Below are 137,061 nucleotides of genomic sequence, written 5' to 3' on the forward strand. Positions count from 1 at the left end.
CACAGGGGAGTAGGGGGTGGGTCACACACATGGTCCAAATGCCCACAGAAGCCCCACTCCCAGGTGCTCCCTCGCTCACCACTGCTTTAAAAAGCAAAAGCAAAACAGATTGGGAGCACAGGCCCACATCTGTAATCCCAGATACCTGGGAGGCAGTGATGGGAGAATTACGGTTCAAGGCCAGCCAGGAAAAGTTACCCAGCCCCTAGGTGAAAGAACATGAAAGGTGAGGCAGTACCCACTTGTGATCCCAGCTACACAGAAAGTACAGGCAGGAGGATCGCAGACTGAGGCTGGCCAGAACCCAAAGTGCAAACCATACCTGAAAAATAGTTCAAGCAAAAACAGCTAGAGATAGGGCTCCAGTGTAAACAGCTTTCCTGGCCAGCCCAAGACTCTGTGTTCAAAGTTCAGTATCACCAAAAACAAAAACAAAAAGAAGACCTCACTAGTAAGTTCAAGCCCAGCAAAATGATCATTTTAAGAACACCTGCAGTCTACAGACCAAAAATGACCCTAGCCAGGGCCTTTGTGTTCCCAAGTCAGCTCCAGGGCTCCTTAACAGAGAAACCCTGTGTCCCTGTGCTTGTGTGCTAGGATGGCCAGCTAGGATGGCTGGGTGTGGGAAGAGAAGGGGATGGCTGCCAGGCGTGGGCAGCTCTCACGGGTAATCCTACTCAAGCAGCTGAGAGCTGAGGATCAAGGTTCAAACTTAGCCTGGGCAAACAAATCTAAGAGACTCTTACTCCAATTACCCAAAAAACATGAAGCAGAGGTGAGGCTCAAGTGGTAGTAGGTCAGCCTTGAGTAAAAAAGCTAACCAAGAGTTTGAGGCCCTGAGTTCAAGTCCCAGTGTGTGTGTGCGTGTGTGCGCACATATACACACATACACACAGAGGACTGTTACTGCTACTTTACACATTTCTGAATTTATATACATATGTGTATATATTACTCATAGTTTTTTTTTTTAGTCAGTGGTGGGGCTGGGTGTTCCCTGAGCTCTTAGGCTCAAGGCAAGCGCTCTATGACTTGAGCCACAGCACTACTTCTGGTTTTCTGGTGGTTAATTAGAGATAAGAATCTCACAGACTTTCCTGCCTGGGCTGGCTTCAAACCATGATCCTCAGACCTCAGCCTCCTGAGTAGTAGGATGACAGGTATGAGCCACCGGCACCCGGCTTATAATTTTTTTTTTTTTAATGATAATCAGTAGAGACAAGGCTGGCTCAGGAGCAGTGCTGTCCATCCATACAAGTAAGTTCGATTAATCGGCAGAGAAAATTTGAGTAGAACTCTGTGGGAACTTAAGACAGGGAAGCACTTCGTGGCTTCCCAGCCCATGGTAAGAGACCAACACAGGTCTTCCTTTGGCTAGAACCAAAAGGAAAGTTCCAGCCTATGCTCATGAATGTAGACATAAAAGTCCCCAACAAGGGGCTGGGAAGGTGCTCAGTGGTAGAGTGCTTGCCTTGCATACCTGAGGCCCTGGGTTCTATTCCTCAGCACCACATAAGCAAAAAGAAAAAAAGCCGGAAGTGGCGCTGTGGCTCAAGTGGTAGAGTGCTAGCCTTGGGCTGAAGAGCTGAGGGACAGCGCCCAGGCCCAGAGTTCAGGCCCCACGACTAATGAAAAAGGAAAGAAAAGAAAGATTGGGGGCTATGGTGGGGGGAAAGCCCACCTGTAATCCTAACTATTTGGGAGGCAGTGGTAGCAAGATAGCAACCTAAGACTGGCCCAAGCCAAAGTATGAGACCCTATCTGAAGAGCAAAGTAAGAAAAAACAATGAACAAGGCAGAGCTCAAGTGGCCCTGAGCTCAAGCCAAAAAGAAAAAAGCCCGAAAGAAATTTTGATCACTAAGAAAACAAAACAAGGCTAGTCAATGGCTCAAACCTGTCATGATGTCTAATTTGAAGACAAAGACAAAGAGTATTGGAATTCAAAGCCAGCCTAGCCAAAAGGTTAACAAGATTCCATCTCAACAAACAAGGTAGGTGTAGTGAATTATGCCTGCAATGTCAGCTATGCAGGAAGTGTGGGTAAGAGGCCTGTAGTCCAAAGCCAATTCAGGAAAAAGAGGGCAAAAAGCAAGATACTATATGAAAAATAACAACCTAAAGCAAAAAAGGCTGAAGGGTTAGCTTTTGAGCACTTGCTAGTAAATGTAAGACTCTGAGTTCCAACCCCAGAATAATTAAAAAAAAAAAAAAGAGACAGATGATAGACAGACTGACAGATGATAGATAGATAGATAGATAGATTGATTGATTGACAGATGATAGAAACATACATACATTCTGTGGGTATACTCAATATACACACACCTGGAGAGGACTTGTACTGCGAGTACAAGTGGGAAGCAGTCCAGCCCTGACAAACAGTTGAGCAGCATCTACAAGAGCAGACTCTGAAAGTGCACCCAAGCATGTATGTGCGGAGGACTATGATCCATCGGCATGGTCCTTCCCCATGAAAATGCCCACCCCCAGGACACAGTGGTGGGCCCGAGAGTATACTATATGGTTCCACTAATCTCAGGTCCAAAACTGAAGAGAGCTGGGTCTCCGCAGTCAGGTGGGCAGGCCGGCGGAGCCCTGGAGCCCTCGGCACACAGATGGGGAAGGCAAGCATTATCAACTCTAGCGATCTCCTCTGCAGCCAGGCTTGGCTGCCCTCCCCGCGTCCCAGGCTCCCAAAGCACTTCCGCCTTCCTCTCCGGCACGGCACTGGCACATTGTGTTTTACCGCCCACCTCCCACAACCTGCTGCCGAGAGCTATGCCCACTTAAGTCTCTGTGACCCCCACCCCCCAGGCCCAGCACAAAACCTACTGGCAGCACTGCAACCACAGGTCATTCATTAACTAACCCTGAATCAACTCCTCTACCAGTCTTTCACCCGTCCTTATCAAGGCCCCCTGTTCTTTCTCCCTCCCCCACCTCCTAGCGTCTCCCCAAACACTCCTCTCATGTAAACACAGGCAGGAGACGTGTGGGGCTTGGGACCTACCATCTGCTGGGTGTTCTACAAGAAGAGAGAAAAGGTAGACCAAAAATATCTAGGTAACTTAATATGAAACATTACTGAGGCAAAATACGAAAATATTCTTAATTTCCAAATAAATACTGAAAAAAAAAAAAGAGGAGAAGGAGACAGAGCCATTAAGAGGCTGGAGGCCCATAGGACAGCGAACACCTTCCAGGGAAGGAACATACTGTGTCCCTTCATCCCAGAAACCCTGAGGAGTAAAGATCCGGACCCCAGCGTTGAGAGCACAACTAGAATCCAGGCGCTGTGGTTCACACATGTAATCCTAGCTACTCAGGAGGCTGAGATCTGAGGATTATGGTCCAAAACCAGCCAGGCCAGGAAAGTCTGTGAGACTCTTATTTCCACTGAACTACAAAAAGCCAGAAGTGGAGCTCAAATGGTAGAGCACTAGCCTTAAGCACAGAAGTTCAGGAACAGGGTGCTGGGAAGGTGGCTCAGTGGTAGAGCGCTTGCCTTGCATGCATAAGGCCCTGGGTTTGATTCCTTAGCACCACATAAGCAAAAAAAAAAAGAAGTTCAGGAACGGTGCCCAGGCCCAGAGTTCAAGCCCCAGGACAAGGAAAAAAAAAAAAAAGTGTACCTGGAATGTGGACTCCAGCAGAGCACGGCTCAGGTGCCAGCTCTACCTCCCACTGCCAGGGCTTGGGTCCGCCAGGGTTCCGTATTAATAAGTAACACGAAGGAAGGGCAATTTATTAACCTCAAAACACCAAGGGTCTCATCTCAATGTTATCCACATTCAGATATGCTGTTTACTCAGTAAATACTCCCTGAGAATCAACTGCACCCTGGGCACTGCCACACCTCGGGAGCACCACCATTGAAAGGTAGGGCCCCTTCTTAAGTAACGTAGGTAAGCCTCCATCCTTCATGATGTTCTCAAAGATGGGGAAATTCCAAGATTTGACCTTGTCTGACATCATGCCACAAAGAGAAAGCTGGAGCTGGACTTTACTCCGAAAGAGAAGCTGGAGCAAGTGGGTCTGCTCTCAGGAGCGTTGGAAATCCTGAGCCCACGTCTCAGCCCAAACCAATTACCATCAACTTCTGAGGGCAGCACTTATCAACAGGTGGTTGATAAGTAACTTTATTTGTGTTTTTTTTTCTTTTTGGTGATACAAGAGTACAAACTCAGGGCTTGCTAGACAGGTGCGCTACCACTTAAGTCATGCCCCCAGCCCTTTAGGCTCTGGTTATTTATGAGATAGGGTCTCACTTTTTGCCGAGGCCAGCCTGGACCACATTCATCCTAATTATATTTCCTATGTACCTAGGATAGCCAACACAGCACCACGCCCCTCTTTTACTACAGAGATGGAGGTCGTGAGAACTTTTTGCCCAAGCTGGTCACAGTCCCCCCAATCTCAGACTCACAGCGCCTCAGATTACAGGCATGAGCCACCATGCCCAGCTTGTTGCATTTTTTTCAATGCTGAGGACTGAGCCAGGCCTCACACATGCTGGGCAAGAGTCCTATCACTGAGCTTCTCCCCTAACATGAACTGCTTAAAGCACCCCAGAAACTCTACTGTGCAGATCTTTGCTCCTTAACCAACAGATGGATTCCTTCTTAAACACCTCATTTCTTTTTTTTTTTGTTTGGGTCCGGTCATGGGGTCTGAACTCTGGGCCTGGGCGCTGTCCCTCAGCTCTTCAGCTCAAGGCTAGCACTCTACCACTTGAGCCACAGCGCCACTTCCGGCTTTTATTTTCTCTGCTTATGTGGTGCTGAGGTCGAACCCAGGGCCTCATGCATGCAAGGCAAGCGCTCTACCACTGAGCCACCTTCCCAGCCCCAACACCTCATTTCTTTAACTGATGCTTTAATCTGTATGAATTTAGGATAACTCCTTTCCGGCAGTTTCCATGAGCAGCAAGCTATCTTTTAGATTTGTTTTAAGCTACGCCAACACTGCTACCCACTAAGGTGAGGCTAACCTGCAACTCCCACCTGAGCACACAAACTTGTCAAGTATCTCCTCAAATCGCCTCTGTCTTCCCTGCCCCCAGGCTTTGTTCATGTAACCCAAGTGGCTTCCAAAGGCAACACACAAGTGTGCCAATCCCTTCTACCCCGGCAATCTGGGCCACTTCCTCCAAAACTAGCGTATCTCTCAGCTTCTCTCATATGGCAAATGTCCAGCCACAAAGTGGCTTAAGGAAATCACTTACATCAGCTCCGGAAACATGAGTCCCAAATGCCCCAACAGACAGAACCAAGCCACTAACATCTGCAGATGTTCCAGAACCAATCAGAGCATCAGCCAGGGGTCCAGGATGACTATGCCCCAGGCCTGGGTCATCATGGAGGAGCTCACAGAGGAGCAAGACCCATGTAATGCTTCTAGACTACAGCCAGCTGACAGAAGACAGAACACAGAGCACAGTGGCCTGGTAGGGGCCACCTCTGCCTTGGGAAGGGGTCAGAAAAGGGTGTCAAGCTGTCCTGGTCCTTAAGATCACTGTAAGTGGCAAGGAGACAGGGCAGAGGAATGAGTGAACCACAGGCAGAGGCCAGTCAGGGCACTGGGTCCAGCAGGTGCCGAGCAGCCAGAGCCAGACTAGAAAGGAGCAAAGACGGCCAGATGTAGAGCACAGAGAGGAGGAGTCCTCTCCATACCCAATTCATATAAACAAGGCCAGAGCCGCGGGGTGAACCCATCAGCCCACTGGCCACTTCTGAGCTAGGAATCATCCTCATTCAAAGAACAGGCTGGAGCTCACAGCAGGGAGGGGATGGGGCTTGTGGCAGAGCACTACTGTGGCCTCCGGAGAGGAGCAGTCTGAGCTGGCCAGCAGTCAGGAACAGTGGCCATGACACAGGAAGCATTCAGTGGGACTCTGTCGCAAAGACCACAAGGCCATTATCAGAAATGCAGGTAAAGCCGGCCGAAGTGCACCTAGGCAATCAAGGCAGAAACCAAAGTCATTTCCTTATGATTTGGCCAGTAAATGATTCACAGACAAATATCAAAAGACATTAATACATGTGCAACCAATTTTTAATTGTGTGGAGTACTGCTTTTCTCTAAGTAAAAAAGCAGGACACCAAATCACTGAAGCAGGCTGTGTTGGCTTATCTTGTTTCTACAGCTCTGGGGGTGGCACTCAGGGCCTCGTGCGCAGAGCACGGGTCCCAGCCACAAGCTATATTTTCATATGTTTGGAATTCATGGAAAGTTTGGAAATAAAGAAAAATTACAGTAGAAATAAAACTGGGAAAAAAAAGAATTATATCCAAACTGCTTTATCTTTAAAGCAAAGAGAAACTTTAAGAAAGTTTATATACAGGGGCTGGGAAGGTGGCTCAGTGGTAGAGCGCTTGCCTTGCATGCATGAGGCCCTGGGTTCGATTCCTCAGCACCACATAAACAAAAAGAAAAAAGCCGGAAGTGGTGCTGTGGCTCAAGTGGTAGAGCACTAGCCTTGAGCTGAAGAGCTGAGGGACAGTGCCCAGGCCCAGAGTTCAAGACCCACAACCGGACCCCAAAAAAAAAAATAATAATTAAATAAATAATTAAATAAATAAATAAGGCAAATATTCAAGTCAAAAAGCCTATCATCAAAACCAAAAGCCCCACAGCAGAACAGGGCAACTTTCCAGGCTCAGCATGGTATACAGTGGGAAACCATGAAGGGTGGGGGTGGGGGGAGGAGAGGAGTTGGGGAGCAGCTCGCACTGCTGGGTCTAAAGCTCTCAAGATCCACACAACAATGGACTTCAAAGGAAAATGTTCAGCTTGTGAAAACAGAGTCACTGTTTTCATACTCATCATTCAAGATCATTTACTGACGCCTGCCCTGGTCCAGAGGCTCGGGTCCTAGAAGAGCGTGAGTACCCGCAGGAGGGCTCAGGGAGGGGCTAGGCATCCGGGGTGTTCAGAGAAGGCTTCACTTCATAAAGGACAAACAGGAATTTGCCCAGAGGCAAGAGACTGGGCAAAAGTGCCGAAACCAGGCGGAGGCCAGAGATAAGGGCCAAATGGATGCAGAATGTCCGGATGACACACCAGGGAAACTGGACTCTATTCTGCCTTCAGTGCAGCTCCGGGCAGGACAATACAAGCTAGCCACTATCCTCTGAAAAAGGGAGGCAGGAAAATACACTGGGATCAAAGGGCCTCACTGGTCATAAAAACCTCCTCTCTTCTTGAGTGCCTGGCCTAGGGAAAGCTCCAGCAGGCCTGCACAGGGTCTCAGCTGCAGAGCGCCTGGTAGAGTCCATGCTGGAAATAAATATCCTTTCCACCCATCTCAGGTTGCTACAGAAGCTAATGTTCACCTAACTGGATACATCCATTGTGGCCGGTGCTCAATTTTTCTGCTTTAAAATAACCTCAAAGCTGAGCTTTGGTGGCTCACACCTGATATCCTAGCTACCCAGGAGGCCGCAGGAGGCCAAGATCTGAGGATCAAGGTTCTAAGCCAGCCCAGGCAGGAAAGTCCATGAGAATCTTACTTCAATGAACCACCAAAAAGCTGTAATGGAGCTGTGGCCCAAGTGGTAGAGTGCGAGCGTTGGGCAAAAAAGCTTAGGGACAAAGTTGTCATGTCCAAAACGAGCTTTACAACGTTGGTGCGGGGGGGGGGGGGGGGGGGGGGGGGGGGGAGGAAGGAGAAGGATTGGGATTAGGGGGAGAGGGGGGAGGCTGGGAAGGGATGTGAAGGATAAACAAAGGAGGAGCCTGCAATGCTTGGTAAGAAATGTACGCATTATCCTGCCCATGTAACTGTAACTCCTCTGTACAGTATGTTCACAAATAAAATTAAATTTAAAAAAAAAAAAAAATGAAACAAAGCAAAAAAAAAAAAAGCTTAGGGACAGTACCCAGACCCTGAGTTCAAAACCCAGGATGCACACACACACACACACACACACACACACACACACTAACCTCTAAAGAAATGGAATCTAGGGCCAGGCACTAGCCTGAAACCCTGAGCACAAAGGAGAAAAGGCAAGGGGAGGGAAGTGGAAGGAGGGAGAAGGGGAGGGAAGGGAGGAGGCAGAAGGAAAGGAGTAAAGGGGGAGGAAGGGAAGGAGAAAAGGAGTAGGGAGGAGATAAAAGAAGGAAATAAATAGAAGCGTCTGTTCCACATTTCAAATGTCCTCACTCCCCAGCCCTTGCCTGCCTGCCTGCCTTCCTCAGCCCGCTCCTTCACCTGTGCAGGGGCGCGGCCTAGTGCAGAACTACCTATGTGACTACTCTCCCCATTTCCCCACTTCCTTAGTAGGAAACCTGGAAGGTTAGAACTCGCGTACTTCAAACACGTGCCCACAACTCACTGGGACACTGCACACAGACTGGACTTTTAAGGCCTCTCTCTGGAAGCAAAAAGGAAGGAGCCTGCTGGGGGCCCCAAATGGCTTTGTCAAATCTAGCTGGCTCACCGTTCTCCATGCATAGAGCCTCGCAGGAATCCTGAGACAAACCACAACCGTTCACAGCAATCAGCATAACTGGAACTGAAACCACTGGGTGACCAACTCACTCCATCCACATAAACAGGAACCGCTGTGATGTGGCAATCCCATAAAACACACAAAAACTGAGGGGACGTGAAGGGACTCCATGCCAGGTCCACCAAAGGGGCCTCGCTTGAAAACCAGGGTAGCTGTGCACACACTATTCCAGGTAGAAAATGAGTCATGGCCATCTTAATTGTGGGGTTATTCCACTACCCACCACCTCTGTAAAGCAGAGCAGTCTCTACCCATCTTGGGCAAAGGGAAGTCAGTTTCTGGGTAGTACGGAGCTGCTTTGCGGGAAGAGGCCTGCGCATGGCTTCTCAAAACCCACATCTTTCATGGTCCACAAAGTTCCCTGTACCTACTAGTAAGCCCCTGCCTACCAGGTTGGCCACAGCCTCACCATGACAGATAGAAGGTGGACCACGCAGCACATGGATACAGGGCTTCCATGAGGGAATGGCGTCTGCCTGAGAGCACCACCATTTTTGGAATGTTCCAGAAGTACAGGAAGGGACATATGTCCTGCAAGGATACATACATCCTCTTTCCCCTCCTCTCCAAGCCACTTTGCTACACAACAGGCAGAGAAGCCCAAACGCAACTGGCTTGCAGGCCGGCTACATGAGCAGAGGGGCAGGCTGAAGCAGTCCCGCTTTGCTTTTGCTGGTGCCCTACCTTCGGACTTGACTCTGACACTCAACAGCAGAAGTGCACGCCATCTTCCCAACCTGGAATTGTGACATTAGCACCAACAAAGAGTGGCTAGGATGGCGAGTCTCGTCATCCAAGAAGGCAAGGAAGATGGACTGGGAAGTTGGCTCAGTGGTAGAGCACTTGCCTTGCATGCATGAGGCCCTGGGTTCGATTCCTCAGCACCACATAAGCAAAAAGAAAAAAAAAAGAAGGCAAGGAAGAAATGGCGCCATACAGACCACAGAAGAGCCAGGCAGCCTGCTCTGAATCAAGGCATCAACACCACAAGGGAGATTTCTCAGGCCACCCATCAGAACATGAAGGATGACACCCTTGGTCACTCACTGCAGGGTGGCCTTGGCCTCACCAGTACCACCACACCTGGCCTGTTTTACCTTCTCTGCTCGTCTCTTGGCCCGTCAGCACTTGATAGCATTCACGCATTCATGCATGTGATAAGCAGTATGAGAGAGTGCAGTACTGGCCACTATTTGGGCACTGCTGGGTTTGAACTCAGGGCCTTGTGCTTGTCTAGCAAGTACTCTAACACTTCAGCCATGCCCACAGACCAGTGGTTAAATTACAACTTGGAAACAGGGTAAGCCAGACCCAGACCACGCCCCTAGGGGGTCTCCCAGTAAGGTCAGGAAGCAGACTAGAAAATCCATCATTCCAGACTTTTAAGCACAGCCAGGTACACAGCGCCCAGCCATCACAGGCCATCACAGGCTGGCCCTCTGCCCAGGCCTTCATTGGCAAGCTTTTCTTGGCCCTAACATGCACATCAACATCTCTCTTCAGCAAAGGATCCTACAATCGCCTCCTGAGAGTTTAATAAAGGACAAGACAAAGGAAGTTGTAAGTAGGCAAAGCCAATTATGACCCTCCAGACCACTGCAGATTAGCAGATGAAACCCCAGGCTCTGGGAAAGCAAGCCCGAGGAAAAGCAGCGCAAGTGCAGTACAGTGGCTACCGCATCCTCTCCCACTTGCTGGGGGGCCCGGGGGGGGGGGGGGAGTCTTACACAAAGACTACACTGCATTCACAGGATCCCTTAACATGGTACCTCTCTTCTACATAAGAGGTTCAAGTTGCAGCACATTAACAATTAATGTACACAAAGCTGGGTGATCCAGACTGTTCTCTATCTCCTTCCCTAGGATATCTGGCAATGTTTGGTCATCACAACACATGTTGCTGGCATCTAGTGGGCAGAGATCAGGGCTCTGCAACACACCCTCCAGTACATAGCACAGCCCAAGAGAGCGCCCATCCCACAGCGCCAACAGAGCGGGGTACAGGCACAGCCTCTACCTCATGCAGCAGTGGGGTGCCTGAAGCAGAGTCACAAGAGAAAGCTACTAGCTAGGGAGAACCAAGAAGTTGGTCTAGAAGTCCAGGAAGATGGTCTGGAGACGATCACCTATTGTATCTCTTCCTGGTGTAGCTCTTCCCCCTCGGGGGCTCAGAGAGGTGCCAGGTGCCTCCCCCAAGGTGCCACAGCCATTAAGGAGAAGAGTTCCCAGTGAATGCAGAGGGCCTGAGCCTTAAACTAGAGCTCCTGACCACCTGAGCACATGTCTACCCTACCCCACCCACCAGACTACAGGCTCCATGGGGACGGGGACTGGCGTACAGATCTGGATGGAGTCTGGGACTCAGATGTTGGTACAATAGAAGCAGAGGAGCAACTGCAGCTGAGCCTGGGGCTCCCTCAGAGCAGCAGTGAGGCCTAGCGGCCAGACCCAGGGGCCATCCCTGCTCCTGTCCACACCAAGCAGTCAGGGACACAAGTGTGCCCACTCCATGCCTACCCCCGAGCTGATTCTCCTAGACCAGCCTCAAAACAGTACTTGCCATGAGCCTTTCCCCAGCTCAGGAACAAGCTCACTGAGGTCAGGAGAGAAGAAGCCTGGAGACCAGGGGAGGAACAGGAAGGTCTCTTGCTGGGATCCCCAAAAGCCCAGCTGTGGCCTGGACACAACCCTACAAACACTGCTGTAGTTTGCACTTCTCTGAACACCTGCTGCTGACCAGGCTGAACATTCTCTGCAACTCCTCTTACTCATCCATGACAATAGACATGACATGGTTCCTCTGAGCAGCTAAGTAGAAGCTTCTCTAACGCACTGAGATTCAGGGACCAGAAGCCCAGAAGACTCAGTGCAGTGCTGTGACTCTGACTCACCTGGGAGATTCCCCCACTCTCTGGAAGGCACTGTAGTATGGCTCCAACAACAGAACAAGGGAGGCAAGAGCAACCAAGGAATAGAATAGAGGTGTTCCTTTCTGTGGTCCACGGCACTGGAAGAATATCGTAAAACAAGGCTTCAGAAAGATCCAGAAATTGCCAGGTGCGGGTGGCTCACACCTGTCATCCTAGCTACTCAGGACGCTGAGATCTGAGGATCATGGTTCAAAGCCAGCCCAGGCAGGAAAGTCTGTGATACTCTTTTCTCCAAAGAATCGCCAAAAAACTGGAAGTGGTGCTGTGGCTCAAGTGGTAGAGTGCTCGCCTTGAGCTGAAGAGCTCATGGATAGTGCCCAGGCCCAGAGCTTAAGCCCCATGACCGATAAAAAGAAAGACAGACAGACATAAAGACAGACAGAAAGGAAAGAAAGGAAAGACAGAAAGAAAGGAAGACAGAAAGAAAGGAAGACAGAAAGAAAGAAAGAAAGAAAGAAAGAAAGAAAGAAAGAAAGAAAGAAAGAAAGATCCAGAACTTGTAAAATTGATGCTGTTTCCTCTAAAAGCAAAGGGGTTCCAACAGATAGCTCAACTTGTCTGCATCCCAGTCAGACAAGAGTGGTAATACAGTGGGGATATCATGGTCACCCCCAAATGATTTGTAAAGCCTTCTGTGTGTCAGGAAATGCATGGCAACCCACAGAATCGCACCACCGAGGCTTCTCACCCACGGCCCAGGTGAGGCAGCAGAGACAGCCAGCACTGTGAAGACAGGGCGCGGAGAGGGGAACACGACCAACAACACAACAGTTGTGGGGACCCCTGGACCCTCAGTTAAGGGGACACAGGGGAGCGAGATTACATCAAGGTCCAGGAGGAATGTAGGTGAGCTATGGAGGTGTGTGGCAGCGTGAAGCAGATCGCCCTCCGGCACACGCTCTCTCCAGCCCCTGCCGTCTGCAGAGCACTTGCCAATTTGGGAGTTTACCTCTGACTGACAAATGCATCCACTCTCCCCAGCCCGTGCTGCAAGCCCTCCATCTGCCTGTCTCTCTCTCTCTCTCTCTCTCTCTCTCTCTCTCTCTCACTCCTCATGGGACCCACCTACACTGGGGCCTTGGACACAGACACTTGTGAACAAAAGCTTGAGGTCTACAGGTTGACCCACTGTAACAATGAGATCTACGAGACACTATGTTGAAAACGAACTTTACAACTTTGGGGGTGGGGGGGAGAAGCTGGGGAGGGAAGGGATGGTAGGGGAAAACAAAGGAGGCAGTAACAATGCTCCACGGGAGATGTACTCATTACCTTACTCATGTAACTGTAACCCCTCTGTACACTATTTTTACAATAAAAAAAAAGTATTAAAAAAAAGAAAAAGCTTGAGGTCACAGACTACAGGCAGATGCCAGAGCTGCTGTTCCCATGGGTCTTCAGGAAACCTGTAGGACCCTCAACGTGCCTGTCTGGGGGGCAGGGGGGCTCATCCAGGGCCACCCCGGTGGTAGTGTAGGTGGCTGAAGTGCAGTGGAAGCGCCCAGGCCAACAGCAGGGCCATGTTAGGGCCCCGGGAAGAGATGGGCACTCCTGGAGGTGCTGGGCCTGGTCTTTGCCCTGGGAAGTGTTCAATATGGGATTAGCTATGCTGACGCCAGCCTCACTGGCACCCTGTGCAAGGCCCCGGGCACTGAATCCTCAGTCCTAGAGCCCCACGGAGCCTCAGGCTGACAAGCTCAAGGCTCACGGCCACACGGGTTGTCAGCGGCCACGGAGGCCGGAGGACCGGGAGAAGCAGCTGGCAGGAGGGGCCGGCCCCCCATGGCACCGCGGGGCCTGGCCAGGGTCCTGACGGGGCCCTGCCGGTCGATCGAGCGAAGCAGCACACACCCACCGCCTGCTTCAGACGACTACCAGGTCAGTGGGTCCCTGGCGGGACGCGGGGCCATTACCTCGTGAAGAAGCTGCTGAAGGGCCCTAGGATCCTCAGCCTGCTCCCCGCCTGGGCCTCGGCCTCCCGGTCCTGCGGGCGGAAGTCCCCGCTCTCCTTGACGGAGCTCAGGGTGACGTCGGTGAATGGCGGGTCCTCGTCGTTCTCCAGCGTCACAATGGCGCTGGAGCTGCTGGTGACCACGAGGTCGCCCAGGTCCTCGTTGCTGACCGACAGCGTGGCGGACAGCTCTGTCCCCAGACTGGACACGCTGCAGACGGAGACATCGTCGCTGCGGCTCAGGGCGGCGGCGGCGGGCCCGCAGAGCCTCCCCGCGTCGAAGCCGGTCCGGGGGAAGGTGGAGGACTTGCGGATGGCCGGGTCCCGCTCGGCGCCGCCCGGCGCGGGGGGCGCGCAGGCCGGCAGCGCGCAGGCGCTCTGGAAGGCCCGTGCGGGGGCCGCCTCGGGCTCCGACGGCTTCCGCTTGCCGTGGACCAGGCCGCAGGGGACGGGCTCGGGGTGGCCGATCTCCAGCGTCGGGATGCCCGAGTCCACCGACCGAAGGCTGCGCTGGTCCTCCGGGGTGCCGGAGGGGGGCGCCGGCCGGTACCCGGGCCCCTTGGCGGGCGGCCGCCGCAGGCCGGGCCCGCCGTCCCGCGCGCCCCCCGAGGCTACGCCATTTGTGGAGGCGGACAGGCGCCCATCAGTCATCTTGGTCCGAGGAGAAACTAGAGGAACACAGACACGGAGGTGAGAAGCTGGGGTAAGGCGGACCCGCACGCGGCCGGGGCGGGGCTCCCACGGAGGAGGCCCCGCAAAGACGCCTCTGCACAGAAGCCACCATCTTCGCCGCTGCCATCACCACCGCCACCACCATCATCATCACCGCCACCACCACCATCATCATCATCATCATCACCATCACCACCTCCACCACCACCATCATCACCACCACCACCACCACCATCATCACCACCACCACCATCATCATCATCACCATCATCATCACCACCACCATCATCATCATCACCATCACCATCATCATCACCGCCACCACCACCACCACCATCACCGCCACCACCACCATCATCATCATCATCATCACCATCACCACCTCCACCATCATCACCACCACCATCATCATCATCACCATCACCACCACCACCACCATCATCACCACCATCACCATCACCACCATCACCACCTCCACCATCATCATCACCTCCACCACCATCATCATCACCATCACCACCATCACCACCTCCACCACCACCATCATCACCACCACCACCACCACCATCATCACCACTACCACCATCATCATCATCACCACCACCATCATCATCATCACCATCACCATCATCATCACCACCACCACCACCACCATCATCACCACCACCACCATCATCATCACCACCACCACCACCATCATCATCACCACCACCACCACCATCACCACCACCACCATCATCATCATCACCATCACCACAATCACCACCTCCACCACCACCACCATCACCACCACCACCATCACCACCACCACCATCACCACCACCACCATCATCATCACCACCACCACCATCATCACTATCACCACAATCACCACCTCCACCATCATCATCACCACCACCACCACCACCATCACTGTCACCACCACCACCACCACCATCACCACAACCACCACCACCACCATCACCACCACCACCACCACCATCATCATCACCATCACCACCTCCACCATCATCATCACCACCACCATCATCATCACCATCACCACCTCCACCACAATCATTATCACCACCATCACCACCACCACCACCATCATCATCACCACCACCACCATCATCACCATCACCACCATCACCACCTCCACCATCATCATCACCACCACCACCATCATCATCACCATCACCACAATCACCACCTCCACCACCACCATCACCGCCACCACCACCATCACCACCACCACCACCATCACCACCACCACCATCACCACCACCACCATCATCATCACCACCACCACCATCATCACTATCACCACAATCACCACCTCCACCATCATCATCACCACCACCACCACCATCACTGTCACCACCACCACCACCACCACCATCACCACAACCACCACCACCACCATCATCACCACCACCACCACCATCATCACCATAACCACCATCACCATCATCACCATCATCACCACCACTACCACCATCACCACCACACCACCATCATCACCACCACCATCACCAACACCATCACCACCATCACCACCACTATCACCACCACCACCATCACCATCATCACCACCACAACCACCACCATCACCACCATGAACCATCACCACCACCACCAGGCTGTCTCTCAGGATCGCAATGGGCTCACAGACACGGGGGTAGGCTTCCTTCCTTGGTGGGGAGCTGCTATGGTTTGGATCTTGAATGGCATGGACAAAGTTGTCCTGTCCACCCCTCTCCCACGCGCACACACCAGACCCTGTGCAACTGAGAAGTGATAAAACCTTTTAAAAGGCGGAGGTAGCTCACACCTGTAATCCTGGCTGTTCAGGAAGTGGAGATCTGAGGACTGGGGTTTGAAGCCAGCACAGGCAGGAAAAGCTATCTCCCATTAACCACCAAAAAGCTGAAGTGGAGCTGTAGCTCAAGAGATGAGTGTTTTCATTGAGCATAAAAAGCTTAGGGACAGGGGCTGGGAAGGTGGCTCAGTGGTAGAGCTCTTGCCTTGCATGCTTGAGGCCCTGGGTTCGATTCCTCAGCACCACATAAGCAAAAAGAAAAAAGCCGGAAGTGGCGCTGTGGCTCAAGCGGTAGAGCGCTAGCCTTGAGCTGAAGAGCTGAGGGACAGCGCCCAGGCCCAGAGTTCAGGCCCCACAACCGGACCCAAAAAAAAAAGCTTAGGGACAGTGCCCAGGTCCTGACTTCATGCCCCAGGGCTGGCACAGAAAAAAGAAAGAAAGAAGGAAGGAAGGGAGGGAGGGAAGGAAGGAAGGAAAAGAAAAGAAAAACAATGGTATAGAGTCTACAGGGAGGAAGTGAGGTCCTGGGGGAAGGAGGAGCCTTAACAGGACTTTAAGACCAGACCTGCTTCCATAACTCTCCATGAGTCATGAGGTAAACAGGACTCATCTCCACCTGCTCCCGCCATGATGTGTTGTTCTGTGCCAGGCCCAAATAAACATGTCCTGAGGCCTCTGAAACCATGAGCCAGCTATTTTAGTCACAACACCACAAAGCTGACACCAGGGTAAATGATAAACAGAGCCGGCTCCGGCACCCGGTGGCTCAGGAGAATATCTGAGGATCGCGGTTCAAAGCTAGCCTGGGCAGGAAAGTCCGTGAGACTCTTATCTCTGATAAACCACTCAGAAAACTGGAAGTGGTGTTGTGGCTCAAGAAGTAGAGTGCTCGCCTTGAGCTGAAGAGCTGAGGGACAGCACCCAGGCCCAGAGTTCAAGACCCATGACAACAACAACAAAAAAAGATAAACAGGATGTCAATACCCAAAAAGAATGTGAATTCAGAGCTGGGGACAGATCTCAGGGGTAGAGGGCTGGCTTGCCCAGGATTCACAAGGCAGGGGCGGGGGGGGGGGGGGGGGGGGGAGGCGGGAGGGGGGGGGGAATCCATTCTGTCTCATTCTGAGACTGCATAAAAATCAAGCTATCAAGTGAGGGAAGGGGTGACATTGTCCAAAAAATAAATGTACTCTTTACCTGACTTATGTTTACTCCCTGTACATAACTAAAAAGAAAACAAAAACCAAAAAAATCAAGTTACCCTCATGAAGACAGAAAAACAGCAAAATGAATTACACATATCTTCTGCAGCGAGACCGGCCACACCCAAGCTGCCCAAGGCTCCCACACGCACCGCCACACTTACTCGTGATCAAGGCAGGGAAGACTGTGAGTAAGCAGAGCTGGAATCTGGAGGCCCCAAAATGGGTCCTGCCTGGTTTAGAATGGCTTAGCGTGTAGTATCATAAAACCCAATCAGGAGGCTCGTTCAGTGATGATAAATAATCAGCAAAGCAACAATAGAGGTCAAGTCTTGAGGGGGAAGAGTGAAAATCCTTGCTGCCTCACAGATATCTAGGGCCATGTGCAAAATGCTCTGGCCTAGCAAGGAGGGGGGGTGAGCCTGGAGAACACAGCCACCAGTACACCCTCTGTGTCAAGTTACCTCTTCTTATTTTCCGTTAAAATGTCAAAACTACAGAAATCGGTTTCTGTACTGAAAGCCAGCCAGGGAGAAAAGCAAGGTAAGGAACTGGACTTTGGACTCAAGTCCACAATACACAGCCTTGGGATAAGCCAGCACAGGGAATGCGTTGAATTGGCTCCTGGCCCCATAGGCATTTTGCTGGCAGCTGATACAAGGGGTCTGCTCAGTTTCTGCTAGACAGCTCCTGGACGCCTCAGAAATCCCACTGTTTCTCAGGGTCCCATAGCAAAGCAAATTCACTAAAAGCAAAAGAAGGCGGGGGGGAGCAATCACCCTCCCTCCAAGAAACTGAAGGCGGCAGACAGACAGTACAGCAGGGAACAAAAATAGAAATGTGAAAGAATGAATCAAAAAGCAGAATTCAGAAATAGACTGAACTATATAGAAGCTTAAAATATGACCCAGTGAGTAAGAATGGATTACTCAATTCGAATGCTATACTGATTATCAATTCTTCTTAGAAGTATGGACCATAGTCTACTAAACAAAAGTATGGACAAAATTAGAATCTGACATAAAAGTAAAAATATATAGGTACAGCAAAAGGACAATGTTTCTTAAAGCTATAATGCAAAACCTTAGTGGATGCCCCAAAGGACTTGAAGATGGTTTCACAGACATGGAGGCCTTTTACACTGCCAGAGTCCCCGCATGCACCGCTCCCAGGCAGCATGCCCTCTCTGTGCTCCCAGCTCTGGGAAAACCCCTCCAGGTGTCATGTTACAAGAATCACAAATGGAAGATATGCACAGATTGGAAAGTTGTACACTTAATGACAAGAAATACACAGTAAGAAGCCCTTTTATCAAAGGTAATAGAATTATTAACAAATCAAGCTGGTAGAAAGCCTTCAACAGAAGAGGAAATCCCTAGCTAAACAGCTGAATGAGCTCTCTGGCAGGCCCAACTAAAATTCTTTCTTACCATCGGAGACAACCTCAGGAGAGGTGCTTAACCTCCCAGACTCAACGTTCCTCCTCTCCATCTTACTAAATGGACAACACCATATTACTCACAATCACAGTTACCTAGTACTTACACATTTTTACTTTCATGTGAAATTTGACTTTTATGTCAAAACAAATGAGGTTTGGTGAATGTGCCCAAGAGCCAGAACCTGACACCAAGCAGGTGGCTGCTCACTGCACACTTTCCTCTGCTTTCTAGCCACATGGAGAGCCCCAGCATCTGCAAAAGATGGAGCTGAGCGGAAGAAAAGACACGAGGAGCCGGGCGCCAGTGGCTCACACCTGTCATCCTAGCTATTCAGGAGACTAAGATCTAAGGATCACAGTTCAAAGCCAGCCCAGGCAGGAAAGTCCGTGAGACTCTTATCTCCAATAAACTAGAAAACCAGAAGTGGCACTGTGGCTCACGTGGTAGAGCACTTGCCTTGACCTAAAGAGCGCAGGGACAGCGCCTAAGCCCAGAGTTCAAGCCCCACAAAAAAAAAAAAAAAGACACGAGGGCTCCCCTACAAGAAATTCTGACCCTGCTGCTGGGAAGGTGGCTCAGTGGTAGAGTGCTTGCCTTGCATGCATGAGGCCCTGGGTTCGATTCCTCAGCACCACATAAGCAAAAAAGAAAAAAGCCGGAAGTGGCACAGTGGCTCAAGTGGTAGAGCGCTAGCCTTGAGCTGAAGAGCTGAGGGACAGCGCCCAGGCCCAGAGTTCAGGCCCCACAACTAGACCAAAAAAAAAAAAAAATTCTGACCCTAACAGGCATGGTTGGTAAGCACTTAGGGTCCCAGCTACTCAGGAAGTAGAAGAAAGGAGGTAGAATCCAAGGCCAGTCTGGACCAAGCTAGCAAGATAGCAAGAGTGTATCTCAAAAACAAAAATGGAAACAAAAGGGCTGGGAGCCTGGTTCATGCAGCAAAGCACTTGTCATGCACAAGGCCTAGATTTGATCCTCAGTGAAAGGGGAGGGGAGGAGAAGGGAAGGGGAGGAAAGGGAGGGAAGGGAAGGGGGTAGGTTAACTGTTCCTAGAGCAGACAGGAACACTAAGTGTACCTGCCATAGAAAAGTCAGCACCTGGGCAAAGAGGAGAAGTCTGCGAAGCCCACAGGACTAGAAACCACTTAAGTGACACATTTCATCCATGTCATTCAAAAGCTTCTTCCCATGATATCGATCATGATGATACTCAACTGACATGATGAACTGTAACCCCTTTTTACAACTAGTTGGAGATAATAAAATTAAAACTAAAAAACAAAACAAAAAAACCCAAGCTGCGCACCTGTGGCTCATATCTATAATCCTAGCTACTCAGGAGGCTGAGGATCACAGTTCAAAGCCAGCTCAGACAGGAAAGTCCATGAGATACGTGTCTCCAACTAACCACCCCAAAACTGGAAGTAAAGCTGTGGCTCAAAGTGGTAGAGCGCTAGCCTTGAGCAAAACCAGCTCAGGAACAGCGCCCACACCCTGAGTTCAAGCCCTGTGATCAACCAAAATACAACAAGAACCACAAAAAACCCAACTTTCAAACCTGCTCAAGACAAAGTACAAGGAAGAAGGAAGCAGGCCCAGAGCCCAAGCTTGGGCGTGGCCTCCCCCTACTCTCCTCTGCCACAAGGCCATGGTCAGGAGACCAGGGGCAATCTTTGAGTCCTTTCTGGTCCCAAGTCCAGTTTAAGTTCCTTGAACCTCAAGATCCGAACAGTGTGTCAGTCTTCAGAGAAATAAAGCCTAAAAGGAAACCTGTACTTCCCCTTGCAGCTCACGCTAGAAACAAACTGCGAAGGCAGAGTTCACCTGTCCTTGTGCCATTCACCTGCCTGTCTACCAGATGCCACTGGGGCAAATAAACCAGAAGCTATTGTCCCAGCATCCTGCCAGCACCATGGGGGGGGGGAAGGGCGGCGCGGGGGGGGGGGGGGGGCGGCGCGGGGGGGGGGGGGGCGGGGGAGGGGGGGATTTACACAAACAAGACTTGTGTTTCTGGGATTTGGAAGCTGACCCAAAGCAGGTGGCCTGCCTCCAAGTCACATGCTTTCCAAACACAGACTATGCCTGAATCCCAAGCGAAGCAGGTATCCAGGCCCCTCTGACTCAGTCTCTCCCCACCTGGCACCACCACCCTTGCTTGCCCCTCCACATTCAGCTCTACTGGACCACTGCGTGGTGCTCTTCCCAAGGGCGCCCCTGGGGGGCCTGGGCTGCAGGAGTATGGGCACAGAAGCCACGCTGCAAGAACTCTCTCAGCTCCTCCTCTCTGAAAAGCCCTCCCAGCTCGCTCAGGGAGAAGCAGGCTCCAACTTCCTGGGCTCCTGTGGGCCCAGCCCACCTAAAACATCTGGATTTTACAACTTTCTCCTGTCTCCCTCCCCACTGGACTGCAGGCCTTAGGCAGGCACTCTACCATTTCTGGATACCACTGCCTGGCCAAAAGAATAAGAGTGTTTAAAACTACGTGCTGAATAATTACTGCCTACAACTAAGTTCTTAAAATGGGCAGAAGTCAAGCACAGGCCCAGCCAACCCAAGCTGCTGAGCTGGGTCAGGGGCCAAGAAGAAGCTGAGCACCAGAAGCTCTGGCAAGGAAGAAACCTTTACCACTGAGTTCCTGGAGACATGTCTGTGCAGACAGAAGACACCAGGTACCCCATGAGAAGTCCCAGACCTGGTGGTGAAGACCACTGTCCACACCAGGTCAGAAAGTGATAGGAAATTTCTCTTTCTTTGCTTACAACGCCCACGTCACGGACCTCAAGTTCCCCATAGCAGTGCCCACAGCCCAGGCTGCCTCAGGTCAGCCCAGGAGGAAGGAGCAACCCCACGGCCTGCTGCCAGGGGAGACACAAAACACAGCGCAAATGATGGCCAGTCATCACTTTCCGGACAAAAGAGAACCACACAAGATGTGAAGCGAGGATAAGAGGAAGACCGTCTGAGTGATTTCCCTGCCCGGGCCGGAGCTGTGCAGGAAGCGGAGAGGAAAGCTGCCAAGGACTGAGACAGCCAACTGTCGTTCCCCAGAGCTGCCGTCAGTGTCAGACAAGTCAGAGGGGACAGCGGCTCTGCTAGTGACTCTGGTAGACTGAGGGAAGCCACTCCATCCAGAAGCCACCGCTTCATTTCCAACTCCTTCAATAGCACCTGGCCAACAGAAGTCTCCATCAGTAAATGAGACAGTTTATGAAACCCAAGCACTGGTGGCTTCAGGGGGAAGTCAGGCACCTTCCAGCACCCTCTTCCTGTAGACTGAAATAGTACAAGAGGCCCTTCCTGCTCCCTTCTCTCTGGCTCCCGAGGAGCGCCTCTTGGCACCCTATCAGCAAGGGGAAGTCACCGCTTCCTCCAACCCCCGATGGACAGCACACTGCCCTGGCTGTACTCCTCCCCTCAGCCCGGCAGTGCCCTTTCCAGCTCCTTATTGAAGGTCAAGGCATGAGGGCACATCTCACAGGCCAGACCTGGGATGCCCGCCATACCTGAACATCATCATCAAACTAACTTCATGTGGACCAGGCACCATGTGCCATTCTGTTTAAAGGTTCTCAACAATGATATGCTCTAGGTACTGTCCCAGTGCACACAGGAGGAAACAGAGGTGTGCAGCCTGCAGAAGGAGAGCTGGGCTGGACCCCAATCCTGTGACTCAAAGGCCGTGCTTTGCTGATGACAAAGGCCAGTCACACCAGGACCCTCCTACAATTCTCATACAGAACATCAGGCTGTATTCTCCACCTTTTGTTGGTGGTGGTGGTGGTTGTGGGGCCTGAATTCTGGGCCTGGGCACTGTCCCTCAGCTCTTCAGCTCAAGGCTAGTGCTCTACCACTTGAGCCACAGCACCACTTCTGGCTTTTTCTGCTTATGTGGTGCTGAGGAATCGAACCCAGGGCCTCATGTATGCAAGGCAAGCGCTCTACCACTGAGCCACCTTCCCAGCCCCTGTACTCTCCATCTTACACTTCATGAAGAATATTCTTCCTGCCCAGGTCTCCTGGACGGGCCCCACCTGAATCTTCTGTCTCCAGCGAGGCCTCAAGGTCCCCCATGTTTCCACAAGGCTGCACTTGCAGCACAAGGTAGGTCAGGGGAACCCATCACACCATGGAACCAAGGAAGGCCAGGGACGAGCACCCCACCCCCACCCCGTCCCCACCCCATGGAGCCCCGCTTCCTCTTCAGAGGCTCTACAGGCACCAATGGGCCTTTTTCCTTAACTCCAGTCCTGGTGGAGGCAGGAAAGGCAATCAGCTACTCCGGCCTGCCAGGCACTGAATTTGGTGTTTCCATCCATAATCTGGTTAACACCCCACCACCCGAATTGCTTGGAGTCACCATCCCAGGGCACATGCCACCCTGAGGGCCAGTACAAGCAAGCAAGTGCAGCCATCCTGCCTAGCATGACGGGTCATACCCTTTGCACTACCACACATTGCCTAGAATGGGCTAGTTTGCATTATACAGGGAGGAAAGATCAACTGTAAAAGTACTTTGGGGGGGGGGGGGGGCGCGCGCGCATGCACACTGGTCCTAGTGCTTGAACTCAGGGCCTAGGTGCTGTCCTTGAACATTTTTGCTCAAGAATAGCACTACCACTGAAGTCACAGCTCAACTTCCAGCTTTTTGGTGCTTCACTGGACATAACAGTCTCACGGACTTTCCTGCCAGGGCTGGCTTTGAACCTCACTCCTCAGATCTCAACCTCCTGAATAGCGAAGATTATAAACGTGAGCCACTAGTGCCAGGCAAGTCATTTTTTTAAATGGATTGGTCTTTAGGGTAAGAATTGTCACAGCCAGCCCCCAGGCAGAAACATGAGACTCTCAAAACCTAAGCAAAGCAAAAAGACCTAAGGACTGTGGTTCAAGTGAGTGAATGCCTGCAGGCACTAGAGGCCCGGAATTCAAACTCCAGTACTGAAAAAAGTAAATTTTAAAAATAAAATAGGAAAAATAGCTCAGGCTCTAGAAGTAGACTTTCTGGATTCAAATCCAGGCTAATCCAGGAACCGGTTGTGTAATCTTGAGTTCCTTTCTTAACTTCCCTGTGCCTCTGTTTCCTTGAAGTAAGATGGGGACACCTTACTGACAAGAATTAAGGAAAGAAATGCACACAGATCCTCAGCACGAGCTAAGCCTTGGAGATGCTGGCTGGTGTTATTCTTCTGGGCAAGAGAGGACTAGCCACTTCAGCCCCACAATTTTAGCAACACGTTTGCATAAGCAGGCCCAGAAACAGCCACTGTGTGTGTACGCAGGCTGGAGGTATAGCTTCCTCCTGCCACTAACAGCTCTCCCGACCTCAGCCAAGCTAATCCAGCCCTGAAGGCTTTCCAGTCCCACAGTCAAGCATAAGCCGGGCCCAAGAACTTTCTAACCCAGCCCTGAATTACACAGTTGCCTTTGAAATTCTCTCCTGTAGACCGCGTATTAATAATGTCTACGTGTGCCTGTGTCAAGGTTGGAACACGAAGGTCAGTAGCTCTGAGCCGTGAGCCACGCGAGCCACAACCGTCACTTTTAAAGAGCGGAGTGTGCGTGGCTGGGGGTCGGCGGAGGTGGGGGGTGAGGTGGGCTGGGCCGAGCCCGCAGCGCCACCGGCGGACCACGGGCCTCTTCCCCCGGGGCCTCGACCCCCAGGCCGGCACCTCCCCGGCGGCGACCCCGGCTTCCCACAGCCGTGCTGGGCGGGCGGGGAGCGGAGGGCCGGACCGGGTCCCCCCGGGTCCCACCGCGCCCGCGCGACGCCCGAGCGGGGCCGAGGCGGCCCAGGTTTGGGGGCGCACTGACCCCCCACGGCAAAGCTTCGGGTTCGCCCTGACGACGCACAGGGCTTCCCGGCCGGGCTCCCGTGCGTCCCGTCCGGGGTCGGCGGGGGCCCCCGCCTCGGGCCCACCGGCACCTCCGCGGCCGGACACGGAGATCCACGGACGGGGCGCCCCGCCGGCTCCGCCCGGGCGCGCACGCTCTCCCTTGGCGGGCGCTCCGAGACCCGCGTCCGAGGGAGAAACTTTTTGCCGAGTTCCGGCCATGGCGCGAGGGACGGGGGAGCGCGGCCGGGCCGGCCCCGCGCCCCCTCCCCCGCCTGAGGCGCGCCCCTCGCGGCCCGGCCTTCCCGAAGCCCCCAGTACCCCGTCAGCGCGGCTCACACGCCATCCCGGGCCCGCGCCCCAGCCGAGCGGGACCCGCAGCCGGCTGGGCCCGCGCCGCCGCAGCGCGTCCGTGGCAGGTGCGCGCCAGCCGCCGCGCGGCCACGCCCCTCCCGGCCACGCCCTCGCATGGCCACGCCCCCGCTCCTGGGCACGCCCCCTCGGCTGAGCCCGCTCTTCCGCCCGGCCCGTCACCCCCCGCCGCGCCGCCGCTGCGCTCGGAGCTCGGCGTCGCTCGCCCGCTCGCCCCTCTTCCGGCCGCTAGATGCCCGCCCGGCTTCAGTGCAGCGTCTCAGGCCCTTTGCTGTCCCGGGTCCGAGCGGAGCTGCGCGGAAAAGCCTTGAGAGGGTTCGGGTACCCGCAGAGCCGGCGCAGGAGCGCGACAGGGGCTCCCTCACCTGGTCGGCTCCACCCGCGGCCATCTTGGAAGTGGGAAGCGGCTGGGCGGGGGAAGGGGCACGAGCGGGCTGGACCAGGCGTGGGGAGCCGAGCGGCGGAGCGCATCGATGGGGCGCCCCTGCCCGCAGGTGCGGGAGGGACGCGCGCCGTGCCGGACAAAGGGAGGAGGCCGCGCGAGCGCGCGCCGGGGTGGGCGGCCTCCGCGGCCCCGGGCGCGGCTTTGACCTCTTGGTCCGCAGAGGGGGCTTCTCGGCTTCCTCCGTGGTGCGCTCACCTGGGGCCTGGCGCCATCTCCACTCCCTGAAGGCTTCTCATCAGCGCTCCGCGCCCGTGGAGGTGAGGTCGGGCTTCACGAGTGTTCTGGAAGCTGGGTAAGGTGCAGAACGGCCTGCCATCTGTGTGTGTTATTTCTATCTAACGGGGGGGGGGGGGGGGGGCGGGAAGGCTGTGATCGAATCCGTTTCACAGAGCAGAGCATGAATTCAGATAGAATTCCCCGCCAGATGCCTGCTTCTTGGCGATGCTGCTTGGCCCCCCCGTAGGAGAAGTAATTGATCCTCTAGAAGGTGAGCTCTGTGAACCAGACCCAGCAAGCTCATCACATGTATTCCTCCTGGGCCAGTTGCATATGTGTCAGATTGCTGTGGCCCCACCAAGAAGACCTGGGTTTAGACCAGGAATCACCAAAGGGGAAACCCAAGAGCCCACTATAGCTGAGCCGACCCCAGGACTCGAGTGGACCAGTCAGAGTCAGGAAGAGCATCATGTCAGCCCAACACCTGGAGACACGCAGTGAATTCGTTTTGTGTGGGGTAGGGTCATTGGGGGTGGCTCACAAAACCCCTAACTTGTCTCTTCCCCAGCTCACTGCTGTAAAATTGCTTAGCACCTATTAGTGATAGTAGGAAGGATTCTAAAAAATAATAATAACCACCTCTTGGTGGAATACAAGAAAGCAGAGTATTGGTGTCTAATAGAAGCTTTATAAAAGCCTAAACCTGGTGATTTTAAGCAAAAACAATACCAGGTCTTGTCCCTGCTCCTCCACACTAACAGGAGGGCAGATCCTTGCCCAGTGCTGGCTCAGGTAGAACTGGGCACATGAGATTAGTAGGATGGCTTTCACAGCATTTCTTGGGACTCCCTAACTACTTCCCAGCCTGATTGAGAGTCTGGAGGGTTTACAACAATCAGGAGCCATGGTCCAATGTCCAGAACCAAAAGGCTTGTGGTGCAAAGCTTTGCGTTTGGCGCCCCCTATCGGCCTTTCCACTCACTCGCCAGCGTTTTGCTGGAGAAAGACCCCCCCCCCCCCCAAGAGCCCAGCATCCCCTCCCCTGCCCATGGGTTTGACCTATGTCTTACCTTATTCTCCTCAGCACCCAGAACTATTCTAGGTAAAGGCACACAGCAATCTGAGCCTAGCAAAATTAAAAGCAACAAACAGGATTGAGATGTGTGGCTATCTGTGTCACCTCACTTCACCTCTCAGAACCTAGCACTCCTTGGTCCCTGGAATTGAGAGAACACTGTCAAGGTGTCAGCTGGGCCTGGGGCCCCAGCCTGGCCGGCTCCTGCAGGCTCTACCGGTTCCCAGGACGCCAACCCCAATGGTTCCTGGGATGACTGTAAAGCCCTTGCTTGATACAGACAGGAAGTCCATCAGACCCTTACGTCACTGGCCAATGCCTCAGGCATCCAGAAAGCCTCTCTACCCGCCTCCCCCTGCACCTCTATCTCCATAAGACAGACAGCCTTTCCTCCTACCCTGTCACCAGGATCCAACAGGGAAATGCAAAAAAAAACCCAAAACTGTCCACCTAGCTTTGCCAGTGTCTAGCATGCCTGGAAAGCTCTTGGCCACAGCACCACCCACTCCCAGCAGTGATAAGGGGAACACTGTGAGAAGCCAGGCCCAAGCCAGAAAACAAAGCTAAAAGGCCTGGAGTGTGCTCAAGTGGTTAAGCACCTGCCTAACAAGCTCGAGGTCCTGAGTTCAATCCCCAGTACAGAAGGAGAAGAAGGAAGAGAAGGAGGGGAAAAAAGTATAGGGGTAAAAGAGGAAGTACCCAGTGCACCCCAGCATCTTCACCTGTACGTTTTGTAACTTTAAATGTCCCCACAAACAAGGAGGATGGGCCCACAAACATAAGCACAGTGCCCAAGGCCATGGGAGGGTGATCTTCACCCTTCCCCCCAAAACCTGACCGAAGCAACACAAGACCTGCACCCCCTTGAGAGGCTGGCATCACCACAGACAACCACGCTCGATTGGGCTGAGGACCACCGGGTTGTGCCCCACTCTCCGGCTGCTCTGGGAACTCAGCACCCAGATTCTGGGAGGCTTAACTCAGGAGGGACTGGCTCCCAACCCAGGAATGCCCATCTCCAGAGCCTGGGGTAGAGGGCAGGAGGAGGCATGGGCACAGATTCCCTCTGGTCACACTGATGCGTCAGAGAAAGAAGAGGCCAGGCTCAGGCTCTGAGGACACGCACAGAGGGCTTTGTGTCACAGCTCACCAAAGGAATCTCCAGAGCAGCATTGCTTTGTTTTTTGTCGGTCATGGGTCTTGAACTCTGGGCCTGGGCGCTGTCCCTCAGCTCTGTAGCTCACGGCTAGTCTCTACCACTTGAGCTACAGTGCCACTTCTGGTTTTCTGGTGGCTCATTGGAGATAAAGAGTCTCACGGACTTTCCTGCCCAGGCTGGCTTTGAATTGCGATCCTCAGATCTCAGCCTCCTGAGTAGCTAAAATTACAGGCGTGAGCACCAGTGCCCATCAGTAACGGCATCCTCCAGCAGTCTGCTGTTGCTGCCACCCAAGAGCAAAGCCTGACTTAGACACGGCATGAGTCAGGTCCACAGGGAGCCTGTGTAGGGGTGAAGGGGGAGAGTGGCAGCGCCACTTCCCCTCTGCTGCCCCATTTCAGGGTCCATCCCTGGTCTCTACCCTAAGGGTCCCTCAGCACTTCCCACGTGTTAGGTCAGGCACTGTGCTGGGCACCAGGATGCCAGGTGAGCACAAGGAGTCACTAAATCTCTACCCTAAATCTCTCAGAACCTCCAGGGAAGCAGGGCACTGGTGGCTCACACTGGTAATCCAAGCTGCTCCATTGCCAGTGAGCCAGCAGAAAGGCAGGCTGGAGGCATTGTTCTGTGGTGGAGCACCAGCCATGAGCAGCCAAGACCTCGAGTTTGGCTCTGGTACCAGCCTCTCCCTTGGATCTCATCCCACCAGTCCTGGCCACTCTGCCCACGGGGCAGTGGGTGGGGAACGGGGAGGCTTTCTAGGGTGGTTTTGAGAAGAGTTTTGCTATGTGGTGGTGCAGGATGGCCTCGAATTTTTGGTCCTCCTGCCTCAGCCTCTGGTGGTACACGTGGCGAGAGGGCAGAGAAGGCAACAGCTCCACGCTGTCTCTACCCATGGGATCCCTGCCTCCACGCCACTGTCCTCCACTCTCCCTCCCTACCACTGAGTGCCCAGAAGGAGGCAGACAGCATGGGCGGCTTCGCGCGCTGCCCGGCACACCCATCCTCTCTGGGCTGTCCCAGGTGGACACGGAGCTCGAGGAGGCGAGTCTCGGGTGGAGAGCAGCCACCAGGCCACGGCCCGCCTTAGTAGGCAGGAGGAAGGCAAGGTAGGCTGATCGGCCTGGAGAAGTGAGGCCCAGGGCAAGAGGAGGCCAGAGCCCGGGCAGAACCCCCTCTGCTCTTCCACCCAGCCTGGGGCCTCAGCAGCCTCTCCCCAGGAGCCTGTGCCTCTCCCCCTCCACACACCCCCCCCCCCCCGTACGTGAGAGCGGGAAGCTCTTCAGTGTCGGAGGCAGGCTGCTGAGCATTTGTTCATGCACAGGTGATGGAAAGCAAGGAAGCATCTGGGATGTCCAGGGAGGGCGCGCTGAGCCACCGGCCTTCCTAGGGAGGCTTGAGAACTCTTCCTGGCACGAGGCACTGCGGGAGCCTGAACATGCATAGAACAGGTGGCTGCATAGAGCAGACCTGGGGAACGGAGTCAACCATGAGGAATGTCCCCAGAAAATTTCCCTTCAGTGCAGGCACTCAGCACTGCTGTAAGGCCCTGGCGTTACTGTCCGAGTCCCTGCAGCAGTCTTCACATATCTCATCATCAGTGGAACATGGTGGCAGGGAGGCTGGGCTTGGAGGGCGTCACGACAGGCCGTGTGCACGGCTCACTGTGTGTCCGGAGCCCCTACCCTGGGCACACAGACTGCAGGTGCTGTGGAGGTCACTGAATGTTCCCATAAACTACAGGAGCTACATCCGTGACAAACAGCACCGCAACAGACACACCCAGTGTCAGCTGCAACATGAAGGCTTAGGAAAAGAGAAGAGGCCTCAGGAAATAACCTGTGCAAAGGTCCTGTGGATTAGCCCTTTCAGATCGGCCTAACCAAGTACCACAGACTGGCAGCTTATAAATAACAGAAATTTACTTCCCACAGTTCCGCAGGCTGACTTGCCTCCAGGTTTACAATGTGTTCTTAGGGGCTGAAGGGCTGAGGGTCCTTTGATAAGGGCACCAATCTGATCTAATCTATCAGATAGATGACTTCATCACCTAATCATTTCCAGGCAAATTACCGTGGGGCTGGTTTTAACATAGGAAGTGTGTGGGGGAGAGCACAGGCTGAAAGCTGGCAGAATGAAAATGGAGTCTCTGTGAACTGATGAAAACTGGGAAGGGATGGCTCACGGGGTGCCCGGTAGCAGGGTCACAAGGGTGACCACAGCCTCAGCCACGTCTGCAAGGAGCCTGCCCGCATCTGTCCAACCTGGGACCTCCCTACTTATTGATCCTGTGGCCAAGGATGTTTGCATAATAGGCAGGAAAACCAGCAAAAAAAAAAAGCTGGATTAGAGACGCGGCTCATATGGTAGAGCATCAGCCATGAGCAAGAAAGCTGAACAAGAGCACAAGGCTCAGAGTTCAAGCCCCAGTGCAGGCCCAAGCATACACAAAAGGAAAGGAAGTGTTGGTGGGCAGGCTTGCAGTGGCTCTGCCTCCAAGAGGTAGCAGGCCTACAGAAAACTCGGGAGGTCAGTCCTGTGTCCGGGCCCTTCCCCAGGCTGAGTCCGGCACTGGTGGCGACAGTGGTGGCTTCTCTGCCTTTCAGAGTGAGCTCCCCCACTGACCCTGACTTCCGTTTGTAACCGCTTGTGGGTAATATGTGTGATAGAAGATACCAAAACCATGTGAAACAAGACGGTATGGGGATCCTGAGAGACTCATCACTGCCAGTCTCCCCTGTATTCTCCCATTTTCCTAGATTCTCCCAATGTAGATTCTAGTTCATACAAAAACACTTCAGTTTCTGCAGTAGTTCAGCTTTTTAAAAGCATAATGATAATATCGTTGGCATATCTAATAAAATAAGCAATTTCTCAAATATCTTCTATTACCCTATTTTGTATGTGTGTATTACTTCACTGGGAATAAAACCCAGGACCACTGAGCCACAAACATAGCCCTCTTTACAAATTTATTTTTATTTGGCAGTTTGATTTCAGGGCCTTACACTTGCCAGGCAGCTGCTCTACCATTAAGCCACTCTACCAACCCATTCTGCTTTGGTTATGTTCCTAATAAGATAGCACAGTTTTGCTCTGGGTTGGCCTCCCACCACAGTCTCTGCCAATGGCGGCCTTCCAAGTAGCTGACACCACAAGTCACCAAACCTGATTTATGTGTTAGATAGCTCCCTTCCCTGGCTAGCCTAGAACTGCAATCCACCCAATTTCTGCTTCCCAAGTAGCTGGGGTCATAGGTACGCACCTATGAACTACGTATTTTGGTTTTGGTGGTACTGGAGACTGAATTCAGGGCTTCGTGCTTGCTAGGCAGCTGCTCTACCACTTGAGCCATACCTCTAGCCCCCTTTTTTGCCTTGGTAATTTTATTTATTTTGTCGGTTGTGGGGCCTGAACTCTGGGCCTGGGCGCTGTCCCTCAGCTCTTCAGCTCAAGGCTAGTGCTCTACCACTTGAGCCACAGCGCCACTTCTGGCTTTTTTCTGCTTATGTGGTGCTGAGGAATCAAACCCAGGGCCTCATGCGTGCAAGGCAAGCGCTCTACCACTGAGCCACCTTCCCAGCCCACCTTGGTTATTTTTTAGGTAGAGTTTTACTTTATGACTGGGCAAGCCTGGGCTGGAATCCTCCTACTTCTGTCACTGGGGGTTACAGGCATGCAACATCTAGCCCAACAGTTGGTTGGGATGGAGTCTCGTGAACTTCTGACCTCCGACTACAACCCGATCTCTACCTCCTATCTAGTGAGGATTGCAGGCTTGAGTCACTATATCCAGCCAGCTTTTATTTTTGAGTCAGGGTCTAAGGTGCTCCTCATGCTTCTGCCTCTTGAGTGCTGGGACTACAGGTATGTATGACTGCACTCTCAGTTAAAGGCTCTCAGCTGCTCTTGGATTTTTTTATTTTGTTCAGCTGTGGTTCCACGGGCCACCCGCTGAGGCTAGTTTACATTGGGGTTGCAGCGTAGAGCACTGTATTAATTTTCAATTAACCAGTTTTCAATGTGATAGCAGCATGCTTCAATTCCTCTCACATGGTTGACCAAGGGCTTCACAACTGAGAAAGCCCAATCAGCACTGTCTGGGAGGTGGGTGGGTCATCTCCATGTTCTCTACAGGAGACTGGCCTGAGAAAGGCTCCTGGGCACAGTGATCATGAGTGACCTGTCTTACCACTTATCCACGCTCCATCTAGATCTCTGTGACAGCCTTCTTCGAAATACTGCACAAGTTCTAGCACATTCTTATTTTTAATTTTGGTCGGTTGTGGGGCTTGAACTCTGGGCCTGGGTGCTGTCCCTGAGTGCTTCAGCTCAAGGCCAGCACTCTACCACTTGAGCCACAGCACTTCTGGTTTTCTGGTGGTTCATTGGAGATAAGGAGTCTCCCAGACTTTCCTGGCCCAGCTGGCTTTGAACTGTGATCCTCAGATCTCAGCCTCCTGGGTAGCTAGGATGGCAGGTGTGAGCAACTGGCACCGTCTCTAGCAGTCTTTACCCAGCTTTGGAGAGCACTTGCTCACCCATGGCATACACAGTCCCCGTCACAGGACCTCCACACTGGCAGCCGGAGGCATACAAGGCCCTGCGCGAACTTGTCCTGCCAGCTCCCCAGCCCCAGCCCAATACCCAAGTGGAGGGCATGAAATGGCTCCTGCCACTGGCTTCAGAGGGGGCAACAGCCCCACCGCGCATCCACTCATGCCCGGCACTTATCTGTGGGAGACCATCTCCCTAGGACTGGAGATGAGCCCGCACTGGCAGTGTGGCCCACCCCCGAGCTGCTTCCCTGCTCCCCTGGGCCAGAGGCAGGCCCGGCTCTGGGGGAAGGAGGGGAGATCCTGTTCCTGTCACCCGGCGCCTCCCTCCAAGCTGCCTTTCTGTGTGTGGCACTGTGCCCTGCTGATGGGCCTTCCGTGGGGTGCTGCCCAGCAGGCAACAGGGCCATCCGCTGGGGTGTGCGGGAGCCTGGGGCGGAGACAGAGCCTCCTGTGTTTCCTGGAAGTGAAACGGGTCCCTCGTCCTTCAGGACCTGCCACCCACCCTGGGCTTGCAAAACCAAACGAGTTCCGTGCCGAGCCTGCCCCGTGCCCTCTTCTCTCACCCGCACATCTGTGCCAAGATCTGTGGGAGAGGCTCTCCTGCCCGAGACTCCAAGTGGGCCTTAGGTGAGGTGCCCGGCTGCCCGCCTTCTTCCTCCACAGGCTGGGTGGTCTGGGCGGAGCTCCTCGGCCCTGCGCCAACGCGCACTCGTGGATCTGATGCTGCCCTTGGCCCCATCTTCTGGCCAAGCCAGCACACTGGGAGTCAGATGGAGTCCCTGGGATGGCCAGAGAAGCAGCTTTCCTGTCTTCAAGGGTGTGGGTGTGACTTCGCTCGAGGGTGTGCCTGGGCAAGTCACATGATGGTACATGGCTGTGGCCAGCACCTAGCTGGCCAGGGGTTACCTCTGTAGAGCCGGCCAACTGCAGCAGTTTCCAGACACCAAGGACCCTGACCCACAGACCAGCCCCCTCCCTTGGGACAACCCTGGCAATGGTGCCCACTTACCACACCAGCGGTGGTGGCTGGCGGGCGGCGCCCAGGTGACATCCGTGCTCAGAGCACAGCCTGCGGCCGCTGTGTGCTACCTTCCCATTCCTGCTCATGTTCAGGGCCACCCGGCAGCAGGGCACAGCAGCAGCAGGGCCGGAGCCGCAAGCCTGAGGCAGAGGCCCGTCCCCACGGCCGCCCTGTGCCACTCGAGTGGACCACAGTGCCTGGCAGAGCAACTCGTGTGCCGGGGGAGCAGGCGCAGACAGGCAAGGGGTTGGTGGGGAGCCACAGGCTTCCTGTTGGGGTGCTCTTCCCTGGAGACACCCACAGGTATGTGACTGATCTGTGTAGCTGGTCATGGGTAACTTTCCCTTTGCACTTCTGCTCTGGCCAGGCTCCCCCTGCCACACACACACACTGAGGGAGCACGGGGTACACTCAGTCCTGGGACACATCATATTGGCCCTTGGGATCTCGTGGTGTACCCCAGTGACGGGCCTGTGAGCCCCACCTGCCCGCAGTTCCTGGAGAGGGCATCCTGGTCAGAACCTACTCCCAACGTGCAGAGTGACATCTGGAGGTGGCGGTGTGGGCGCGCCGAATGCACCCTGCAGTCACAACGCTCAGCTGGAGCCCTGGCCCTGCCAGGGACCTGCGTGACTTTAAACACACCTCACGTCCTGTGGAGCCGGTTTCCCCTCAACACCCAGGGCGCACTGAGCTGAAGGCTGAGCACAGCGCGTCCCATGTTCCTGGGTGCCCACAGCAGCTGGGTGACTGTATCACTGCCAGCCACACACGCATCCTTGTGTCTCCAGGAAGAGGGTCCCACCGGTCCACTCTAAGGAGGGTAAGAGTTCAAGCCAGTCTTGGCCAATTATGATCCAGCACTCAGAGACTTCTCTAAGTACAAGGTACCCTTCCTACCCAAGATCACAAAGCCAAAAGCAGCTTAACACCAAGCCAGGTACAGTGACACACATCTGTAATCCCAGCTATTTGAGAGGCAGATCTGGGGAACATGGAGGGCTCACAAATTATCAAGGTGGCTGGAAGTGGCCTGGGGAAAATGAGGTCCCATCCTTAAGCTTCATTTTTTCAGTGGTAAACTGCATAAAGAATACGGGTTCTGCGGGCGCCGGTGGTCACGCCTGTCGTCCTAGCTACTCAGGAGGCTGAGGTCCGAGGATCACGATTCGAAGTGAGCTGGGCAGGAAAGCCACTGAGACTCTTTTTTTTTTTTTTGGGTCCAGTTGTGGGGCCTGAACTCTGGGCCTGGGCGCTGTCCCTCAGCTCTTCAGCTCAAGGCTAGCACTCTACCACTTGAGCCACAGCGCCACTTCCAGCTTTTTTCTTTTTGCTTATGTGGTGCTGAGGAGTCGAACTCAGGACCTCAGGCATGCAAGGCATGCGCGCTACCACTGAGCCACCTTCCCAGCCCGCCACTGAGACTCTTATCTCCAATTAATTACAGAAAAAGCTGGAAATGGTGCTGTGACTCAAGTGGTAGAATGCTGGCCTGGAGCAAAAAGCTTAAGAGACAGCACCAGCACTGGCAAAAAACAAAACAAACAAACAAAAACCATGGGAAAATAGGTGTCATAAGGTAGAGAAAGCATTTTCAAGTATTAAAACAGGACAGGCACAAGCAGTAAGTCAAAATTTAGTCCTCTAGGGAGCCCCCTCACCCCCACCTCCACCCCCTCCATGAAAGGTGACTGCTAAACTGAGAACAAGAACTTTCCTCAAATGGCTCAAATGAAGTACATGCTACAGCGTGGAGAAAAAGGCGTGTACCACCTCAGATGGTGGCCAGAGCCTGCTCCAGAGGACACCAGCCATCGGGCCATGGCAGCCCAGGATCTCCCCACGGGAGCTGTGCCCACCAGCAAGGACAGACACGCTCAAGGCTGCCCACAGGAATAGCATTCAGTAGTGAATACACAGAAAAATGCTCTGAACCATGATCAATGCTAAACCTCACGATGGCCGAGAATCCAACTGTAACCACACAGCTGTGTGACTGCTGAGCCTCCACGTCAGGGACAGAGCGAGTTCCTGTCTCAACCATGGGCGGTGGCAGCTCTGCAGCACAGGGGGTGAAGAATGGAGGCGTCTGCATTTCCCCATATGCGCTCTTAAGCATACACAGACTTCTTTTCATAACAGACACCAATCATGTTAGATGTGTAAACATCTGTTTTTTTTCTCCAGAGAAAAACAAAGAAGCAGTTTTATTACCTCTGTGAGGATCAGGACTACCGCGCGCGTGTGCTGGGATAAAAAGTCAGCTTATTGCTCAATAGACCCCACCCACTCCCCTTTCCAGCTTTTGGGCCTCTGTAAGGAAGTTACCTGCTTTCCATATAATAAGGTAATTTACACTCTTAGGTTCTTCAGTTAAGAGGCCGAGTTTCTTGAAATCTTTTGTATCATAAATAATATCAGCAAACTGTTTTTAAATTTTTTTTATTTGGTGTTAACTCCACAAGAAAACAAACAAAAAAAATCAGTTACTCTGGTGTACGTGAAATCAGAACAATACAACCACGGAAAAAAAAATCTGAGCGCAGGAATGGAAAACTGAAACCTCAGTACTATGGATATGCAGCCTGCGTCACACCAGTGCTGCCACACTACAGAGCAGTGTGCCACAGGGTAGTGTGCACGGCACATCACAGTGAGCATGTCACACCAGTGAGCGTGTCACACCATGGCATAATGTATGCGCCACACCATAGCGCGCTCAGCATTTGCCAACTGTTTTTAATGCTTTTTGTGATCATTCACAAAACTTAAAAACCACACTTTCAACTCTGCGCTAAAAGCCTCTGAGCTTTAGCCACTTCACTATGAAAACAAATAGACTCTGTCGATCCTTTGCTCATCAGCCTTCCCGTCCCCCACGGAAGGCGTTCGATAGCCCCTCCCCCACGCTGGAGGGTGTCAGCCCCTTTGTCACTTTGGAGCCCTTTCATGACGAGCAGCAGCTGTCCAAAATCAGCTGAGCTCAAGGTTGTGTCGGAATCTATTTATTTGGTCTCTGCTACATAAGCAACGATTCCTAGGATAATGGTCACTGCAGTGATTTTAGGAATTTTCAATTTCCAATCCTTTTTTTTGCCTTTGATGTTACTAAGTGATATTTCAGTGCAGATGCTAATCAAATTTTAGGAAGCTCTAGAAGAAAGAAAATACATAAAAACTTATCTGATGTCTATAAATAAATAAGTGCAACAAAAAACCTTACACATGCACACACGCACCCACACCCACACACACAGACACATACATACACACATACACATACACACACACACACACACACACACACACATCCACTGTAAAGTGTCAAAGGATGATGGTATGCTGTATAAAAATAAACCCTAGCAGGCAGTGAGGACCCCAGAGAGCGATCCAGGCTTCCCATGGTGAGGACACACACAACTCCAGCGCTCCACACAGCATTGATGCTGCTTTCTACGTTGTCAATTAAGAAAACACAACACACTTAACTGCTTCAGACCAAGTACTTCGTGGGGCAGTTCAGTTCCAGCCAATAAGCTCGTTATTCCTGTGTCCACTGCCTGCCCAAGTCAGTGGTGACGCTGTCAGACTTTTCTCCAACATCCCTGCTGTCACAGACATGCTAACCTGATTTTACAGGCTAGATGTTTTTGTTTTAAAACAGCGAGCTGGTTAAAAAAGGAAAATGATTTAGAATGTTTCGATTTTGCACTTTTTGCTCCTAACCTCGCATCACCCTGCTGCACAGTGTGGTGAGCGCTCGAGGACGTGGGCGGTGCGTGCGTGCGTGCACACGCCTCCTGCGAGATGCACCGACTCCTTGGGGGAACCCAAGGCAACTGGAAAGCAAGTCACATGAGGCGATGATCAGAACAGCAGTCACACCGATACGCAGAAAAAATTACTCTACCCATCCCAGCCCACAGCACACAGAACTTCCCAGAACATTCTCTCAAACACAAAGTAAGAAGCAAGCTATACTACATCACAGCTACAAAGCAGCTAGCTGCAGCAGCCAAGATTTCTTTGGGGTGATAAGGCCTTCCTTCTTGCATGTCAAATGTTTGTAACTTCCAAGTTTTGAGGACTACAACTCAAAGTAGTCACCAATGAACAGCAACCAAGGGCCTCTCCCTGGGCTGAGGGGTGGGTGAGGGGCATCCTTACCCCTCCCCGCCTCATCTCCTATCCCACCCCCCAAATCCTTGGCTTCTTCAGTTAGCAAGAGTAACAAGTCATAGTTTCTTCCGTGATACTTTAGAGGGAAACTCTAAGAGAGAAAACACAGTAGTAGTTTACTAAGTCTCTAAGCGCATACCCTTGCGGGTCCTAGTCAAGAGTCCATGAGGCTTCACTGAAGGACCGCGGATGAGTCGCCATGCCTCCCTCCTGCCTTCAGAAAGGCCCTGGCCCAGTGCAGGGAAGGGCCCATCTCCTGGCTCTCAGAGAACATGGCTAGTCTCTGGCCAGCGCCACGGCTGCTGGCGCTGCTATGGGGGTGGGTCATGGTGGAGCAGCGGCAGCGAGGGGAAGGAAGGCCTGCAGCTGCGATGCAGGCGCGGGGACACCTCTAAGACAAGCACATGCACACCCATTCTTCACTGGACAGCACAGTCTAGTCTACTTCAGAGAGCAAGAACTGAACAGCTGGGAAACAAATCTTCAACAGGACAGCTGTCCTCAACTCTAAAATAAGCAAGAAGAGAAAGAGAATCACTGATGTGAATCAGTTAATTGAAGAAGAAACCTAAGTTGCTGCTTTAGACTAACAGGCCTCACAGAAGGCGATTTCCCGTCACACATCGTTTGACACGAGCGGAGCCACTCTGCAGGGTCAGAGGTGAGTTCGGGAGAAGAGCTCCTCTCCACTGGGGCCCGCCCACTGGCCGCCTTCGGAGCCAGAGTCCCGGGAGTCGGAGCTGGCGCTGGAGTACGTCTTCCTGCAGAGGCCATTCGGTTTTGCTCCAGAACCTCTCTCTTCTGTGCATCGTGCCTCATAAACAGAAGACACCTAAGATTCAAGAACAAATTTTCAACAGTTCAAAAATCAAAACTTCTCCTCCAAAGGGCTAAGACACCCCACTGATAAACAGAGAAGAAAGAACAAATCACTAGTGTTCTGTGGAGTTTCACTTTTTTTTTTAGAGAAAAATCTCCTCTGCTCCCTAATCCATCAAGATCCCAAATATGAATTCTGCACGGGGTCACGTGGACAGTGTGGCAGTGTAAGGGTAGCTAAAAGGGATTCCTTAATTTTCTACAAGTGTTTAAGTGCTCTGGTGCTGGGTGCAGACCGGTACAGACCTTTACCAGGAGGTGGCCGCTCCTGGGGCTCATGCTGCACTGCGGGTGGGGAGGATGGGAGTGGCTGAGAGGTGGGACTTTGGGGGGGGGGCGGGCGGCCTCCACCAGGTTTCTGCAATGGGTCCCAGCATTACCTCACCCTGCATAGGGTTGATTCTCTAGTGTGGGACTATTCCTCCATGAGAGAGTTAGCATGTCTTGCCCCTCAGACACGAGGCAAGTAGAAACTCTTTGTGAGTCACAGCAACGCTCCCCACCCCCACAGCACACTTACCAGCCCTACTCTCACTGTCCCTGCTGGAGAGCCCAAAGCACTAGCACCGAAAGGCCAGGGAGGGGAGATCAAGACTGCTGAGCCAGGGGCAAAGGCACACAGGGCCTTCCAGGCCAGAGGGAGTTAGGGCTTTATGCAGCAGGTAGGAGTGCGGGGAAGGGGTTGGGGGTGGAGTCCTAGAGTCAGGGCACAGGGGCTCCCGGCTCAGGACTGCACTTACTTGGTAGTTCAGTTCTATGATCTTAGCCACATGGCTCTTAATCTTTAGTTGGCTCATGTTTTGGGGTTTTTGTTTTTTTTTTCCAGGAAAAATGGGCGTGCCATCAGTGCCTACCACGTGAGGGTATTTTGAGGCCACTGTCTTGCTGGCTAGAGGTGGCTAGAGAGCAGAAGCAGAAGCAGGAAGGACCCTGAGGAGGCATGAGAGGATGGAGTAGAGGGGCGGTATGAAGTGGAGGTGAGTGAAGCACAGGCCAGTAGGCAGACTGCATGTGCAGGGAGGGAGGAAGAGACAGGCAAGAGTGGTTCCAGCTCTGGGCTTGAGGTTGGTGGGAAGGAGGAGTCTGCGAGCCTCCTTACAGGGCAGCCTCAGTCCACCAACTGACAGGTCTGTAGGCACAGACGTCACGTGGTGCTTTGAAGGAAGTTCTTACAGGGCTTGAACCAACACCGACAATCAGCTCTGGGAAGGAAAACGAGTCTCCTTAGATTTATTCACCTGCGTTCTTGCCTAACTAGGAAGGCCTGAGACTAAGGCAGACACGGGCCATGACCCTGCCTTCAAGGCACCCAGCCTTTCTGACAATACCGATGTATAGATTATCCAGTGCACCAAATGCCATGGCTCCAACAAGAGTGCTACCCAGACAGTGTGGTGAGGGACAGAGGTGGGGGGGGGGGGGGGCAGGATCTGTCCCTCAGAGGCCACGACAGACAGGAAAAAGCCACTAGAAAGGCTCCTTGGCAAGTGCTTTGACAGATGCAAAGGTGCCGCTCAAGAAGGTCGGGGCCGGCCAGCTTCCCATGTAGATGTCCCGCGGCAGCAGTGTCAAGGCGGCCAGAGCAAGATGGAGGACTTTGTGAGAAGGCTGGACATAAAGGGTCAAAGGAGAAGGTGAGGGAAACCCGAAGGAAAAGCCAGAGAGGATGGGGGTGGGGAGGGGGTGGGAGTACGTCGCATGACTCCCAGGTGTCTGACTACAGTGAGGAGGGCAGCCGTGGCCATTTCTAAGTTAACAGCAAGGAGGAGGACAGTCCACTTACCCTATTAAAATCTAACAGACGCTCTTCATTACTGGGTATTTCTTTAACATCTGGATATTCTTCTATACCATTGTCTCCCTTGGCATTTGTATAACATTCTTAATCATTTTGAATGGAAAAGGGAAAAAAGGGAAAGGGGGGAAATTCCATTAAGACAGTTATGAAACATACATTTTTGTTCCATTTTCACTGAAAAGTTAGATCTCCCAACCCTTTGGAGGTTTAAAGCAGGCACTAAAAGAAGGCAGGCAGCAAGGTATGCACAAGAAAAATGCTCTCTTGGACCAGACTATTAATGAATCTGATCTAAACCACAGGCATTCTAAGCACAGTCCAATATGAGACCTGCTCCAATCTGCTCTCGCGCCTCTGACGGGGTGCCCTGGGGAGCACAGGAGAAGGAAGCTCACGCGGCTGTGCTCTCAAGAGTGCATGGAGTGAAGGGAGACAGACGGTGACACGCTACGGATGTGCTCATGAAACAGCACACATTGTGTGGGACGTGCAAGGAGAAAGCCAGACAGGCCTGGCCTGGCCTCTTCTTCCTGGCAACCCCCACTAACCTAGTGTTCCCTATACCTGTGCCACGTGCAAGGAAGGAGGCTAACCAGTCTCCTTGTACCAGGCAGTGGCCCCCAAAGCAGGAAGGACTCAAACAGCTCCAAGAAGTCCAATTGTTTGCAGCCTAGGCTGAGCATCTGAGTCACCAGTAGCACTCTGAGAGACAGACTGCGAGAACTGCTTGAAGAGGCAGGCGACGGTCCAGCCTTCTGAGAAGCAACCAGGTAACTCCAGTGTACAACCCCAGCAGGTACTAGTCTCAATCTAGACTGGCCTTTGTCCCCTGGCTTCATGCAGGCGGTGGCTATGAAAGACATGGCACATAGGAAAACTAGCTAGACTGGACTTGGGCCTAGCTCTGACATATACTCAGGCAGGAAGTCCCTTGGTACTTGAAGCAGCACCAATGCAATGCTCTGTGCACAGAGGCATGGCAGCAGCCCCACTGGGTGTCGAGGGAGACCGTGCATGCCAAGGCCTACCTTCGCAGCCTTTCACCTTGTGTTGGCTGTATGCATCACTCTCCACAACCTGGCAGTGGCCAACTGAAAACTACTAGGAAAACCCAGGCTTGATGCCAGTTTCTGCTCCTCACCTGCAGTGTAACTCTGTCCCAGACCTCTTACCTGCCCTCGGAAGACTCTGAGCACATCACCTTCAAGGAGGCGCTCACTGTGCATGAAGTTGACATGCGCACAACCACCACGCTAGGCTGGACAGGGCAGGGGCCTGTGATGGCCCAGCCTTGCTTCCTCCTTCTGACTACACTCCCACCCAGCTGCTCTTGCCCAAGCTGGTCCAGGTGAAGGACTGTGGTGGGAAAGGTGGCTGTGCCCTGGCTGGGCCAGGAATGCTCCTCTCTCCCAGGAAGGACATTAGGACAGAGAACTAGGCCCCTGCAGCTCACAGTGCTCACAGCAACAACCATGAGTAAATTCAAGGGATAAGCCCGGCACTGTCTGGTGCCCTGTACCTTTCTGCACAGCTGCCCAGACTGGACTCTACTTACAAATGGAGCCAGTGGAGCACACAAAGGCCCCATCACTGTGGAGACCTAGAAACTAGGCACAGCAACATGGAGTTCCAACTGAGCATTGTGTCTCAAGTCTGGGCTCTAACCATGGTCCCTGCTCCTGACTCAGGGCCCTCTCCACATGGCTAGGATGACACATGCCAGTGCCAGCACACCCTTCCAAATCCTGAAAGCCAGCTGGAGAGTGCTGCCATACCAGTCAAAGCCTCTGGAGCCTGCTCTCCACTAACTGGCTGCTTACACGCCCGTGTCATCAGCCTTTGTCCAGCCACTGCTTCTGTCTGGCACTTCTCCCTGCAGCTAGTCTAGGCAGTCCCACCTAACCAGAGGAGGGCAGGGATTGTCTCTACATTCCCAGAGCCAAGAGCAGTACCCAGTACAAGGCAGGAATGACCTGCTGAGTGAAGTACCCACTCAGCAAGAAGAGGACGGGGGAGAGTGCCAGGGGCATGCACCCTCAAGCCAGATGGGAGCCCAAACAGGCTGTCTCACTTCCCAGCCTGGGCCCCTCTGACTGTGTACTGGAGGACAATCTGCCTTTCCAGAGAACAAGTCAGGCACTACTCTGAGCAGTGTCAATCATGTCCAATACTAGAAGCATCAGAATGTGCTCAGTCATTACTGCCTACCTGTCTTCTACCTGGAGCCTCCTCCTGAGGCTAGAACTACCCAGACTCTCCACAGAAAGTACATTTCATACTGTCATGACTGGGCAGGTCAGGGGATCTAATCATCCAAAGGAGTGGCTGCCTCCAGGCACAGGTGGCTCCCGCCTGTCATCCTAGCCACGCAGGAGCAGAGATCCAAGGATCTCAGTTCAAAGCTAGCCCGGGCAGAAAAATCTGTCAAATTCTATGTCCACTTAACCAGCAAAATGCCAGACTGGAGGTGTGGCTCAAGTGGTTGAGTGCTAGCTGTAAGATAACACACTGAGGCCATGTATTCAGGCCCTGACACATAAGTGAACAAACACAGACACACACACGGACTGGCTACTATCACTTATCCACTGAATTATTCCACAAGCCACTCTATGCCACAGACAGAAGTAGTCCATAGCATCACTTATGGGCACCTGCCAAGAGAGTATAACCTTGATAACTGAGAACCTAAAGCCAGAAGTTGGTGCTGGGTTCCTTCCTACTAAGGATGACAGCCATCCCAGAGCTGAGGGACCCATCAGTGGGGTATATGTTAAAATCACTACAAGGAAGCAGTCTTATGCTAAAGGTGGCAGCTCCTTACTAAAGGCGCTTCCAGAGTGGGCTTCTGCAGCACAGCTCTGGATTCTTCACTGTTGCTACAAATGTTTGAAGCATACGCCTGATGGTAACACCCTCCAAATCACAGACACTCTTTCCTCAGCCATCCTTTCTCCATGGAAACTCTGACAAACACACTTAGGTTCCCAAATGATCTGCTGCTGGGCCCAGCGACAACCTGCTGAGCCCATGGGACCTTGTTTATTTTTATTGTCAGTGGTGGGACTTGAACTCGGCCTGGGCGCTGTCCTGAGCTCTTCAACTCAAGGCCAGAGCTCATTTCCAGTTTTCTGGTAGTTAATTGGAGATAAGAGTCTCCTGCCTGGGCTGGCCTTGAACCTCAATCTTCAGATCTCACTCTCCTGAGTTGCTAGGATCACAGGAAGGAGCCACAGCAGCTGGCTTTGTTTAATATCTTCAAGCAGCTGTACAAAGGAGTTGCCATTCAACAAGGAAGTCTACAATCTATCTTGATCAATGTCACTCCCTTCAACATCCTCAATGCATCCCTCTCCTCCCCACCCCTACCCTCACTCTTTTTAATCTTGCAGGCCTCTTGGCTGCATGCTCCTCTTCTGGACTCCTGTTCTTTTCTCCTGCCAGTCCCTTGTGCTTTCTTTCCTGATTATTTCCTCCTCTGTGTCCACTGGTGGCAGCACACATCTCATCATGGCCATTAGGAATTTCCAACCTGTCCCCTGTTGCCCTGTTGTTGAGGTTAATAGCAGGATCCAGTTCTCACTCCTCATCACTATGTGCTGTGTGTGTGTGACAAAGATGCTTGCCACAGAAACCGCTAGTTAAGTGTTCGTGGACTGACAGTCCTAGCAAAGGAATTTGTTGCTCTAATGAATTTGAAATCTGAATGAGTAAATGAACACAAATCTCCTTACCTTCACATTCTGATGCTGGAAAAAGAGGAGAATACAAAGCTTTTTCCCACCACATCTGCTTTCCTTGATTTGTATTCATTTCTTGTACATCAGTGTTCAATACAGGAAACTGTTTAGATTAAACCAAATACAGAAAGTGTTTATAAACTGGCAGGATAGAGACTATCCAACTATTATTAATTATGGACAGCAAAGCCCAGGATTTTTACACTGGTGAGGTTTTTTGGTACTGTTTTGGATAAGGCAAGGATAAAAGCCAACATGTTTGTAGCAAATTAAGTTTTCATAAAAAGCTATTACTCTGAAAGTGGACAAAAATCTTAACAAAACAAACCCCAAACTACTAAACAAGGCTTAAAATCGGACAAGAAATGCTGCCAATTTAGAGAAGATTTCTAGGTTTCAAAGTGCACACAGGTAATCAGGGCTCTGGAGTTAATGAGGTACGATAGAGAATAGGACAAAGGGTGACGACTCTTACCCATGGCCAAAGCAGGGGGAGGTGTCCAGACCCACAAGAGCAACCCAAGGCTGAATCCAGGCTCCAACGTTCACAACTACAACTCTCAAAGGTTAACTGGACTCTCTCACCACCTTTCTGGGAAGCGAGGGCAAGACCCCACATGGCTGTGGCCAGCCTGGTTGGCACACACATTCTGGTGTGCCAGTCTTCACCCCTCCTGTGCTCTTTTTACTCTGCCTGTGGCAGGCCTGTTAACACTCCCAGAGCTAGGGCCTGGGCTCGTAGAAGCAGCCTGCTCAGCGGAGAGGCCTGTAAACTCCAGATAAATATTTACCATTTTAATGCCTTTTTTTTTTTTTTGTCGGTTGTGGGTCTTGAACTCTGGGCCTGGGCGCTGTCCCTCAGCTCTTCAGCTTAAGGCTAGCCCTCTACCACTTAATCTTTATCATTTTAAAGGTGTGTTCAAGTTTAAAACCTGAACTACTTCAATAGCTGATGATCATCAATTCTCTAAAAGGTTTAAGCTTTTAACTCTAAATTATTTTATGGGTCTAAAACTGTTTGACTCAGAAACCTATCTCTATTTTGTGACTGAGAAACACACTTCATGCTTTCATTTTTATTCAAAATAATTTTCAGAAATACCCCTAAATTGGGAACCAAAGGAGGATGGTACTGTCTATCCAAAGTGGTCAGTTAACTAATCTTCGTTGTTTTCTCCTGCAGCTTATTCTACAGGAGACCTAATCGCACTGTTAGACACGAGGGGCTGGGGTCAAGAGGACTGAGCAGGTGAGGCTGAACGTAAATGAGGCCAGCAGCACAGTCTGTAGTTAAAGGTGGGTAACAACACCTGACACCCGGTTCACAGCACCCTAAGCCTCTTCAGGAAGACCTTACCTATTCTGCGAGAGGCACTGGGCAGTACTAAGGGAAGGGTAGCAGAATTCTCACCACGGCATACTGGAAAGATGTGGATTTTAGGGAACAGGCCCCTGTTGGAGTTCCCATCAGCTCTGAGGACCTAATGATGCTGCTTATTTATCTGTGAATCCTCTCATGAGACAGGATGAGGACTTGGGCGAGAGAAGGGGAGTTAATGGTGGAGGACTGGTCACGGTAAAGAAGGAGCCTGGAGAGGTCAAGGCACCACTGAGGAACTGGGGTCACACACGGAGACGAGGTCAGATGCCAACGAAGACTCACTGGGAGCTTAAGGACAAGACTATGTATTTTAACCAGATACACAGTAGATAACTGTGCCTACAAACCTGAAGAATCCCCTCTAATCTAGGGTGATTACTCAGCACATCATTTCTTCTCTTTCTTCTGCTGACCCCATTACTAAGAGCTGACCCATTTCTGTCTTTGTTTCAGGAGTCTTTGCAGCAGAATCCTCCATTTGGATGTCAGCTCCGATGGCAGGTTATTTACAGTCTTGTTTCATGCTTGGCTGACTATGTTCAACAAATAGGTGTCAGTTCAAGAACTCTTTCCTGCCGGTTATTCCCAATTTTTAGGTTGCAAAGCAAAGATGTAACCATATTTTGCTTACCTACTGTTTAACAATGAACTAAGCTTGGTTTGGTTGTAAGTACTAAGGAGGAAACTGGAGTCAGGGAAGAGAGTTAGATCACCAAGAGGAGGTGATCTACCTGCCTCCGGTATCTTCTCCCTCACCCACCTCCAAGTGCTTCCTGCCTGGTCTGACTCCTCCCTGCACCCCCAATTAACCATGTGCCTGGTGTCCACGCCCCCATTCTGGACAGCCTTACACTCTCATAAAGCACCTAAGTCAGTGTGTTCACTGTAAAGGCAGCAGGTAACGACACAAACACAGCCTCTCTGCTATTCATTCTAGCACCTGGCACAGCAGGCACTTGATAATACTCAATGAAAACAGTGCATGTGTGTGGGGTTGGGGGGTGGAGGGATGAGGAAGGGAGGAAGAGGAAGAGGAAAAAGAAGAGGAGAGAGAGAGAGAGAAGCTTCATCCAAATTGCCTAACTACAAACATTTTTAGCAACACCTGTTACACTCAGAGTTCTTCAGAAGATGAAGGTATAGGAAGCCAAGACTCTGAGCCTTACATTCTTTCTTACTCAATAGCCTACCTATTCAGGGGAGCAGAAAGATGCTGCAGTACCTTTATGGGGTTCCAGCATCCTCTGCCAAGGCTGCCTGTGTTGTTAGAGCCCACCTTAACCTCTTTAAAGAAAAAAGCAAGTGAAAAAAAAAAAAAGCAACAGATATGAGAAGATCCTGAGCACAACACAGCCTGGAAAGCACCTGCTTTGTGCTTTCCCTCATTTGTGGAGACTGAGAGCCGTGGGAAAGCTTTGGCCATCTCCCTCCCCTCACCCTGTGGAGCCTGTACCTCCTGCAGAAAAACAGCATAGGGGGGCTGGGAAGGTGGCTCAGTGGTAGAGCGCTTGCCTTGCATGTCTGAGGCCCTGGGTTCGATTCCTCAGCACCACATAAGCAAGAAAAAAGCTGGAAGCGGTGCTGTCACTCAAGTGATAGAGCGCTAGCCTTGAGCTGAAGAGCTGAGGGACAGCGCCCAGGCCCAGAGTTCAGACCCCACGACCGGACCCCCCCCCCAAAAAAAAGAAAAACAGCATGCGAGGGATTGTTGTAACATCACCAGGACAGCCCCTTTCCGACTGCAGACCCACCGCCCTCCACAGCCATTCTAGCAGCACAGCCCAACGTCTGTAGGGTCTAAGTGACTTCTCTTTGACTGGACCAGGAGATTCTTGAAGGCAGTAACTGAGCCTCCTGCTTCCTTTTGGAGCTAAGGGAGCAATGGAGTAAGTGACAAGAAGGCATACACGCTGAGGACCTGCGGCACACTGCAAGTGTGTTGGTCCTTACTTCCACCCACAATGAAAGAGCCATGGTCCCTACCACACACACTTCCACCCAGGCCTCTCCACCTGGCATCCCCCTGCAGCCTACGCCCTCCTTACGTCCTGTACAACCCAAGTGTGTTCAAATGGCCTTCCACACCTCTTATGGTCTGGGCAGGCTCTTCAAGGTTCCAATAGCGGTCCAGGTTCACCTCCATCTCCCAGTCTACCTCAGTCCCTAAAATGGCGTTGGCTCTGATGCACTGAAGGTTAAGGAACTGGGTAGTGGGATTACATACATCCATACAGTGAAACGTGTAGGAAATCAAAGGCCATTATAATAACATGCCATTTTAGTTAAAAAGGAGAAAACAGGAGGAAGTATGTGTTTCCACACAGGAAACACAGATGGCAGATTTACTTGTGCTAGCAGTTGCTACTGGGAAATATGATACTCTCCTGTAACTTAATACAAAATGTACCAATGGCCTATTTCAATGAAAGTAAACTATTTACAAACTCATTTTATAACCTGTTTACTTTGTGTGTGCCAGTACCAGAGCCTGAACTCGGACTTGCATTCGCAGCTTTTTTGTTCAAGGCTGGCACTCTACTCTTGAAACAGACCCCCACTTCTGGCTTTTTGCTGGCTAACGGAGATAAGCTTTGAGCTGCACTCCTCAGATCTTAGTCTCCTGAGTAGCTAGGACTACAGACTTGGGTTGCCAGCACCTGGCTGGACTGGTTTTCTTGAAGACCAGAATGAACTCTTCATGGACAAGAACGATGCTCCCTCACTCAGGGCTCCCACCTCAGTGAAACAAGCAGGCCACAGGCATCTGAAAAGGCTGCGTAAGTGAATTTTTTTTTGTCAGTTGTGGGACCTGAACTCAGGGTTTACGTATCTTTCTCCCTTGACTTTTTCCATGGATTAACCTATTTATCTCATCTTTATGTAAATTCAAATATTCTCATAATACTGACTGCTATTCTGACTCATGTTCATTATATCTTGTGGTTTTTAGTTTAGCTCTCAATTCTAAACATAAGGAGATCATAACTTGTAGTATAAGCATCAATTATGAGTGAAAGAAAGCCATCATTTGATTTGTTTTGTTTTGTGGGAAGTGGGGGCTCAAACCTAGGGTCAGGTCTATGCTAAGCAAGCTGGTACTATTCAGCTGTCCCTGAACCTCTATTTGCTCAAGGCTAGTGCTCTACCACTTGAGCCACAGCACCACTTCCAGTTTTTCAGTGGATAAGAGTCTCACGCAGACTTTTCTGTCCAGTCTGGCTTTGAACCGCAATCCTCAGATCTCAGCCTCCAGAGTAGCTAGGATGATAGATAGGCATGAGCTACTGGCACCCAAAAACAAATCCTATTCTTCTCATTTTCCCAAATACCAATTCTACTAGAAAGGCTACATTTTTGTCCTCTTGCTCTAGTGCAGAGACTACTAGTCACTTTTAAGTGAGTTCACAGACTGCCTTCTGGAAAGGTTCTCCAGGGAAGGTAAGAATCTCCTTTTATGAGCCCCAAAGTTGACCAGCCAATTGTGACAGGGGCAAGGGCACCAGGTCTGAGCCCCAGCCTAGTCTCAAACTGTCCCTTCAGGTCACTCCTTCAACTTCATACCTCACGTGGATCTATGAGGTCAACCTGAACGTATAGTGATGTTAGGAGAGATTGGTGCTGACAGTACCGGCAGCTCAACTCTCAGGAAACCCCACACATCCTCTGGAAGCTAAGACCTCAAGGCCCAGAATGCTGATAAGATGAATACATCAACATACTAGAAAGCGAAGGAATATGGTAGTGGTATGATGTAGAATCTTGCTTCTTTCCTCTTTTTCTTTCTTCCCAATCTGGAACCAGGTGAAATACAAAGTACATAAAGGAATATTTAAGGAGGAAAAATGGGGCAATGAACAACAAATAAAGGCTAGCATTACTGAGTTCTCTTTAGCATTCACATTTTGGTTTTTCAGTGGAAGTGAACTCATCACTCTACACATCTCTATGGGCCGACTAGAAGGGATTCCAAGTTCCTGGGACCCCTATTCTCACAGCTGCACACTGAAGCACAGAGCCTCAACAAATGAGTAAGGTGTGGTCCACAGCCATATGGAGTTGCTAATCAAGTACAAGACAGAAAGTACATAAAAAACATGGAAAATGTGATAAAACAAGAGGCAAGAAGTGCAGGAAAATTCGAGGGAGAAATGAATTCAGCGTGAGGGTGAAGTAGAGAAGTAGGACTGTCAGTGAAGGAGGTGCCTGGTGCAGAGGGCCTCAAGGTGTGGGTGGAGCCAGCATGCTGAGGGAGGGGAGAGCGAGGGGGAAGGGAGAAGAGGAAGGAAAGGAGGGGGAAGGGAGGAGGGACACAGCAGCTATCCACCTCAGAAAGCCTGGCTTCTGAATGCCTTCAACTCTGCTTAATAAGCTGCTTTTGGAAAACGGCCAGCCACGACTATGCCAAATGCTAGTTGAAAAGTGAGCAAGACAGGTAGCTAAGCTTGTTTGTGAGACAAGTTATTGCCTTAAATATTATTTCTGGTGTAATCAACTGAACTTCAAACCACTTTTTAGGGATATACTTAAAGGGTACAATAACTCTTACTTCATAGACAATCAGAGAATTCTCAATTTCAAGAACCCATACTTCATATAAAGCCAGGTATACCTATACTAATGCTCAGTAGAATATGTTTTGCGGCATTTGGTTTGTGGATTCCTTTTTACATGTACCACACTATATCTTAGGGAACACTGTCCAGATGTAATGTATTTTACACGTAATAAAGTTTTAATACACCTGACCAACATCGAACAGGCTTGCTACCTAAAAAAAAAAATCTTTCTGCTAGCAACTATGTCTTGGTTCATGAACTTTGAAATCTGAAATGCTTATATACATTAAGTTTTTGCTTAAAGCATAGTACATGTATATTATATAAGAAACTTGTATGCTGAAATTTCTTTGAAGAGAAAATGTCTTTTCTCTGTAGGAAAGTCTGTCTACTTCAAATTTATAAATGTCAAATCCATTTTAAGTCCATAAAAAAATGTAAATTTGTAAGAAAGGTAAGCCCTAAGACATTTCAGCTAGTTTCCCAGAAATTTAACCTTATCTTTCATGTCTGATATGGCTATTCCAGGATTACTGTCTGGTTGATACTTGGTCAAATACAGGCAAGCTAGGTTTTATACATACCTCTTCCAGCTGTCCGGAAGAAAGTGGATTCTCTTCACAAGCAGGGAACTGACAGCCTGCTTTGCAACTGCAAAAATCATTAATTTCTTCCTCACACTGTGCCATTATCTTACAATTTGCTTCTGAGCTTTCTGAATCTATCTCCAGAGATTCATCCATGCTACATTCCAAACACTGGTTCTGCTTTCCAGCCGGCAGAGTCCCAGCAGCCTCCTCCTGGGAATCCAGCGATGTCTGAGCACTCTTCTCCATTCCAGATTTCTTTAACCTGGGGAGGAATTTCCCAGACTCCAGCTCTGATTTTCCATAGTAATGACCTTCTTTCTCTGCATCTTCTTCCAGAGGTTTGAGATCAGCCTGTGGATCTTCAAACACATCAACCTGAGAAGGAATGGGAATACTGGCTTCCTCTTTCTCAGATTCAAATTCCGACTCACTTCCTCCTCCGGGGGACAGTTCAGATGCAGAAATTGGACGAAAGTGAGTCCTCGGAGAAATCCGAATAGCCCTGTATTGTGTTCTGTCAACACCACATATTCTGGGGTGAAAAACTTCACTGTCTGAATCAGAGCAGAGGATTGATTTCGGCTTAAAACTAGGGCTGAAAGATGCAATCCCTTCAGGTTCAAATGAACATTCTACATGAAGAACTTGTGAAAATGGATTGCTTAAGTCAAAGGAGGAGAATGAATATTCAAGCCCAGGATCTTCCACTTGAAAGTTACCACATGCCCCAAGCAAGTCTTCATGGAAGATAAAAGAAAATCCCTTATTCAATCCATTTTCCCCACTCTTCGGCTGATCGTTCTGTTCAAATGAAACGAAGGGCTTCCATAATTGCCTGTGACCAGGAGCAAAGCTGTTTCCAGGGGTCATGAAGACATCTGTGCCAGCTATTGTCACAACGTCAGAAGCTGCACACTGCAGCAAGCTTCCTTTTGTGTGACTAGGTGGTACAACGGCCCACTCCCCATCGCTGTTGAAGGTCTTGAGTTCTCCATAAACTCCTCCGAGAATGAATGCATTCTCTTTATCTTGGGCCACATCCCACGGTTTAGAAGGTGTGGTATAGTCACCACCATCCACATTTGACAGCTCCCTAGAAACAAATGCTCTTTTCTCCGGGTTCTCCTTCTGCCCCTCCCAGAGATGATATTCTGATCTCTGCACAGCCCTGCTAGGCTCCTGAAGGGTCTCCAGTTTAGCTTCGGCATCCAAACAGCAGCAGTAGTTATTTACATCAGTCGAGAACAATTCATCCTCAACTCTTTCCATTTCTACCGTAGCTGCAGAATTTCCATCTGCCATTTTTGTCCAAATGTCTTTAATGACCCCTGAGCTGTAGCCATCTCCGTGTGGACTGCTTTCACTACCTGCTTGTGTAGTTCCAAAGCTTTTGTTTTCTGGTTTTTGTTCTAGCTGAATACCACAGACAGATTCTAGTTTAGATCTTTTCTTGAAAACTAATGTAGGAACTTCCCCTAAAGTTCTACTGTTTTGCTGGCAAGTTTCATCTTGCAAAAAATCTAGAAGTTCTTCATCCACATAATTTGATGAGATTCTAGGAACTACATAGTTAATATCTTCTCCACTAAACTGTGTGGATTCTTCAAACTGAATGTTTAATGTCTCATTATCTGAACGTGTTTCTTCTGAATGGGACCACGGACTACAGGTTCTTGTTGAAAGATTAGAACAGTGTTCATTTTCTTCAAAGGCACTATTTTTGGTCCATATTAGCAATCTAGACTGTGTTTTCCCAAGCAGATTAGCACTAGAATCTGTATTTTCATTTCCCAAATTGAGTGTTTCAAAAGAAAATGGTAAAACAGAATTACTGCATTGCACTTCAAACACTGAAAAACAAGAGTTTATACCAGATCCTTCATTCATATCTGAAAAGAGCTCTTGATTGCCAGCAAGCAAGTGTGAATTGAGCATTGTGCTGTCCAAGACCGGAGAGTCTCCTCCAAAACTCTCCCCATCAGCATCACCAGAGCTGGATGAACAGCACTCCCAAAACTGAGCCAGATTGCCAAGGTCTTGCAGAAACAAGCCCTCGGCACCCACGGAGCTAGCAGAATCTGTCCATATTGCACGTTCCCCTCGCAACTCCATACCATCTAACACTATGCAACATTCGGCCTCAAAATCTGTACTCTCTTTGCTTTTCTGTCGAATCATATTCAAAATCCGACTTTCTCCTTGCATTGTTTCTGAGGCACCAGGATCCAACATGGATTGATCAATATCCACTTCATAGAAGTGTGTTAATTCTGATAGATGAATATCATCCAAATACTTATTGTCCTCTGGCAGAGAACATAATGAGGTCCCAGTGAAGTCAATATCCTCATTTATAACGGCAGGCATCTCTACAAAATGACCATCAATGAAAGTACCTGCTGAGAGGTATGTTTTATGAATATTATTGTTGCTGATACAAAGACCATGCACTGATTCAGACAAGTTCTCCACTGCCTCTGATGTCGGAGCACTTGCATCTTGTCTGTTTCGGTATGTGGTCTCTAGCTTGCTTTTTCTGCTCACTGGAACAAAGTATTCAGCAATGGGTTCGGTGTACCACAGGGGCTCCTCCTTGTACTCTTTGTCATCTCTGCTCTCTGCACACAGGTCTTTTCCTCCCATGCTCCCAGGATCTTTCCTCCCTGTCTCTTTCACTGGTCGTTTACCTCGCTTGCACAGCTGCCTGATGGACCCGCTGCTGCTGCTGCTGCTGCTGCTGCTGCCACCACTGCTGCCACTACCAGCACCAGCAGCACCAGCAGCACCAGCACCAGCACGGACGCTTCTTTCTGCCTTCTCACCATGCTTCAGTGACAGCCTGCTTTGGCCATTCCGCCCTTTTTTGTTTCGGATTTCTCGCGCCTTGTGTCTCACTTTCATATACTTCATAGATGCTTTTAATTCACCTTGATTACCACTTGAACTTGAGCCTGCTTCACTGGAGCCAGAAGACCATGAGCGAGGACGAATCTTCCCTTCAGGTTTATGTCTGATTTGCTTTCTATACAAGGCAGGCTTATCTTCAGAAGTGCTGGGACTCACATTGTTCTCCTTATTATGTCTGCTTCTGCTCTGCGTTTTCTCATGAATAAGGGTGGGCACTTGGGCACCTCTTTCCTTGGTGACTTCGCCTTCACTATGACAGTCTTTTGGAGAGGGTGTATCTGTGCTTGCTGGAGGGGCTGTGGAGGAGGAGGAACTAGAGTAAGAACAGGCTTTGGACTTGTTCCACACTGTCATGATTTCTTGCAGGCAAACTGGTTTCTCAGAAAGTGGTGGAAATGCTTCGTAGTACCTGAGAAACAGAGTAAAGAGTTCAAAAGAAAGCACTTGCAGGTGTTAACGTATAGCCACATACTAGTCCCAACCAGACAGTACAGCATCTCATCTTTTTTTTTTTTTTTTGACAGTCCTGGGGCTTGAACTCAGGGCCTGGGCATCATCCCTGAGCTTCTTTTGCTCAAGGATAGCACTCTATCACTTGAGCCATATTCCCAGCCAAGTAACTCATCTTGAGTCATACAGGAATCATTAACCTAAAATAATTTATAGTACAGTAATGTATGTGTTATTCCTACTTGGGAGTATAAATGGTTTTCACCTCATAGAGAGGCTCCTGGAGTAAAAGAATTCACACAAGAAATGAGTAAGAAAAGAATCTGCTACAGGGTCTGCCTTGTCTCTGGTGTTCTATCTCGGGATGCTAGCACTGGGTCTGCCTTGTCTCTGGTGTTCTATCTCGGGATGCTAGCACAGGGTCTGCCTTGTCTCTGGTGTTCTATCTCGGGATGCTAGCACTGGGTCTGCCTTGTCTCTGGTGTTCTATCTCAGGATGCTAGCACAGGGTCTGCCTTGTCTCTGGTGCTCTATCTCAGGATGCTAGCACAGGGTCTGCCTTGTCTCTGGTGCTCTATCTCAGGATGCTAGCACAGGGTCTGCCTTGTCTCTGGTGTTCTATCTCGGGATGCTAGCACTGGGTCTGCCTTGTCTCTGGTGTTCTATCTCGGGATGCTAGCACAGGGTCTGCTTTGTCTCTGGTGTTCTATCTCGGGATGCTAGCACTGGGTCTGCCTTGTCTCTGGTGCTCTATCTCAGGATGCTAGCACTGGGTCTGCCTTGTCTCTGGTGTTCTATCTCAGGATGCTAGCACAGGGTCTGCCTTGTCTCCGGTGCTCTATCTCGGGATGCTAGCACTGGGTCTGCCTTGTCTCTGGTGTTCTATCTCGGGATGCTAGCACTGGGTCTGCCTTGTCTCTGGTGTTCTATCTCAGGATGCTAGCACTGGGTCTGCCTTGTCTCTGGTGCTCTATCTCGGGATGCTAGCACTGGGTCTGCCTTGTCTCTGGTGCTCTATCTCGGGATGCTAGCACTGGGTCTGCCTTGTCTCTGGTGTTCTATCTCGGGATGCTAGCACTGGGTCTGCCTTGTCTCTGGTGCTCTATCTCGGGATGCTAGCACAGGGTCTACCTTGTCTCTGGTGTTCTATCTCGGGATGCTAGCACTGGGTCTGCCTTGTCTCTGGTGCTCTATCTCGGGATGCTAGCACTGGGTCTGCCTTGTCTCTGGTGTTCTATCTCGGGATGCTAGCACTGGGTCTGCCTTGTCTCTGGTGCTCTATCTCCAGATGCTAGCACTGGGTCTGCCTTGTCTCCGGTGTTCTATCTCGGGATGCTAGCACGGGGTCTGCCTTGTCTCTGGTGCTCTATCTCGGGATGCTAGCACTGGGTCTGCCTTGTCTCCGGTGTTCTATCTCAGGATGCTAGCACAGGGTCTGCCTTGTCTCTGGTGTTCTATCTCGGGATGCTAGCACTGGGTCTGCCTTGTCTCTGGTGCTCTATCTCGGGATGCTAGCACGGGGTCTGCCTTGTCTCTGGTGCTCTATCTTGGGATGCTAGCACAGGGTCTGCTTTGTCTCTGGTGTTCTATCTCGGGATGCTAGCACTGGGTCTGCCTTGTCTCCGGTGTTCTATCTCGGGATGCTAGCACAGGGTCTGCCTTGTCTCTGGTGTTCTATCTCAGGATGCTAGCACTGGGTCTGCCTTGTCTCCGGTGTTCTATCTCGGGATGCTAGCACTGGGTCTGCCTTGTCTCTGGTGCTCTATCTCGGGATGCTAGCACTGGGTCTGCCTTGTCTCTGGTGTTCTATCTCGGGATGCTAGCACAGGGTCTGCCTTGTCTCTGGTGTTCTATCTCGGGATGCTAGCACAGGGTCTGCCTTGTCTCCGGTGTTCTATCTCCGGATGCTAGCACTGGGTCTGCCTTGTCTCCGGTGTTCTATCTCGGGATGCTAGCACAGGGTCTGCCTTGTCCCCGGTGCTCTATCTCGGGATGCTAGCACTGGGTCTGCCTTGTCCCCGGTGCTCTATCTCGGGATGCTAGCACTGGGTCTGCCTTGTCCCCGGTGTTCTATCTCGGGATGCTAGCACTGGGTCTGCCTTGTCTCTGGTGTTCTATCTCGGGATGCTAGCACTGGGTCTGCCTTGTCTCTGGTGCTCTATCTCAGGATGCTAGCACAGGGTCTGCTTTGTCTCTGGTGTTCTATCTCGGGATGCTAGCACTGGGTCTGCTTTGTCTCTGGTGTTCTATCTCGGGATGCTAGCACAGGGTCTGCCTTGTCTCCGGTGTTCTATCTCGGGATGCTAGCACGGGGTCTGCCTTGTCTCTGGTGCTCTATCTTGGGATGCTAGCACAGGGTCTGCCTTGTCTCTGGTGCTCTATCTCGGGATGCTAGCACAGGGTCTGCCTTGTCTCTGGTGCTCTATCTCGGGATGCTAGCACTGGGTCTGCCTTGTCTCTGGTGCTCTATCTCGGGATGCTAGCACAGGGTCTGCCTTGTCTCCGGTGCTCTATCTCGGGATGCTAGCACAGGGTCTGCCTTGTCTCTGGTGTTCTATCTCGGGATGCTAGCACAGGGTCTGCTTTGTCTCTGGTGTTCTATCTTGGGATGCTAGCACTGGGTCTGCCTTGTCTCCGGTGTTCTATCTCGGGATGCTAGCACTGGGTCTGCCTTGTCTCTGGTGTTCTATCTCGGGATGCTAGCACTGGGTCTGCCTTGTCTCCGGTGTTCTATCTCGGGATGCTAGCACGGGGTCTGCCTTGTCTCTGGTGCTCTATCTCAGGATGCTAGCACTGGGTCTGCCTTGTCTCTGGTGCTCTATCTCGGGATGCTAGCACTGGGTCTGCCTTGTCTCCGGTGTTCTATCTCGGGATGCTAGCACTGGGTCTGCCTTGTCTCTGGTGTTCTATCTCGGGATGCTAGCACAGGGTCTGCCTTGTCTCCGGTGCTCTATCTCAGGATGCTAGCACAGGGTCTGCCTTGTCTCTGGTGTTCTATCTCGGGATGCTAGCACTGGGTCTGCCTTGTCTCTGGTGCTCTATCTCGGGATGCTAGCACAGGGTCTGCCTTGTCTCTGGTGCTCTATCTCGGGATGCTAGCACAGGGTCTGCCTTGTCTCTGGTGTTCTATCTCGGGATGCTAGCACAGGGTCTGCCTTGTCTCCGGTGCTCTATCTCAGGATGCTAGCACAGGGTCTGCCTTGTCTCTGGTGTTCTATCTCGGGATGCTAGCACTGGGTCTGCCTTGTCTCTGGTGCTCTATCTCGGGATGCTAGCACTGGGTCTGCCTTGTCTCCGGTGCTCTATCTCAGGATGCTAGCACTGGGTCTGCCTTGTCTCTGGTGCTCTATCTCGGGATGCTAGCACAGGGTCTGCCTTGTCTCTGGTGTTCTATCTCAGGATGCTAGCACTGGGTCTGCCTTGTCTCTGGTGCTCTATCTCAGGATGCTAGCACTGGGTCTGCCTTGTCTCTGGTGCTCTATCTCGGGATGCTAGCACAGGGTCTGCCTTGTCTCTGGTGTTCTATCTCGGGATGCTAGCACAGGGTCTGCCTTGTCTCTGGTGTTCTATCTCCAGATGCTAGCACTGGGTCTGCCTTGTCTCTGGTGCTCTATCTCGGGATGCTAGCACAGGGTCTGCCTTGTCCCCGGTGCTCTATCTCGGGATGCTAGCACTGGGTCTGCCTTGTCTCCGGTGCTCTATCTCGGGATGCTAGCACTGGGTCTGCCTTGTCTCTGGTGCTCTATCTCGGGATGCTAGCACTGGGTCTGCCTTGTCTCCGGTGTTCTATCTCGGGATGCTAGCACGGGGTCTGCCTTGTCTCTGGTGCTCTATCTTGGGATGCTAGCACTGGGTCTGCCTTGTCCCCGGTGCTCTATCTCGGGATGCTAGCACAGGGTCTGCCTTGTCTCTGGTGTTCTATCTCGGGATGCTAGCACAGGGTCTGCCTTGTCTCTGGTGCTCTATCTCGGGATGCTAGCACAGGGTCTGCCTTGTCCCCGGTGCTCTATCTCCGGATGCTAGCACTGGGTCTGCCTTGTCTCCGGTGCTGTATCTCGGGATGCTAGCACAGGGTCTGCCTTGTCTCTGGTGTTCTATCTCGGGATGCTAGCACAGGGTCTGCCTTGTCTCCGGTGCTCTATCTCGGGATGCTAGCACTGGGTCTGCCTTGTCTCTGGTGCTCTATCTCGGGATGCTAGCACTGGGTCTGCCTTGTCTCTGGTGCTCTATCTTGGGATGCTAGCACTGGGTCTGCCTTGTCTCTGGTGTTCTATCTCGGGATGCTAGCACTGGGTCTGCCTTGTCTCTGGTGTTCTATCTCGGGATGCTAGCACTGGGTCTGCCTTGTCTCTGGTGCTCTATCTCGGGATGCTAGCACTGGGTCTGCCTTGTCTCCGGTGCTCTATCTCGGGATGCTAGCACAGGGTCTGCCTTGTCTCTGGTGTTCTATCTCGGGATGCTAGCACAGGGTCTGCCTTGTCTCTGGTGCTCTATCTCGGGATGCTAGCACAGGGTCTGCCTTGTCCCCGGTGCTCTATCTCCGGATGCTAGCACTGGGTCTGCCTTGTCTCTGGTGTTCTATCTCCGGATGCTAGCACTGGGTCTGCCTTGTCCCCGGTGCTCTATCTCGGGATGCTAGCACGGGGTCTGCCTTGTCTCTGGTGTTCTATCTCGGGATGCTAGCACAGGGTCTGCCTTGTCTCTGGTGCTCTATCTCGGGATGCTAGCACTGGGTCTGCCTTGTCTCTGGTGCTCTATCTTGGGATGCTAGCACGGGGTCTGCCTTGTCTCTGGTGCTCTATCTCAGGATGCTAGCACAGGGTCTACCTTGTCTCTGGTGTTCTATCTTGGGATGCTAGCACGGGGTCTGCCTTGTCTCTGGTGCTCTATCTCAGGATGCTAGCACAGGGTCTGCCTTGTCTCTGGTGCTCTATCTCGGGATGCTAGCACTGGGTCTGCCTTGTCTCTGGTGTTCTATCTCGGGATGCTAGCACAGGGTCTGCCTTGTCTCTGGTGTTCTATCTCCAGATGCTAGCACAGGGTCTGCCTTGTCTCCGGTGCTCTATCTCAGGATGCTAGCACAGGGTCTGCCTTGTCTCTGGTGTTCTATCTCGGGATGCTAGCACAGGGTCTGCCTTGTCTCTGGTGCTCTATCTCGGGATGCTAGCACTGGGTCTGCCTTGTCTCTGGTGTTCTATCTCGGGATGCTAGCACAGGGTCTGCCTTGTCTCTGGTGCTCTATCTCGGGATGCTAGCACTGGGTCTGCCTTGTCTCTGGTGTTCTATCTCAGGATGCTAGCACTGGGTCTGCCTTGTCTCTGGTGTTCTATCTCGGGATGCTAGCACAGGGTCTGCCTTGTCTCTGGTGCTCTATCTCGGGATGCTAGCACAGGGTCTGCCTTGTCTCTGGTGCTCTATCTTGGGATGCTAGCACTGGGTCTGCCTTGTCTCTGGTGTTCTATCTCGGGATGCTAGCACAGGGTCTGCCTTGTCTCTGGTGCTCTATCTCAGGATGCTAGCACTGGGTCTGTCCTTGTCCCCGGTGCTCTATCTTGGGATGCTAGCACTGGGTCTGCCTTGTCTCTGGTGCTCTATCTCGGGATGCTAGCACTGGGTCTGCCTTGTCTCTGGTGCTCTATCTCGGGATGCTAGCACTGGGTCTGCCTTGTCTCTGGTGTTCTATCTCGGGATGCTAGCACTGGGTCTGCCTTGTCTCTGGTGCTCTATCTCGGGATGCTAGCACTGGGTCTGCCTTGTCTCTGGTGTTCTATCTCGGGATGCTAGCACTGGGTCTGCCTTGTCCCCGGTGCTCTATCTCAGGATGCTAGCACTGGGTCTGTCCTTGTCCCCGGTGCTCTATCTTGGGATGCTAGCACAGGGTCTGGCATTTAAGAAGGCCTTCAGGAATGATAGGGAATATGACATCCTGGTGCTTAGAAAAGCAGACATCGGAGAAGCCAAAAACAATGAGAAAAGTAGACCAAAACTGGGTCTTGCAGACCCCCAGTGCATCAGTTTAGAGAACTGTGATGTGTGAGGACATGACAAAACACTCGTCATTCTCTGAAGTGGAAGCCTACATGCATCACTGACCACTGAAAATGGACAACGGGAAGATCAGGGAGGCTGGCTACAGTGAGTTTAAAATGAGGAACTTACTTCTGACTTTCTAGGACACTAGTGCTACTAAAGATCCAAGAGCAGAATGACTTGCCAAAGGATAATTTAAAGCCATGTTGGCCACTGAGAGCACTCATGCCCCACAGACAACACTCCAGGTCATGCTCAAAATGGCAAAGGCCATGTTTTCAAGGGTCTGAACATGACTCTCCTTTTCAGTCTATATTACAGCTATTCAACAGAAATATATTTTTCTAAATATATATACATATAGATAGTTCTAGCAATCACACTAAAAGTATAAGATGGTGAAATCAATTCCAGTAATATACTCTTACCAAGTAAGTCCATATTATCGTTTCAATGATAAATGCAGATTTTGTACTTTTTTATACTGTCTATGCAATCTAATGAGAATTCACCACTTATGGTGTGTCTCAATGCAAACTAGCCATATTTCAACAGCTCAGTACCCTTGCATGTCTTGCAATAATTGGATTAGATAGCACAAGTCTATACATGTTCATTTTTCCTTAGGCTTCAGAAGCTTGTTGTTGTTGTTGGTCATGGGGCTTGAACTCCGGGCCTGGACACTGTCCCTCAGCTCTTCAGCTCAAGGCTAGTGCTTTACCACTTGAGCCACAGCGCCACTTCCAGGCTTCAGAAGTTTATAAAAGACGTGACAAAGTTGACTGCTTACAATGAAGATTATTTGAATACTACTTACAAAGAAAAGAACTAAATGTATAGAAAACAGTTTGGTTAGGTCAGAGATCTGATTGTGTTCTTTTTTTTTTGTTTGTTTTGGTCGGTCCTGAGGCTTGAACTCTTGGCTTGGGTGCTGTCCCAGCACTCTTCAGCTCAAGGCAAGCACTCTACCACTTAAGCCACAGCGCAACTTCTGGTTTTTTAATGGTTTACTGGAGTTAAGAGTCTCATGAACTTTCCTGCCCAGGCTGGCTTTGAACCGTGATCCTCAGATCTCAGCCTCCTGAGTAGATAGGATTACAGGCGTGAGCCACCAGCACTTGGCTGTGTGTTCTCTTTTTGATAAGCAGTGAAGACTCAGTTTTCTTGCCTAAATATAGAGACAGTAACAATTTCTTATAGCCATCTCAAAGGCTAATAACATAATGGACTTTGTAAACAACAGCCTTCCTTGTTTCATTCATTTTATAAATGTTCATTGCATCTGCAGTGTGAGCACAGAACCAATGAACTCTTTTGCAATCTCAGTATCAGTCATGTGATAAAGCTTCAATGGATGTTTTCTAAATTATGAAATAACAAATTAAATATACAACAAAACAAAAATAGAAAGCATGTCGCACCGTTAGTCTAATCTTAGCACACAGACATCTGGTACTGAGTACACTCTTACATACATTTCCACCTGATCCTTTGTGGGGGACGGCTCCGCCTCTGGAGAGGGCGACCCCTCTAACTTTTTGTGATTCTTCTCTTCTGTTAAGAAACAAAAATTCAGAAAGATTTGTCTTCTATCTAGTTAATACATGCCATGTTCTTTAGTTTCTCAAGTAATGTTAATCAGAAATAACAGAGGCTTGTGTGGCCTCAAGAGAGTTCTTACTGGTTGCCTTTTTAATATAAATCTATTTCTTCAGTGGGCTAAAAGGCATTCCTTGGCTAAATCACACTAGCATCAGGCCTTAAGGTGAGAATGGTTTATCCTGTCACTGATACCATGGCTCTGGAGGCACTTAAATTAAGAGACCGAAGTCCCCTTAACTTTCTAATTAGACCAGAAGGGAACAAACATCTGTTAAGATTCCAAAAATATTTTCTCACAAAATTCGGACTCATGGACTTTATACTGATTCATTTTGGCTAATACTAACCTGTACAGAAAATCCTCTATCACCATCAGCTGTTACATGACTTGTAGGCAAGCTAGGTATCCCTTCAACTCAAGCAGAAACCACAAGTGTCTCTCCCCACTTGGCCCAGACACTGGATTATATCACCTACAAGCTGTGCCCTTCACAGGAGGCCTCAAGGTATGTGCACAGGTAAGGCAGGAAACAATGGTTCTTTGCCTAAAATCTAGGTCTCCTCTGAAGTCTTACAAAGCAATCAGCTACAGCAACCATATCTTAAATTTGAGCTTGAATTTTTCCTGTCAATAAAGGTTTCTTATGGGTGAAGTCCCTCCTTTTGAAGCAGGGATTTCTACAAGTGGCTGCAAAGGGCCAACACAGAAGCCATTCACAGAGCTGAAGACAGCATGGAATCAATCTACAATTTTCCTCAATCCAGATCCCCAGAGGTGTGATGGCAGGATGGGGCCACTGCTCCCCATGAGCGGATACTGACACTCACCTTGCTCACTCTGCAGGTCTTTCAGTCTGCAGCAGAGCTCCTCCACTAAGGTCTCAATTCCAGAGCTCTGCGTGACAACAAAAAGACTATTATTAGTTTGCCACTAGGTACATGAAAGACAGACACTTAATACAGAGGCCTACAAGACTTCCACCTGGGCTGAAAAGGTGGCTCAGTGGTAGAGCGCTTGCCTTGCACACATGAGGCCCTGGGTTTGATTTCTCAGCACCACATAAGCAAAAAGAAAAAAAGCCAGAAGCGGCACTGTGGCTCAAGTGGTAAGAGCACTAGCCTTGAGGTGAAGAGCTGAGGGATAGCGCCCAGGCCTAGAGTTCAGGCCCCACAACTGACCAAAAAAAAAAGACTTCCACCTAAGAAAAGAAATACATTGCCACAGTTAAGTGAACACTAGCATTTAAAAGCTGCTTATTTGTAGACCCAAATTAATTTATTTTACTACTTAACAACATAAGTGGAACTTACTGTTAAAACATAGAAGTATTAATGACTGTTCTAGAATGGCATGTCTTCCCAGAGGACCTTTATGGCTCTGGAAGTACAACAGACTAAGGACTCAAGTCCCATTATCTGGCCAAAAGTCAGCCATCAAAAAACCAGCATGAAGGCTCACACCTATAATCCTGCCTATTGAGGACGCTGAGATCTGAAGACTGAGGTTCAAAGCCAGCCTGGGCAGGAAAGTCCACGAGACTCTTATCTCAAACAAATCGAAACTAGTGCTGTGGCTCAAGTGGTAGAGCGCTAGCCTTGAACTGAAGAGCTCAGGAACAGCTTCCAGACCCAGAGTTCAAGCCCCCCCAAAAAATCTTTCTGACAGGCTCAAGTAATAGAGCCCTTGCCTAGCAAATGTGAGACCTGAAGTTCAATGTTTAGAACCACACAAACAACAAATCCTGTTTCCAGTCTTATAGAAATACAAGACAAAGAAAATCACACACACACACACACACACACACACACACACACACACACACACACACACACACACACACACACACACTCCTTCCTTCCCTCCCTCCCTCCCTCCCTCCTTCCTTCCTTCCTTCCCTTCCCTTCCCTTCCCTTCTGGGAAATCATCAAGTCTCTAGCCGAGGAGGAAGAGACCCAGAAATGAAGCTCCTCCTTGGTGATTATACAGATCAGACACTGTAATAAAATAAGCCTTTTCTTTTTTAAAGTATACTCTAAGTCCTCTAGCAGCATTTGTTCTTCTGTAAGTGAACTTTCATGACTGCAACAACAAAAGCAGTACAAAACAACGTATCAGTGCTGTGAGTAATCAGGGAAGCTCTGTTTCTTTCTGAGTCAGGAACAAAGAATACACCTCTAAACTGAAGTGGGGTAACATTTAAGGAGAGAACAACGAGAGTATGGAATTCGGAGGATAAAAATAAGAGTCACGCTTTAATGAAAAATGAATATTGGAAGGAGGCACAAACACATAATACCTCACTATGAAGACATTTAAACTTTTCAAATTCTTGATTTCAAGGAAAAAAAATAAGAAAATCCTTTACAACTTCAAGTTTATTCACTGGCCCCAGTTCTAATGAAATGGAACCATGTCTCTTATGTGGGCAACATGGAACCGTTGAAATGAGACAGAACACAGCGCCTCTCAGCCTGCAGGACTAAAAATAGAAATCTACCCAATTCACTTAACTCAAAATGACTCAGCACAAGCATTAAGGATATCTTAAGCAAGAAACCTCCCTGTTATACAGTTTTGCAGTTTAAGCAGCAAGAAACAGAGTACAACGAAAATGGTTAATGGCAAACATCAATAGTTACACTCTAGGCACCAACACTTGTAACAAGGAGGCAGGAAAATGGACCAGAAGAGAGCTACCTTCCTTCTTTAGAAAACAACAAAAACAACTCTAAAGACATGGCAGAAATTAGCTGTAAACACTGGTCCACTCCACAATTCCATCAGAGAAAGTCTTGCTTACCATAATGTTCAAGGTGTGATAAGGCTGGCAATTATATTCCATTTCCCCCTGACCCGGAACCTAACACCAGTGTCAGCTGACATGCTGCATACTGTTCTGTAGAACAAGCCTATGTCACTGTGCTCGTAAACCAAGGGCTGTCTGCAGTGCAAAACTGAACCTCCAGAGACAGCTTATTAAACACCTTTCAATACTCTAATACTAGGAGTCATTTGGAACACTGAATGACCATTACAACCCAGTAACGGGAAATTTTTCTTTGTCTTAGAAATTAACCATGCTTTCAGATTTACATATGGGAGCAAATATCATATACACACAGTATATATTATGTATATATATTTTCACATATACAGAGCAAAAGAAATAAAGAGCCTCTTGCATACTGTGTATAAAGCAAGCTTTATCAGTGGGGTTTTGTTCTCTTTGCTACTATACGCAGTATCCGCCTTTGTAATCTTACAACAATCATTTAGGCTACTGGGTTATCCTAAGCAGACCAGAAAGTCTGAAGGCACACAGAAACTGCCAGCACACCTTGTCACGTCACCAATTTAAAACTGAGAAATTTAAATTTGCAATTAAAATATAAACTACAATGTAATCTGAAGAATCATATTTTTTAAGCATATCACATCCATAGGGGTATTCAAGAATACTCAAGAAGTGGTGCTGTGGCTGAAGTGGCAGGGCACTTGCCTTGAGCAGAAGAGTGCAGGGACAGTGCCCAGTCCCACAGTTCAAGACCCATGGCCCGCAAAAAAAAAAAAAATTGGTAGAATTCTTACTTAGCATGCATGAAGCCCTGGGTTCCTTATTACCACATAAACAGAAAAGGCCGGAAGTGGCACTGTGGCTCAAGTGGTAGAGCTCTAGCCTTGAGCTTCGCTCAGGGACAGCGCCCAGGCCCAGAGTTCAAGCCCCAGTACCAGCAAAAAAAAAGACATACATCATAGTACCATTTATATAAAGCTAAGGAACATAAAAAAGCCCCATATTTGCATGTGCCTTCAAACAATAAGCTCTACAATGGACTAATAAATAAGCATGGGACAAGATAAGCACCAGGTCGGGCAGGTGGTGGCCCCTGGCCCAAGGAGGGCTCAGAACCTTCCCTGCCACACCTCGGCCTTCCCGGCCTTGGTCAGTCAGTGTGTCCTACACACCACACTGTACTGTCAGGCCACACTAGCCCCATGCCAGCCTGTAACTGCCTGCAGCCCTATTTTTATGCCCTTTGCTCACCAACTGGGCAGACTTTTATAGCAGCCCCTCCTACTTGTTTCCTTTCTCACACCCTCACTTTCCACTTTTGAAAGAAAGGGAAGAGGGCATTTCCAGTACTTCACCCATCTTCCCAACACAGACACTGCCTTATGCTAGAGAGGGAGCACTGGAACAGGGGCTGACGGTGTGCATCGTTCAAACAGTCCAGTCTAGCTATGTTTGTGTTCAGAGGGGTCAGAGGTGCCCAAAGTAGAGTCAGAGGTGGTCTGACGGTTCGCTGTCCCAAGAATAGTCAGTGTTATAGTGAGAGCCACTGACAGCTGACAGGCAGGTATGTCTCCTATCTGGGGTTCCAAGACATCTCCAAAAATCCTACTGCCGGGGAGAATGGTTCAGGGCAACGGACATAGATAGAAAATGTAATGTAATTCCTAGCCTTTATTCTGCTTTTAGCTAATTCATGGACCCAAGTGAGGTGATTAGTGTTTCTCAGCAGATAATTTACTTTGTAAATATACAGCATATAAACAATACATATGAAAAATATGAAGGTACTCTCCTGGCAAAAAGAGCATTTACTAATGGGGGGGGGGGGGGAAGCTAAGAAGACCCCAGTACCGCACCTGGGCATGAATCTTCTATAAAGCTTCTTTGAATAACCAGGTCTGATTAGTTACTCAGCTTCAGCAGTATCACTGTTACAGTCAAAACTGACACACAGCACTGTAATAGATTCACTCTCCAAGCAGGAGATCACAACCTTTTTAATCCTCCCACTCTCAAAATGGGAAATGCTAGAAAAGTTTTTATTAGTTTTAAGAGGCTCAATGAAACCAGGTGCCTGTAATCCTAGCTACTCAGGAGGCTGAGCTCTCAAGATCACAGTTTGAAGCCAGCAGCTGTGAGTGGAGCTGTGGCTCAAGTGGTAGAGTGCCAGCCTTTAGCACTAAAGCTCAGGGATAGCAGCCTAAGTTAAGGCCTCAGGACCAGCCCAAACAAACAAACAAAAAAATGGCTAAATTCAAGTCTCAGCGGCAGGCACCTTCCTAGCAAGCATAAGGTCCTGAGTTCAAGCCCCAGCACCAAATAAATACATACATACATACAAACTCACAAACATACGTACATACATACAAACACACAAACTCAATGAAAATAAAATATAAGTTATTTAAAATAAAACAAATGCAAGCAAACATTAAAAGGCTTGAGCTTTGAGGATGGAGATATATAAACAAGTAAACCTGAGGATTTTTTTGGGGGGTCTGGTCATGGGGCCTGAACTCTGGGCCTGGGCGCTGTCCCTCAGCTCTTCAGCTCAAAGATAGCGCTCTACCACTTGAGCCACAGCTCCACTTCCGGCTTTTTTCTTTTTGCTTATGTGGTGCTGAGGAATTGAACCCTGGGCCTCCGGCATGCAAGGCAAGCGCTCTACCACTGAGCCACCTTCCCAGCCCAAACCTGAGGATTTAAACCAACAATAGCTACAGCACAGTTTACAACTATTTCCTACTTTTCTAAAGGGAAAGGAGAGAAGGCTGAATATATTAACAATATCAGATCCATGGGGAAGAGCTGAGAAATACACCATGTAACAAGCTACCTGCTCCCAGGGGGCTGAGCTGCCTACTGCTAAGTCATAGTGCCATTCTTCCTAAGCAGACCCCATTACTAACTGCAACAACAGCAAATGCGAAACACATCAGAAAATGAATACTCAGAGACCCGCGTGCTATTTGCATGTATAAATGAAAAGTGAATTACCAAAGGCAGCTTGAGCCGGGACCTAACAACCAACAAAGTCTATCAAGGGTCTTGATCTTCTGGAGAGATAATTCACCATATGCTCAGAAATCTTCACATCATTGCCAAATTTTCATCGATTTAAGAAATTAAAATGTAAGCCGGGTGCTGGTGGCTCACACCTGTAATCCTAGCTACTCAGGAGGCTGAGATCTGAGGATCGGGGTTCAAAGCCAAGCCCAGGCAGCAAAGTCTGTGAGCCTCTTATCTCCAATAAACCACTAGAAAACTGGAAGTGGTGCTGTGGCTCAAGCAGTAAAGCGCTCACCTTGAGCTGAAGAGCTGAGGGACAGCGCCTAAGCCCTGAGTTCAAGCCCCACGCCCGACCCCCACCCCCAAAAAAAAGAAATTAAAATGTAGCCAGGTGGCAGTGGTGGTGGCTCATGTCTGTAATCCTAGCTACTCAGATGGCTGAGATCTGAGGATCAAGGTTCAAAGCCAGCCTGGGCAAGAAAGTCCATGAGACTCTAATCGCCAATTAACTACCAGAATACCAGAATTGGAGCTGTGACTCAAAGTGGTAGCATGCTAGCCTTAAACAAAAAAGCTCTGGGACAGCATCCAGGCCTTGAGTTCAAGCCCTATGACTGACAAAAATAAAAATTAAGCCAGGTACCAGTGGCGCATGCCTGTCATCCTAGCTACTCAAGAGGCTGAGATCTGAAGATCACAGTTCAAAGCCAGCCCAGGCAGGAAAGTCCATGAGACTCTTATCTCCAGTAAACCACTAGAAAATCTGAAGTGATGCTATGGCTCAAGTGGTAGAGTGCTAGCCTTGAGCTAAAGAGCACAGGGACAGTGCCCAAGCCCAGAGATCAAGCTCCACGACCAACCAAAATAAATAATAAATAATAAAATTAAAATTAAAATGTGACACATTTCACCTCAGTTGAAGTCTTTTCTGGTAGTTTCTCAGACATAAAATATGGAGTTATGCATGCCAAGAGATGTGCTATAATGCCTCACTCTTTAAAAACCAATACAAGAAGAGTCTGGCAATGGTGTGGTTAGACAACAGTCCACACTGTAACTAATAGTCATACTACACATTAACACAGTGACAAGAATTTGTCTTATCTAAATGCACATCAGCCAGGTGCCGGTGGCTCATGCCTATAATCCTAGCTACTCAGGAGGCTGAGATCTGAGGATCACAGTTCAAAGCCAGACCAGGCAGGAAAGACTGTGAGACTCCTATCTCCAATAAACCACTAGAAAACCGGAAGTGGCGCTATAGTTCAAGTAGTAGAGCGCTCGCCTTGAGCCGAAGAGCGCAGGGACAGCCCCACGACTGACTAAATAAATAAATAAAATGCACGTCACTACTACTAATCTACTATACCCTATATGCAATATAATGTCATCTCTATTACTGCCCTATAATTAGGTCATTGGCATTTTTATCAACTCACAAATATGAGCTGTTGGTGGTTTTGTTTGTTTGTTTGTTTGTTTGTTTTGGGTTCGGTCGTGGGGCCTGAACTCTGGGCCTGGGCGCTGTCCCTCAGCAATTCAGCTCAAGGCTAGTGCTCTACCACTTGAGCCATGGCGCCACTTCCGGCTTTTTTCTTTTTGCTTATGTGGTGCTGAGGAATCAAACCGAGGGCCTCAGGCATACAAGGCAAGCGCTCTACCGCTGAGCCACCTTCCCAGCCCCTGTTAGTGGTTTTGACTGTGGTGAGTGACACTGATGACAGAGTGTCCTTGGAAGACTCTAAGGGGGAACACCTGACTGAATCAGAGAGCCCAGCCCAATATGAAGGACATGACCATCCGCAGTAGTGAGGAAACAAGCAATAAACCTACCAAAACCATTCACTGTGGTGGCAAAATACCATGATACACACTGTTTCATTATAATGTCCTACCTAGATTCCCCTGGATCTTTTCTTTAGAAATCTGACCAAGAGATTCTACAGAGAAGATCTGTGAGAGGACACAGCCTACAACCCGTACACTGACACTCAGGTTCTTTCTACTCACTCCAACTTCCATGAGCCCAGACAGCTGGTTCACAGGGTGTGCACTGAAGCACCAACAGCACCTGGCTTCAAGGTGGGGACTTACAACTTCTTCCACAAAGGTTCACTGAGTACCTGGCATATGTCTGCATATTCATCACCTCAGGAAACTGAAATTTCATGACAATTTTCAAAATAACTATCAAGAAAAAGTAATGAAATTTTTTTTTTAAGGGAAGAAAGAGGACAACTCTGTTTACTAGTGTTGAAATAACAATCCTTCCTATTACAACAGGGCAAGTACAACTATTGCTCCACGACAGTCACGGAAGGACCTGTGGCAGGCATTCCCCTCCCTTGCGCGGCTGACGCCTCCACTCTTCAGCACACAACATGCTCAGCTGATAGAATTACACAAACTGCATGTGCAAAGGTCTCACGATAAGACTCTCAACCTCTTCCACAATTTTTGCCTACCCTGTTTTCATACAGCTTAACCATAAACCAAAGGCCAGTTTCTCAGCAACTCTGGTCAGAAGAAGTAAGATGCACTCCCAGACTGAGGCTGCCCTGCTCATATTTTCCTTCCAACATGACTCAGCAACTTCCTTGGATTTTGCTCAGAAAATTTACCTGAAATAACCTCTCACTTATAAAGACCAGCTGCATTCTGAATTTTTTTTTTTTTTTTTTTTTGCCAGTCCTAGAATTTGAACTCAAGGTCTAGGCACTGTCCCTGGCTTCTTTGGCTTAAGGCTAGCACACTTGCAGCTTTTTCTCTGTATGTGGTACTGAGGAATCGAACCCAGGGCTTCATGCATGCTAGGCAAGCACTCTACCACTGAGCCACATTCCCAGCCCTGCATTCTGAATTGTTTTAGAGGCTCCAATTTACTTTGTCAATCTATTCTTCTTCAGTACCATGATCAGAACACTTTGAGGTAACTGACCACCTTTTCTCTGTGGACTACTCACTCATGTCTCTGCTGAAGGGGGACCCAGCGCCCCTCCAGCCCACAGTCCATCCAGGGAAGGATGGACACCTAGCCCCACTTCTCTCTGTGGTGAACAGTAGTGGACACCAGGGCTTAGCAGTCATGTCCAGCCAGAGCTGGAATGGCCAGCCTATACCATGTGTGTGCTAAGGTGGAGAAACAGAACTCTGAAAGCAAGGAAATGACCCAAAAGTAGAAGAAAAACACATGAGAGACTGTAGGTATTTAGAGAAAATGATTTTATCATACTGTGTCCAGCTTGGGTTTCTCCTGAGAACACTACATTCCATCTTGATTTCAGTGCGATATCCTTGTATTCATGTATGCATGCATGTATGTACACACACACGTATCCTATTTTTCTTAATTTTAGCTTAATTAAAATCTTTCCTGTGGTAATGAAATGATACCTGATTAAGACATCCATATAGGGGCTGGGAAGGTGGCTCAGTGGTAGAGCGCTTGCCTTGCATGCTCGAGGCCCTGGGTTCGATTCCTCAGCACCACATAAGCAAAAAGAAAAAAGCCGGAAGTGGCGCTGTGGCTCAAGTGGTAGAGTGCTAGCCTTGAGCTGAAGAGCTGAGGGACAGCGCCCAGGCCCAGAGTTCAGGCCCCACTACCGGACCCAAAAAAAAAAAAGACATCCATATAACCAGTCATTTCCAAATTTCTATACAACAAGAATATTCATCAATAGCTTCAGCTAATTCAGAAATTGAAAAGGGGGGGGGGGGGGGAAGGTCAAAGGGAGAAAGGAGAGGAAAACATTTGGAAGATGGAAGAGCACTCCTGAAAGAAGAGTCAATTTTTAAAAAGTGAAATTTCACCAGGTGGCTCATGCCTATAATCCTAGACAAATAAATCCATGAGCCTCTTATCTCCAATTAACTACCAAAAAGCTGGAAGTGGGAGCTTTGGCTCAAGTGATAGCGTGCCAACCTTGAATGAAAAGAGACAGCATTCAGACCCTAGTTTAGGCTCCAGCACACACACAGAAAAAGGTAAGCTGAGAATCATGGTATGAAGCTAGCCCAAGCAGCAAAGTCCACAAAACTCTCATCTTCATTTAGCCAGCAAAAAGTTAGAAGTGGAGCTGTAACTCTAGTGGTATAGTGCCAGATTTGAGCACAAAGGTTCAGGGACAGTGCCCAGGCCCTGAGTTCAAGTCCTAAGACCAGCACACATACACACAAGTGAAACTTCAACTCAGTTCAAGAGAAATTCAGTAACTTTTTCTATGTGACAGGCATTCACTCTACCAGGCCCTAAGAGAGCAAAACAAAGCACAAGGGTAATGCCCAGTCCTTGCCTTCAATGAGCAAGATAAGATATAAACAGAGCCCCTACTTAGCATGTGCAAGGTCTTGCGTCTGATCTCGGACACCACACACACTCACAAATAAAACTGTGTGTAAGTACAAATACATTTTATGAAAACAAAACACATATCAACATGAACTCCAAGAATCGGAAATAAGAGGTTCTTATTCTGTCCTGAATGTAGCTATTGCTCTTTCTTTGTCTCTTAGTTTTCTGTACCTTGTGTCTTGTATATAAGTTTATTCCATCTGTGGAAGGCTAAGGGAATCACAGAAACAGCAGTACAAAGGATGAACTAATTAATGCAACATTGATACTCACTTTGATACTATGTTAGAAATGAACTTCACAACTTGCGGGCAGGGGAGTAGGGAAAGGTAAGCTGGAGAAAATGAGGGATAGGGTAACAGTGTTTAAAAACAAATGTACTCTAAACCAGGCGCCAGCATCTTGCGCCAGTAATCCTAGCTACACAGGAGGCAAAGATCTGAGGATCGTGATTAAAAGCCATTCCAGGCAGGAAAGCCCATGAGACTCTTATCTCCAATTAACCACCAGAAAATCGGAAGTGGCCCTGTGGCTCAAGTGGTAGAATGCTCACCTTGAGCTGAAGAGCTGAGGGACAGTGCCCAGGCCCAGAGTTCAAGCCTCATGACAAAAAAAAAAAAAAACCACAAATAAATGTACTCATTACCTTACCTGTGTAACTGTTACCCCCTTGCTCATCATTTTTTTTTTTTTGGTCAGGTCCTGAGGCCTGAACTCTGGGCCTGGGCACTGTCCCTCAGCTCTTCAGCTCAAGGCTAGCACTCTACCACTTGAGCCACAGAGCCACTTCCAGCTTTTTTCTTTTTTGCTTATGTGGGGCTGAGGAATCGAACCCAGGGCCTCGAGCATGCAAGGCAAGTGCTCTACCACTGAGCCACCTTCCCAGCCCCTCATCACCTTTTCAATGAAGATTTTTAAAAGTAAAACATGGGACTGGGAATGTGGCTTAGTGATATAAAGTGTTTGTCTAGGATTCATGAAGCCCTGGGTTCAATTCCTCAGTACCACATACAGAAAAAAGTCAGAAGTGGTGCTATCGCTGAAGTAGTAAAATGCTAGCCTTGAGCAAAAGAAGTTCAGGAACAGTGCCCAGGCCCTGAATTCAAGCCCCAGGACTGGCAAAAAGAAATTAAAAAGTAGTGTTCGCTTCGGCAACACATATACTAAAATTGGAACGATACAGAGAAGATTAGCATGGCCTCTGCGCAAGGATGACACGCAAATTCGTGAAGCGTTCCATATTTTTTTTATATAAATAAAGAAAAATTTTTTTATAAAAAAAAGAAGAAATTAAAAAGTAGCCGGGTGCCAGTGGCTCACGCCTGTAATCCTAGCAACTCAGGAGGCTGAGATTTGAGGATCGAGGTTCAAAGCCAAGCCTGGGCAGGAAAGTCCGTGAGACTCTTATCTCCAATAAACCACTAGAAAACTGGAAGTGGTGCTGTGGCTCAAGCAGTAGAGCACACGCCTTGAGCTGAAGTATGCAGGGACAGCGCCCAAGCTGAGTTCAAGCCCCACAACCGACCAAAAAAAAAAAGAAAGAAAGAAATTAAAAGTTAAAATGTGAAGTTCTTCAAAAGGAACAAATGGTAATGTTCACATATTACAGTGGTAATGCACAGTTTATTTCTAAAGTTTTTTAACAGGCTGTTATATTTATGTTAAGGCACTTTTCTCTTGCTTCTTCTAGGAGTTAAAAATGACAAGTGAACTTACTTCATCAGAAGCTGATCGAAGACACTGGACAGCAGCCTGTTTCTTCATTTCTTCTAGTGTTAGATCTGAACACTTTTTCTTACTCTTTCCCCATTTCTTATAAGCTCCTTTCTCCCAGCCCAGGAAGATGTCATTCTCCTGCAAGAAGATTGCAACAGGCTCAATACCTACAACTAAAGAATAAGTTTCAAGGGCTGTTTCCAACTACATATACATTCACAAAACGGCCCACACTGACATACTCCCCCTGAACACTCAGTACAATTCAACTCAGATGTTTGTACATAATACAAAAATAACTGAAACTTCACAATGAATTCTTAATTACAGGCCTTCTGTAATTCCTACTCTTTAATAATGAGTATTTGGTTACTATCAGATTTTAAAATTCAACAGTTAAAATTTCCACATTTTAGTCTAAAAACAAAAGATAAAGCATTTTAAGTTTATTTCTCCTCCCTGACATATATCCATTATAAAAATCTAAAGAAAGCTCAACAGTGGTGTCTCTCACTTGTCATCCCACTCAGGAGACTGAGATCTGAAGGTCATGGTTCAAAACCAGTCTGAGCCAGGCGCCGGTGGCTCACATCTGTTATCCTAGCTACTCAGGAGGCTGAGATCTGAGGATCGAGGTTGAAAGCCAGCCAGGGCAAGAAAGTCCATGAGACTCTTATCTCCAATAAACCACTAGAAAACTGGAAGTGGCACTGTGGCTCAAGCGGTAGAGCAGAGCACTCACCTTGAGCTAAAGAGCGCAGGGACAGCGCCCAAGCCCAGAGTTCAATCCCCACGACCGACCAAAAAAAAAAAACAAAACAGTCTAAGCAGTGAAGTCCATGAGACTCTTACCTCTAATCAACCACCAAAAAGCCAGGAGCAGAGCTGCAGCTCAAGTGGTAGAGCTCCAGCCTTGAGCAAAAAAATTGAGGGACAACATCCAGGCCCTGAGTTCAAGCCCCAGTATTGATATGTGTGAGAGCATATGTGCAGATCTGTGATATATAACTAATTGTATAACTCTGTACTTGACTGAATTATAAACATTAACCCATGTCACCAATTCTTTTGGCTATATAATATTCTAAGGTGTGGGTACACTTAGCTATTTTCCTAGACTAGAAACTTGAATATTTTTCATTACCTTTCCTTTATTTTAATAAATTATAATTAAAACTTTTGGACAGACAACATGTGACAAAAAGAGTAGAAAGGGCAGACAACAGCGCCTGGCTCACCTGCATGAATAAATCAATGAATGAGTGAGCTGAAGAGGAAAATGCATACCAATAAGACCAGAAGAACTTTTAAGAGCAAATAATAGGTCAGCAACCCAACTTATTCTAAGGTCCAAAGCATAAAATTTAGTTTTGTACCACAGATAAAAGCGGAGCCGGGCACCAGTGGCTCACGCCTGTAATCCTAGCTACTCAGGAGGCTGAGATCTGAGGATCACGGTTCAAAGCCAGCCCGGGCAGGAAACTCCATGAAACTCTTTATCTCCAATAAACTACCAGAAAACCGGAAGTGGTGCTGTAGCTCAAGTGGTAAGGTGCGCTGAGGGACAGCGCTAAGGCCCAGAGTTCAAGGCCCACAACCAAAAAAAAAAAAAAGTGCCAAAAAGATCATTCCTGGGCATGTTTTCAGATCTCATAAGCCTGAAAGTCATTTTTTCCTGATGGTATTATTTCCGCTTTCCAAGGGAAAAATATGCAGTAGGGCAATGAGAAATATCAGTGTTTACATTTATTCAATGTACTTAGCTAGGCCACTTAGGAGATCTGATGATTCTTGCCAGTATCTCTGGGGGTAGAGTTTGTCTTGTAACAAAAACAGGACAGAATCATTACAGTTTGCATTCAAAGCTTTTTAAAGGCAGAGGGAAAAAAAAAATCTTTAAAAGTCTTACTATAAACCTGGCGCTGGTGACTCACACCTGTAATCCTAGCTATTCAGGAAACTGAGATCTGAGGATTCTGGTTTGAAGCTAGCCGGAGCAGGAGCTCCCCCCCCCCCCTTTTTTTTTTTGGTCAGTTATAGGGCTTGAACTCAGGGCCTGGCACTGTCCCTGAGCTCTTTTGCTCAAGGCTAGCACTCTACCCTTTGAGCCACAGCTCCACTTTGGGTTTTTGAGTGGTTAATTGGAGATAAAAGTCTCATAGAGACTTCTGTACAGGTTGGCTCTGAATCACTATCCTCAGATCTCAGCCTCTTTTTTTTTGGGGGGGGGGGGGGGCGGTTTGGTCGTGGGGCCTGAATTCTGGGCCTGGGCATTGTCCCTCAGCTCTTCAGCTCAAGACTAGCATTCTACCACTTGAGCCACAGCGCCACTTCCGGCTTTTTTCTTTTTGCTTATGTGGTGCTGAGGAATCGAACCCAGGGCCTTAGGCATGTAAGGCAAGCGCTCTACCACTGAACCAACCACCTTCCCAGCCCCATCAGCCTCTTGAGTTAGCTAGGATTACATGCACTAGTCATTGGTGCTTGTTAAGAATCTTATTTCCAATTAATTGAAAAAGCTGGAAGCAGCACTGTGGCTTAAGTGGTAGACTGCCAGCCTTGAGCAAAAGGAGCACAGGGACAGCACCTAGGCCCAGAGTTCAAGCCCCAGGCCTGAGAGGGGAAGGGGAGGGGGTCCTGCTATTCACAGTATATCAAAGAACAAATGCAAGTTACTGAAAACAAAACGTATTTTTGTCTTGGCTGGAGACTGGCTGTTTCTCCTTGTTTAAGTATTATTCCTTACAAACATTTTGCTACTAAAGTACATTATAGCTCAGCAGAAGTTAACATATAATGAACAGTCCCAGTCAACTTCTCTTATAAAGACAGCAGAAGCCAGGCGCTGGTGGCTCACGCCTGTCATCCTAGCTACTCAGGAGGCTGAGATCTGAGGATCTCGGTTCAAAGCCAGCCCGGGCAGGAGAGACCGTGAGACTCCTATCTCCAATAAACCACCAGAAAACCGCAAGTGGCGCTGTAGCTCAAGTGGTAGAGCGCTCGCCTTGAGCTGAAGAGCTGAGGGACAGCACCCAGGCCCAGAGTTCAAGCCCCACAACCGCCAAAATAAATAAATAAATAAATAAAGACAGCAGAAATTTTCCCAATTCAGGGGGATCTATAGGCCTTCTGAAACACAGCTTGACAATACCTATCCAACATCTCAAATATATAGGTGTACTTTTGATCCATTAATTTTACTTCTGAGACCTGATGTCAACAGTAATACTGTCCGTGATGCAGACAACTTCAATGTCAAACAGAGAGACATGGCTAAGGAAGTCATTTTTTTTTTTTTTGGGTCCGGTCGTGGGGCCTGAACTCTGGGCCTGGGCACTGTCCCTCAGCTCTTTAGCTCAAGGCTAGTGCTCTACCACTTGAGCCACAGCGCCACTTCCGGCTTTTTTCTTTTTGCTTATGTGGTGCTGAGGAATCGAACTCAGGGCCTTAGGCATGCAAGGCAAGCGCTCTACCACTGAGCCACCTTCCCAGCCCCCGGAAGTCATTCTTAATAAGTACTACTTACTGACCTGAAAAGTAACTGATATTTTAAGAGGATCAGTTTTACAATAGTATTATCTCACTTTTGGTTAAACACAGTGTACATGAAAAGATCTGAGAATGCTATTAAAAGGTTCCCAGGGAGTTTGTGTCTTAGTGAGTAGGGACAGGTTATTACATTTTTTTTTGTGGGGGGGGGGGGGGGTCCAGTCGTGGGGCCTGGGTGCTGTCCCTCAGCTCTTCAGCTCACAGCTAGCGCTCTACCACTTGAGCCACAGCGCCACTTCCAGTTTTTTTTCCCTTTTTTTTGCTTATGTGGTGCTGGGGAATCGAACCCAGGGCCTCATGCATGCAAGGCAAGCGCTCTGCCACTGAGCCACCTTCCCAGCCCCCAGATTATTATTACATTTTTATTTTCTAAATTATATCTGGGCCATAGTCCCTTAAGGAAGTCACATTTACGGTTTCACATAGAAGTTAGAAGAGGTCTTCACTTATCTATGAAACATCTATCAACAGCTTTACATCTATCAACAGCTTTACACTTCTGCTTGGCAATCTTTTTTATTCATGGAACCAGTATCATTCTTTCCCAAGAAACCACTGAAGTGTCTTTCTTGTGGTAGCAAGGTTGTAGCAAATATGATATAGTCCCTGCCTGCTAGTGATGAAGTCTAGTGGAAAAGAAAGAAAGGCAAAGCAACCATTCTAGCATGACTGATGCTGTCACACACATCTTAGAAATACTAAGTAAAGTACAGAAGAGGATGTTCTTTTCTTGGCCTGAGAGGGAAGCAAAGGCTTCCTACCAGAGGAAGGGTCAGGATGCTCGCAGTCTTAAAGACTACGCTGGCATGAGCAGGAAATGAATACCAGGCAGAAAATGTGCTAATGCAGGGAACAGCCAAGTTTTTCTGTAAAGGACTAGACAGTAACTATATTAAGCCAAGAGAAAGTTCAAAAATAAAATATAGATTCTTATATATATATATATATATATACACACACACAAAGAAAAAACAAGAAAGAAAATTTCTAAAATTTTTATTGATAAAATGTAATTCAGTAAAAATGTGTGTACTATAGCCCTTCTGATGAACAGCTGTTCTGGGGAGGAAATAACATGATTCACTGGAATTTAAAGTTAAGTGTTCCCTACCCATTACCACCAACTAGAGGCCAGAGACAGTGGCACACATACCTACTGTCCCAGCTACTCAGGAGGTTGTGGGCAGGGGGATTAATCACTAAAGCCCAAGAGCTTCAGACCAACCTAACAAGACCCAAGAAAGCAAAATAAAACCAAATCAACTACAAATACTCACCTATTAAGGTTAACTTTTAAAAAATATTTTTGTAGTAAAATACAAATACAACATACCACATGTGAGAGCATGAGAGCAGTTAGTTTCCACCCTCTTTTCCAAACTACTGCTAACCACTAACCTGCCTTCTGTGCATGGGGGCTGCCTGCTCTGGACATTCTAAATAAATGGGCTTTAAAAGAACACACGTCCTTTGGGTCTGGTTTCTTTCACTTACAATGGTGTTCATGTTGTAGCATGCGTCAGCACTTCATTCCCTTTGGTTACCAAATACTATTCAGTTGTACGGATCACTACATTTTGTTGCTCCATTCATCCCCTGACAGACACTTGAGTTGGATGTACATTTTGGCTATCAATAATACCGCTATGAATATTCAAGAGAAGTATGTGTGTGTGTGTGTGTGTGTGTGTGTGTGTGTGTGTGTGTGTGTGTGTGTGTGTGTGTGTGTGTGTGTGTGTGGTGTGTGTGTGTGTGTGTGTGTGTGTGTATGCCGTTGTGGGGCTTGAATGCAGGGCCTGGGTGCTGTCCTTGAGCTTTTAATATGCTAAAGGCTAACACTCTTCCACTTGAGCCACGGCCTCAATTCCAGCTTTTTGGTGGTTAATCAGAGATAAAGAGTCTCTCCTACCTGGGCTGGCTTTGAACCTCAGTGTCCAGGACTTACTAGGATTACAAACTGTGAGCACACGGCATCTGGCCTGAGAGATAGCTATGGTAATGCACATTTACTTTCAATTCTACATAGAATTGCTGGGTCAATCAATCTTGAAGAACTGCCTATCTCCAGGGCAGCTGCTTTACTAATCCCACCAGCAATTTACTGGGGTGTGGAGGAGCCCCAACTTTCCATACCCTTGCCAACCTATGTAAGTGTGTTTTTTATTTTAGGTATCCCTGCAGGTATGAAGTGGTATCTCGCTGTGGTTTTAGATTCCCTAAGGATAAATCCTAACTGCAATTTGCATATCACCTTCAGACAAATAGTTACTTAAAACTCTTTGCTTCATTTAATAGTTTTTTCTTTTGAGTGGGAGATAGTACCTGGACCTGAACTGAAGGTTCTCCCTCGACTTGTTCACAGCTCGCACTCTACTACTTAAGCAATACTCCAGGACTTTTCTGCCTGGGCTGGCCTGGATTAAGACCCTTCAGGTCTCAGCTTCCAAAGTAGCTGGGATGACAGCATGAGCCACAGGAGAGCACTTGACTCTGGCCTCATTTCTGTCTCTCCCTTCTTGCCATGAAGTATGTAGCTTTCCTTTGCTATACTCTTCTGCCATGAAGTTTTCCTCCCCCACCAAAGCCTACAGGCAATGGAGGCAGCTTGCCATAAACTGACTGAACCTATGAAACTGTGCCAAAATAACGTCCTTCTCCTTTGTTATGTTGTAAATATATGTATTTACAAATATATATTTATATATATTTGTTATATTTCAGCGACAGAAAGCTAATGCACACCTGCTGTCTTTTTATTTCTTCCATCTGTACTGAATGTCAATTGACGATCACGATAAAATAGCAGACACATACCAAACACTTACTCAAAAACACTGAGTCAAATGAAATGTTTTTTCTGAGCTCTCCCTGGACTGGAGACCTGGCTTAGGAGCTCCTGCCTACTGATGAAGCTCCTCACTAATGAAAGGCCCTAAGTTCAGACCTCAGTACTAACGAAAACAAAGACAAAAAAAATTAAAACTCTAACCTTAAAGATGAATCACAATTATGAAGAACTTCCCAATGTATTATTTATTGCCAAGTACTTTTCTATTATGGTGGCATTTATTACCAAGTAGTATGTATTACCAATTACTTTTCTAGACTTCACTGTGAGGTAACGCAAGGCTAGAGTTTTGAGTGACTCCCTCATGCTGTCTTCTATCAAAAAGGGAGACTGGGAACTGGAGGAAGGCAAGAACACAGCATTCTAAAATACAGCTGGCGTCACTGATGTATGCAGTGAGCTGCTCAGCACCCCCCTGCCTCCCACAACTTCCTGGGAGCAGCCTCCTAAGAACATAAACTGACATGTCAGAATGGGACCAGTGCCATCTCATCTTGAAGCTCTGTGTGGCTAAACACAAACTAGTTGTCTCATCTCTTTGGCCACAAGGATCCACTCAGAGAGAGGCATGAGGCCAACCAGAAAGGCACCCTGCACAGTGCTGCTGGGCGTGTAGAAAACACTTCTTTTAGAGAGTATATAAGAATATGACGCCAAAACTATATCTGCTGTCACTACCCTGGCCCTACAAGGAGCTAGTTTATGCCAGAAAAGAAAATAATGAGAAAATAAGTGAGTTCTTCCCAAATGCCAATAAGCAGAGGTAACTATTATTAATAAGTAGCATATATTTAGACCTTTTTTCAAGTGTAGACGATAGCCCAACACAACAGTATAACCAGTATAAATGTACAGCTTCATGAAAAATAATATTTGTTAGGTTAAACTCAGCCCTAGACCATTATACCTGTCAAAAGTTATTTTTGTTACCCTTATACTTAATAGACTGAGTACAATGTTTTAGATCAGAGATAATGGTCCTCAAATCTGGAAGGCAATTACGTTCTACAATACTTTTATAAAAGCAACATCATAATTTAAAAATCTGAGTAAGATCTGCTTTTATTGTTGTACTGGAAAACCAGCCTCCTGTTTGCCCTTAATGGTGTAAACTTCAAAAGCATGTGACTTGGCAGAATGGGGATTCTATCTTCAAGAGAATGAGAGATCAGGGGGCTGGTAAGGCAGCTCAGTGGTAGAGCGCTTGCCTTGCATGCATGAGGTCCTGGGTTCAATTCCTGAGCACCACATAAGCAAAAAGAAAAAAAGCCAGAAGTGGCGCTGTGGCTCAAGTGGTAGAGCGCTAGCCTTGAGCTGAAGAGCTGAGGGACAGCACCTAGGCCCAGAGTTCAGGCCCCACGACCGGACCCAAAAAAAAAAGGAGAATGAGGGGTGACTTTTGAGGCGTGTGTGTGTGTGTGTGTGTGTGTGTGTGTGTGTGTGTGTGTGTGTGTGTGTGTGTCTCAGAGAGAGAGAGAGAGTGAGAGAGAGAGAGAGAGAGAGAGAGAGAGAGAGAGAGAGAGCTGGGGGGAGGTCTTGGGGCTTGAACTCTAGGCCTGGGCAAAGTCCCTGAACTCTTCAGCTCAAGGCTGGCACTTGCCACAGTGCGACTTCTGGTTTTCTGGTGGTTTATTGGAGATAAGAGCCTCACAGAATTTTCTGCCTGAGCTGCCTTTGCCTCATAATTCTTAGATCTCAGCCTCCTGAGGAGCTAGGATCACAGGTGTGAGCCACCAGCGCCCAGCTTGAGACTGTCTAACAGAGCCTCTCTTGGCTTGCCTGCTCAGAGGGAAGCCATCAATAGCGGCAGTCCAGCTCTAGTCCAAATGAAGAGATCTGCTTCATGACCCCACTGAACCTAGCTCTCTAGTTTTCCTACCAAGGTATCAAACATGCTAGTGAAGCTACCTTGGGGCTCCAAGCCAGTGCACCTCCCAGGTGGTTACCAGTGAGTGACCTCACATAAAATCAGGAAGAGGGACTGGGAAAGTGGCTCAGTGGTAGAGTGCTTGCCTTGTATGCATGAGGCCCTGGGTTCAATTCCTCAGCACCACATAAGCAAAAAAACCAGGAGTGATGCTGTGGCTCAAGTGGTAGAGCACTAGCCCGAAGAGCTGAGGGACAGCGCCCAGGCCCAGAGTTCCGGCCCCACGACCGATTTAAAAAAAAAAAAATTAGGGAGAGGTTAAAAAATCAATTGGGGCTGGGATGCAGTTCTGTGGCAAAGCGCCTGCCTAGCAAGTGCAACATCCTGGGTTGGATCCCCAATACCAAAAAAGAAAAGACAAAAAAAATAAATTATTAGCCAAATGCTTTACTACTTGAGCCTTTTGCTTTGTTCATTTTTTGGTGGTACCAGGGACTGGCCTAGGACCTTGAGCCAAGAAGGCACATTTGTTGGGAAGGAGCTCTACCACTTGAGCCACATCTCTAGCCACTTTTCCCATTTGTTATTTCAAGGTAGGGTCTCTCACTTTATGCCTGGGCTGATCTGGGCTATGACCTTCTTACTCTTCCTGTTCACTAGGGATGACAGGTACCTTGAATTGCACCCAGCCAATGTGCTTCACTTTACTATAAGACATGTGTCACCTCACACAACCACTGGTTGAGGTAGGGTTTCACAAACTTCTATGTTTGGGCTTAGTCTCCAAGCTATCTCCAGATCTCTGCCTTCCAAATAGTTTGAGTACAGGCTGGAGTCACTGTGCCCAGCAGCTTCAGCAGACAGGTTCTTCTGACTTTGCCTGAGGAGAACCTGAGACTACAATCCCACACATAGGTGCACCCAGGCTCACGGGTGTGAGCCATCAAATCCAGCTGGTATTCTTCTGAGACAGCCTCACCAACTTTCTTGTCTCAGCTGGCCCCTATTATACATTTTGGTGAACAAATCTAGATTCATTTTATCTACACATATTATCAGAGATTTTAATTTAGCCTCCTAAAATTTATTATTTTAAACCAGGCCATCCTGTCACAAATAGAAAGTGCTACCAGAATGTTAGTCCAGTGTAATACAACATCTTTTCAAGAGATACACTGTTATCAAAAGTAGTAATTATATACAGAAATGTCCTAGTGAACACACTTGCTGAACAAAATATGTGGCAAGGCTAAATATTTCAGATTGAGATTGTTCTGGAAAATTTTGGGGGATACTCTATTAGCAGCTTATAATTGCATCCAATTACTTTTAAAGGATAGTTAATAGAGGAAACTCTATAAAGGATATATGGCAAGGTTTCTTTTTCTTTTTCTTTTTTTTTTTTGTCAGTCATGGGGCTTGAACTCTGGGCCTGGGTGCTGTCTCTCAGCTCTTCAGCCCAAGCTCTTCAGCCACTTCAGGTTTTCTGAGTGGTTTATTGGAGATAAGAGTCTCACAGCCTCTCCTGAGTTGGCTTTGAATCGTGATACTCAGATCTCAGCCTCCTGAGTAGCTAGAAGTACAGGCGCGTGCCACTGGCGCCCGGCTACATGGCAAGGTTTCTATGGATGCTGTTTACTTAGCATTCACTCTGTGCCAGGCACTGCCCTTTCTATATTATTAGTGCCTAGAATGATTTCTCACATCTATGACAGCTTAACAAATACAAGTCAAAGAATAAATCTCCTTTAATCCTCAATAATGTCATCAGACTTGCAGAAGACATGAAGCTTAGAAATGAAGAGAAAGGCAGAGGTTCTGATTCACCCAAGCTAGAAGGTGAAACACGCTAGGTGCTGATGGGCTCACCTTTATGATCTAGCTAACAGAGAGGGCAGATTGGGAGGATCACAATTTAAGGCTAGCCCAAGCAAAAAGTCCAAAGACCTCACCTCAACAAGAAAAAAAGGTTGGGCAAGGTGGCATGTGCCTGTTTTCCCAGCTATAGAAGAAAAAAGGAAATAGGAAGATCATGATGGCATTACCACTGAGTACAAAAACTCAGAGACAGCTCCCAAGCCCTGAGTTCAAGCCCCAGGGCCAGCATACGTGCATGCATACACACATATACAGATACAGATACAGATACAGATACACAGACACACACACACAGACACACACACACAGACACAGACACACACACACACACACACCCCAGCAGAAAAAGACTAGAGGTATAGTCCAAGTGGTAAAGTACCTGCCTAGCAAGTACAAATCCCATAGTTCAAACCCCACTACTGCCAAAAAAAAAAATAGATAGAGTAAGAACCCAGGGGGCTAGGAAGGTGGCTCAGTGGTAGAGCGCTTGCCTTGCATGCATGAGGCCCTGGGTTCGATTCCTCAGCACCATATAAGCAAAAAGCAAATAAGCCAGAAGTGGTGCTGTGGCTCAAGTGGTAGAGCGCTAGCTAGCCTTGAGCTGAAGAGCTGAGGGACAGCGCCCAGGCCCAGAGTTCAGGCCCCACGACCGGACCCAAAAAAAAAAAAAAAAAAAGAACCCAGATCTTCAGATTTTGTAGCCTATAATTAACTACATGATAGTGACAATAAAGGAGAAGGCAGGCTCAAAGCAAGAACTGGAAGCTATATATCTGACAGTACTTGGGACAAACCCCAGATACTATTACACACACACACACACACACACACACACCCCAAACCCCAGATACTATTACACACACACACACACACCAAACCCCAGATACTATTACACACACACACACACACACACCCCAAACCCCAGATACTATTACACACACACACACACACACACACACACACACACATACCCCCCAAACCCCAGATACTATTACACACACACACACACCCCAAACCCCAGATACTATTACACACACACACACACCCCCCAAACCCCAGATACTATTACACACACACACACACACACACACACACACACACACACACCCTTCAGTTAGGGACAATACAATGCATACTATTTTTCACCCCTTGTCCCTCCTACGCCTCCATGATGCACATGCTACAGCACATCTATTCCAGAGTGCTTCTATCTTCGCTAGTCAATGTGAATCCTAGCATGAACATACTCTCCCATTAGGAGCAAAAGCCAATCTGGGGAAGATTTGAGGACTAGAAAAGGCTCTAGAAGGGCATTCCTAGCTTCTTCCCAGCTCTGAAATGCTGACTATAAAATACTGAACTGGGTTAGGGGCAAAGCTCAAGTAGTAGAGCATCTGTCTAGCAAGTGAGGCCCTATACTCAATCGCCAGTACTGGAGGAAGGCAAAAAAGATTAAGTTAATTAGGTATACTAGCCAAATAAAGGAATGAAGAAAAAAGTACAATTTAAATGTACATATCAATGCTCATCTAACAGAAAGCACTAGTTTCTGTTGACCTAAAGGTATACTGAAATAAAGCAGATGTTCCTCAACTTACAGTAAGGTTATATTCTTATAAACCCAGGAGGCCTAGCATGCACACTGACTTGCATATTACCTCCCCCCTGCAAAAAAAACTGGCATCTAGGCCCATGTCAAAAGGTGGTCCTGTCAAGAGGAAAAGGAAGCAGCAGGGCTGGAGCAGACTCTCAGGACAGAAGAGAAAAAGCTAGAGACCCAGGGGCACCAGGAGAAAGGCTAGGAAACAGGCTGATCCCCCAGAGATCCCCTCAGACAAGAGGAATTCTAAGGTGGAGTGCAGCACAAGAGGGGCTTCCAGACTGCCAGGAACACTTGGCTTCTGTATATGGGTGTGTTTACATGGACATGACCTCTGTGAAAATGGTATTACCGAGTCCTATATTTTTCTTTTTTCTTTTTTTTTGTCGGTCGTGGGGCTTGAACTCTGGGCCTGGGTGCTGTGCCTCAGCTCTTCAGCTCAAGGCAAGCGCTCTACCGCTTGAGCCACAGCACCACTTCCGGTTTTCTAGTAGTTTATTGGAGATAAAGAGTGTCATGGCCTTTCCTGCCCCGGCTGGCTTTGAACCCTGATCCTCAGATCTCAGCCTCCTGAGTAGCTAGGATTACAGGCATGAGCCACCAGCACCAGGGGATTTCCTCCTCCTCCTCTTCCTCCTCCTCCTCCTCCTTCTTCTTCCTCTTTTTTTTAACCAGCCCTGAGGCTTGAACTCGGGGCCAGGGCACTGTCCCTGGGCTGCTTTTGCTCAAGACTAGCGCTCTACTACTTTCAGCCACAGCACTACTTCCAATTTTTTCTGTTTATGTGGTACTAAGGAATCAAACCCCAGGCTTCATGCATGTTAGGCAAGCACTCTACCACTAAGCCACATTCTCAGCCCAAGAGGACTCTTTCGTGATGTTCAGCACACTGATCATTCCAGATTTCTTTTTTTTTTTTTTTTTTTGGGGGGGGGGGCCTATCATTCTCCTCAAGTCCTAGTCCCTAGGGCTCATATTCTTGTATCCCTAACCCTCCAGACCTCATTACAGTGACCAGAACAAGAACAGAATGGCTTTTAATCTAGATCCTCAGATCTCAGCCTCCTGAGTAACTAGGATGACAGGCGTGAGCCACTGGGGCCTGGCTCCAGTAGCTCTTCTTAAAGAGAACAAAACTAAGGTTGAGGGTTTTCTCAAAAACTAAGATTTGACTTGTCAATTTAAACTCAGCACCTATCAAACACCATGTAAAAGGAGACTTACAATGTGATACACCATGATTTCCAGTAAAGCTGCTGCGTCATATACACTGTAATTAACAGTAAGTTTAATATTCTTGCCGATAAAATATAGTATTCACCTTTGGAGTAGTCGAAGCGTAATTGCCTAGGCTATACAAGACCCTGGCTTCAATCCCTAGTACCACAAGAAAACAAAACCAAAACCAAAAAGACCCATGGTTAATTTAAGTATGTACTTGAATTGAAAGAGTATCTTCCATAGTAGAAACCTATTCTCTAGGTCATTACTACTCAAAAGTGACTGGTCATAAACCACTGTGGATGTTAATAGGTTATTTAGCAGTCCATAATAAAAGAAAGTAGCACTAAGATCTAAAGTCCGTTGAGAAAAGGCCTAATGCGCTCAGTGACATAGCTAATTTACCTTCCAACGCAATCTTAGTGTCCTGTAACTCAAAGGTTAAAAGTTTGCAGACTCACACTGATAAGCACAATCTGGAATATCAAAATGCACATACAGACACAAGCACAGGTTTTTTCATGAAATACATTGAGACATGTAAATACCTGTTCCTGCAGGTCGTAGTCATAACTGTCATGCAGCAGAAGACTGAGGACGTATCGAGTATAAATCATGGCATCAATGCCACATTTCTCCAGCTCTTGTCCCAGCCAGGTCTGCACTGGGCCCAAAGCATGAAGCAGAGACATGTCAGAAACAGACACTGGGCCTGGGTAAGAACCTGAGGAGCTTTCAGATGGCAAACCGTCCACCACAAGTGCACACACAGGGTGCATGAATTTAGGTTGCTGACATCCTTAAAACGCAAAGCATTTTCTGCAGTTGGTACTCAGTTGATCTCTGGAGGGGATTTTCACTCCAGCAGAAAGGAGAGGTGCTTGACATCTAGGACAAACATGTGCATTTGTGCTGTAGTCAGCTCTCTAAATGAGACTTTCCCTTTTCAGGCATGACTAATTAATAAGTATCCTGCCAGCAACAGACATGTAGCTGAAATTTTCTACTTTTGTTTCACATTGAGGCCAAATGTAAATCTCCGGCAGAACCTACAAAAATGAGAGAAGAGAGAAAAATATATATTATATAGTTATAAATTCAATTTAAATTTTTAAACCTTCCTCTTCATGAAGGCACTATAGGTATATTAGAAAGTTTCCCCCAACCTCTGGAATCTCTGACTTTAAAAAATTTAATTTTTTCCAGGCGCTGGTGGCTCATGTCTGTCATCCTAGCTACTCAGGAGGCTGAGATCTGAGGATCACGGTTCAAAGCCAGCCCAGGCAGGAAAGTCCATGAGACTCTTATCTCCAATAAACCACTAGAAAACCGAAGTGGCACTGTGGCTCAAGTGGTCGAGTGCTTGCCTTGAGCTGAAGAGCTGAGGCACAGCACCCAGGCCCAGAGTTCAAGCCCCATGACCGACAAAAAAAAAAAAATTTTAATTGTTATTATGAAGGTGATGTACAGAGGGGTTACAGTTACTTATGTCAGGTAATGAGTACATTTCTTTTTGGACAGTATCACCCCTTCCCTGGCTCTCTCCTAGCTTTTCCCTCCTGCCCCCACCCACAAGTTGTATAGTTCATTTTCAACAGTGTCCAGTAAGTACCACTGTAGCATTTGTTCACCATTTGTCCCTCCATTTCTGTGCCTCACCTTACCCTCCTAAAATCTTTGACATTTTAAACTACATGACACGGTAAACTTTAAAAGCTTAATATCATTTAAAATTAAAATTGAAAGGTTGATTACTGCTTATGCTCATATTTATTTTGCTATCACAAGATAGCAAATACATAACTTAGTAGAATTTGTTTATCTGCAACGAAGAATTCACTAACAAATTACCAGTTCATATTGAATATAATAGAAATATGCTACTGAAGAGCCATTTCATTGGAACACTGCTTTAAAAATTAGTTCCTTAAACTTAAGTTTTATACAGGTAATCAAAATTTTTAAGCCACAGGCTCACACCTGTAATCTTAGACACTCAGGAGGCTGAGATCTGAAGATTACTGTTCAAAGCCAGCTAGAGCTCATAAATTCAACAGACTCTTAGCTTCAATTAACCAGCAAAAAGCAGGAATGAGAGGCATAGCTGAAGTGGTAGAGCACCATCAGCCTTGTGTTATCACTCTACGTTTTCACTCAAGGCTCTTGAGTTCAAGCCCAAGTAATAGCACAAAAAAATTGTTTTATTTTTTATTTTTTGGGGGGTCTGGTTGTGGGGCCTGAACTCTGGGCCAGGGCACTGTCCCTCAGCTCTTCAGCTCAAGGCTAGCACTCTACCACTTGAGCCACAGCGCCACTTCTGGCTTTTTTGTTTTTTTCTGCTTATGTGGTGCTGAGGAATCAAACCCAGGGCCTCAAGCATGCAAAGCAAGCTCTCTACCACTGAGCCACCTTCCCAGCCCCCCCAAAAATTGTTTTAAACAAACAACAACAAAATAAATACCAAAGCTGAAGGATGGCTCAGATGGCTATATCACCTAGCAAGTATAAAGTCCTGAGCTCAAACCCCACTACCAAAAAATAAAAGTGAAACACAGATTTGTTTTATACCCATGCTAAACTACACTGTTATCTCCACCACATCTTTCTTGTTCCTCTAGACTGAATCTCTCATTACTTGTAACAAATGACCACCAATGCATTTGACAGTCTTCACAACATGCTATTCAAGCATGAGTGTTATTTTAAACTATCAAAAATTGTTCATCACAGTGTCAAACTAGAGGAGGATACCCTTAGGGGAGGGATCCAAAGTCATTTTCTCCTTTGAACATTTAAAATACCACTTATTGACACAAATTCTAGGAAATGGAAATAAGGAGTTTTTGGTTGTTGTGGGTAGTGGTCTTTTGTCGTTGCTGTTGTTTTGTTTTGTTTTTTAGGGGAGGTAAAGGGGGACACAGAAGGGGAGGAAGGCTGAACAAATGCAGTCGTTGTATTCAATATACTCTATGTGGGAAATAAACTACAGGAGGGAGAAACTGGGGGAAAGTAAAGGCAGGAGTAGCATGGTCCAAAAAGAAGTATACTCATTACCTCACTTATGAAATGATAACTCCTCTGTACAACACCTTAATAACATTAAAATTCTATTTTAAAAAATTGTTTATGAGGCTGGGAAGGTGGCTCAGTAGTACAGTGCTTGCCTTGCATGCATGAGGCCCTGAGTTTGATTCCTCAGCACCACACAAACAGAATAAAGCCGGAAGTGGCACTGTGGCTCAAGTGGTGGAACACTAGCCTTGAGCTGAAGAGCTGAGGGACAGCACCCAGGCCCAGAGTTCAGTCCCCATGACCAACAAAAAAAAAAAAAATTGTTTGTATTTGCCAGGCGCTGATGGCTCACACTAGTAATCCTAGCTACTCAGGAGGCTGAGATCTGAGGATCACAATTCAAAGCCAACCTAGGCAGGAAAGTCCATGAGACTTTTCTCTCCAGTTAACCACCAGGAAACCGGAAGTGTCGCTGTGGCTAAAGTGCTCGAGCACTCACCTTGAGCTGAAGAGCTCAGGGACAGCACCCAGGCCCAGAGTTCAACCAAAAATTTGTTAAAAATATATTTATATCTAATCTCACAAGTTCATTTACTTTAAAGAACAGCCCCTTGAGTCAGGCTTTTAATGTTGATGTATTGGCAAGGCTAACCTCAAACTCATGATCCTTCTGCCTCAGCCTTCCAAATGCTGGGATTACAAGTTGTGTCATCAAGCCAGGCTAAATAAAGGGGCTTCTCAATTCTGTCCAATTGTTTGTTTTACAGTGAAGATGGCTGCAGGGCAATCTGTGTCCATTTAAGCTACAGATAGACTCAATGAAGCTTGCTTGGCACACACTAGGCTTTTTCTGTAGTGTAGTGCAAATTTCCAGCTATTTTAAGAACTTAGCTGTTAAAAACAGTAGCAGTGAATGGTGGTGAATGAATGGAGCTGTGTGAAGGCTCTAGGACAATATTGCTCTGTGCCTGGCAGTGAATGTGTTGGAACAATGGGAGAACAATCCCCAAGAGTTGCTCAATCAATCCACAGCATCCCTCTGGACTAAATTTAAGTTTAAATATACACTAGCAGGATCCAGGAGTCACGCTCCAGAGGTCTGAGACTCATGATCTGATTTGGGACAAGAGCAATTATTTTTTTTTTTGGTAGACTGTGGGTCCAGGCCTGGGTGTGGTCCCTGGGCTTTTGTGCTCAAGACTAGAGCTCTATCACTTTAAGCCTCAGCTCCACTTTTGGTTTTCAGGTGGTTAGAGATAAAGATCTCAAGTACTTTCCTGGCCAAGTTAGCTTCAAACTGTGATTTTCAGACCTCCAACTTTTTTTTTTTTTTTTGGGGGGGGGTGTCAGTCGTGGGGCTTGAACTTTGGGCCTGGGCACTGTCCCTCAGCTCTTCAGCTCAAGGCAAGTGCTCTACCACTCGAGCCACAAAGCCACTTTCGGTTTCCTGGTGGTTAATTGGAGATAAAAGTCTCATGGACTTTCCTGCCTAGGTTGGCTTTGAATTGTGATCCTCAGATTACAACCTCCTGAGTAGCTAGGATTACAGGCATGAGCCACCAGCACCTGGCCAAAAACAGTTTTTTTTTAAATGAAGGCATTTAATTCTTCAACTGTCTAGTCTACATGTTCTTAACATAACTTTCCCTAAGCAGTCTGTGCTCTGAGGAAGAGAGACAACAGATCCAAAACTTACAATTACCAGGCAATACTTTTTAAACAAATAGATAAGACATAATGTCATGAGTTTCAAATATGTAATGTAGTAAAAAGGGTCATTTTGTGTTGATTCATTAATCTGACAAAATCTCACCCCTTTTATGACAGTGTTCTGGGAAATTCAGTGCTGTTCTTGTGATACAGTATGAAAATAACTCCAATTACAGCTTCTGCTAGTGTTTCTAAGTGTTTACTAGTGGTGGCCTGGCAACGTTTGCTATACGCCATGAAAGTACACTCTATGCCGGGCGCTGGTGGCTCACGCCTGTAATCCTAGCTACTCAGGAGGCTGAGATCTGAGGATCGTGGTTCAAAGCCAGCCCGGGCAGGAGAGACCGTGAGACTCCTATCTCCAATAAACCACCAGAAAACTGGAAGTGGCGCTGTAGCTCAAGTGGTAGAGCGCTCGCCTTGAGCTGAAAAGCTGAGGGACAGTGCCCAGGCCCAGAGTTCAAGCCCCACGACTGACAAAAAAAAAAAAGAAAGTACACTCTATGTATGGTTCAATTTCTCACAATCTATGTTTAAATACAGCAGCCATGGGGTCTGCTTAATTTAAATATTAAGGTGCTTCCCTTCTTTTACATTTTGGTGTAATTACAACACATTAAAAGCAGGGCTGTTTCTGATATTCTGCTGGTTGGAGACTTCTTTCTGAACTTGCCTGAATTGTAGCATAGCCAATCCTACCAGGTGCCACATAAGAAACAGCTAGGAACCATGCTGCTGCAGCATTTGTACAATGTGATCCCTGGAAATACCTCGGCTGCTGTTCAGCCAAGACACTCACTTGCTGAAGCAGTCTTCCCTGTTCAAACTTACTTATATACATGTTTAAAGTATGGAAGCAGGGGCTGGGAAGGTGGCTCAGTGGTAGAGCGCTTGCCTTGCATGCATGAGGCCCTGGGTTCGACTCCTCAGCACCACATAAGCAAAAAGAAAAAAGCCGGAAGTGGTGCTGTGGCTCAAGTGGTAGAGCGCTAGCCTTGAGCTGAAGAGCTGAGGGACAGCACCCAGGCCCAGAGTTCAGGCCACACGAACAGACCCAAAAAATAAATAAAATAAAGTATGGATGCAGAGCACATACAATTTCAGCTCCTAAATGGCTTTTAATTTTTAATTATTTCAACATGTTAAGTAACATACAGCTCCATTTTCACTTCGTTCCTTGCATCTAGCATTATCACTACACTTTGGTCTAGAATCTCACTGTCCAATACAACAGCCACTAGTCACAGGTAGCTATTTAAATTCAAGTTAAAAACTGTCCCTCAGCCAGGCACCAGTGGCTCACTCTGTAATCCTAGCTACTCAGAAGGCTAAAATGTGAAGACTGAGATTTGAAGCTAGTCCAGGCAGAAAAGTCTGTGAGATTCCATCTCCAATTAACTGGCAAGATGCCAGCGTGGAGGCACACTCAAGGGCTCTAGTGAGAGTGTGAAGGTAAGCCAGAGTTCAAGCCCTGGGACTGAAGAAATCTGTACTAGCACAAAAGAAATCATTCCTCAGTCATACCAGCCATGCTTCAAGTGCTCAAACCCTACATGCATAATGATGTGAATACATGGCGGCTACATCACACACAGAAGTTGTGACTCCAGCAAATGACCGTGTTGAGCTCCACAAAGACTCCTTCAAATCTCTCTTCAGAGCACATATGCCCCTCAGATGCTGCCTGCATTCTATACTCAGTATGGTTCCTTATACCCAGGAGCTGGTATGCTGAACGCCAGGCCATCTGATAATACATGCCCAAGTAGAACTGTTTGAAGGAATTGGAAAGCGTGTTCCTTTATGCTGGGTAGCCAAAAATCAAATTTCATTACAGGTCAATACAATCATAGATGGTTCGATCAGAAGGTCAGACAAATGACCCTTTTTACTGGCAAGGTAAAACAAGAATGAAAATAACCAGGGGCTGACGGTGGGGCAAAAGCAAGGCACAGTATGCTGCAGAAACTACCCCCAGATAGTAATAAACACAAAGGCTGTATGTCTGCCAGCCATCCTAGATTGACAGGAATGCCCAGGGTAATTGTTCAAAACGATTATTCTGGTACCCAAGTGGACAAAAAGACCACCATGTGAACTCTGGTGCTAGGCCAAAGGCCAAAGAAAACAAGTTCTGTACCAGAGTACACAGTGATGCTTAGAATGATTTCTTCTGGAAATGAGGGTCTCACAGCTCATTAGTTAGAACGAGTGTTCAAGCCCCACTGCATCAGGAGCAGGTGTGTGAGCCATAGCCACCACTGCACAGGGGAAGAATTTGGGCCCTTAATAGAAACCACTTAACTTCTTTGTAACTTTGTTGAAACCAGTATCTGGTAGAGTTAGACAAAGTTTGGAGTTTTCTGGCCAGTCCTGGGGCTTGAACTCAAGACCTGGGCACTGTCCCTGAGCTTTTTTTGTTCAAGGCTAACACTCTAACACTTGAGCCATAGTGCCATTTCTGGCTTTTTCTGGGTATGTAATACTGAGGAATCAAACCAAGGGCTTCATGCATGCTAGGCAAGCACTCTACCACTAAGCCATATTCCCAGCCCTACATAAACTATCAAGAAGCAGGGTGCTGGTGGCTCACGCCTGTCATCCTAGCTACTCAGGAGGCTGAGATCTGAGGATCGCGGTTCAAAGCCAGCCCGGGCAAGAGAGACCGTGAGACTCCTATCTCCAATAAACCATCAGAAAACCGGAAGTGGCGCTGTAGCTCAAGTGGTAGAGCGCTCGCCTTGAGCTGAAGAGCTGAGGGACAGCGCCCAGGCCCAGAGTTCAAGTCCCACGACCGACAAAAAAATAAATAAATAAATAAACTATCAAGAGGCACAGACAGCCAAGCACCAATGACTCACATCTGTACTCGTAATTACTCAGGAGGCTGAGATCTAAGGATCATAGTTCAAAGCCAGCATGGGCAGGAAGGTCCATGAGACTCCTATCTCTAATTAATCACCAGAAAACTGGAAATGGAGCTATGGCTAAAAATAACAGGGCTCTACCGCTGAGCAAAAAAGCTCAGGAACAGAACCCAGGCCCTGAGTTCAAGCCCCATGACCAACTGAAAAAAAAAAAAAAAAGAGAGGCACATAAGATTAAAACAAGGCCTGGGAAGGTGGCTCAGTGGTAGAGTGCTTGCTCTGCATGCATGAGGCCCTGGGTTCAATTTCTCAGCACCACATAAGCAGAAAAAACCAGAAGTGGCGCTGTGGCTCAAGTGGTAGAGCGCTAGCCTTGAGCTCAGGGACAGCACCCAGGCCGAGTCCAGGCCCCACCACCAAAAAAAGAAGATTAAAACAATATATCCATGAAAGATTACCCTTCAGAAACAATGAGCACAGATGAAACATGGCTGCTGAACTGACAACCATCCATTCCCCATCTGTCCCCTTAATCACTTAAGGCCATTGCCCTGTGGCTTCACACGGGGCTGTTACTGTCCTCAGCATGCTTTGCTTCATGACTGCCATTCAGACAACTGCCTGTTGGTGTGGGCTCCTTCACAAATGAGGCTACATGGTTCTCAGGCCAAACTGTGACATATTTCATGCCCTATTTAACATAATGCTTACACCTTAGTAGGTGAGCCAAACTGTGTTGAACTACTTCCTAAATCCAAACAAAGGAAAATAAATTCTGGAAAGAGAGTAAGCATGTAGATGGAAATGCCAACTTTCAAGTTTAGAGGCCACAAGAAGAGGGCAAAGTGGGTTTTTCCCTACCCTAGAAATACTTGGGTGAAGAGATCAGGCCGGTGGCTCCCACCTGTAATCCTCACTACTGAGGAGGCTGAGATCTGAGGATCACAGTTCAAAGCCAGCCCGAGCAGGAAAGTCTGAGAGACTCTTATCTCCAATTAACCACTAGAAAACCAGAAGTGGTACTGTGGCTCAAGCAGTAGAGTGCTCGCCTTGAGCTGAAGAGTGCAGGGATAGAGCCCAGGCCCAGAGTTCAAGCCCCACGACCGACCAAAAAAAAAAAGTGGGGGAGAGGTCACTCTAACCTAGGAATTCTCACCCATTCTTTTACCACCCCACGTCACATATGCAGCTGGCTCCCTGCCAGGCACTGTGCGTGGTACTGGAGATGTAAAGATGAGGACACTAAGGTTTTTCTGTCAGTATGAACTGGTCTATATTAGTGAACTATGATTTCATGCTTGCAAACCTACTTGTACTTCTTCCCATTGAAACCCTCTGTATTCCCTCTGGAAAGTAAGGTACTTCCACACTTATGCCGTAATTCTTGACTATATACACGTTGTGTGTGCACGCACATGCGCACACCCCAATTCCTGGAGCTTGAACTCAGGCTCTGGGTGCTCAAACTTTTTTGCTCAAGGCTAGCACTCTACCACATGAGCCACAGCTCCATTTCTAGCTTTGTTGTTGGCTAACTGGAAATACATTTCCTAGATTTTTTTGCCCAGGCTGGTTTTGAACCATGATTCCCTTAGATCTCAGGACTCCTTAGTAGTTAGAATTACACACATGAGCCACCAGCACTTGGCTTTGACTACATACTTTTAACTTGTCCTTCAGCAATTAATAAGATCTTTGTAGTAAGGAAGGACAAGTCAAAAGTATGTAGTCAAATCCTGGTGCTGGAAGCTCATGCTTGCAATAGCTACCCAAAACAACATTCACTATTATGAAACTTATCTAAAAGCTTTTTCTGGAAAATGAAATTTAAATAAAAATGAATGAATGAATGAAAATTGTGAGAAACTAATACAATAGCTAAATTGTGTAAATTCTAACACTTCAATTAGGAGAAATTAAGGCTTATCTTCATTCTAAGAAATGCAAAGGGTTGGTGTTCTATCACTTGGGCCATGTCTCCAGTTTCTATTACTGCTATTTTGCAAGGTGCTTATTTATAACTCTAAGTTAAATCTGCTTAAGGATGTTATGAATTTGTATATCGCTATAATGAAATACTGAGATTGGCTATTTATAAAGAACCGAGGTTTGCTTGCTCACAGTTCTGCGGACTTACAGTGAAGGCGGCGTAGCTCATTGATGAGGGCGGCAGCTGGCAGCACATCATGGCTGAGCATGTGTCGGAGCAAGCAGCCACATCTTGAATCAGGACACAGGCAGAGAGGAAGGAATCAAGCCTTGCAGCCTTTTTTTTTTTTTTTGGTAGGTGTGGGATTTGAACTCAGGGTCTGGACTCTGTCCCTGAGCTCTTCAGCTCAAGGCTAGCATAATACCAACCACCTTGAGCCACAACTCCACTTCTGGCTTTCTGATGATTTATAAGAGTCTCGTGGGCTTTCCTGCCCAGGTTGGCTTTGAACCACAATTCTCAGATCTCAGCCTCCTGAGTAGCTAGGATTACAGGCATGAGCCACTGGCATCTGGCTGACTTGCAGCATTTATAACTCTTAGGAGAACTACCCTAGTCCCTTCTCAAGAGCAGCATCCCATGGATCTCCTACTAGATTCCACCTTTTTTTTTTTTTATTGTCAGTCGTGGGGCTTGAACTCAGGGCGCTGTCCCTGAGCTCTTCAGCTCAAGGCTAGCCCTCTACCACTTGAGCCACAATGCCACTTCCAGTGTTCTGGTGGTTTTATTGGAGATAAAAGTCTCACAGACTTTCCTGTCCGGACTGGCTTTGAACCACAATCCTCAGATCTCAGCCTCTTGAGTAGCTAGGATTACAGGCATAAGACATGTGCACGGGGCTTAGATTCTGCCTCTTAAAGGCTTCATTATCTACCAAGACCACCACCCTGAGGGCCAGATGCTTATTCCAGGGACCCTTGGAGCACTCTTAAACAACATCCAAACTATAACATCTCCTCTTACAATGCAAAATGCATTTGTTCCATGCCCGATAATCACCAAGTGCCTGAACTATCTGTTTCATCGATGCTCAAAAGACAAATCCGAAATCTCCTAGGACTCAGGCAAACTGTTAGCTATGAGCCCCTGTAAGGAACAAAACTATAAGTTGCATAGTGCCAAGATAGAAGAGTGGGACAGGCATGGATAAACATTACCAGTCCAAAAAGGAGCAGGGAAGAAGTCGTGAAACAGCCCAAAGCCACAGCGAAGCCCCGCAGCAGACTTGCAGAGCTGCGCACATCTGCAGGGCAGGCTCTGCGCGCACACGCGCATGCGGGCAGGCTGCACGGCAGTGTGGCTGCTTCTGTGGGAGTGTGGCAAGGGCATACTACTTTTTCGGGTCTCCATGGTGGTATGATTTACCAAACATTGCTTTGTTTTTCCTTTTAATACAAGGGCCTGTGTAAAAGCTTACTTTAAAGCACTCAGTCAGTCGTGTGTGCTCTGAATGTCGTAGATTCACCAGTTCAGCCCTACTCCCTTCCTCCTCAAGTGTACAGTGATTCTGAATTAGTTCAAACATTTAACAAGCTGATACTATGGAAAGGACCACATTGCACACTAGAGGGAACAAGATTCCCCTTTCTTCATGCAAGAATTAAAAATCCAGGAGCAGCTAGGCACTAGTGACTCATGCCTATAATCCTAGCTATTCTGAAGGCTGAGCTCTGAGGATCGCAGTTCAAAGCCAGCCTGGGCGGGAAAGTCCATGAGACTCATCTCCACTTAACCACCAAAAATCTGGAAGTGGCGCTGTGGCCCAAGTGGTAGAGCACCAGCCTTGAGCTGAAGAGCTGAGGGACAGTGCCCAGGCCCAGAGTTCAAACCACACGACGAACAAAAAAAAAAAAAAATCCAGAAGCAGCCACCATACAAATAAATTATAGTTAGAATAAAACAGATTATCAGGCAAACACTGTGTGGGAGAAGAATGATGTGTGCAAGTAGCGGCTTCGGTCACATCTTCAACATTGTGAAGTGAGCCGTGCACAGGACAGTGCCAGTAAAGGAAGCAATCATGAAAATGGCCAGCAGTCTGGTGACTGACTCTGAAATGCCCATGAGGTTCATGTGAACTACAGTCCCAGGTGGTAGTGCAACTCTCAGACGTGCTCGGAAGTTCAGAAAGTGAAGCTTAGTTGGAGGAAGTAGGTCCTTAGTGTGCCTAGTGCCTCCCTCTCCCTGTCTCCATCCCTCCCCCCTCCTCTCCCTCTCCCTTTCAGGCTCCCATGAGGTGAGGAACTCTGCTCCATCACATCTCAGTCATGACCAACTGAAGCATCAGACACCATGAGCCAAAGTCTATCTTCCCTCCCCTCAAGTTGTTGAGCCAAGACACCAGCCCAGGTATTTTTCATGGCGATGAAAGCCTAGCACATAAGGTAACAAGAGCTGCAGCTAATTGTCAAGAGTGAGCCCAGATGAAAATGCCCTTAAGAGTGATTTCCTAACTTTTCAAATCACATCTCAACCAAGAGAAGAGTCGCTGGTGCACCTAAGGTAACAATCTTTGCACAAGCAAGCCTACAGCCTTACCGAGAGAACTGTCACATCTCTTGGGGGTGACAGATAACTTCTGATGCTTATGCTTACACACTTGGATTGAAAATATGGTAATTTGATGTTCATATTAAGTAATTTGACAAAAGACCAAAGGAGGACCAGAAAGGAGATAAGAGGAGTCTAGTTAGGACTACAGTAACTCTTCCTAAGGGATGGTAATGGCCTTCGGAAGGGCAGGGCAGGGCAAGGCCGGGCAGGATAGGGAATCAGGCAGAAAAAGAATGAAGTTGGTGCGTGGAGGCTGCCCTGGTGAAAACATGCTCATGGAGAAAGGAAGTCTCCAAAGGTTCTCAGCTGAGGTAAGAAGGACAACAAGTATGGTATGAAGCAAGACATCTTGTTACCTCATACCTGTACAGGATGTGCAGAACACAGCCTGGCCACCTCAAGTGCCTAACAAAGCAAAACAGGTGGGACAAGACGGTTCTCATTTTTCAGAGTAAAGACAAGGCCAAGAGAGGTTTGACAAGCTTGCCTGCAGTGACCCAGTAGGTAGCAGATGAGCCAAGACACCAGCCCTGGTGCTCTTTTAATAGTCTCCCAAAACCAATTAATTTTAGGAGTATAATTTCCACAAAAGAAACGGTTTAGACAAAAAGTGTAACATCTAGCCAGGAGCTGGTAGCTCACACCTGTAATCCTAGCTACTCAGGAGTCTGAGATCTGAGGATCGCAGTTCAAAGCCAGGCAAGGCAGAAAAATCCATGAGACTCTTATCTCCAATAAACCACCAGAAAACTGGAAGTGGGCTGTGGCTCAAGTGGTAGAGATCTTGCTTTGAAGAGCTCAGGGACAGTGCCCAGGCCTAGAGTTCAAGCCCCAGAATTGACCAAAAAAGAAAAAAAAGTAGCATCTGCTGGAGGTGAAATGACACTTTATTTCTAAGGAATATTTTCAAACTCATGCAGTGGTACAGACCCTGAGTTTGAAATACACTGAATTGTCACTATCTTCAACACAGTAAAACCACATTTCTAATGCTATGGTACTCTAATGTTTTGTCATTAAAATTCTCTGTATTGTTAATATGTTCTTAAAGTTAATTATAGGCATTGGTCTTGTTTAGAAAACATCCAGGCATCTTCTTATGTTTAAACCCCTGAGCAGTGTGTTGGGGGGTAAAATATGATGTGGGCATTATAGCCAGAGTTGAATAAAAAAATTATAATACATGATATAGACAATAATGAAAGTGAAAACAAAAAGCTAAGATCTCATAGAGTAATTGATTTACAATACATGATATAAACAATAATGAAAGAGAAAACAAAAAGCTAAGATCACATAAGGAGTAATTCATTTATACTCCATGATATAGACAATAATGAAAGTGAAAACAAAAAGCTAAGATCACATAAGGAGTAATTCATTTATACTCCATGATATAGACAATAATGAAAGTGAAAACAAAAAGCTAAGATCATATAAGGAGTAATTCATGTTGACAAGATTTCCAAAGGGCTCTGGAGAGGATACAATACGTGACTAGTAAGAACTTTTTCTTGTGTGTATGCCAGAACTGGAACTTGAACTCAAAGCTTTTTGTTCTCACTCTGCTTTTTCCCTCAACAACTGGTGCTCTACCACTTGGACCATGGTTATGGTTCTAGCTTTTTTTTTTTGGTTAACTGGAGATGTGAGTCTTAAGGATTTGTGTGCCCAGGCTGAGTTTGAATCACAGTTCTCAGATCTCAGACTCCTGAGTAGCTAGGATTCAAACAGCCACAAGCATCTTGACACTGAAGAAGGTGGGAATAAATGTGCATTCCAATCAGAAAAAAAGATTATAAGCAAAGAGAAATCACTTGGCATGTTTAGAGAACCAAGAGTAGTCTTATTTAGATGTACAATGAGGACAAGAGACAACAAAGGCCAATCACAGAGATGACAGGAGGCCCACTAAGAGGAACCCTCAATGTCATCTTGGTGTCTGCATTCTAAGCTCCAGACCACAGTATATTTTACAGAAGTTTATGGAGCCAGAAGCTGGTAAGAACGAACTCTGGAAGCCATGCAAAGTGTAGACAGATAGGAAGGGCGGGAGGAGCGTTAAGTCAAGGCCGTAAACTCTAAGCTGTCAGAGGAATCTGAAGTTTAACAACAGCAACATTAATACAGAGTACTGACGAAATTATTTCACATCTTCCTTCACTGACCAGCTCGACCATCCTGTGAGACAGGTGTCAACATTCTTCCCATTTCACAGGTGACAAAACTGGCTCAGAGGCCAGTAACTGCTCCAACTCAAATGCAATCAAATGAGAGACAAAGCTCAGGCTCAGTACTTTTCCACACAGTGCAAAATAAATATCAACTTCATTGTTTCTAAAGAGTGCTATGATAAAATAAGGCATAGAACTGCTCAACAGAACCACTAGATAAGTGCTACCAGTTCATTTAATTTTCTTAAATGTTTGCAACTGGTGTAACAAACTATCCTTAAAATAGTTATACATGTCATGTTGTAATGTTAAGACCTCTATTTTTTCTTTAAAGCAAAGGCACAAAAACCTTGTACTACCAATCATCTGTGTATGGAACTAAATATTTAAGAATAGTAACTGGGAGCCAGGCACCAGTAACTCATGCCTATAATCCTAACTACTCAGGAGGCTGAGATCTGAGGATTGCAGTTCAAAGTCAACCCGGGCAGGAAAGTCCATGAGGCTCTTCTCTCCAATAAACCACCAGAAAACCGGAAGTAGCACTGTGGCTCAAGTGGTAGACCACTAGCCTTGAGCTGAAGAGTTCAGGGACATTGCCCAGGCCCAGAGTTCAAGCCCCATAACTGACCAAAAAAAAAAAAAAAGTAACCAGGTGCTGATGGTTCATGCCTGTAATCCTAACTTCTCAGGAGGCTGAGATCGGAGAATTGTGGTTCAAAGCCAACATAGGCAGGAAGGTCCCTGAGACACAGCTCCAATTAATCACTAAAAAGCCAGTAGAGCTATGGCTCAAGAGGTAGAGCAATATAGCCTTGAGTAAAAAGATAGGACCAGTGCCCAGGCCCTGAGTTCAAGCCCCAGGACCAGCACACAGTGTTTTCTTTCATTATTTCATTGGTTGCCTCTTTGCCAGTGGGCCATGCCTGTATCCTAGCTAGGCTGAGATCTGAGGATCACAGTTCAAACCCAATTTAGGAAGGAAAGTCCATGAAAACTCTTATCTGTAATTAACAGAAAAAAGCCAGAAGTGGAGCTAACCATGAACAAAAAGCTAAGGTACAGTGGCTAGGCCCTGAGTTCAAGTATTGGCACAGTAAGTAAATAAATAAATAAGTGGCTGAATTAGCATTTCCTTGCTGAAAACAGGCCTATATAAAAGACAATACACCAAAAACTGAGTTAATTTTGTGTGTGTGTGTGTTGTCGGGGATCAAAACCAGGTACTGATAGATGCTCGTCAAGCTACGTCCTCAACCGAAACCACTTTTATTAAAAATTCATTATTGAGCAAGTGCAGCAATTGAATCCAGGATATAGGAAGTGTTTGTGGCAAGGAGCTTCTGTCTGCGTTGGAAGGCTGAATTTTGGATCCCGAGACCTATTTAAGAATGGTTCAGTCCAAAATAACTGATGGGCGAATGTGACCTTCAGGATGCAGGGTGACATATTTTTTCTCTCCCTTTAAATCTGAAATCTATGAAATACTGGACAGAATGTTCAGGAGCCGAGGTTACACTGCAGGGCCCAAATCTGGCAAGCGTGGGGGTGCCCACTCCACGGTCACCTGTTATCAAGCCGCCTGCCCCCTCCTCCCCACCAACCCTCGACCTCCCACGTTGAAGCAAGGGAGATATAAACCCCATATAGACATGAATCCGTGTGGAAGCTGGGTACATTCTCACCAGGAGCCCCGTTAAGCTTCGTGACGGCGGAGGGCGGCGCGTCGCCCTCCCCGCTTGGTCTCCATCCTAGGCTTTCCCCAGCCGGCCCGGGGAGGCCGCGACCCCGAGAGTGCCCCGCCGGGCTGGGGGCTCTGCTCCGGGGGCTCGTCGCGCCGGGTCGGCTGCGCACCGCGCCGCCAGCTCGGTTCCCAGGCGCCACGAAGCCCGCGCGCCGCCCCCTCCCCGCGCCGGTCCGCGCAGCCGGGGAGCCGCGGGGAAGGCTCCGCCGAGGGGCCGGGCGGCGGCGCGCGGGCCGGCGCCGGTGACTCGGCGGCCCGTGCCTCCGGCCTCCGGCCTCCGGCCTAACCTTCGCCGAGCCCTGCGCCGCGCCCGGCCCCGCCCGGCCGCTCCCCGCGCCATAGGCCGGCGCGCCCGCCACTCAGCCGCCCTCCGCGGCCCCCGCCCCGCCCCGCCCGCCCTCCGCGGGCCCCGCAAGGACAATGCTGCGGGGCGGCCCGGGGCGCCGGGGCTCCCCGCGGGCCTCGCGCCCGGCGCGCGGGCCTCGGGGCCCGAGGCGGCCGCGGCCGCAGCGGCGCGCGGGAGGCCGGGCGTGCGCACTCCCCGCCGCCCCGCGGCCCGGCCGCCGGCGGGGGTCCCGGGCCGAGCCCGCCGCGCGCCCCGCGCCCCGCGCCCCGCCCGGCCCCGCGGCGCCGGCGGCCCGGCCTCCCTCAGGCCTCCGGGAGCCCCGCGCGCCGCCCGCCGCCTCTCCCCGCCCGGGCCCGTCCCTGCGCCCACCGTGCCGGGCCGCCGCCCACCGCCCCACGCTCCGTACCTGCCGAGGCGGCCGGGGCGCGCGGCCGGCGGGCGCCTCTCCTCGCGCTCCGAGGGCTGCGGGCGGCTGCCGAGCGCCGGGCGGCCCTGGCCTGCGCCTTACGTAAAGCGGCGGCGGCGGCGGCGGCGGCGGCGGCCCCGGCGCCACACGGCGGAGGGCGGGAGGCGGTGCGCCGCGGCCGCTCCGTTACCTGGCAACGGCCTCAGCGCTCCGCCAACCAGCGACGCGCTCCGTATCCTTCCGCCCCGGCGCCGGGATTACATCAGCGCGCCTGGGCCCCGCCCTCCGGCCTGGCTGCGGGCGGAGGCGGGGCGGGGCGGAGGCGGGGCGGGCATCGAGTGGGAGTCCGGGTCGGTGACCCGAGGTCCCCCAGGCCAAGCTCGCGGCCAGGTGGGGGCGCCGGGGCCGCTCCGAGGTTCGAGGGCTGGGCTGCCGAGCAGGCCGCCCCTGCGGGGGGCGCGTGTGGGCCTCCCCCCGCAAAGCTGCCTGCAGCCCCCCGTGGGGTCCCCGGGGAGCCCCTGCGGCCTGGCCTGGCGGTGACTGGCTCCTCCACCTGCCGCGCCCCCTCCCGAGTCCCGGAATGGCTGGAGTGGGCGGCTTAAAATAAAGACTGATTCCAAAAGAAAAGGAGCGCAGAAGCCAAGCTAAAGAAATGCATATATATATATATATATATATATATATATATTTAAGTAGGCCAAAAAAATAAAAGACATGCTAGAAGATTCGGAAGTGGGAGCCAAAAATGTGCGCTAACCTTTTAATCAAAGTCTCTTCACACCCACTCACCTTCCCTAAACGACTCCTAAGCCTGGTTCTAAAGAGCAAATAATTAGGCATCGGAGAAGGAAGGAGCCCGCGGGACAGAATCTGCCTTCCAGGGAAAAAAGGCAGGCCCGGAGGGGAAGGGACTTCCTGGGGGCATTGCGCATTGTTTCGCTGGTGGAGGGCGACTAGGTGCCAGGCACTGGTGTTCTGCTCAGAAGCCGCGGGCAGAGTTCCTGGGCACAGCTCCTAGACCTGGAGAAGCAGAGGTTGGAAGTGGGAGACTTAATCCAATGGAGGTTGGCTGGACAGCGCACACTGGAGGAGGCCCAGGCACTGTCATGGATACCGTATCAGTTATAACTGCCATATAGTGACTTTGCTCTTCACAAGAATCCTGGGGTTGATACTTAAGGCACAAAGAAAAAAATATAAAAGTATTTTCCCAAAGCCTGGCTGCCTGTGGTGCCCTAAAAGGAAGGCATGGGCAGCCCTCCGGTAGGAAGAGGCAGGAGCGGAGCCTAGGCTTTTCCCCATTTCACTCCCTCAACCTTTTCTGCTGAACAAATCTCATTATAAACCATTGAGTCAACATCTGGGCACTTGTTCTACGCCTGGCTCTGGACCAGGCAGGGGTGGGGTGGGGTCCCTGAGCTCCTGGAGATCAAGCTCCAGGAAATGCAAAGGGTAGAAAGGGCCTGGGAAAACCAGGGTTGCCTGGGAACAGGAGAGGAGAGGGAAATAAGACTTCAGGATCAGATTCGCAGGTGCGCCCGCCTGGCTACACACTTGGAAATGTCTCCCCCCAAATATGGGAGAGTTACAAAAGGCAGTGGACTCCAGACTTTTGCCACATAACATTTCTGGCATATGAAAAGGGTGCTGTCAGCAAGTTTAAGTTTTGCTGTGTGTATACGTATGTGTATATGCATACGCATGCCCTGGGGCTTGAACTCAGGGCCTAGGCAATATTCTTGAGCTTTCTCTCTCAAGGTTAGTAGTCCTCTACCACTTTGAGGCACAACTCCACTTCTAGGTTTTTGGTTGTTAATTGGAGAAAAGAGTCTCACAGATGTTCCTACCCAGCTGGCTTTGAACCATGATCCTCAGATCTCAGCCTCGGGAGTCACTAGGATGACAGGCGTGAGCTACCAGCGTCCTGCTAAGCCAAAGTTTTTTGTTTGTTTGTTTCCTGTTGTGAATCTTTTCTTTTTTTTTTGGGTCCGGTCATGGGGCCTGAACTCTGGACCTGGGCACTGTCCCTAAACTCTTCAGCTCAGGGCTAGCGCTCTACCACTTGAGCCACAGCACCACTTCCAGCTTTTTTCTTTTTGCTTATGTGGTGCTGAGGAATCGAACCCAGGGCCTCATGCATGCAAAGCAAGCGCTCTACCACTGAGCCACCTTCCCAGCCCCATCCTGTTGTGAATCTTAAATTCAGGGTCTGCACACTGTCACTGAGCTCTTCAGCTCAAGGCGAGCACTCAACCACTTCAGCCACAGTGTCACTTCCGGTTTTCTGATGATTAATTGGAGATAAGAGTCTCACGGACATTCCTGCCTGGGCTGGCTTTGAACCTCGATCCTCAGATCTCAGGCACCTGAGTAGCTAGGGTGACAGGTATGAACCACTGGTGTCCTACTAAGCCAAAGTTTTCAATAGTAATATATCTCAGATGTTCTGCAAGAAAAGAAAACAGTTGACAACTTTATAGCCCAACTACTTAACTGCCTTTATTCTTAACATTTTATAGCAAGCCATTTTTTACAAATAACAAACTAGAGCAACCTGAGTACTTCTTGGAGGAAGAGGCAGTCATACTTAATATGAATGAATCCGGGATTAGTAGGATTGGAAGAGGAGAGGGAATGTCTTTGTTACAAAAACAAAAACAGGGCTGGGAAGGTGGCTCAGTGGTAGAGTGCTTGCCTTGCATGCATGAGGCCCTGGGTTCGACTCCTCAGCACCACATAAGCAAAAAGAAAAAAGCCGGAAGTGGTGCTGTGGCTCAAGTGGTAGAGTGCTAGCCTTGAGCTGAAGAGCTGAGGGACAGCGCCTAGACCCAGAGTTCAGGCCCACGACCAGAAAAAACAAAACAAAAACAAAAACAACCCCCAAAAAATCTATTCTTGGTTTCCTTAGCAAAATAGCCGCCTGCGGTTCTGCTTTTCCTTGAAGTCCACTGACTGTGGCCTCTGAGCCTTTTATCTTCACAGACCAGTCTCCTTTCTGACCTTTGCCCAGCAGACACCTTGTTCAAGGCTCAACCACAGTGCCACCTACATCTTCCCTAGTGTTCAGTTTGGAGTAGCCAACCTTCCCCGGATGCCACCTCCCTGCTTGCTTGCTCACAGCTCTTTATCAGCATCTGAAAGTAACTAGCTGGTACATCTCGTCCAAGATGCACAAGGCTTGCATCACAGGACAGCCAGCATCTCGTCCATGGAGTTCTTGTCTGTACAGCCCAGGGCCCACTGCTGCTAGGAGCTGCGTGACTACAGGTAGTCTGTCTTTTTCTTTTCTTTCTTTCTGTATCTGTTTTCCTTCCTCCTTGCCTTGTGGGATTTTTTTCTCTTTCCTTTCTTCCTTTCTTCTTCCTTTCTCTTCCTCTTTCCCTCTCTCCTTCCTTCTTTTCTTCCTTCCTTTTTTTCTCTTTCTCACATTCTTTCTTTCTCTTCCCCCCCAATCTCTCTCTTTCTTCCTTTCTTTTTCCCTTGCTTTCTTTCTGGGTTTGAACTCAAGGATTTGTGCATGCTAGGCAAGTGCTCTACCACTTCATCTATGTCCCAGCCCTTAACTGAGTCATCTTCTGCCATACAGTCTGAGTCAGTACTGGGAGAAAAACAATCCTGCCTTTTCTTTTTTTTTCTGACCCAGGGGCTTGAACTCTGTGTTTGGGTTCTGTCTCATGCCGCTTTGTACTCAAGGCTAGCACTTTACCACCTGAGCCACAGCACCACTTGCAGATAAAGAGTCTTACAGACTTTCCTGCCCAGGCTAGCTTTGAACCGTGATTCTCAGCACTCAGCCTCCTGAGTAGCTAGCAACCCTGCCTCTCTGACCACTTGCGAACAGGATTATCACACATGGCACCTGTGCCCCAGGTACAGATCAGCTGAGTTAAACTCTGGATGTCAGGCTCTCTGGAGCTGGAGCTGAGCTTCCCCTGGGAATGCAAAGGGGGCCCAGGGGCTCTGGTTAAAGCAAAGCTGCCCAGGCAGAGGACTCTCCCTTCAGCCTTGTCTATAAAAGAAACCCTCTTGGTTCCATCCTGTGTGTCTGAGCATTCATTTCAGTTCTCTTTAACCCCTGCCCAGCAGTACAGCAGCGCTGGGAAAGACCAGAGCTGTGGGAGTCGTGTGTGGTGTGTGTGCCGGCTGGGAGTCTGGGACTCGGAAGATGTGCCCCAAGGCAGGGTCTGTGATGTGTGCCGAGTGGGCCGCAGGCCGGGTGGGCGTCTCGGTGAGGCTCAGGGCTCCATTTCTCCAGCCACACAGTGGTGTTGAGAAGGCGGGGTCAGGCCTCCCAGGCCTGACGGTCCTCCGTTTTCCCTTTTGTACAGCAAAGGACTTGGGCAGGAAGATGTCATTCCATTCCTCTGAATGCTGGCAACAGAATTTCAGTTAGCTGACACCTTCCTAAGAGAGTGCGGACCAAAGCTCTCTTGTCATCAGACACGCACCCCGCCAGCTCCTCTTTCCCACCCGACTGCCCTCAAGGGCTCTCCTCACCCCATCCGACACCCCCAGCAGCCGCAGGTTGATGGATGGCCCTGCGGAGGTCAGCCAGGCTCTCCTGGGCCACACAACTGAGGGACAGTGCCAAGATGTCATTCTCACCCTGTCCTTGTACCAGGTTGCAGCTTCTCATCCGGCGTGACACCCAGAGAAAAGCCTCAAGCAAAGGCCTTGCTGCCACCTCCCAATGCCCCTTCCTGCATTTAGTTAGGCACTAACCTGACGCTCATCTCCAGTCAGGTGCCACGTCCCCGTTGCCCGCCGGCGCCCCCGCAGCCCTTCCCTCTCCACTTCCTCCGGCCTGTCCCTCCTTACAGCCCCCTCGGGAGCCCTACGTTTCTGTTGGGGGTGGCAGACTCCATTTCAAGGCCTGACGAATGGAGGCTAGGCCTCTGAGAATGACCCCTGGCCCCTGACCTTTGTGAGCCTGCAGTTTCCTACTCTATGAGCTCACGGAGGGGTGATGGTTCATCTGCTCCTCTGTGAGTTGGGTGTGGGGCCTGACCAAATCCGGTGTGGTGTCCTGTGCAGCTTCAAGGTTGCCACACACTTGCCATGTGTGGTCTTCATTCTTCCAAACTTGTCCCAGACACGGATGGCTCGGTCTCACTCTACACCTTCACCCCAGTCCATAAAACACTCAGCTCTGTGCCAGCACTGCCCTACCCAGAGGTCGGCACAAGGCCGGACGCCAAGTTGAAGTCAGCTCCACCGTGTCCAGCTTGCTGGCCTGGGTCCACTAGTCTCCTCATCTGTAAAATGGGCACGATAATAGAATTCATGTGCCGGAGCCGGGCGCTGGTGGCTCACGCCTGTAATCCTAGCTACTCAGGAGGCTGAGATCTGAGGATCTCGGTTCAAAGCCAGCCCGGGCAGGAGAGACCGTGAGACTCCTATCTCCAATAAACCACCAGAAAACCGGAAGTGGTGCTGTAGCTCAAGTGGTAGAGTGCTCGCCTTGAGCTGAAGAGCTGAGCGACAGCGCCCAGGCCCAGAGTTCAAGCCCCACAACCAACAAAAAAAAAAAAAAGAATTCATGTGCCGGGCGCCGGTGGCTTACCCTGTCACTCTAGCTACTCAGGGGGCTGAGATCTGAGGATGGCGGTTCAGAGCCAGCTGGGGCAGGAAAGTCCGTGAGACTCTTATCTCCAATGAACTACCAGAAAACCAGAAGTGGTGCTGTGGCTCAAGCAGTAGAGCGCTCACCTTGAGCTGAAGAGCGCAGGGACAGCGCCCAGGCCCTGAGTTCAAGCCCTACGACCGACAAAAAAATAGAATTTGTGTTTGAGGGTTCATGGAGGGTAAGAAGATCCAGAGCAGTGCCAAGGCCCGCCTCAGAAAACCCCCAACACAGACGGCCGTCCCAAGCCCCGTTCTCAGCCCTGCCCCTGCCTGTCCTCCGCTGCCCCCGTCTGCACAGCACCACGCCTCCCTGTCTCCCCCCCCCTCCCCCCCCCCCCCCCGTTTGCTCCAAGGCCCAGACTGGTCTCCTGGCCAGCCCCCTCCCCTCCCCCCAGCTTCACGTGGGCTGGGTCTGTCAGTCTCCGGCTCAGCACCGCTTCTGGTTTGACAGCGCCCCTCTCTCAGTGGCTCCCGCTGGAGACCCAGCACCACCCTTGCATCTGTTTCAGAAATGACCTTGGACTAGGCTCTGAGGTCAGGCCAGTCTAGGTGGGAGTTCAGTGCTGCCACTTGTCCGCTTGAAAACTGTCACCCCTGCCCCTAGCTGGCTGGCTTCCATAGCTGTGAGCGCGAGCGTGCCCTCCACGAGTGAACAGTGAGCACCCATCTGTTTCTCTCTCTCCACATACACACACACTCCCCTTTTTTCTGTCTCTCTCTCTCTGCCTCTCATTATATTTCTCTCTCTTCCTCGATCCCACTCTCTCTTTTGAGACAGCATCTCATGATGCTAGCCAGGCTGGCTTTGAATTTCTGGACTCAAATAATCCACCCAACCTCCTGAGAAGCTGGGACTACCACACCTGGTAGTGGACTGCCACACCTGGTTTGAACACTCATGCCGTGATGCCTCTATAGTCTATGAATGTCCAGCCTCTGCTTGGGAACCCTGTTCCCCTTGCGAACCCTAGTAGACGCAGAACCTGACAGCTGGACCCTGACCGCACCTCTCTCCTGGTGACGTGTGCATCATCTTTAATAGCTACCTGAAGCCGTTCACAAGGCTTCGTCTGCACTGGTTTGATCTTCAAACCCAGGGGAACCCTGAATCTGGGTCAGCAGCCTGCAGAGGCATTGGAAATGATTTGCGATCCACGTGCCAGCCCACGAGCACAGGGTGCAGCCTGCCGACAACTAGGCTGCGCAGAGCAGCGCCGCACAGGTGCCCCGAGGTCTGGAGTGGGGAGCTAGAAGGTCACCCTCCCATCACCACGGAGAGCTGCCCCGCAGCAACCCGGGATGGCCCTGGGAGAGAAGCGGACCCCAGTACTGGGAAAGCTGGGGTCTCCCAGGCCCCATGCTGCTGATCTTCACAAGAGGCTGAGTTTCCAAGAACTTCCTTCTAAAACAGAACTTCCTTCTAGCGCACGGCAGGACCTGGGGCCGGGCATAGCCAGGCCGGGACCACGGCTCCCAGCCCTTTCGTCCCTCCACAGGACACACAGGCATGACTCACATCTACGTCCCTTGAGCAGTCCGGGCCAGCACCAGTCCCTTGCTGGGTCCCTGATGACCCAGACTCAGACGCTCTGAGGACTATACTCATGCAAATGATGTTTGCACAAGAAAGCCGTGTGCATTCTGAGGTTGGGCGACAACTCACTTTCTGAGAGAGACACAATTCAACCCACACCACCTATGGTGCTGCTGGCCATTCCTATTGCTCCTTCTACCTCAAACCTTCCAAGAAGAGAGGGATGATTATCATCATCCTCATTGTCAAGATTGGGAAACAAGGGCTGAGCGAACTGATTTCCACAAAGTCACACACAGTTCAGCTAGAACTCACAGCCACCTCCAAATCTACTTTCTTTCCCTCCATCCTTCCATCCACTCATTCAACAAACCTTGCCAAGCAGTGTGACAGATGCTGGCTACACCCTCGGTAGATACTCACTCCTTCCCTCCCTCTCTCCCTCCTTTCTTCCCTCTCCCGCTCTCCCTTTCTTCCTCTTTCTCTCCTCTCCTTCCTCCTTTTCCTCCTTCCCTCCTTCCTTCCTTCCTTCCTTTTTTTCTTTTCTCTTGTGTCAGTGCTCAGGCTGAACTCAGGAGGGTGTATTTTTGTGTGTGTCTGCCAGCCCTAGGGTTTCAGTTTCGGGTACCATCCTATTTGCTCAAGGCTTTCACTTAACCACTTGAACCACAGCTCCACTTCTAGCTTTTTAGTGATTTATTAGAGATAAAGAGTCTCACAGACTTTCCCGCCTGGGCTGGCTTTGAACTGTGATCCTCAGGTCTCAGGCTCCTGAGTTGCTAGGATGACAGGCGTGAGCCACCGCCAGGACCTGGCAGGACCTTGTACTCTTGCTTAGCTTTTTTTTTTTTTTGGTCATGGGACTTGAACTTTGGGCCTGAGCACTGTCCCTCAGCTCTTCAGCTCAAGGCTAGCACTCTACTGCTTGAGCTATAGGGCCACTTCTGGTTTTCTAGTAGTTTATTGGATATAAGAGTTTCACAGACTTTCCTGCCTGGGCTGTCTTTGAACCACGATCCTCAGATCTCAGCCTCCTGCGTAGCTAGTACAGGCATGAGCCACCAGCACCCGGCTTCTTGCTTAGCTTTTTTAGTGCAAGGCTAGTGCTCTACGACCTGAGCTACATCTCTACTTCTGGCTTTTGGTGGTTCACTGGAGAGAAGAACCTCACGGACTTTGCTGCCTGGGCTGGCTTTGAACTGTGATCCTCAGGTCTCAGGCTCCTGAGTAGCCAGGATGACAGGTGAGAGCTGCCTTCACCCCTCAAGAGCTTCTATAATTTCATCTCAACTGTGCTGACCACCCAGATGTCCTTCTGTCCTTTAGGGATGAAGACACTGAGGCTCAGAGACCTGCAGTCACTGGGCCCATATAACCCAGAGCCTTCTTCTCCCCTTCTGCTGCTCCTTCTACTTTAAGCAGCCACAGGGGAACAGATGTCAGTGCCACTTCAGCTGGGTGGTCACCTATCTGTGAGTTCCTGGACACCTGGTGTGACCTGGACACGGTGACCTCTAGTGACCTCTCAGCTCTGCGAGTTACGGATGATAGGGTTGAGGATAGCTTGGGTGTATTTGGGAAGCCACATCCTAGGCAGGGAGGGTGGTGGTTACACAGAATGCCAAGTATTTACAGCCCCATTTGGGCTGTAAAGAATTGCTACTAACGCCAGTGACGCTGTGGCGTGACATAGGGGAGATGGGAATAATTGACATTTATTAAAACTGATATCATGTTTATGTCTGCATGCCATCATTATTTCCTAATGTGTGACAATGCTGATGTGTCTTTTCCAGGAAGCTAGAATCTTCTAGAAAGAAATGACTTCCAGGAAAGAGACCCTCAGGTGAAATAGCTGGAAAAAGAGTCTGCCCCAGCCAGCCCTCAGCCAAAGAGAACAGAGTTCACTTCCTAGAACCTTTGTTTCCCACATGCAAAAGTTGAAGCCAGGCACCAGTGGCTCACCCCTGCGATCCGAGCTACTCAGGAAGCTGAGATCTGAGGATCACAATTTGAAGCCAGACAATTGAAGTCCACAAGATTCTTGTTTCCAATTAGCCACCAGAAAGCTGGGAAGTGGACCAGTGGAAGAGCACCAGCCGTGAGTGACCACGGTCAGGGACCCGGCTTGGCCTGTGCCGCCTGCACCTCGCTCGTGCTGTCCACAGCGCCCACGTGGGGAAGCCTGGCCACTGCGTCTTCCCCGGTCCCCAGAGGTGAGAGCGCTGAAGCACCCACGCCAGGGTCTGGGAAGGGAAGACCAGGACTGAAGTTGCTTCTGCGGCTGAGAGCACAGAGACAAACCAGCAACAATGCCACCCATCCAGAACCGCTCCAAACGCTCCAATGCCACACAGCTTAAAACACGCTAAAAGAACACATTCTGCCTCATCAGCAGGATCAAAACACCGCCACACAGTGTCCACAGGGAATTCACTGAATTGAAGGCCAAAATACACAGCCACCCCGGTGTCCTCTCGGCGTGGTGTGGAAGCCATGGCTGGCGGAGACACCATGACCTTGCTCAGGAGAGCAACAGTCACGCCCATTCGTGGTTGGATTTACAGCATCACAAGGGACTATTGGAATTTCTGCCTGAAAACCACCGGCCCCGGCTGCGTGCACGGCTGGCTGGCTGGCTGGCTCCCAGCCTGCTACTGCCCCCAACTGCGCCATAAAGATGCCCCACAGAGACCCCCCTCCCCCCAAGGGGCCACTCCCAGATTTCAGCCACCTTCTAGGCAGCGTCAGTGTTGGCAGGGACAACTATCAGGCTGTGCTGGGCTTGGAGAAAGCAAGCAACTGGTACTTTGTATCCAGGAAACAAACAAAACAGAAGGAAACAAACCTCAGGGTGACAGCAAAGCGGGTATTTTCTAGTGATTCTTACTGAGGCACCGGGAAAGGTAGCAAAGATGTAGAATGAACTCTCGTGATCCGAGCACCTACTATGTGCCAGGATGTTTTCACCCACTGACTCCCTGAGGCCCTCACCCCTGGTCAGAAAACCAAGGAAACCGACTCTGAAAGAAACTAGGGAGTCACCCAAGACAGCAGCTGAGGCATGATTTGAACCCAGAGCAGTCTGCTAAAAGATGGACCTGTCAAAACCTTGGGAGCAGAAAGGCCCTGCCGAGAACTGTGTTGTGGCAGATGGAGGAGAGCTCGGAGGCCAGGACCCAGGTTGGCAGTAGCTCAGGCTACGGGCTTCTCGAAGCTGACGATAAAACAAGTACTCACTGCCAATGGTTTATCACGAAGGAGGGGTCTGCAGAGTGATGGCTTCTGAGGACCAACTCAGCGATGTGGGGAACTCACAGGGCAAGAGGGGTTCATGGGGGGATCAAGGCTATGGTCTGGAGACGGTGAGATGGTGTCACCACCAGCCCCCGTTGCCCTCCCAGACCTCCCCTGTCCATTTGCCCAGCCCAGCCTGAGTCTTGCCCTAGAGGTCACTCGACCTCCAGGTTCAGCCAAGGCTAGCTCTTCTCTCCATGGCCCCTGGGATGTCCCCTTGCCTTAGCCTAACTAGTTTGCCCTGAGGTGACCTCTTCTCTTGGGGCTCCCAGGCAGGTGACGGGCCTCTCCTGTACACTGAAGGCAGCTAGTCTCCCATCCCACCCTTGGGTCTGCCCGGAGCATCCGCACCACCCTGGCCTGCAGGCCGCGGGCCCCTTCCAGTGGGAGGGGCGGGAGCCTGGCTCTGCCTCCGGTGCCCAGCCCTAGGCCAGGCACCCAGGGTGGCCAGGGGAGGTGGCTGCTGTGCACCCACGAGTCATGGGAAAGGCACGCACCACTGCCCACGGCCCAGCCATGGGCCTCTGGGTCCAGGCTATTTTTATTTCTTCCCCTGCAGAGCTGAGGCCCTGAGGCAGGTTCTCTGCAGGGTGGACAGAGGACACTCGCTGGGGGCAGCGGGAGTGGTCTTGCGGCACCTCCACACCGGCCAGCAGCTGAAGCCGCCAGGGACGCCTCCCGGCCCCACCTGGCTCTTGCTGCGTGGCTGGGAGCAAGCATCACCTTTCTGTCTCCTGCTCTGTCACATGGGTGCGGTTGAGCTCTCACAACCATAAGTTGGGGGGCTGGGAAGGGGGTCAGTGGTAGAGCACTTCCCTGGGTTCCATTCCTCAGTACCACACACACAGAAAAAGCGGGCAGTAGCTCTGTGGCTCAAAGTGGTAGAGTGCTAGCCTTGAGCAAAAGAAGCTCAGGGACAGGGGCTGGGAAGGTGGCTCAGTGGTGGAGCGCTTGCCTTGCATGCCTGAGGCCCTGGGTTTGATTCCTCAGCACCACATAAGCAGAAAAAGCCGGAAGTGGCGCTGTGGCTCAAGGGGTAGAGCGCTCGCCTTGAGCTGAAGAGCTGAAGGACAGTGTCCTGCTTCTGAGCTCAAGTCCCAGGATTGGCAAAAAACAAAAACTCAGACTTGTCTCTGCCACTTACTGCTCGTGTGACCTTGGGCAGGGCAGGGATGAGGATGACTGTCTCCATCCTTCAGGCATTCTCCTTGAGGGGGGGAGGGGTTACAAACACCTGACCCTAAGGTCAGACTCCCTCCCACCCCCCCACCCCCCACCCCCGCTGCTGGGGTCCCCAGCTTCCCCGCTTCCTTGAGATTTACTCATGAGAAGCATTTGAGGGTGTCTTCACAGAAAGGGGATCTTATAGGTGAGGCCCAAGCAGGGAGAGCTAGAAAAAGTAACACTTCCTGTTCTCCTCTCAGGAAACGGGAGTTCAAGACTCAAAATGGCCGCTGCTGTCTATCTGCTGCCTCAATTCTGAGACTCCAGAGTTTAGTTATCTAGAAACTTCTAATCCTTTGACAATGGTTTGGGGTGGGTACGATGGGTGAGGCTTACCCCAAACACAGGTGGTTTCTCCTTTCATTCTTTCTGTCTCCTCCCACTCAGGTAGAGCTCCAAGATCTTTACCATTTCCTGGAAGACAGCTTTAGCTAGTCCTTTCTCCTCCTCCTCCTCCCCCTCCCCAACCCCTCCCCCTCCTCCTCCTGTGCTGGTACTGGAGCTTGAACTCAAGGGTGCTGTCTCTGAGCTTTTATGCTGAGGGTAGTGCTCTACCACTTGAGCCACAGCCCCACTTTCAGCTATTGGGTGGTTGGCTTTGAACTGTGACCCTCAGATCTCAGTCTCCTGAGTAGGCAGGATTACAGGCCTGAGCCACCGGTGCTGGACCCTCTCCTACATCTCTTAATCTTGCAATTTAACATTTAAAAAGTTCCTGTGGGGGCTGGGAAGGTGGCTCAGTGGTGGAGTGCTTGCCTTGCATGCCTGAGGCCCTGGGTTCGATTCCTCAGCACCACATAAGCAAAATGAAAAAAGCCAGAAGTGGCGCTATGGCTCAAGTGGTAGAGCGCTAGCCTTGAGCCGAAGAGCTGAGGGACAGCGCCCAGGCCCAGAGTTCAGGCCCCACGACCAGACCCAAAAAAAGAAAAGGTTAAAAAAAATAAAAAGTTCCTGTGGGTCTGTCCCTTGCCATCAAGTCCTGACTCCAGCACTAGCTGCAGTGAAGAAATCAGTAATTTATTTCATGTACATAAAGAGCAGTGGGGAATGTAGTGGGGAAACTGAGTCACAGCCATCCCTGTGCTTGGCCAAGCTAGGGGTTGTTGGTTTCACAGACGCCCTGAAGCCCAGCCAGGAGAGGCGGGGGCTGTCCACCCAGCCCAGGGCCTGGCGCTGAGGTAGGCCAGCCTTGGAATTGGAAATACCCGGCTCAGTGGGCACAGCCCAGAGGGCCCTGGCTTGGGGAATATGAAGATCCACCGTGTTGTTCAGGCCCTGGTGAACTCTGCTCCTGGTGCTGTGTTTATGTGTAATGCTTTGCTGATGGCGCTGGGAATGTGGCTCAGTGGTAGCTTGGTCTCCAACATGTGACTTTTGTCTTTAAAAGCTTGCTGCAAACTCTGTTCGGGGCTGCAGGTCTTCATTAGCTGAGACGGCTAGCTCTCAAGTACAGACTAGAAAATTCGGCCTCTCAAAATGTGGCGTCCCTATTCCTGGTGGCTGGTTTTATATCTGATTTAGGGTCTATTTTACCGCACAACATAGCCAGCGCTGCGTGTCTGTGTGGTCAGCTCTGCGTGGTCGGCTGACTATGACCGCTCCAGCGCATCAGAATGGTTCCACTGAGGAAACACCAACCCATCACCCGGCCACTCGGCCACGGCGGGTCTCCTGCACCTCCGTCCCTCGGGGCTGAGAGCATTTCCACGCCACTCGCAGCAGCCAGGGCCGCAGCTCTGGAGATCCGGCAGGCCCGGCGTCTCTGGAAGATGCAGAACCTGCGTGGAGGCTGGGCGTGGGTCCGGGATGTGCAGAGGCCTTCTCAGGACAATAGGAGTCAAACTGGAAGCCACGGAGGCCGCCCTGGCCCCGGGGAAGCACCGGGCCCAAGCCGCATTGGATCTTCCTGAGTCGGCTGCTGCTCTCACAGCGCCCAGCTCCTGGCCTCTGGGGGGGGGGGGGGGGGATGGAGACCACCTGCCTGGCTGTGCCAGCTGGGGGCTTCCCGAAGGCCGTCTGGGTGCCTAGCTCCTGTCAGGTGTCACCCTCAAGCACAGTGGAAGACTTGAGGGTGCAGCTCCTTGGTGCCGGGTAGCATCACAGCACCAGGTCCTCTGCTTAAACATCTCCCTCCAACCCCCAAGCGGCTCCTCAGCCAACCACCCTGGAGCCCTTCCCAGCCTGGGACCAAGACGAAAATAAAGCTTTTTTTTTTTTTTAACCTTCCCAGCAAAAACCACAAACAAAATAAAATAAAATAAAAACATTAAAAAGGAAGTGTGGTATGGGAGGGGCAGGGGCGGGGCGGGCAGGGGCGGGGCGGGCAGGAGGGGGCAGGGGCAGGGCGGGCAGGGGGGCCCGGGAGAGGCTTATCTTCTATTTCAGTTACTTCCTGGGCAGTCTGATGATGGCCTTTTTGATAGTTGTTAAAATAATAATGTTAGCCTGGTGCCAGTGGCTCACACCTATAATCCCACTCAGGAGGCTGAGATCTGAGGATCACAGTTCAAAGCCACCCTGGGCAGGAAAGTCTATGAGACTCTTCCAAAAAAAACCAGAAAACTGGAAGTGGCACTGTGACTCAAGTAGTAGAGCACTAGCCTTGAGCTGAAGAGCTAAGGGACAATGTTCAGGCCCAGAGTTCAAGCCCCATGACTGAGAAAATAACAATAATAATAATAATGCTAAAATAATAGTACAACTTCTCTGTCTCTTCATGTATCTAGCCTGCCTCATCTCTTCCCCCCCTCCCCAATACCATGACTTTGGTCTCCACAACTTTGATCTCTTTAATCTTGAAAGGTTGCAGAGGGGCACTGGACTGTCTTCTGTAAGGTCCGCTCCTGGATGGCTAGCAGACTCCACCCTCCTCGCAGCAAAGTCTCCACCTAGTACCTGCGTTACCTAGGCAACTGGGACACCTGGAAGAGGTCACATCTACATCCGCTGAGGTCACATCTAAATTTGATGTGGCCACACCTTTCTCTGCCCATACCCTAGATAAGGCCTAGCCCAGGCCCAGACTTTCTCTCGCTGCTCTTTTCTACCTCTCTCTGCTCTTTTCTAGCTCTTTCCTCTCTCTTTCCTCTCTTTCCCAGCTCTCTCATTCCCAGGCCTTTCCCAGCCACGTGGAGTGCCAACCTTGCCTGGTCCCAGCAGGTCTACTGAATAAACCTAGCCCTTACCTGAATACCACGTGCGTGCTGCTGTTCTTACTCGGCTACCTCTTTTTAAAAACCTAACATCTTCTATAGTTACTTTTTACTGAGGTTATTGGCCCCACCTGGAAAAGGAGGAGCAGAAAGTTGTGTCACAGATGAATGAACATCATACAAAATCCCTTGACATCATACAACATCACATAAGAAGCAAGTGAAGGCGTCTTACGAAGAGAGGAATCTCACAAGGTTTAGTCTTCTGAGGCTGGCCCTTCTGATATTTGTTTTAAAATATATATATAATTTCCCTGTCTCCTCATCTGTCCATCCTCATGAAGATGGCGGCTTCTGGACACTAGTGCTCCATCAGAACTTGAACGCAGAGTGGGGCTCTCATCTGTCTCCAACACGGACCCAGCATATAGGGCCTGCACTCTGGGCGACCCTCCCCATGGAGTGAGGGTGCAGGGGTTTGAGCCCTTTTCTAGCCTAGAGATCACCTACATAGCCCCAAATAACTGCCGCAACTTTGAATGTTATGTCTTCAGCCCAGGCAGAAAGCAGGAGGAAGACACAGGTAAAAATAGCTTTCACCAGCTGTGTGTGTGTGTGTGTGTGTTGCTGGAACTGAACCCCAGCTTTTACCAGCTGTGTGTGTGTGTGTGTGTGTGTGTGTGTGTTGCTGGAACTGAACCCCAGGCCTCACAGAAGCTAGGTAAGTGTCCTTCTATTGAACAATAAATACACTCAACTTCTCTGTCCTGTTTTTGTGGAGTATTTTGCCTAGTCACCCTCACCAAGTCTTCCTTGACTCATTGGTCAGAATGCAATCACATGCCAAACCTGGATGCAAGGGAGGCTGGGAAATGTAGTTTGGAGCCAGATCCATGTCTCTGGATGAAACCAATGTTGCTTTACGAGGGCAGGGAGGAGGGATGGTCTGTGAGAGGAAAGGCAACCATCTCTGCTAGATGTCCAATTGTGTTCTTTTTCCCCTGGTAAAGGAATAATCCCCTGGACCCTTCTGCGCTGTAGATGACAACATTCAGTCTCCTGGACCCTTCTGTGTTGTAGATGACAGCACTCAGTCTTCCTGGCATGGCCTTCAGGCCCTTTACCCTCTGACCTTTATGCCCTCTCCAACCTGTTCCTCCTCTGTGTTCTGGTTCCCAGACAAGACCCCGAGGCCTAAGGGAAAGTTGCTTCTTGGTGACATACATCACATTGCTCTGAAATCACTGAACTTTCTTGAACCGTGCCCCCATCCACCAGCAAACCCAGCCAGGAACGCTGGCATCTTTTGCTTAACAGCTCTGGATGCTGGAAGGCCAAGATCAAGGTACCAGCAGATCGAGTCTGTGGTGCATCTGTAGACTCACAGTGACACCTTGTCACCTTGTCACTGTGTCCCTGTGTGGTGGGAGGGACATGATCTCTCGGGGAACCAGTCCCACTCCTGAGGCCTAACTAACTCCTCCCCCCAGGTCCCTCCTGTTACTGATGTTGGAGAAGGCCTTATGCCATCTTGACCTCAACTGCACAATGGGTTCCTTGGTGCCCCACTGGGCCTACTAGTTTCTGAGCTTTCCAGGCAGCCGTAGATGTTCTTGGCCTGTGGAGCTCTGTGCGTCAGAAGAGTATGAACCTAAATTCAGGAGGCTGAGGTCTCAGTTTTGAAGTGACAGATAAGAAGGCTGGGAGGGCAGCCGGGCGCCAGTGGCTCACGCCTGTAATCTAGCTACTTCAAAGGCTGAGATCAGGGAGATCTGGACCTAGGCCAGCACAGGGGGGAAAATGTGAGATCCTATCTTAAAAATAACCAGAGCAAAAGTGGCTGATTGATGGCATAGCTCAGGTAATAGGACACCTGTCAAGCAAGAGGGAAAAGACATGAGCTTCAAATCCCAGTACTGCCAATAACAGGAATAAAAGAGAAAAAAGAAAAGGAATAGAGGGGTTGGAGGCCTGGCTCAGGGAATAGAGTGCCAGTCAGTGAGCAGGAGCCTCGGATCCTGAGCTTAAGTCCCAGTCTCAGACCAAAAAAAAAAAAAGGAAAAGGATGAAGGTTAAATGTTTGTGAGTTTAAGTATCACTATCCTACAATACTGTGAAATGTGTGAAATTTATGTCATCACTTAATCTCAATAAAAAATTAGTTTTAAAAAAAGGAAAAGGAAAAGGCATGGCTGAGCAAACCCTGTATCTTTTCTGGTTTTCCCGGCCAGCTGGGGACTCTCTTCTGCCACTTTCAACACCCGGGCATCTCTAGCCACTCGCTGGAGATGAATGGCCTTTTCTCCAAGTACATACTGTCACACACAGGGACAGTAGGCCCTGTGGAGACATAGGTGGTGGGCAGGAAGATGACCTAGAAAAGTCTGTGTGACACAATTGGAGCTCAGAGACCTGCACAACTACATACTCTGATCCCAGCCTCATTCCTTCACTCAGCAGGGTCTGGCCTGTGCTGAGCTCTGGAAGATCAGGGATGAATCTGACAAGCTCTGCCCTGTACGCCTTCCTAGTGTCATGGAGACAGCAGCAGGCAGTGGATTGATCCCCTCTGTGCCTGGGCCATCAGGAGGGCCTCCTGGGGGTGGGGGTCAGCAGCTGTACCTCTTCTACTCATTGAGAATTCACAGTTGGACTGTGAGAGGTGACTCACACCTGCAATCCTAGCTACTCAGGAGGGGTAATCAGGAAGATTTCTGTTCCAAGCCAGCCCAGATACAATGTTCATGAGATCCTCACCTCAGCAGAAAAAGCTGAGTGTGGTGGCACATGCCTGTCATCCTAGATATGTAGGAAGTGTGGATAGGTAGATTGAGGTCCAGGCAAGCCCAGGCCAAAAGAGAGAGGAAGAGAGAAAGAGAGAGAGAGAAGGAGGAGACCCTATCACAAAACAAACAACAACAAAAAGCACAATGCAAAAAGTTCAACTCCTAGTACTACCTCCCCCCAAAGGAATTCCTCTTTATTTTATATTTTGTCGGCTGTGGAGCTTGAACCCAGGGCCTGGGCGCTGTCCCTGAGCCTCTTTGTGCTCAAAGCTAGTGCTCTACTACTTGAGCCACAGCGCCACTTCTCCTCTTTATTTTAGAGTTTCATTGTATGTTTAAATTATTAGGCTGTTGCAAAAGTAGCAGGTGCTCACGGTGAACCAACAGCCAGGTTTTCTGGGGATGGCACCCTGCCCCCGTCTGGAAGGGGCTCATTGGCAGCCCCCACCCCTGGCAGGCATCCAGGAATGCCAGGCGACCCAGCATCAAAAGCTCACTTGAGCCACAGGAGCTCCTCAGCCTGCACAGCCTCTAGGCTGTCATTATTCCATTTCCAGATTAGGAAACTGAGGCTCAGAAAAGCAAAGCCGGGTCCCAAGGCTTCTGGGACTTGATCCCCTCTGGGCTCTGGAGCCCGAAGGAGGCAGCCCAGCCCCATCCGGTTTCTGGATGCATGCAGGGTTAAATATAACCCGGGCGGGCGGGAGGCGGGTGTGGAAATCACAGGCTAACCGGAAAGTGTAGGCCAAAGGGCAGCCTGGCCTCGCTGGCCCTGGGAGTGGCCGGCTGTATGATCTGCTGGGATTCTGGCCATCCTGCCTGTGCTCACCCTCCAGGCGCCCACTCGGGGTGAGGCCTCATCCCCAAATGTGTCACTCCTGTGCACGGTGGCACCTGTGGCCTGGGGACGGCGTGGCCACGGTAGACACAGTGCTGAGGACTCCGCCCTGTGGCTTCTGCTTGGCCAATGAGGGCGTCCCGGCCGCTGCAGTCTCACCGTGCGGTGAGCGGCCGCCAGCGCACCACGAGTCCTTTCTTGCTTCAAAACTGCTGAGGACAAGTCCACGTAACGTAGGACCACTTGGAAATGTGGCTTCTGTGGTGTTGGTACATCTCTGCTACCTCTGTGTGGGTCAAAACCACATTCATCTGGGCTGGGCACCAGTGGCTCACACCTGTAATCCCAGCTACCCAGGAGGCTGAGACCTGAGGATTGCCATTCAAAGCCAGCCAAGCTACAAAGTCTGTGAGACTTTTTTGGTCAGTCATGGGACTTGAACTTATAGCCTGGGCACTGTCCCTCAGCTCTTCAGCTCAAGGCGACCAATCTACCACCTGAGCCACAGCACCACTTCTGGTTTTCTGGTGGTTCATTGGAGATAAGCGTCTCATGGACTTTCCTGCCAGGGCTGGCTCTGGCTTTGAACCGCGACCCTCAGCTCTCAGCCTCCTGAGTAGCTAGGATGACAGGCGCCAGCCACTAGCACCCAGCTTCCATGAGACTCTTACCGCCAATTAGCCACCAGAAAACCAGAAGTGACACAATGGCTCAAGTGGTAGAACACTAGCCTTGAGTACAAAAACTCAGGGACAGTGAAGCCAAAAACCCAGAAGTGGACATCTGGCTCAAGTAGTAGAATGTCACCTTGAGAGAAAAAGCTCAGCAAGGGTATGAAGCCTCAAGTTCAAGGCCAAGAACTGGCATGCAAAAAAGAGAAAAGGAAAGCAAGAGCTTTCTATCTGATCCCACCAGGCTGATGGATAGGGAGTTTCCTTTATCAACCCAGGTCTACAGGTGAAGAAACGGAGGCTGAGAAAGGCCGAGTGCCCACACAATTCCCATAGCAACAGGTGGAAGAGCCCTGGGTCCATCACGGATGGATGGACGGCACTTTCCTGCTAGGCTGGCTTGGAACCTGGCTCCTCAGATCTCAGCCTCCTGAGTAGCTGGGATGACAGGTGTGAGTCACCGGCGCCTGACACGAAGCCCTTTTATCTGACCCATGGTGAGTGATCCATTCCTTACAGTTGTTTTGGTTATGTGTTTATCATACACGCTAACATTTATTGAGCATCTACTGTGTATCATCCTAAGCATTTTGCCTGGCTACCTTGTTCATAGAATTCTTTTGGTTCCCCTCTACTCCCTGCAGCTGCTGTGAGAGGTAGGGACCCCAGATGAGCCCCCAGACAGGAAATCAAAGCCCAGAAGCCTGTGGAGGAAGACTTGAACCCAGGCTGACCTGACTCTGAGGCCATGCTCCTTTGGTCTACACCCGCCTGCGGAGTTTACACACCTGGAACTGTGTGTGGAAGTCTTACCTGGGCCGGGAGATGGTGGAGGCATGCTGTCTGCTCCCCATTTCTGTATTATTTGATTTGGTTTTATGATGGCTGGTTTTATGATTGATGAATGTTGGTTTTGAAGTTAAGAGTAGCGAGGGATGATTCTAGAGTCACGTATTACTGAAAACTGTTAAGCACAATTCCACGTGTGGCTCAGTCCCAGCCAATCTAAGACACGGGGGGGGGGGGGCGGGAAGGGGGAGGTGACCACGTAAGGTTGGTGCTTTTCCTCTTTTACTTACTCTCAGACAAAGGCAATCCTAACAGCAGAAGTCCACTCTGGCGCAGATCCGTGGTGTTTCCCTCCAGCAGGAAAGTGACCCTGAACTCACAGCAGCTCACGGGCTCAGACGGAGTCTGTCAGATGGACACTGGAATGAAAACATCTGAGGCCCAGAGAGGTTGTACAACTTGTCTAGAGGACGCACATGGGGCAGGCTTCACCAAGAGTCCTGCCAGATTCCACACCAGTGATGTCCCTCCCGGCCGGCCCTCCCTGCTCTGGGCGCTGGTTCCCAGTGGGGTGGACCTTCCCTGTGGGAAGCTGTCCCTCAGTGAGGCGTGGCCCGTGGCACCAGAGGGGTCAAGGTTCAAATCCCAGTTCTGCCACCTGCCCAGGCAGTGCCCCGGCTTCCTCCCTTCCCGGTAGGACTGCGCACAGGGTGTGTGCTGAGTCACAGCAGGCAGGATGACTGCGGCTAAATCAAATCAGGTTCTCGGAGCTCAGCCAGAGGCTGGGAAAGCCAGGCGCCCAATAACTGAGGTGGGCAGGGCTGGGCTGGCGGGCAGCGGTGCGTCCTTCCACCCTAACTGGACCTCTCCGGATCCTCCTCTTCCTCACCCCACGCCCAATGCACACCTGCATCTGAAGACGCATCACTGAGGAAAAGTTGAATACATGCACACATATGTGCACACATGTGTGCACACACCATGTGCTGTGCACACACATGCATGCGCATATACGTGCATACACACATACAGGTGTATACGCATGCACACACGCGTGCGTGTGACAGCTACATTCTCAGGAGGGGGCTGAGGGGCAGGAGAAGCACATCTCAGCCGCGGGGAGACTGGGGAGGAGGGGCAAAGGGAATCAAGCAGCTGCCAGGCAAACAGATCTGAGTGGGCGGAGCCTGGAAGGGGGCGTGGAGCTCCGGAGCCAGGGAGGCTGTGGGGTGGGGCCTGGCCCCCCGGCTCCCTGCTGTGGGCATCTCCAGACCACACAGTAAGTTTGTAGGCTGTCCAGGCACCAGACGAGGGGGCAGAAGCACAGATGGAGTCTGGGTTCTGACAGCCTACAAGGCCATATCTACCCCTGAGTGTGAAGCAGGACCTGGATCTCAGCCTCAGTTTCCCCACCTGACAACACATGAGAATTTCTATCTCGTGATCTCATGGACCCCTCATGAAGCACCCAGAGAGATGATATTGAACAAAGTATGTTTCTTTTGAACTTCAGGGCCTGGGTGCTGTCCCTGAGCCTCTCTTTTGCTCAAGGATGGTGTTCTACCACTTGAGCCACAGCGCCACTTCTCATTTTTGAGTGTTAATTAGAGACAGAAGACTCACAGGGACTTTTCTGCCTGGGGTGGCTTTGATCTGAGATCCTCAGCTCTCAGCCTCCTGAGTAGCTAGATGACAGGCATGAGCCACCAGTGTCCTGTGAGAAAGTTTGTCTTTAAGCCAGGGGTTGGTGGCTCATGCCTGTCATCCTAGTTACTTAGAACAGCTGATATCCAAAGGATCATAGTTCAGCCAGGCGCTGGTGGCTCACACCTGTAATCCTAGCTACTCAGGAGGCTGAGATCTGAGGATCGCAGTTCAAAGCCAGCCCGGGCAGGAGAGACCGTGAGACTCCTATCTCCAATAAACCACCAGAAAACCGGAAGTGGCGCTGTAGCTCAAGTGGTAGAGCGCTCGCCTTGAGCTGAAGAGCTGAGGGACAGCGCCCAGGCCCAGAGTTCAAGCCCCACGACCGACAAAAAAACAAAAAACAAAAAAAAACAAAGGATCATAGTTCAAAGGCAGCTAGAACAGAAAGGTCTGAAAGATTCCATCTCCAAGACAGACAGCAAAAGGCTAGACTGGAAATGTAACTCAAGTCATAGATTGCCAGCTGAGTAGGCAAGTTATGCAAGTGTGAGCTCAAACCCTAGTACCAGAAGAAAACGAGAAGAAAGCAAAGAGTGTATCTAACATGCAAATCTCATCTGTGAGTGCTGCAGCTACTGCTATCAATATTGTTGATTAGGGGTTTATTTTAGTTGTACTGAAGTTTGAACTTAGGACTTTGTACTTGCCAGGTAGGCATATTATCATGTGAGCCATATCCTAGCCCTTTGACTTTAGATTTCTTTTTTAAAAAAAAATAGGATTTGGGGGCTGGGAAGGATTTGGGGGCTCAGTGGTAGAGTGCCTATTTTGCATGCACGAGGCCCTGGGTTCAATTCCTCAGCACCACAAAAGCAGAAAAAGCCGTAAGTGGTGCTGTGGCTCAAGTGGTAGAGCACTAGCCTTGAGTTGAAAAGCTAAGGGACAGTGCACAGGCCCAGAGTTCAGGCCCCATGACCGATGAAAAAAAAGGATTTTAAGTTTATGCCTAGGCTGGCCTCAACCCTCTAAACCTCTTAATTGTGTTTCCTGTGTAGTTGTGAGCATCACCATGCTCAGCTTTTGTTGAAGATGGAGTCTCAAGAACTTCTTGCTAGGCTGGCTTTGAAGCACAATCCTCCCAATCACCATCTCTTGATTATCTAAGTCTACAGGTGTGAGCCACTGCACCGTTACTATTACTGTTTTAGTCTCAGGGTGAACAAGTAGGCAACTGCTCACTTCAGTGAGAAGAGCCAGAGGTTTGAACTCCCCACCTGTATCTAGGAGTACAACCTCCCGGGGTTAGGATAGAAGGAGAGCAGGGCTCCTGATGCCATCCTCTGATCTGATACCCTCACTCACCCGCTCCACAAGCCCACCCACACCAGGCAGACCCTCCCTCCACAAACAGTAGTGTTTAGCGGCTGCCTCGGGAGCCACAGACTAGCAGCAATCAGGGATGACCGAAGCCAGCAAGAGCCACTGAGATGAGCAGAAATGCAGCCATAAGTGTTGAGGTCTGGGGACACACACAGCCCCCCGGAGGAGCTGTCTTTGGCTGGGACTCAAGGGGCCCTGAAACCTAGGTCCACATTCATTTCGGGCTCCCAGTGTCAGGCCCTCGCTGGGAGTGGTGCCAGTGGAGGGGTACTAGAAAGGACAGGTGGTGAATATTTTAATTAATTAATTATTATTGGGGTGGGGGCCTTGAACTCATGGCCTGGGCGCTGTCCTTGAGCTCTTCTGCTCAAGGATAGAGCTCTACCAGTTTGAGCTACAGCGCTACTTCCGGTTTTCTGGTTGTTAATTGGAGCCTCACAGACTTTCCTGCATGTGCTGGCATTGAACTGGGATCCTCAGATCTCAGCCTCCTGAGTAGCCAGGATGACAGGCGTGAGCCACCAGGGCCTGGCAGAATCTTTTATTGTCTTTACATCTGACTAGATTGTTCTCCAGGACAAAGCTGGACTCTGAGAAACGGAAGCCAGGGCACTTAGGGGTCATAGATGAGGGAACACACGGTAGCGTGATAGTGGACTCCTGGGTTTGGAGGCTCGGGCCTCCTCAGTGAGAGCCAAGCAAAGGTACTGGGTCATTGTGGCACAGCCTGAAGGTAGAGCGTTCTCGTGGAAGACTTGCGGGGCTTTGTGACCTCAGGTCATGCCTCAGATTCCCCAGGGCCCGCGAGGAGCCAGGCTGGTTCACTGTCCTTTGGAACCCACAGTCTATCGCATCCCTGGTGTGTGCCGGGCTGGTTCCACCAGCGCCCCTGATGTTCCTGTCTGTCCCACGCCCCAGGGCATCTGCCCGCATAGACTCATGAAGCGACAATAAGCCATGTCAGAGATGGGCATGCCGGGTTCCCAGAGGCCTCCCACCCAAACGGGCGTGAGGTGGCTGGCCTGGGAGCCAGGTCTGTCAGGAAGGCCTGCAGGGCCTGCCCAAGAGCCAGGAGAATGAGACAGAGATTGGGGCTGAGGGAGGGCCACAGACCCGGGACCAGAGATAAAGGAACAGCTGGGAAGCCACAGAGGGGCAGGGGAGGGTGCATGGGGAGGAGGGCGGGGAGGGGTGAGTTCATGGAAGGCACTGGACGCCCTGTGCCCTGGGCCTGGCAACCCTGCCAAAGCCCACTGTGGTGAGAGGGGCCTGGGGAGCCATCTGCCCATACTCACACAGCTGCCATGCACGCGCACACAAACACACACACACACACACACACTCACACTGCCATGTGACCCTGGGGTCCTGTTAGCTGGGGAAGCGAGAGCAGATCCCGCACAGGCCTCTGTGCCTGGGGATCTGGTCCCTGGGGATCTCATCAGCCCTGGGTCCATAGAAACCTCCAAAGCACCACATGGTCTGAGAACATTCCAGAGAGAAGGCAGGGCGACTCTTCCTGCAGGGCCCACTGCCCATGCTCCCATCCTTCCTGTTCACCCCAGCATCAGCAGGCAGTCACCCGAGTCGCTTGTGTGGGGGTGAGATCTCTCCTCACTCAGGGCTTCTAGGCCCACAGGTGCTTGGGCCATGGTGCTATGTGGAAAGACTCCATCAGCCCCGTTCATACCAAAAAGCCACTTCCTGCCAGCATGGGGACCCAGGGGCCCCAAAGACCAGGGAGGGGCAGAGGCAGAAGGGCCCCAGGACACTGTGGGGACCAGTTCAAAGGGAAGAGTCACCCTGCCTAGCCATGCCCTCAGAGGACACCATCCCCCAACACCTGCTCTCCATGCTGCCCTGAGCCACGATGCACCCTCCCACGGGCAGGGCTGTGTGGGTGCTCCTGGAAGACCAGAAGAGCCAGGCAGCAATGGAGATGCAGGCAGAACAACTCAGACAGTTCTCTGTGGATGCCTGTGTTCAATCACTTCCACGTATTTACATGGCTGATGAGCCGTGAGCTCCTTCAGCTGTCATGGCGTCGGAGCCATCACGTTCCCCCAGACATTTTCACTGCCAAGGTGTTTCCACATATAGAAGCAGGCACCCTGGCTGGGTGACCCATGGCATCTTGCCATGCATCCACACGCCCAGCCTCAGCTGCTCCCCGTATGTGGCCCAGAGCAGGGAAAGATAAGGGAGGAGCGCTGGCCCCAGCACTGAGTTCCAGGAATGGAGTCACTGAGTCACAGGATGTGCCAGTCTCACTACGTGTTTGTGCTTGACCCAGAATAACAAGCGAGGGCAGTTGTCCACTCCGTGCGGTTGTTCCCAGCTAAGTTCAGCCCTCACCGTCAGGAAATGGGGCTGCCACCGTGCGGCGGGGGGCGGTGGCAGAAAGTGTCTGCTCTGTCCCACACATCGAAAATTACAAGCACAGGGCTAAGTCGCAGCTGGATAAGAGCAAGAATTCTGAGGTGTCTCTGGACAAGAGTGTGACTGTAGAGAAAGCCAATGTATCCTGCATTTTTAAAAGCTAGAACAAAGAAGCCAGAGCCCTTTCCCTACAACTACCCGGGAAAGATCACAGGACACAGCCCTACCCCTCTGCTGGAAAACTACAGTGTTCAACTCTAGTCTCCCTGGCCTGCAGAAACCCATTAGATTGTGTGACCCTCACCTTGGGCCCATGTAGCTGGGCCAAACCCTGTATGGGGACAGCCACACTGCTCTTAATACCAAATTGAATGGCCTCCACAGTCTCTGAACCCAACTCTGTAAATCACAGAAAAAAATCACAAAATTCACCACAGCCAAGATACGGAAACAACCCAGATGCCCCACTACAGATGAATGGATCCATAAATTGTGGTACCTATATACAATGGAAGACTACATAGCCATTAGAAAGAACAACTCAAGGGCAGCGATGGGAGAGAGGGAATGAGAGAGAAAGAGGGAACAGCTTACACTAAGCGAAAGGAAAGAAATATACATATCACCCTCTTTGGAAGAATCGTTGTATTGTCAAAGTTTGTAAGAGTTCACAAGCTTTATAGACCATGAGAATGACAATTCCCCTGTGTTTGTGACATTAGCTAAGTATCACTATCCCACCATATTGTGACATTTATGTAATCACTTAACCTCAATAAGAAACCAAGACAATATGCCACCCTCAAAAATGAACAACTTAGGGGAGGAACTTGGTGATAGTGAAGATGGAGCAACGATGAGGGAACTGGTAGTTGAAGTTAAAGGGCAGGCCCACAATCAACCAGAATAATATAGGGAGAAAATGATGAAGAAATGCTAACCATGACATTTTTTTTTTTGGCCAGTCTTGGAGCTTGAACTCAAGGCCTATGCACTGTCCTTGTGCTTCTCTGTGCTCAAGGCTAGCGCTCTACCACTTAAGCCACAGCACCACTTCTGGCTTTTTCTGTTTATGTAGTACTGAGGGCTTCATGAATGCTAAGCAAGCGCTCTGCTACTGAGCCATATTCCCAGCCCCAAGATGAAATCTTAAGAAGACAGAAACTTTACATATCTCAGTGAAGGAAATGAAAGACAAAATTAACAAGTGTTATAAACCATGAGATCTAACATCAACAAAACAGCTTGGAAACAAGAATGCTCTATTTCTCTATTGCAAAGCACATTTGAAAGCACAGGCATTAGAACAAATGAGGTACAAAACAGGGTATGAAGAGTTGAGGAAAAAGCGGAGGATCAGAACAAAAAGTCACAAGCTTGGGGGGAAAAAAAAAAAACAAAAAACCCCAAAACATTAGCAAAGAGACATTCAAGAATTGGCAGTCAGCAAAAGACCAAACTGATGCATTTGGGGGATAGATGAGGGAGAAGAATTAAAAACTAAATGCACTGAAAACCTATTTAACAAAATAATAACAAAACTTCCCCAACCTCAAGAAAGAGAATCTCACCCAAGTGACAGAGGCCTATGTTAGTATTATGCCCATCTTTGGTCCTCAGCTCCACCCAGACCTGAGCTCCTCCCTGACCTGGAGTTCCTGCCCTATGCTGGCCACTCCCTCTCCACCCAGACCCACCCACAATCGCATTTTACCTCACTTCTGCCCTCACTTCTCCCAAGATGGACCCATGATTTGGATGGGGACAGATGCCATGTGCTCCCTATCCCGGGAGATATGGCCCCTCCAATAAGCCTTACAATAATGTCTCTCCTGTGCTTCCTGCCTCTGTGTGGTCTCCTGGGAGGGTCCTGGAGGATCCTTTCAGCATAGCAGAAAGAATCTGAGAAGAAATACTTCTAGATATATCACCATGAAAACACTGGACTTAGAAAACAAGGAACTAATTTTAAAGGCAGCAAAATCAAAGAGGGAAATTTATTACAACAGAAAGAAAGAAGGTTAGAATAACAACAGGTATCTCCCCATAAACTCTGAATTCAAAGAGCCCCTGGAGTGGTATAATTCAAGCTCTGAACAACTGCCAACTTAAACTCGTGTACCCAGCTATCATCCCAATTGATGGAGACTCATGACTATAATCCTACCTACTCAGGTGACTGAGATCTAAGGATCACAGTTTGAAGCCAGGCCTAACAGGAAAGTCCATGAGACTCTTGTCTCCACTTACCACCAGAAAACCAGAAGTGGTGTTGTAGCTCAAAGTGGTAGAGTACTAGCCTTGAGCGAGAAAACATAGGGACAGTGCTCAGATCCTGAGTCCAAGCCCCATGACCAACAACAACAAAAAAAATTGGTGGAGAAACTAAAACCTTTCATAACAAACAAAAATCTAAAATTCATAAATATTAAACAGCATTACAAAGGCTACCAAAGGGAAGCACACTATCTGAAGAAGACATCAAAGTCAAGTAAACACAGCATTCAATAAAAATCACTAGAAGACTGGTAAACACAGGAAGAGGAAAAAAGCAAGCTACATGAAAGTAACACAATGGCAGGAAATGATATTTTTCTTCATAGTAACATTCAACATCAACAGGTACAATTTCCAAATCTAAGACATTTTTATTGTGTTGGGGTCTATCATAGATGAACAGCAGCAGATTGGACCCAGGGCAGGGAAGGTAGCTTAGTGGTAGAGTGCTTGCCTAGCATGCCTGAAGCCCTGGGTTCCATTCCTTAGTACCACATAAACAGAAAAATGTGGAAATGGTGCTGTGGCTAAATTGTTAGAGTGCTAGCCTTGAGCAAAAGCAGCTCAGGGACAGTGCCCAGGCCTGAGTTCAAGCTCCAGGACTGAAAAAAAAAAATCCTCCCTCCCCCCCAAGATCTAACTATCTGTGATCTCCAAGGAACACATCTCATGGTCAAAGATAAACACAAATTTCTAGTGAAGGGATGGAAAAAGATCTTTCATGCTAATGCATCCCGCAAGAAGGAAGGAGTAGCCTTTTTTTTTTTTTTTTTGTCGGTCATGGGGCTGAACTTTGGGTCTGGGCACTATCCCTCAACTCTTCAGCTCAAGGCTAGCACTCTACCACTTGAGCCACAGTGCCAGTTCTGGCTTTTTTCTGCTTATGTGGTACTGAGGAATTGAACCTAGGGCCTCATGCATGTGAGACAAGCACTCTACCACTGAGACACCTTCCCAGCCCAGTAGCCATATTTTTTTATTGGATAAAAAATGCTTCTGGTTAAAATCAGCTAGAAGAGACAAAGAACATTACATAGTAATAAAAGGAACAATCAATGATGAGGAAATCCTATGTTAATATAAAAGCACCAACAAGGAACACCTAAATACATTAAGTAAACATTCTTAGACTTACAGAACATGATAGACACCAACACATTACTAGTGGGAGACTTTAATACTCCACTCTCCCCAGAGGACAGGTCAACCAAACAAACGATCAGCAAAGAAGCCTCTGAATTAAATGATGCCGTAACCCAAATGGACATACTAGACATCTACAGAATATTTCACCTTCATCTCAGCAGCCCATGGAACCTTCTCCAAAACAGATTATATCCTAGGACACTCAACAAGCCTAAGCAAATACAAAAGGATTGACATAACACCTTACATCGTATCTGATTACAATAGAATTAACCTAGATGACAATAGCAAAAAAAAAATATTACAGAAAATGCTCAAAAACACATGGAGACTGAAAAACACAGTTAACTAACAGGTGAAGAAACATGGAAGAAATAAAGGATGAAATCATAAAATTCCTACAATTCAATAAAAATGAAAACACATCATACAAGAATTGCTAGAATACTGCAAAAGTAGTCTTGAGAAGAAAGCAAATAACTCTAAGAGTGCACACAAAGAGACAGAAATAGCTCAAATAAATAACCTCGTGATACAAGTAAAGTCTCTAGGAAAGAAGGAACAAAACAAACCCAAAACTTCTAGATGGAGAGAGATAGTAAAGATTAGAGCAGAAATCAATGAATTAGAGACAAAAAATACATATAGAATCAATGAAACAAAAAGCTGGTTCTTTGGGGAAAAAAAAAAATCAGCAAAATCAACAGACCCCTAGCTAAACTGACAGAAAAAAAGGAGGAAAGAGATTCTAATCAACAAAATTAGAGATGACAAAGGTAACATTACAACAAACATTCAAAAAAGCACAAAAGATTATGAGGGACTAGTTTCAAAACCTATACTCAAGTAAGATGGAAAATCCAGCTGAAATGCATAAATTACTAGAGACACACAAGCTTCCTCAGCTGAACCAAGAAGACATAAACCACTTAAACAGGCTCATAACACACAATGAGATCGAGGATATAATGAAGTCTCTCAGCAAGGAAAAGTTCAGGTCCTGATGGATTCATGGCCAAATGCTACAAGACCTTTAAAGACAAAATAGCACCAATCGTCCTCAAACTTTTCGATGGCATAGAAATGGAAGAATCACTACCAAACACATTTCATGAAACCATCATTGTACTCATCTAAAGCTCATGTAGGGATCCAATGATAAAAGAGAACTACCACCAGGAGCGGTGGCTCAGCTAGTCAGAGGCTGAGGATCACGGTTCAAAGCCAGCCCGGGCTGGCTCCAATTAAATACCAGAACACTGGAAGTGACTTTGTGGCTCAAGTGGTAGACGCTAGCCTTGAGCTGAAGAGCTGAGGGACAGCGCCCAGGCCCAGAGTTCAAGCCCCACGACCAACCAAAAAAAGAAAAAGAAAAAAACCAAGACTGGGAGATTCACACACACAGAGTCAGACTACAGGAGGATTTTCTTAGGGGAGGAGTCCAAATGTGTGACTTCTCTGAACATCTTAAATACTATTTATTGAAACGAACTCCAGGAAATGGAAACCTACTTTTTGTTGTTACTGTTGATGGTGGTGGTACTTGTATTTGTGTTTTTTGTTTTTCTTTAGAGGGTGGTAGAGGAGGAGGCCTAGAAAGGGAGGGAGGAAGGGTGAACAAACGCAATCATGCTATTCAGTCAACACTGTGGAAAATGACCCATGTAACTTGTGGGCAGGGATGGGAGAAGGAAACAGGGAAAGAAAAGGAAGGGGTAAAAGCATGTACTCTACCCAACTTAGGAAGTGGTAGTCCCTCTGTACAACATCTTAATAATAACGAAAATATTTTCTAAATTTATTTTAAATTAAAATTTTTTTATTTTAATCTCTTTGTTGTTGTTGTTGGTTGTAAGGCTTGAACTCTGGGCCTGGACACTGTCCCTCAGCTCTTCAGCTCAAGGCAAGCGCTCTACCACTTGAGCCACAGCGCCATTTTCTGTTGTTTAACTGGAGATAAAAGTCTCACGGACTTTCCTGCCCGAGCTGGCTTTGAACTGTCGTCCTCAGATCTCAGCTTCCTGAGAAGCTGGGATTATAGGTGTGAGCCACCTGTACCTGGCAATTTTAATTATTTTTAAAAATTATTTAAAATAAAATTTAAAATAAAAAAGAATTGTAAAGGGCTAGCTCCAGTTGTTTGTGCTTGTAATCCTGGCTATTCAGGAGGCTGAAGTCTGAAAATACTGGTCTGAAATCAGCCTAGGCAAAAAACTCTGAGAGACCCTTACCTGCAGTTAAGCAGCACAAAGTGGAAGTAGTGCTCTGGTTCAAGTGGTAGACCACCAGCCTTGAATGAAAAAGCCAATCAAAAGCACAAGGCCTTGTATCCAAGCCCTATTATCAGTGCTTGCACATGGGTATGCATATACACACACACATACGAAATTGAGTAGGGAAACCTCATTGAAATAAAGAAAAAGAGATAAGTGTACTGGGAGCAAAGTGACTCATTAATGACTCATTATACCACAACTTAAAAACAACCACTATCAAGTTGTTCTAGTTCCTTCCAGTCTTTATTTATAGCTATTTTTTTCAAAATTATATGTTACACAGAATTGTAACAGTTTATACATTTAGTTTCTTAACCTTTCTCATTGAAAACTGCGCACCGAACTTGCCCTGCTGTTAAACATACTTGAAGGCATTTTATTGTGCCTCTTTTCTTACTAGAGTTTAAATATACTGCATGAGCAATTCTGCCATTGTTTCTACTTGTGTCTCTCAGAGCTCTGAGTTGGTAGAACCTTGCTTGATAATGGATGTGTACAGATGCGTCTGGTAAGTCAAGTCCTGATCCTCACCAAGGATAGGACAGGAAGATTGAGAGATCAAGGCCAACCTGAGTTACAAAATCCTAATAGAGTGCCTGTTACACCAAAGCATGAGTGACTGAGACCAAGAGTGACTGGAAGACGAAGGGACAGGCCAACACAGATGTGTGTGTGTGTGTGTGTGTGTGTGTGTGTCCATGCACACATGCATATATGTGCCTATAGTGGGGCTAATGCTATACCTTAGCTTTTCTGCTCAAGGCTGGCACTCTATCACTTTAGCCACAGCTCCACTTCTGGCTGTTTTGGGAGGTTAATTGGAGATAGGAGTCTCATGGATGTTCCAGCACAGGCCGGCTTTGAACCTTGACCCACTGATGTCAGCCTCCCCAATAGATAGGATTACAGCAGTCACCCAGCCCATCCCAGATCAGAATGTGGATGTGCCAGGATTGGGCTGGGAGACCCTGGCCCCTCAGCACACCCTCCCCCGACCTTCACCATCTTCCGGCATGGTGGAGACTACCCCCATCCCATCCAATGCTCTAATGCTCAGCCTGGCCTTGCACAACACCAGGCCAGGACAGCTCTATTTTCCCAGCAGGATGACTGGTGCCTTCTGTGAATGGTGACTTCTGTGCCAGCCTCACCTCGATCAGATACTTTGGTAATCAGGGGATAGAGCAGGAGAACACCGACCCATAATCTTAAACCATTCAAAGCAGAGTGTTGAGGAAGGGGCTTCCTCAATGTTGAAAGAGCTTGCTCGTTTTGGAAGATAAATCCAAAAGCAAATTCTCTCTGCAGAGTTGTCTGTGTTTTGTTATCTGCCTGGAGCAGATGTGGCTTTGGAACACCAGACTGAGCAGTATGGACAACTTCTGAGCCAGATAAAGCTCAAGCCCACACCCAAAACAGACTAATCACCCCCACCCCTGGTCCTTGGCATCAGTGGCTCATGCCTGTGATCCTAGCTATTCAGGAGGCTGAAATCTGAGGATTGAGGTTCAAAGCCAGCCCAGAGAGGAAAGTTCATAAAACTCATCTCCAATTAACTACCAGCCCTGAATTCAAGCCCCAGTACTGGCACCAAAACAAAACAAAAGCCTCTAAAAGGTAGCCTGGTGGCTTTAGGAGCGGCTACTGTGGAACTACTTGCCTCTTCCCCAGACAAGCTGGCCTGTGCTTGTGTTGCCCAAACCAGATGGTTAAAGGTGCCACAGGGAACCTCCAATCAGACCCATGGCTCAGCTGGGCTCTTAAAATCGAGCTGAGCTCAGCAAATGAGGTGTTGTTTTTGTTTGTGCCCGTCCCAGGGCTTGAACTCAGGACCTGAGCTTCTTTTTTTTTTTTTTCTTTTTTTGGTCCAGTCATTGGGCCTGAACTCTGGCCCTGGGCGCTGTCCCTCAGCTCTTCAGCTCAAGGCTAGCGCTCTACCACTTGAGCCACAGCGCCACTTCTCGCTTCTTTCTTTTTGCTTACGTGGTGCTGAGGAATCGAACCCAGGGCCTTAGGCATGCAAGGCAAGTGCTCTACCACTGAGCCACCTTCCCATCCCAAAGTGATCTGGGCTTCTTTTGCTCAAGGCTAGCACTCCTGGGCCACAGCACTACTTCCAGCTTTTTCTGTGTATGTGGTACTAAGGAATTGAACCCAGGGCTTCATGCATGCAAGGCAAGAGCTCTACCACTAAGCCACATTCCTAGCCCTTTTGTTTTGTTTTGGTTTGGTTTGGTTGGGGGGGGGAAGGTTAATTTAAGTTTGCCCTTAAATCATTCTATTTTTTTTCTTAATTTTTTTCACACTACAAAAACTATACATGTAGCTGGCTTAAAAAATAGCAAAACTTAAAGAAGAACACAACAAAACTTACGTTTTTATTCTACCACCTAGAAAAATCCATTTTTTCTGTATTCCTGCTCCTCTCTCCCTTCTCTCTATTCTATCTCTCTCTCTCTCTTTCACACACACACTCACACACGATCAATGCAGTTATGCTTTTTAGAAAAAGATTTTGCTATATCTCTTCTTCCCACCAGACCCTAAAGACAACCTTGTGAACTGTGGAGTTCTATGAACATTCAAATTGTTTCCAATTTTCCTGTAACCCACAATACCTCAGTAACGTTACTCAGGGGTCTGAGCCACTCATGTTGACTGGACAGGTTAACTTTTTCACTGGGATTTATTCGACAATCTTCCCAACGACATTGGAACCTGAGCAATTGCCTTTCTGCATGTTCATATTATCAATAACTGCCTCCTCTGCCTGCAGCAGACCATATGATCATCCCACAAGACCTGCTTAGACAGAGGACGCAGAGAGAGGCAGACGGCTTAGGTCAGTATCCATATTGGAACAGAAGCAGGTGAACAGCTATTACCTCTGCCAAGGAGATCCAGGAAGGAGCCAAGCAGGTGCTGGATAGAGTAGCTGTGGAAAAGGCAGCCAGAACAGCTTCCCCAAGGAAAGGATGTTTTCACTGAGACCAGCAGGAAGTGGCCATCTTCACATAGGCTGTGTGTGTGCAGAATCTAGGCTTATGACGCAGCAGGTGCAAACAAAGGTCCCGAGATCATGCAAATGGCATTGGCTTA

General features: G+C 49.2%; 1 protein-coding gene and 1 non-coding gene across 5 annotated transcripts; one reads left to right on the top strand and one right to left on the bottom strand.

Moving 5' to 3' along the window:
• Positions 1-35,619: 35,619 nt before the first annotated feature.
• Kiaa0232 (KIAA0232 ortholog) lies at positions 35,620-103,055 on the bottom strand. Of its 4 annotated transcripts, XM_042670271.1 has the most exons (10): positions 102,942-103,055; positions 86,688-87,188; positions 73,177-73,314; positions 62,134-62,200; positions 61,179-61,257; positions 50,311-53,632; positions 48,890-48,961; positions 43,784-43,892; positions 40,035-40,132; positions 35,620-38,204 (listed from the first exon to the last, which is right to left on the bottom strand). In XM_042670271.1, exons 2-10 carry the CDS (start codon positions 86,916-86,918, stop codon positions 38,028-38,030), a joined length of 4,293 nt encoding a protein of 1,430 aa, XP_042526205.1. In that variant the 5' UTR covers positions 86,919-87,188; positions 102,942-103,055; the 3' UTR covers positions 35,620-38,027. The 4 variants fall into 4 exon arrangements, with proteins under 4 accessions (XP_042526205.1, XP_042526206.1, XP_042526208.1 ...); XM_042670272.1 differs by lacking the exon at positions 48,890-48,961 and having other exon boundaries at positions 102,942-103,054; XM_042670273.1 differs by lacking the exon at positions 40,035-40,132 and having other exon boundaries at positions 38,096-38,204.
• On the top strand, positions 72,600-72,706 carry LOC122099786. Its single transcript, XR_006146003.1, has one exon. It is a non-coding gene; the product is annotated as a U6 spliceosomal RNA (small nuclear RNA).
• Positions 103,056-137,061: the final 34,006 nt, after the last annotated feature.

The sequence above is a fragment of the Dipodomys spectabilis genome, unplaced genomic scaffold, assembly GCF_019054845.1.
Source record: "Dipodomys spectabilis isolate Male_0828 unplaced genomic scaffold, ASM1905484v1 ptg000532l, whole genome shotgun sequence".
Classification (NCBI taxonomy): Eukaryota; Metazoa; Chordata; class Mammalia; order Rodentia; family Heteromyidae; genus Dipodomys; species Dipodomys spectabilis.

Bases quoted from the DNA above. Each gene is read 5' to 3' on its own strand.
- Kiaa0232 (XM_042670271.1), bottom strand. From the start codon at position 86,918: ATGCACCCTGTGTGTGCACTTGTGGTGGACGGTTTGCCATCTGAAAGC. The intron at 62,201-73,176 runs GTAAGTTCACTT...GTTGTCACGCAG, and splicing joins TTCGATCAGCTTCTGATGAA to AGCTCTGGAATTGAGACCTT. The intron at 40,133-43,783 runs GTAAGGAGATTT...AAAATGATTAAG, and splicing joins TCCAGCATCAGAATGTGAAG to AATGTTATACAAATGCCAAG.